The 144,179-nt window shown below is 39.3% G+C and overlaps 1 protein-coding gene and 2 pseudogenes across 2 annotated transcripts; 1 reads left to right on the forward strand and 2 right to left on the reverse strand.

Moving 5' to 3' along the window:
* Positions 1–11,471: 11,471 nt before the first annotated feature.
* On the reverse strand, positions 11,472–91,386 carry Sult2a4 (sulfotransferase family 2A, dehydroepiandrosterone (DHEA)-preferring, member 4). Of its 2 annotated transcripts, NM_001101534.1 has the most exons (6): positions 91,251–91,383; positions 89,992–90,200; positions 86,643–86,769; positions 33,468–33,562; positions 16,933–17,110; positions 11,472–11,693 (listed from the first exon to the last, which is right to left on the reverse strand). In NM_001101534.1, exons 1-6 carry the CDS (start codon positions 91,381–91,383, stop codon positions 11,581–11,583), a joined length of 855 nt encoding a protein of 284 aa, NP_001095004.1. In that variant the 3' UTR covers positions 11,472–11,580. The 2 variants fall into 2 exon arrangements, with proteins under 2 accessions (NP_001095004.1, XP_006540226.1); XM_006540163.1 differs by lacking the exons at positions 16,933–17,110; positions 33,468–33,562 and having other exon boundaries at positions 11,581–11,693; positions 91,251–91,386.
* Positions 64,570–68,446, reverse strand: Zbed4-ps3 (zinc finger, BED type containing 4, pseudogene 3; annotated as a pseudogene).
* A 17,066-nt stretch (positions 91,387–108,452) lies between the features above and the next one.
* Tmem167-ps3 lies at positions 108,453–108,755 on the forward strand (annotated as a pseudogene).
* The last annotated feature ends 35,424 nt before the right edge of the window (positions 108,756–144,179 follow it).

Genomic DNA, 144,179 nt, shown 5'->3' on the forward strand with positions numbered 1-144,179 from the left:
TTGTGCCAACTGCCATGCAGCTTTCAGACTTGGCTGGCTCCTTTTTGAAGTAACAACTGCCCTAAGATTCTGCTTCCTGCAGAGAGGCTGAACCTGTCTTCCTGAGACATTACTGAATAAACAACCAGCCTGGCAACCAAGAGCCAACAGAATGGCTCCAGGCACCAAGAATGGACTGGCGGGGGTGTGGCTTCCCCCTTATAAGCACCATCTCTTAGTAAAATCACAGCCCTTGAAAAGAAATGTGTCATGGTCTCCATTAATTTCTCTCGTAGTCTAAGTCTCTTAGAGCTCCAGCCTGCCTCCCAGGTGTACTCGGCTCATGTAGGCTGCGGGCATGCATACAACAGATTGGCACCTGAACAGTGACCAGCAGGAAACATGGAAATGGCAGGCAAACACTGAGGGAATCGATGTCTTGTGTGGAGAATCAGAGGATCATATCGGGCAACAGGTGAGCAACAGGTATTTATGCTAGCACTGGCTTTAAACTTCATTTTTTAAAAGTGTTGCTGGAGGTGTGACAGGATAAGAGCTAAGTTTGAAATAGTGCTGTCCTGGCACTGGGTCCACTTAGGTTTGACAGCGAAATATATGTGGGACTAGAAACTTTGAATCAGGGTGTTGTCCGCAGCATTCAAAAGCTGCTTCGGGCGAGAGGGATAAGGTTTAAAATAATAAAACAGGTGGTTGTCTGCAGTTGAGAACTGCATCAGGCTAGAGGAATAGGGTTTAAAATAATAAAATAAAATAAAATAGTAAAATAAAATAAAATAAAATAAAATAGTAAAATAAAATAGAGAAAAATGGATTTCGAAACGCTCCTGGAGACAGAGAGAAAATCGGGGGACGTCCTGCTTTATTCTCTCTGGCCCCTACAAGAGACACTCTTAATTTGGTTACATCAAGTTCTCTACATTCTCTGTGTTGTTTGTGTTTGGTTCACCAATATTTGTCCATGTGTCAATTCATGTCTGTCTTTGTTTCGTTGTATGTATGTCTGTTGTTTTGTGTTTTATGTTGGAAAATAAAAATGGCTAGGATTATCTTTTGGTTCAGCAGAGCCTGAGAGTGGTTCACACTTTAGTCAAGAATCAAGCACAGAAGGGGAGCCACTGCTAAATATTTAAAACAAAAACAAAAACAAAAACAAAAAAATAAAAAGAAAAGGAGTCTGCAGCGTCTTAGTTTTAAGGCAAAAAAACAAAACCAAAAAAAAAAAAAACAAAAAAAAAACTGATAGTTGTTTTTTTTTCCTAGAAAATACTCTGTAATCACTATTGTGTTTAGCAAATGACAAAGTGCTTTTTTATCTTATAATTATAGCTATAAACAGTAAAATTGTTTGATTGGTCTAAATTTATAAGACTCGTGTAGCCGCTCCATTTGGTTTTTTTACTGGTCCCAAAGGTGTAACACTGGTAGCAAGACAGCTTTAAATTGGTAATTCAGGTTTGGAGTCTTTCAAGCATGTGTCATAAAGCAGGCCAAAAAGTAGGCCTCTAAGGATACTTCTAGTTGAGATAATATTTAATGTGATTCTTATCCTAAAAGGTAGACTTAAAGATAAGATTTAAAACATCTTGTCTTTAATGAAGCATTAAAATTTGCACTGTCATGCATTCATAGATATAAAATTGCATCCAAAATTTCATAACATGATAGTAATGCTTCTAATATTGATTTTAAAGATGATAAATTGTTTTAAATTTGGGTTTTGCTTTCCCAAGGTTGTAGATATTATCCTAACATTGCAAAAGAAACTTAAAAATTATGGTTAAAACTGTCAGTGTACCACTGACTGTCGCTTGCAGTTTGATCGCAAATTTAAGATTTTCTACTCACCCATATATTGTTAATTAAGATTATTCCAAGAATAATCATCTTATGAGAGCACTAATACAGCTCTCTGTGAACATAAAGCCATACAAAGCTCAGAGCAGCCTCAGAGAGGCTTGTGTGACTTTGTTTTGTTTTGCAAACCATGTGCCTAAGGAAGTTCTTGAAACTTGCCTCTCCCTGCCCCAGGGGAATTTAGTTTTAGCTAAAAGAACATTGTTGCAGATCTATCCAGATGTTGTTCTAATGAAGTTCAAATTCAAAGTTTATAAAGGGTCAATCAGACTGTAAAACTTATTAAGGTATTACAATCTGGCTTGCCTACTTCACTTAAAGTTTTTATAGCTTTAAAGGTTTGTTTTTTTCCTTTGAATCTGGATAACTGTAAAAGCTTTGCTTCTAGTGAACTGGTAATCACTGGAAAATTTTGCCTCTAGGTATGGCTAATATAGCGTTACATTATGTAAGAAAAGTTTTTATTGTCTCTGCTTCAATATAAGAAGCTAAGAGTTTGAATCTTCCACTGTATATTGTTTCCTAAGTGGAAAGTATTTTATTAGTTAATGCCTCTCAGGGGAAGTTTACTTTAACTGTTTGCTCTCACACAATGAGCTTTAAAGTTCTTGGGAGTAGCTGTTGCTCCAGAAAAGATTCAGAGGCAATATCTTTTTAATATTTAGGGTTTTAGTTATACTATAAAATTGTGGTACAGAAAATCTAGAATGAAAAATTGAGTTGCTTCAAAATTTTATTTTCAAAAGCTTTCAGAAGATGTTAATTGGCTAAGGTCTCACCTTAAGGTCTTAAAGTAACTTAAACCTTTGGCAGATGTTATTTTGCCTGGACAAGACCCCTTAAGGCAATGCCATGCTGGATTTATATCTCAGGCAGATTACAGGCCTTACATAAGAATAATCTCTTTCTTTATATAATCAAAACAACATTGGCTTAAGATAATGATATTTTGGTAGTTTTAGAGAATGTACATATCAAGTTGTAAAGAAAAGAATTTGTTCTTGGTGTCCTCAGATTTTACCTGTTTCCACATAATTGTATTAATTCTTGAGGAACTATACTTGATCAATTGCTGCAAATGAATGCTCTTATTTCTGATTAATAAATAAATTATGCACATGTGACTATTAATAACTTTTCATGCTTTCTAGTAACAACTGCTCTTCAAGAGAAACAACTGAAAGTGTAATTAGTCACTGGCCATGTTATACTAAAACTGACTATAACAGTCAAGTATTTGAGATGTTTTGTCAACAATTGAATAATTCTCAAAGACAAGGTATTAAACTATAGGTTCTTAAAAAACAAAAAAGGGGAGGAATTATATCTCCATGCACATTATTTAAATCATATATTTTTTAAGAATTTTGAAATTTGGATGTCAAAGAACTTAATAAATGCTTTATAGTACCTTAAAACTAGACATAATCATGTCTAGGTGAGATGAAAAAGATCTACTTATTGACATATGCCTTGATCCGGAACAGCTACCCTACTAGGAAAAGGGGAAAGATTAGGGTCTCTCCACAGAATGCTCAGAAGCATGACAACTGCCACAATGATTCGTATGACAACCTGATCTGTGAGTTTTCTGAGTGCCCTGACTGTGGTGACAAAAAAAATAAAAATGAATTGGGTATATGTTTTTGAACCACCTTTGCTTGCCTTTGTCCCAGATTGTCCAACCTGAGATCCAGTGGTCTGGTTGGGTGGACATCGGAGAACTGCCAGACACTTTTCATGTGGCCCTGGATGGGCACCTGGCTGTGTTAAGTCACTGACCTCACATGGCAGATGGTGGACAAGTGGTAGCTCCAGGTACCAGGTTCTCAGCCTCCAGTATTGCATGGTCAATATGGCAGAGGAGCTGAGAACAGAATAGGGGCCCTGGGGTGTCACTTGGCACCAGAGATAAAGAAAGAGGGGAAGGAGAGAGGCAGGTGCTGCATGGTTCCCATTCAGGCGGGCGTCCTTATTGCGGTTTTTGGCTGCAGCATAAAAGGCCTTTTGCCAGGAGTTTAGACATGGCTCGTTACAAGAAAGCCTATCCCATCATTCAAGCATGGTGAGCCTTGATAGTCAGAGACAGTCTATGATTTTCGAGATTTATTGGAGAAAGGCAGGGGGAAAGAGAAAAGGTAGAGAGATAGACCAGCCATGGCCATAAGGAAGAAGGGAGATGAGAGAGAGAGAGAGAGAGAGAGAGAGAGAGAGAGAGAGAGAGAGAGAGAGAGAGAGAGAAAGGCTAGAGGATAAGAGAGATAAAAGTTTCCAGAGTAAGAAAAGTGAAAGCTTAAGAGAGCAAAGAGGGGCCAAGCAGCCTCTCATATAGTGGGCTAGCTATCTTGCTGTTACTAGATTAATTTGGGGAGGAGTCTAGCAAGATTGTCAAAAGCTTGGGACATTTTCTACATGACTGCTATCCACACACTTCTCTTGTGGAGGCTGTGGGGTTTGTAACTTTGACAGGAGCCGGGGGTCCAGAAGACATGATCAAATGCCTTCTGTCCCATGTAGGTGGAAATTACCACCCATCGGGTCCCACTGGGGTTCAAGCCCTCAGCTCGAATGGAGACCAGACTGTCTGTGCATAGCCCATTGCTCCACAGGTGGCCCTGGAGCTGTTTGTAGTCTGATGTTAATTCTGCATCCCCAAGAGTGGCTACCTCAAATAATAGTAGATCACATACTCAGGTGATTTTATATGAAATTTCTCCCCATTCTAACTGGTCAAATAAATGGTGGAGCCTGTGATTGGACAGTAGAAGGGAAAAGGTAGGGCTGGAAGTTTAGAAAGTGGAATAAGGTTAGGCATGATAGAGAAGAAGTTCAGAGAAAGAAGAGGTAGAAGGAATTTGGAACAGGATTACATGGCTTGGAGAAGCTGCAAGTAGCAAGGGATCTATGTCATACTTGGGGAATAGATTGGTATAGTGGTATATCTGCCTAATCTAAGCGTATAGTATATAAACAAAATAATTGAGTTGTGTGTTATCTACCTGGGCTTATTGAGGTTGAAATTTTACGGCGATATGAATTAACAACCATTGGTAATTAATATCTCTCAACATCAATGAACTCAACTCAATACAAAGTCACAGGCTAACATAATATATGTGAAAACAGGATCCATCATTCTGCTACACACAAGAAATACACTTCAGCAACAAAGATAGACATTATATCAGAGTAAATGGCTGGGACAAGATTTTTCAAGCAAATGTACCCAAGAACCAAGCTGGAGCAGCCATTCTAATATCTAATAAAACAGACTTCCAACAAAAATGAATCCAGAGATTAGGAAGGACTTTTCATACTCATCCAAGAAAAAATTCCTTCAAGATGATATCTCAATACTGAACATCCATTCCCCAAATGCAAGTGCCCCACATTTATAAAAGAATCATTACTAACACTTAAATGACACATCACACTTCACATGTTAATAGAGCAAGACTATCACCTCACTCCTACCAATGGATATGTTATCTAGACAGAAACTAAACAGAGAAATAATGAAACAAACAGATGTTAGAACTCAAATGGACCTAACAGATACCTAGGGAATATTTTACCCAAACATGAAAGAATATATTGTCTTCTCATCCTATCACAGAACTTTCTTTAAAATTGACCATGTAATCAGTTCCAAAGCAAATTTCAACAGATACAAAAAATCGAAATAACCTCCTGTATCTTATCAGATCCCCTCAGATTAAGGTTGGGCTTCAACAAGAACAACAGAAATAGCAGAAAGCCTACAAACTGAAGGAGACCGAACAACTCTCTACTGAATGTCTACTGGGTCATGGATGAAATAAAGAAGAAATTAAAGACTTTCTAGAATACAATGAAAATGAAAACACAACGTACCAAAATTATGATAAACAATGAAAGCAGTGCTAGGAGGAAAATTCATAGTACTAAATGCCTTCATAAAGAAATTGATGAGTTCTCATGCTAGTTACTTAATAATACACCTGAAAGCTCTAGAACATAAAGAAGCAAACATACACAAGAGGAGTAGATCTGAGGAAATAATCAACCTGAAGTCTGAGATCAATAAATTAGAAGCAAAGGGTACAATACAAATGTACAATGAAGCAAATAATTGTTTGTTTGTTTGTTTGTTTGTTTTTGAGAAAATCAATAAAATAGACAAGATTTCAGTTAGGTTAACTAAAGACAGAAAGAATTTCCAAATTAACAAAATCAGAAATGAAAAGGGGGACATAACAACAGACACCAGTGAAATACAAAGAATCATTATGTATTACTTCAAAAGCCTGCACTTCATAAAATTGGAATATAGAAGTAAAATCAATGATTTTCCTGATAGATTTCACTTAACAAACTTATGTCAAGATCAGGTAAACAATTTAAATAAAATTATAACCCGCAAAAAAACAAAAGCAGTCTTAAGCTCTTTCATGCCAAGGAAACAAACAAACAAACAAACAAACAGACAGACAAACAAGCCTCGGGAAAGATGGTCTTAGCACAGAATTCTACTAGACTTTCAAAGAAGAGCTAATGCCGCAGGCCCTCTGGTCCCCTGTGCCTGCCTAGAAAAGAGTCTAGAGTAGATGGGCAAAAATTAGGATGTATTGACGAGCAGTCAAACACGCTAGAATGGTGTTGGATCTGAATGTAATGTTCTGGTTGAGCTTTAGACTTATATTACAACGAATTATCAGAGGATACAAATCACAAAAAGACAAGATACACTGAAATTCACCAGTTACAGCAGAAAGGAATTTGCAGGGACTAATTAAATGTTTACATTAGAGATAACAAGCCCTGCCCAGGATCAGCCTAAAAGCATCAGGGGGTTGTTAACTCTTGACAGGCCTTAAGAGTAATGCGTTATCACAGAGCTCTAAATTCTTAGGTCTAGTAAAACTTATCCTGTCTGGAGAGTTCCCCCTTATCAGGGTAGTATAATAACTTATACTTGACATGGAATGTAGCCTGTAGTAAAAGATTTCTATCTCAGTGAGACTTTTAGTCTCTATCTGTAAACAGCTGAGTAAAATGGCAAGTGCTTAATTGTTTTATGGTAAAGCTTAATTAGTTACTGAATAGGTTAAGCTCCTTGCTGCTATCTGGAATCTAAGAACACTGGAAAAAGGCTTTAGCTATGTTAGAATACAATCTTAAAAGGCATTTACTATAAGGTAACACTATATAGAGTGCACGTGGATCCATACACTAGACTAATGTGGATTTGGAAAATTAATTTTATGGGGTAGGGGAATAGCCAAAGATCCGGGAGTAAGTTTCCTTGAAACTCTTTCCTCATGAGAAAGCTTTCAGACTTTCATCTGACAAGCTGACTCCACCGGAGTCTCGTGACAAGCTAATGCTGACAACTTTTCAAATTATTCTACAAAATAGAAACAGAAGGAACATTGCCGAATTCATTTTATGTATTAACAGCCACCCTGATTTCTAAACAACACAAAGACTCAACCAAGAATTAGAAATACAGATAATTTTCCCTTGTAAACATTGATACAAAAATACTCAAAAAAGTACTTGCAAACCCAATCTAAGACCACATCAAAACCATAATCCATGAAGATCAAATAGGCTTCATCCCAGGACTGCAGAGATGTTCACATGCAAAAATCTACCAATAAGATTCTTACGTTTACCTTTAGCCACCTGATAATCTCTGGAGTTAGTTGATTTAGTTGTCTCTGGTTAGAGCATGTTCCTCAGGTGATTCTGTTAGCCTCTATCAGTAGACCTGGGAGACTACTCTCTCCTCTGAGTTTCAGTGGTCAGAGCACGCTCTGCAGGCAAGCTCTCCTCTTACAGGGAAGGTGCACAGAAATCTGGCGTTAGAACCTCCCTCCTGACCGAAGACAAAGGCCCAAAACAGGACCTGTCCCATGGCTGAGTTGCTTTGGCCTGACCCAGAAGCTGTTAGCTTCTGTATTCTACACTCTCACCTGTGCAGAATACTCTCGCTGGGGTCCTGGGCCGGGCAGACCACTATCCTCTGGCCAGGAAAGTGGCAGGATGTCTGGGGCCCGAAAAGGGGGCTGCCTTAGAAGCTCTGTGGCTCCCGCTTGTAGAAGAATGCGAATTGATCCATTCCTATCTCCTTGTACTAAGGTAAAATCTAAGTGGAATAAGGAACTCCAAATAAAACCAGAGACACTGAAACTTATTGAGGAGAAAGTAGGGAAAACCCTCGAAAATATGGGCACAGGGGAAAAATTCCTGAATAGAACAGCAATGGCTGTAATGTTCTATAAGGTCGAGAATTGACAAATGGGACCTCATGAAACTGCAAAGCTTCTGCAAAGCAAAAGACACCGTCAATAAGAAACAAGGCCACCAAAAGATTGGGAAAGGATCTTTACCTATCCTAAATCAGATAGGGAACTAATATCCAATATATATAAAGAACTCAAGAAGGTGGACTCCAGAAAATCAAATAACCCCATTAAAAAATGGGGCTCAGAGCTAAACAAAGAATTCTCACCTGAGGAATACCAAATGGCTGAGAAGCACCTGAAAAAATGTTCAGCATCCTTAATCATCAGGGAAATGCTAATCAAAACAACCCTGAGATTCCACCTCACACCAGTCAGAATGGCTAAGATCAAAAATTCAGGTGACAGCAGATGCTGGCAAGAATGTGGAGAAAGAGGAACACTCCTCCATTGTTGGTGAGATTGCAAGCTTGTACAACCACTCTGGAAATCAGTCTGGCGGTTCCTCAGAAAACTGGATATAGTACTACCAGAGGTTCCTGCAATACCTCTCCTGGGCATATGTCCAGAAGATGTTCCAACCGCTAAGAAGGACACATGCTCCACTATATTCATAGCAACCTTATTTATAATAGCCAGAAGCTGGAAAGAACCCTGATGCCCCTCAACCGAGGAATGGATACAGAAAATATGGTACATTTACACAATGGAATACTACTGAGCTATTAAAAAGAATGAATTTATTAAATTTCTAGGCAAATGGATGGACCTGGAGGGTATCATCCTGAGTGAGGTAACCCAAGCACAAAGGAACTCACACAATATGTACTCACTGATAAGTGGATATTAGCCCAAAACTTAGGATACCCAAGATATAAGATACAATTTGCTAAATGCATGAAACTCAAGAAGAACAAACACCAAAGTGTGGACACTTTTCCTCTTCTTAGAATTGGGAACAGAACACCCATGGAAGGAGTTACAGCGACAAAGTTTGGAGCTGTGTCAAAAGGATGGACCACCTAGAGCCTGTCATATCCAGGGTTCCATCCTATAATCAGCTTCCAAACGCTGACACCATTGCATATACTAGGAAGATTTTGCTGAAAGGACCCAAATATACCTCTCTCTTGTGAGAATAGGCCGGGGCCTAGCAACACAGAAGTGGATGCTCACAGTCAGCTATTGGATGGATCACAGGGCCCCCAATGGAGGAGCTAGAGAAAATACCCAAGGAGCTAAAGGGCTCTGCAGCCCTATAGGTGGAATAACATTATGAACTAACCAGTATCCCGGAGCTCTTGACTCTAGCTGCATATGTATCAAAAGATTGCCTAGTCGGCCATCACTGAAAAGAGAGGCCCACTGGACTTGCAAACTTTATGTGCCCCAGTACAGGGGAACGCCAGGGCCAAAAAGTGGGAGTGGGTGGGTAGGGGAGTGGGGGGCAGGATATGGGGGACTTTTGTATAGCATTGGAAATGTAAATGAGGAAAATACCTAATAAAAAATTTAAAAAATATCTACCAATATTCTCGACCATATAAACAAACAGAATGTTAAAAATAAACAAAAACAAAAACAAAAAAAACCCCACGTGATTGCCTCATCAGATCATGAAAAAAAAACATTGACAAAAATCTAACATTCTTTCTTTATTTTTAAAGTCTTGGAGTTATCAGGGATACATGGGACATACTTAAACATAATGAAGGTAATATACATCAGGCTAATAGCAGACATCAAATTAAATGGATAAAATCCAATGCATTTCCACTAAAATTAGATACAAGGAAGATCAAGGAGATACTAATTAGAAAGGAAGAAGTCAAAATATCACTATGTGCAGATAATGTATTAGTATACATGTGACCACTAAAATTCTATCAAAGAACTCTTACAGGTGATAAACGTCTTCAGCCAAATTATTAATCTTCCTTTACACAAAAGATGAATGGACTAAAGGCCAGGTATGGTGGTGCATGCCTTTAATCCCAGCACTCGAGAGGCAGAAGGAGGTGGATTTCTGAGTTCCAGGCCAGCCTGGTCCACAAAGTGAGTTCCAGCACAGCCAGACCTATACAGAGAAATCCTGTTTCAACACAAACAAACAAACAAACAAACAGAAAAGAAAAGAAAAAGAAAAAAAGAAAAAGAAAAAGAAAAAGAAAAAGAGAAAGAGAAAGAGAAAGAAAAAGAAAAAGAAAAAGAAAAAGAAAAAGAAAAAGAAAAAGAAAGAGAGAGAGAAAGAGAAAGAGAAAGAGAAAGAGAAAGAGAAAGAGAAAGAGAAAGAGAAAGAGAAAGAGAAAGAGAAAGAGAAAGAGAAACCTGGGTCTATGGGGGCTCCCAGAGACTGAACCACCAACAGAAGAGTATGCACTGATTGGACCTAGGCTGCTTGTACTTAAGTAACAAATATGCATCTTAGTCTTCATGTGTGTCTCATGAAGACTAAGTGAAGCAGGGGCTGTCTCTGAATTGGACTCTGTTGCCTCCTTTTGCACCCCTTTCCCATAGTTGGGCTGCCCTGTCTGGCCTCAGTGGGAGAGGATGTACTTAGTTCTATGCGATTTGATGCACCAGGAAGGGTTTGTCCCTGAGTGGGTGGATGCAATGGAACCCCCTTCCTTGAGGAGAAGAAGAGAGGGGATGGAGGGAGGAAGTTGTAAGTGTGTGGCTTAAAGGAGAGTAGGGAGTTGGCTGCAAGTAGGATGTAAAGAGAACAAATAAACATATGAAAATATTGAGAATATATATATATATATGTGTGTGTGTGTGTGTGTGTGTGTGTGTGTGTGTATGTGTGTGTGTGTGTTTCTTTGCAAATAATAAAGCTGGTATTCATGCAAAGTGTGATAAATACACAAATACTGAGTAATACTTGTGTAATTTCCATAGCGTCACTTAGAAACTTTTTCATGTCCAATCTCAGTCAATAGAACTACAAATAAATGACATATTTAAATGAAAATAAAACGTTTTAAAGCTGGAATTCTATAAAGTGAATTGGAATTTGCTGATAATACACAACAAAACAATAATAAAATTAGCAAATATATGATGACTCAAGATTCCATCATTCTAGGCTTAAGAGATGATTCTAAGATGGAGAGACATTAGTAGTACTATATTGCTTAGGTAGAGGACCTCAGATTAGTTCCTAGGACCCAAAGGAGGAAGTTTACAGCTACATGCAACTGCAGGTACCCCGGAATCAATGCACTCTTCTGGCCTCTGAAGGTACTACAAACAGAAAGGTATACACACCACCAACACCAGCACCACCAACACCACCAGCACCAGCACCAGCATCACCACCACCAGCAACACCACCACCACTACTGTTGCTACTACTAGTATTAGTAACACTAGCATTTAAAAATTCACCCTCACAATTCCAGAACAGGATTTATTCTATGACCACATCTAGGTATTCAAGATACAGAACAACAGGAACATAAACATCAGTGTTCATATAATATTCAAAAGTTTTGAAAACTTATTCCCATGGGAACATCCCTGGGGGGAATCCGGCCATTTTCTCCTGGAAAACTTTATCGAAGGCTTCAGCTTGGGCTACTGTGAAGTGATTCTTCCAGTCCCCAGTTGTACCTGTAAAACGTGAAGAAGATACATAGGTGGATTAATAATGGTCGTAACACTGCACTAGTTCATCCTATCATAAGCTTTTACCTTCTGCTTGATAATGATCACCCAGTTAATATGCTACATCCACTCCAGCAGTGACTCACATTACAGGTTTAGAAATCTGGAAGCAGTTCTGAGGCACAGTTTCAAGGAAAGAGCCTCCTGGAACATTGGCATCCCCATAACTAGAATGCACCAGATTTCTCTCTGCAATATTGTGGAGGGTCTTGCATGCTTTCTTAAGGTATTTTACTGTATAAGAGTTAGAAGTCTCAGGGTAAGGTTAGCAAAGTATATTTAGAATCTTCATTACAACCAGGTATAGCAGACTAGATTGCATATTAGAAGCAAGTTGGTGAATTCTTCTGACAAATGGATATTCCCTACAGACACTTAAAAGAACAGTCAAGTTACACTCATATGCAAGAATTTACCAAGGCCTAGGATATAGAAGGGTGGTGGTATTGCATTATTCATGAGAAGGTCTGCTACAACAGAAACCCTTGGTGTTAGCTTTCACAAGGCTCAAAGGAGTAGCAGAAATTGTGACTAGGTTGTGAAGTCTTTACCTGACATTAGCTGACTCTAGGCAGGTCTGTTTTATCTTTACTGTAAATATAATCTAGTTCCTGTAAGTCTTTTGAGGAATTTCTGTTTTGTGTCAGATACTTCAATGTACTTTGCCTGCTGTGACACCCTACTCCTTTCTTTTCTGTATTATATAAGACTGGTGTTCGATTTGTGACATTCATATTCAGCACACTCTCTCTTTTCTGAGTGTGTCAGTGAATTCTCACCGACTCTATGCTCACCTGTTGGAACCTTGATTCCCACGGATTGAAGGGGGCCGACTGAGCCCGGTCCTTGGCCTTAATGAATCAAACTACCATTTTCTGCAGAAAATTTCCTTTCTTTCTTTCTTTCTTTCTTTCTTTCTTTCTTTCTTTCTTTCTTTCTTTCTTTCTTTCTTTCTTTCTTTCTTTCTTTCTTTCTTTCTTTCTTTTTTCCCAAAAGAGGGTTTCTCTGTATAGCTCTGGCTGTCCTGGAACTCCCTTTGTAGACCGTGCTGCCTCCCAAGTGATGGGATTAAAGGCTTGTGCCACCATGCCTTGCCAAAAATTTCTTAAGTTCTGAAATCATATATACAAACTTCTCCCTCTGTCTAAATTATGTCTTACCTTTTCCTCTCCCAAACTATATGCTAAACAATCTAACAGCAGCAACACTGGCTTGATCTTTTTATATATACACAGATTATTCCTGCTTCCTATCAAAACTGTTCCTATCATGATATCCTACTCAGAAGTGTTTATCATCTTAATGATCCAAACAGACTTCAACTGTTCTGTCTACATCTTAGTATTTACTTATAGAAGTAAATAATTTTAAAGCAACTTTTAACTAATATCTTAAAATAATTTCTACTTATGTGTGTGTGGGTTCACATGAGTGCTACAGATACACACAGTTATGAGCAGTATTTCAGTTGTCTTGATTTTCTCACCAGATACAGTGGACCCAGCCCCTCCCAGCTGAGGGCATTGAAGGACTCTGTTTCACTCATCCATGGTGTTTTGTGATGCATGAAGATCTGTATAATTTCAGCACCTGTCCAAAGTAGCACTGTGTATTCTGACCATATATTGTTTTTCACCACTCCATTCCAGAATGTCTTTAGTTAGCGCCTTAGAGATTAATCAACGGCTAGCTCTGTGTTGTACCTTCTGTCACCCTAGAGGACTAATATTTTTCATATAATTACATCTTGCTCTTTGTCTCTTTATTAATGACACTGTAACCTTCTTTTCCCATCTTTTCTCCATTTACAACAGAGCAGGCCCCATCCTTGCTTTACTTCCTAGCTGTGACACTGTTATTTGTACCATGTATTTATGCTTTGAATATAAACACAGAATATGCATCTAATATATTTGAAAAGAAAGTGTTTCTGAAATTACTAAATGGTTCATTTGACAAAGAGTGACAGACATATAGGATATACTTAGTGTGGAATTTTTAAATAAACTTGTGAATACCTGAGAAAGGTATAGGCAATGCTCCTATTTTTCTGATGAGGAAAATTTAGTCTTTGAGATGTTATCAGTATGACAGTGATTGATGTGTATTTGAATCCAAAAGGAATGACAATAGAAGCCATTCTTTTCTTTATCACATTACATTCTTTCTGTGTCATCACATAAGTTAATTTTAATTCCTCAGAGGACTATATTAAAGAAAATATAAAGAATTCATGAAAATGTAAATCCCTAATACAGCATATTAAAATAATATACTATAATTGATATGAATATAAAAGTGTCATCTAATGAAATGGGTACCTATTAATATCCACTGTGCTCTCAGGTTCTTTATTTTCTTTATTAGAACACATTTTCTTATTGTTTTTGAGAGCATGCTTGGGTCCTGATAAGCCAAATCAGATAGATGCTAGACTACAAGCACCTCAACAAATTCAATATGGATTCCCAATGGAATAAATCAGTCCATCTGAGAAACCACATCTTTGGAGGTACACACATGCAGTTGTAAGTTCACCTATGTGCAAATTCTATGCACCTTATTGATGCACTTTTATTTTTTTTCTTGTTTCTAAAAATCTCCCGAAACTTTTGTGTATCAGATGGCAGGATAACCCTAACATGTGGTGGCTTAACTCTTGTTGAAAAAGAACTTCCTCATAGTTCTGGAGGCTGCAGATCTCACATCAGAGTACTGTCCAAACCTTTGTAGGACTTTCTTTTTGGGCTGATGATGGCAGGCTTCTTCCTCTGTCCTTGGGTCATCTTCCTCTTTTGACTCTAATTAATGTCTTCTGAAGATACCAGTGAAAATGATTAATGGCCCAACTACTATGTCCATTAAAAATATACTGTGAAGTAATGAAGGCTGGGAATTTTGAGGGTTGCCAGAATATATTTCCTATACAAGTCTTGATTGTGGCATTGTCTTTACAAAGTCTTGTCAACCAAACAGTAGCTGAATATCTCTCTAGTATGAATTCCCACAGAGCCTAAATATTGAATTACAATGACTATAATTGCACGTGGAAAAATCATTGCTTGGAGATTAAAAATGGATGCATTTCAAGAACTTGAATGATTGAGCCTCTGGGATAAAGCTGACAAAGTAGCTCTCCAGAGGCAATAAAAGATAATTTCTTGTGTCTTGAGATACGAGCAATTAAAGGATATGGGGAAATATGTCTAGTGAATTCTTCCTGGCTCACGCAAGTCTAACACTTAATACAGCTTTTTAATGCTTTATGATTTAGGGAATTAGGTTACCTAATAGTAAATAATGAAATTTGTTTAGCATTATCTTTGATTTGATCATAGTTTGATGATTCAAAATGGCACCAATGTGATAGAGGAATTAAGAAGATAAATATTATCTTTATATACATTTTCGTTTCAAAGTTATTTCCAGACCTATCCATTTCATCACTCTCTATAAAGAATTAGTGAAGCAAGTGGGTAATGTATTTGGTGTCCCCCATCAGTGGCCTGGTTTCCAGAGTTGCGTGACTTACTGGCTATTAGTGTCACACTAGTATAAGAAAAATAATCCCACAAAATAAAAGCTGCCTTCAAATGCAAAAAAAAAAAAACATATATATATATATATATATATATGTTCAAGTATTTTGGCAGAACTATATTATAATTATTGTATGTATGTTTATATGTATTCCTGCTATCATCTGTGCTGCATGACAAATAGTATTTGTATTTGGAAGAGATTAAATCCAAGTGTAGTCTCATCCTAAAAGAATCTTCCTGGAAAAGCAGAAACAACTATTTTCTTCATGGAATTTTGTCTTAAATTCTATTCCATCTGCTCTGATTTGTCTCTGCTAATGCCTTTGCTTGTCACTTTCCTTATCCCTTTGCTATTAACAGAGCTACTTCATTCCTTTAGGTATGTAATAACAGACTTTTATTTTCTTACAATGTTTTAACTCTGCCAAATTCTCATTCATTATAGGAAATCAAGAAACAGAACACTTTGCTTAGGTGAGAACTTCTAGTGTGGAGAAATATGTCTCCACAGTGTCTGGAGTGCAGGAAGCTGAGGGCAGATGGAAAGAACAGTTTATTCTTCCCCATGCCTTGATCTTTACTGTATAGATTTCCATGTTCTTTTAGTGAATGGTGACATATCTTTATGTTTAAATCTCAGTCACAATATCCTATTATCTGGATAGTAAGAAAACTGGATTAAATACAATCTGGTAACTATTTTGACTTCATTTTTTCTATGAAAACTCCTGATATCCGCATATTGTTAGTATCCAAATCTCACACTCCAAAGCAGTCCATTGAAGGTAAAGGCTGAAACATTTAAATTATGGATAAAGAAAATTAAACTCATAATTTTTACTTCATTCATTTATACCTGTGTTTTTATTCAGTGTTAAATATCTGATGACTGACACCTTCTTTCTTCTACTTTAAGTTCTACCTCACCTATCATTATCTAATTAGGTCTGGGTGAGGCTCAAGGTCTGATTCATTCTGGCAAAGTCACTCCATAACTGTAGAGCTATGAAACCACACACACAAACAATCTGCTCCCATCATTGAGAGGAGTTGGCACATAAATAGAGAGGATTAAAATTCCTCTCCTAGGAGAGATAATTCCAAAGAAGAGAAGGTTCATGGACATAAAGTAATCTAAATATAGGATGGCAAATGACATCAGATTTTAACACTAGAGAATTTTTTAGTTCTATTTGAGTATAATCTTCGCTTACAGTTGGCAGCAATCTTGACCTGTTCAACATCTTTTCCAGCAGTTAATGTAATTTTTGTGGTTCTATGGTTATCATCTTAGATATATCTTTGGTCTACTGCATTACACTTTTTATATTTTAGAAATGAGGAATGTGATACAGGAAAGTTTACAATGCTTCATAGAACACTGACTACTTTCCCATTTTTTTCATTGAAGTTATTGGATGTGACCATCTCCAATCCCAAGTTCATCTCCCAGAATATATCAACTTTGTAGAGTGTCTTAAACCCACATCTTCTCCATAAAAACCTTCCCTGTAAAGTCTGTGAGAAGCTATCACTGATGAGCAGTGACTCTTAGTATATTTCCAACAACTACTTAGAGCTTCATTGGCACAACAAGCCCTTCACTTGTTCTGACATATTCTAAAGCTAGACAATCTCTTTACCTTTTCTCATGAGCTTGAAGCCATTAGTAATTATATCTTCGCTAACGAGACTATAATTGGACATGTTGTTTTCTTTCATGGCTTGGAAGGAGCTGTACTTGAGGACGAGATCCAGCTCATCTGGTTCTAATTTTTTTCCTAGGAAGTCACAGATCTTCTTTATGGTTCCCTTTGTATCCTAAAAGAAGAAAAAAGTGAAATGAGGGCAATAAACAGAGAGCACTAAGAGAAAAGATTCAAAAATGGGATATGTGGATGGGGATGATCAAAGTGTTGTGAAAAGTGCATCATCAAATGAGAGAGCATGAATACGAATTAGGCAATAAAAGAAATGGAACAAAGGCGGAAAGGACTCACACTCAACATTTATATATTGAGTGGTTTTGCAATGTGGCTCATCTCTGGTCTCTAAAAGACAGAGCCTGGGGATTCTTTTTAGGGAGGACAAAATGAAAGAGAGAGGTTCTCATAGAACCAAGGTTAAATTTCAAATTGCATTTTAGAGTATCATGACCTTGTATTTCAGACCCGCCTGGGTCCATCTCCATAGCACTGTGGTCATAGTTGTGTGCTGACACAGTCACTCAGTATACTGAGTTTTTTTTTTTCCTCTTAAGACAGTTCTCACTATGGAGTGTTTTTCTTGTGTTTTGGAAGTTGTTGTGGAGTTTAGTATAAGTCAAGCTCACAGAGATCAGAAATCCACCTATCCGGCTTTTTCCTTCCAAGTGCTGCCATTGAAAGTATGTACGACTATACCTAACGTGCCCTGGGACGTTTAAAGAAACTTATAGAAATGCTACTAGACAATGATCAAGGCAAATGAAGACATGTGCACAAATTCCTCAGCAGAGATTAATGTTAGTGCCAGATAATACTGTTTGCTTAAGCTAACTGAGAACAATATAGATTTTATGACAGTTTCATAGAAATGTTTTCAATATTTATTACTTGAGGGTACTTCTGAGAGAATTTGTTTTGAGTAAGCATCTCAGGTTGTGGCTCATGTGGGCATCACATTCCCAATTTTTCTGTCTCAGATCTCTAACTGTTTCAATGATATCAGTGTAATACCACAATTAACTTAATCTTTGGATATAATCATTACAAGGTAAAATCTTACAACACCAAAAATTGTGCTTTCAATCCTAGCCCTCCCCCTGGGGACATGAGGTTTTATTGGTTTAAAACTTTTAAAAAACATATTTATCAGAGTTTTGCTTAATATTTCATATGAATGTAAACAACCATGACATTAACTGAAAAGAATGCGTTAATGGTCAGATAGACGACTTATTGGAATGTGCAGTTGCATGTAGCAGACAGCTCAGTAGTGATCCTTTCTTCAGAAAATTGAAGTTAATGATTATAAAGTAAAAGACACTACATATGGAAAAAAGAGTGTGATGAACCTTATTTAATTTTTAAAATTAATTTATTTTGTACACTCTGTATTTTATTCTCCTAAATCCTGATCTAACCTATGACTGTTCCACATCACATACCTCCTCCCCACCAACATGTCTCTACGGGGATGTTCTCCTCAACCCAGCTGATTTCTAATCTCCCTGTTTCCTTCAGTCTCCCAAGGGTTAGGTGCATCATCTCTGAATGAACACAGACCCAGTTCTCCACTGTATATGTGTTGTGGGCCTCATATCAGCTGGTGTATACTGTCTGTTAGGTGGTCAACTGTTTGAGAGATAATAGGGGTCCAGATTAATGGAGACTCTTTGTCCTCCTAAAGTATCACCCTTCTCTTTAGCTTCATTCAGCTGACTGTAATTCAAAACAAGGGTCAGCTGCTTCTGTCCAATGGATGGATGCAAACATCTACCTCTGATTCTTTCATCTTCTTGCTGGGTTTTTCAGAGGGCATTCATGATAGGTCCCTTTTTCTAAGCTATCCATAGCCTCAGAAATAGTGTCAGGCCTTGTGACCTCACCTTGAGCTGGACCCCACTTTTGGTCTTTTTCTGGACCTTCTTTTCCTCAGGTTCCACTCCATTTCCAATCCTGTCATTCTTTCAGACAGGAAAAATTATGTGTCAGAGTTATGACTGTGGGATGGGCACACTCTCCCTTACTTGATGCCCTGTCTTCCTGCTGGAGGTAGAGGTAGGGTCTATAACATCTTTCTCCCTAATGCATGGCATTTTATCTAAGTTCTCTTCCTTGAGTCCTGAGAATCCTTAACTTCCCAGGTCTCTGTTGCATTCTGGTGGGTTCCCCCAACCTCCTATTTAAGAGGATGCCTGCTTCCATTCTTTCTGCTGGGCATCAGAGTTTCACTCCTTTTCCTTCACCCAATACTAGATCATGTTCAAATCTCCCCCCCGCCCCAGTCTCCCAATACACTTTTCCTCCCAGGTTCCTCCCTCCTGCTTCCTGAGAGATAACACTATGAGGTCAAATTTATTTTTGAATAATTTCATCTTTCAGTTTTTGTCTGGTTACACTTTTTCTTTTTATTAAGTAATTTCTCCATCCCTCAGGGAAGCAGGTAGGCTGATAGCAGATTGTTGACTTTCTCTCTGCTTTTCTAGGTCCCATGCCCAATTTGCATCTTTTTGTTGTTGTTGTTGTTTTTCAAGACATGGTTTCTCTGTGTAGCCCTGGCTGTCTTTGAACTCACTCCGTAGACCAGGCTGGCCTCAAACTCAAAAATTCGCTTGCTTATGCCTCCCAAATGCTGGCATTAAAGGTATGAGCCACCACGCCTGGCCTCCAATTCTCATCTTTAGCTATGCAGCAGAAAAACTGTGGCATCATTTCCCTTCTCTAGTGGATCCAAAGACTTCTCCCTTCTTAAATTCTTCCCTCAAATCATTGCATTATCCAAATTCACGACTCCCTGGGAACTCACAAACCACTCTAGCCAGGGAAACAGGTAGGCTATTAGCAGATAGATCTTCACTTTGCCCTATGTGTCTCATAGTCCAACCACACAGACTCATACTTAACTCTGCAGCGGAACACCAAACTTTGGGGGGTGAATTGCTTTGCTCCAACTCCAGAATGACTGCCAAGGAAACCACAGCTCATTATGACAAAGGAAGCAATTAGGTTACACCTTCAGATCTTCATCTCTCCCTCCATTCTTCAAATTCAATCCCTAAGTATCATCCCCTCCTGTTACCAAACCTCCTGCTGTGGCCTCTTCTCAATATATGGCCCTCTTCCCTGGAGAATGTCTAAGCAGATCCTAGTGGAATATCCTGCTTTCTTCCCTCTTTAGAAGTTCCTCTCCTGTGTCCAACCCATCCCATTCCTAACTCTCTGGTCTCACAACCCATAAACTCATCTTGCCTGGTAGCCCAAGGTAGTTCCTACAGGCTACATAGGACCAACTCAAACTCATAAAAACCAAAGTGAATCAGAAGCCAGATAACAAAACTCCCATACAATAATGACAAGACCAGATATCAGCCCCTAGAATTATTATCTTCCTAATCTACTATGCCTAAATGCCAGTATAAGAACACAATCAATAACAACCAGAACAATATATCTCCACTAGGCTCCAGCAATCATGACACAGCAGGTCCTGAATATTTCACCATAGCTGAAACACAAGAAAAAGTCCTTTAAAGAACTGTATGAATATGATAGTGGTCTTTTAAAAGGAAATGAATATATCCTTTAAAAGAAATCTATGAAACCACAAAGAAATCGTGGAAAGTATTGAATTAATCTGATTTACACCAGAGTAGTAGTAGAATTAATGCAAAAAATCCAAATTGAAGGAAATCTCAAAATGAAAATTTTAGTAACTCAAACAGGTATCTTAATGGCAATCTTCACTAACAAGTACAATATACAGAGACCTTCAGTTATTGAAGATATGATAGAAGAAATAAATATATTAAAGAAATTGCTAAATATAAAATACTACTGGCACATAATATCAAGAAAATCTAGGTCACTACAGTGAAAAGACCAGATGTATGAACAATAAGAATAGAAGAAGAAAAGGAAACCCATGTTAAAGAAACAGAAAATATTTTCAAGAAAATCATAGAAAAATACTGTGAAGAAAGAGATGCTTATCAAAGTCTATGAAGCATACAGAACACCAAGTAGATCATACTAGATAAGAAAGTCTGCTGAGCACATAATAGTCCAACATTAAATGTATAGAACACATTATCAAAGGATGTGGAAGGGCTAGGATGGGGGGATCAAGTGGGGAAGGGGAAAGGAGAGGGAGTTGTAGAGGGGAGTACAGGGAGAGACAGGTAAAATTAAGAGTTATGTGAGAAGTATTGAAACCCAGTGCAATGGAAACTTCCTAAAATCGATGCACATATGAAGGTAATCAAAGTGAAATCCCAAAATAATGCCCATCTCATGTCAGGAAGATAAAAGAATGAAAAATTCCATTAGTAGGATTGGGTTACAATTAATTGAGTTGTTGGCCAAATGGACCCCATGGGAATTCCTCTCAAAAAACAAAAAACAAACAAACAAACAAAAAAAAAACCCAAAAAAACAAAAAACACCCCAGACCATTGCTAAGAGTATAATTTGCTCTCTATAGATTGACAGCAAGTCAATAGTACCATATTGCTATAGACTACAGCTATATAAAATACTGGATTTGAAAATGTCAAGCTCCTCTGTACAAAGTACCTCCACTCTCACATCCTAGTGTCTTAATATAGAAAGGCACTGTGCATGCTCCACAAGGAGAAATATATACACAATACTAGACACAAATGTTTCTATCTATAGTGTGGTACTACTTTTGAGACAAGCTAGGTAACTGGCTCAACACTTATGGGAATAAGAAACAAACAACTGATTTTACTTAAATCTTATTGCATGAGATGGAGCTCATATGCTAAACAGTTTTGGTGACCAAGTACCTGAGACCAAATAATGCTCTTAAAAAGGAAAAAGAAAAACAATACTGGCAAAATAACTCCTAATGATATTCTGATATATGCATATAACAGTTCTGATATATGCATATAACAGTGCTTTGTTTACACATCATCAGTGAAACTTCCTCTTGTAGTAGATGGGAACAAATATAGGATCTTCCAGCCACACATTATAGAGAGTGAGATATCATAAATGAATATCTTCATCAAATCACTCTTTCCAGAGCTCAGAGAACGAAGAAGAAGAAGAAGAAGAAGAAGAAGAAGAAGAAGAAGAAGAAGAAGAAGAAGAAGAAGGAGGAGGAGGAGGAGGAGGAGGAGGAGGAGGAGGAGGAGGAGGAGGAGGAGGAGGAGGAGGAAGAGGAGGAGGAGGAGGAGGGGGAGGAGGGGGAAGGGGAGGGGGAGAAGGAGAAGGAGAAGGAGAAGGAGAAGGAGAAGGAGAAGGAGAAGGAGAAGGAGAAGGAGAAGGAGAAGGAGAAGGAGAAGGAGGAGAAGAAGAAGAAGAAGAAGAAGAAGAAGAAGAAGAAGAAGAAGAAGAAGAAGAAGAAGAAGAAGAAGAAGAAGAAGAAGAAGCAGAAGCAGCAGCAGCAGCAGCAGCTGTAAGACTGTAAAAGAAAAGATAAATTTGAGTTCACCAAGAGATATGAACTCTTAGAAACTGAAGCAGCATGGACAGACCTTAGGTGGTTCTTTTCCACATACACTGTGTTTATAACATTACCTGAAATTTAGTGTTTTCATGACATTCCTGAGGGAGTAAATGAGTGGGTTTCTGATCCTCATGCTTTCAATAAGATTCTTTTACTTTTGTTGGTTTGACTTGTCTCACTTCAATGTGGTAGTTTATGCTTTATCACACATCATTTGGTTTACACTTACACAACATTTTTCATCATTGGAGGAATTCAGTCACTGGATGGGATAGTCACTGGATGGCCTTTCCTTTAGATTCTGCTCCAAACTTTGTCTATGTATCACTTCCCATCGGTGTTTTGATCCCCCTTCTAAGAAGGACTGATGCATCCATACTTTGGTCTTCTTTCTTCTTGTGCTTTCATATGGACTGTGATTTGTGTCTTGGGTATTCAGGACTTCAGGGCTAATATGCATGTATCAGTGAGGACATGCCATGTGTGTTCTTTTGTGAGTGGGTTACCTTACTCAGACAACCAGTTTTCTTAAAGAACTAAAAGAGGGCAGCTCTCACAAGAGGCTGAGCTCTCCATCTTCAATCAATGAGTAAGAAAGTGCCTTGCAGATGGTCGTACAGCGTGATCTTATGAAAACATTTTCATAACTAAAGTTCTGACCTCTCAATAGATGCCCATGAACATAGAGGAAGCCTACAGATATCCGAATAGACTGGATTATAAATCAAATTCCTCCAGTCACATAATAATCAGAACACCAAATGAACTAAACAATGAAAGAATATTAAAAGCATTAAGGAAAAATCAAGTAACATATAAAGGGAGGCTTATCAGAATTACACAAGATTTCTCACCAGAAAATATCAAAGCTAGAAGATGCTTGGTAGATCTCATACAGACCCTAAGTGAACACAAATTCCAGCACAGGATACTATACGCAGCAAAATTCTCAATTATTATAGATGGATAGAACAAGATATTCCATGACCAGGCCAAATTTATGCAAATCTTTCCACAAATCCGGCTATACAAAGGAGCATAGATGGAAAACACACACAAAACGAGGGAAACTACACCCTAGAAAAAGCCAGAAAGTAATCTTCCAACAAACCAAAAAGAAGATAGCTACACAAATATAATTTCACCTTTAACAACAAAAAGAACAGGAAGTAACAATCACTTTTCCTTAATATCTTTTAACATCAATGGACCTAATTCTGAAATAAATGACTTAGACTAATAGACTGAATATGCAAGCAGGACCCAGCACTTTGTTGCATACAGAAAACACACCTCAGTGACACAGATAGACACTACCTCAGAATAAAATGTTCGAAATAAATTTCCAAGCAGATTATCCTAAGAAAGAAGCTAGAGTAACCATTCTAATATTGGACAGAACCAAATGTCAACCAAAAGTTATCAAAAAAATGAGGAAGGAAAATTCATACTGGTCAAAGGAAAAAAAATCTACCAAGATGAACTCTCAATTCTGAACATCTATGCTCCAAATGGAAGGGCACCCACATTCATAAAAGAAACTTAGCAAAGCCCAAAACATACATTGCATCCCACACAAAGATAGTGGGAGTGTTCAACTCCCCACTCTTAGCAATGTAAAGATCATGAAAACAGGAACTAAACAGAGACACAGTGAAATTAATAGAAGTTATGAACTAATTGGTTCTAACAGGTAGTTATAGAACATTTCATCCTAAAGCAAAATAATATACCTTCATCTCAGGACCTCATGATATCTTCTCCAAAACTGGCCATATATAATTGGTCACAAAACAGGACACAAGAGATACAAGATAGAAAAAAAAATCCCATGTATCCTATCAAATCACCATGGACTAAGGCTGGAATTCAATACCAAGAAAAAAAAAAAGAAAGAAAGAAAGAAAGGAAGGAAGGAAGGAAGGAAGAAAGAAAGAAAGAAAGAAAGAAAGAAAGAAAGAAAGAAAGAGAGAGAGAGAGAAAGAAAGGAAAGCACACATACACATGAAAGCTGAACCACACTCTACTAAATGATAACTTGGTCAAGAAAGAAATAAAGAAAGAAACTAAAGACCGTTTAGAATTTAATAAAAATGAAGACACATCATACCTAAACTTATGGGACACAATGAAAGCATTCCTAAGAGGAAAACACCTAGTACTGAGTGCCTCCAAAAAGAAACTGGAGAGAGTTTACACTATATGCTTGACAGCATACCTAAAATCTCTTGAACAAAAAGAAACAAATACACCCAAGAGGAGTAGACAACAGGAAATAATCAAACTCATGGCTGAAATCAACCAAGTGGAAACAAAAAGAACTAAACCAAGAATCAACAAAACCAGCAGCTGATTCTTTGATAAAATCAACAAGATTAAGATAGACCTCTAGCCAGACTAATCAGAGGGCAAAGAGACAGTATCAAAATTAAGATCAGAAATAAGAAGGGGGATAGGTGTCTGCCCGGCCTGGGAGGACATTGCCTGAGCATCTGTGGAAGACATCTTGGTTCCGGAACTCCACCGAGACTAGTCTGCACAGGTGAGAGTGTGGACTACAGAAGCTAACAGCTTCTGGGACAGGCGAGAGCCACAGAACTTCTGAGGCAGCCCCCTTTTTGGGCTCCAGACATCCAGGCACCTTCCCTGCCAGAGAATAGGTGACCACCCGGGCTGTGAGGGCTTTGCAGGAGCACCTGGGTGAGCCATCTTGATTCCCGGATCCCTCCAAGACTAGTCTGTGCAGGTGAGAGTGTGGACTACAGAGGCTAACAACTTCTGTGACAGGCAGAAGGAACACATCTTCTGGGACAGGTCCTGTTTTGGGCCTTCATCTTTGGCCAGGAGGGAGATATGAACACCAAATATCTGTGCACCTTCCCTGTAAGAGGAGAGCTTGCCTGCAGAGAGTGCTCTGACCACTGAAACTCAGAGGAGAGAGCTAGTCTCCCAGGTCTGCTGATAGAGGCTAACAGAATCACAAGAGGAACAATCTCTAACCAGAGACAACTATAAGAACTAACTCCAGAGATTACCAGATGGCGAAAGGTAAACATGAGAATCTTACTAACAGAAACCAAGACCACTCACCATCATCAGAACCCAGCACTCTCACTTGCCCAGGTCAGGGCACCCCAACACACCCAAAAAGCTAGACCCAGATTTAAAAGCATATCTCATGATGATGGTAGAGGACATCAAGAAGGACTTTAATAACTTACTTAAAGAAATACAGGAGAACACTGCTAAACAGGTAGAAGACCTTAAAGAGGAAGCACAAAAATCCCTTAAAGAATTGCAGGAAAACACGACCAAACAGGTGATGGAATTGAATAAAACTATCCAAGACCTAAAAAGGGAAGTAGACACAATAAAGAAAACCCAAAGTGAGGCAACGCCAGAGATAGAATCCCTAGGAAAAAAATATGGAACCATAGATGCGAGCATCAGCAACAGAATACAAGAGATGGAAGAGAGAATCTCCAGTGAAGAAGATTCCATAGAAAACATCAGCACAACAATCAGAGAAAATGGAAAATGCAAAAAAATCCTAACTCAAAACATCCAGGAAATTCAGGACACAATGAGAAGACCAAACCTACGGATAATAGGAGTAGATAAGTCTTTCAACTCAAAAGGCCAGCAAATATCTTCAACAAAATTATAAAAGAAAACTTCCCAAACCTAAAGAAAGACATGCCCATGAACATTCAAGAAGCCTACAGAGCTCCAATTAGACTGGACCACAAAAGAAATTCCTCCCGACACCTATTAATCAGAACAACAAATGCACTAAATAAAGACAGAATAGTAAAAGAAGTAAGGGAAAAAGGTCAAGTGACATATAAAGGAAAGCCTATCAGAATTACACCTGATTTTTCAACAGAGACAATGAAAGCCAGAAGAGGCAGGACAGATGTTATACAGACACCAAGAAAACACAAATGCCAGCCAAGGCTACTATACCCATCCAAACTTTGAATGATCTTACATGGAGAAACAAAAGTATTCCACAAAAACCAAATTCTCATATTATCTTTCCACAAATCCTGCCCTTCAAAGAATAATAACAGAAAAAAAAAACAATATAAGGACAGAAACCACGACCTAGAAAAAGCAAGAAGGTAATCCCTCAACAAACCTAGAAGAAGATAGCCACAAGAACAGAATGCCAACTTTAACAACAAAAAAATAGGAAGCAACCATTACTTTTCCTTAATATCTCTTAATATCAATGGACTCAACTCCCCATTAAAAAGACATAGACTAACAGACTGGCTACACAAACAGGGCCCAACATTTTGCTGCTTAGAGGAAACACATCTCAGGGAAAAAGACAGACACTACCTCAGAATGAAAAGCTGGAAAAAAATTTCCAAGCAAATGGTCTGAAGAAACAAGCAGGAATAGCCATTCTAATATCTAATAAAATTGACTTCCAACGCAAAGTCATCAAAAATACAAGGAGGGGAAATTCATACTCATCAAAGGTAAAATCTTCCAAGAGGAACTCTCAATTCTGAATATCTATGCTCCAAATACAAGGGCAGCCACATTCATTAAAGAAACTTTAGTGAAGCTCAAAGCACACATTGCACCTCACACAATAGTAGTGGGAGACTTCAACACACCACTTTCAACAATGGACAGATCATGGAAACAGAAACTAAACAGGGACACAGGGAAACTAACAGAAGTTATGAAATAAATGAATCTAACAGATATATACAAAACATTTTATCCTAAAACAAAAGGATATACCTTCTTCTCAGCACCACATGGTACCTTCTCCAAAATTGACCACATAATTGGTCAAAAAACAAGCCTCAACATATACGAAAATATTGAAATTGTCCCATGCATCTTATCAGATCATCATAGACTAAGGCTGATCTTCAATAATCAAAAAAAAAAAAAAAAAACAAATAGAAAGCCAACATTCACGTGGAAACTGAAAAACACTCTTCTCAATGATACCTTGGTCAAGGAAGGAATAAAGAAAGAAATTAAAGACTTTTTGGAGCTTAATGAAAACGAAGCCACAACATAGCCAAACTTATGGGACACAATTAAAGCATTTCTAAGAGGAAAACTCGTAGCTCTGAGTGCCTCCAAAAAGAAACTAGAGAAAGCACACATTAGCAGTTTGACAGCACACCTAAAAGCTCTAGAACAAAAGGAAGCAAATTCACCCAACAGTAGTAGACTGCAGGAAATAATCAAACTCAGGGGAGAAATCAACCAAGTGGAAAGAAGAACTATTCAAAGAATCAGCCAAACGAGGAGCTGGTTCTTTGAGAAAATCAACAAGATAGATAAACTCTTAGCCAGTCTCAATAGAGGGCAGAGGGAAAGCATCCTAATTAACAAAGTCAGAAATGAAAAGGTAGACATAACAACAGATCATAGGGGACTTTTTGGGATAGCATTGAAAATGTAAACGAGGAAAATACCTATTAAAGAGATAAATTAAAAAAAAAAAAAGAAAACCAAAACACCACCAGATACTTCTATAAAAGGCTATACTCAACAAAACTGGAGAACCTGGATGAAATGAAAAAGTTTCTAGACAGATACGACGTACCAAAGTTAAATCAAGACCAGGTTAATGATCTAAATAGTCCTATAACCCCTAAAGAAATAGAAGCAGTCATTAATTGTCTCCCAACCAAAATAAGCCCAGGACCAGATGGGTTTAGTGCAGAGATTTATCAGACCTTCAAAGAAGATCTAATCCCAGTTCTTCACAAACTATTCCACTGTGAGGAGCCGCCCTCACAGTCGCCGTTACAAGATGGCGCTGACATCCGTTGCTCGTAGTAAAATGTGCGCAGGCGTCAGGGTATCATTCCATTACCTGAGCCCTGCCTTTCTCGTGGCGTTAACTGACTGATAGTAGGCAGCCAATCCCAGTGGTGCACATCTCCAACCGTTTTTTTCGCAGCCTATAAAAGGGAAGAGTTTTCTGCTCTCTGGGTCTCCTCTCCTGAAGCTGATCATATGTCTCTCGGGATGAAATAAAGCTTACTGCAGAAGGATCCGAGTGGCCTGCATGCGTTTTGCTGGCGAGACGGTAGCATGGGTCATTCCACAAAATAGAAGCAAAAGGTACTCTACCCAACTCATTCTATGAAGCCACTATTACTCTGATACCTAAACCACAAAAAGACCCAACAAAGATAAAGAACTTCAGACCAATTTCCCTTATGAATATCAATGCAAAATCCTCAATAAAGTTCTAGCTAACAGAATCCAAGGACACATCAAAACAATCATCCATCCTGACCAAGTAGGTTTCGTCCCAGGGATGCAGGGATGGTTCAATATACAGAAATCCGTCAACGTAATCCAGTATATAAACAAACTCAAAGACAAAAACCACATGATCATTTCGTTACATGCAGAGAAAGCATTTGACAAAATCCAACACCCATTCATGATAAAAGTCTTGGAAAGATCAGGAATTCAAGTCCCATACCTAACCATGATAAAAGCAATCTAGAGCAAACCAGTAGCCAACATCAAAGTAAATGGTGAGAAGCTGGAAGCAATCCCACTAAAATCAGGAACTAGACAAGGCTGCCAACTTTCTCCCTACCTATTCAATATTGTACTTGAAGTCCTAGCCAGAGAAATTCGACCAGAAAAAGAGAGAAAGGGGATACAAATTGGAAAGAAGAAGTCAAAATATCACTTTTTTGCAGATGATATGATAATATATATGAGTGACCCTAAAAATTCCACCAGAGAACTCCTAAACCTGATAAACAGCTTCGGTGAAGTAGCTGGATGTAAAATTAACTCAAGCAAGTCAATGGCCTTTCTCTACACAAAGGACAAACAGGCTGAGAAAGAAATTAGGGAAACAACACCCTTCTCAATAGTCACAAATAATATAAAATATCTTGGCGTGACTCTAACTAAGGAAATGAAAGATCTGTATGATAAAAACTTCAAGTCCCTGAAGAAAGAAATTAAAGAAGATCTCAGAAGATGGAAAGATCTCCCATGCTCATGGATTGGCAGGATCAACATTGTAAAAATGGCTATCTTGCCAAAAGCAATCTACAAATTCAATGCAATCCCCATCAAAATTCCAATTCAATTCTTCAACGAATTAGAAAGAGCAATCTGCAAATTCATCTGGAATAACAAAAAAGCTACGATAGCAAAAGCTCTTCTCAAGGATGAAAATTCCTCTGGTGGAATCACCATGCCTGACCTAAATCTGTACTACAGAGCAATTGTGATAAAAACGGCATGGTTCTTGTATAGCAACAGACAAGTATACCAGTGGAATAGAATTGAAGATTCAGAAATGAACCTACACACCTCTGGTCACTTGATTTTTGAAAAGGGAGCAAAAACCATCCAGGGGAAAAAAGACAGCATTTTCAACAAATGGTGCTGGCACAACTGGTGGTTATCATGGAGAAGAATGCGAATTGATCCATTCCTATCTCCTTGTACTAAGGTGAAATCTGAGTGGATCAAAGAGCTCCACATAAAACCAGAGACACTAAAACTTATAGAGGAGAAAGTAGGGAAAAGTCTGAAAGATATGGGTACAGGGGAAAAATTCCTGAATAGAACAGCAAAGGCTTGTGCCGTAAGATCGAGAATCAATAAATGGGACCTCATAAAATGGCAAAGCTTCTGCAAGACAAAAGACACCTTCAATAAGACAAAAAGGCCACCAACAGATTGGGAAATGATCTTTACCTATTCTAAATCAGTTAGGGGACTAATATCCAATATATATATATAAAGAACTCAAAAAGGTGGACTCCAGAAAATCAAATAACCCCATTAAAAATGGGGCTCGGAGCTAAACAAAGAATTCTCACCTGAGGAATACCGAATGGATGAGAAGCACCTGAAAAAATGTTCAATATCCTTAATCATCAGGGAAATGCAAATCAAAACAACCCTGGGATTCAACCTAACACTAGTCAGAATGGCTAAGATCAAAAATTCAGGTGAGAGCAGATGCTGACAAGGATGTTGAGAAAGAGGAACACTCCTCCATTGTTGGTGGGATTGCAAGCTTGTACAACCACTCTGGAAATCAGTCTGGCGGTTCCTCAGAAAATTGGACATAGTGCTACCGGAGGATCCCGCAATACCTCTCCTGGGCATATATCCAGAAGATGTTCCAACCGGTAAGGACACATGCTCCACTCTGTTCATAGCAGCCTTATTTATAATAGCCAGAAGCTTGAAAGAACCCAGATGCCCCTCAACAGAAGAATGGATACAGAAAAAGTGGTACATTTACACAATGGAGTACTAATCAGATATTAAAAAGAATGAATTTATGAAATTCCTAGCCAAATGGATGGACCTGGAGGGCATCATCCTGAGTGAGGTAACCCAATCACAAAAGAACTCACACAATATGTACTCACTGATAAGTGGATATTAGCCCAGAAACTTAGAATTCCCAAGATATAAGATACAATTTGCAAAACACATGAAACTCAAGAAGGAAGAACACCAAAGTGTGGACACTTTGCCTCTTCTTAGAATTGGGAACAGAACACCCATCGAAGGATTTACAGAGACAAAGTTTGGAGCTGTGACGAAAGGATGGACAGCCATCTAGAAACTGCCATATCCTGGGATCCATCCCATAATCAGCTTCCAAATGCCCACACCATTGCATACACTAGCAACATTTTGCTGAAAGGACCCAGATATAGCTGTCTCTTGTGAGACCATACTGGGGCCTAGCATATACAGAAGTGGATGCTCACAGTCAGCTATTGGATGGATCACAGGGCCCTCACTGGAGGAGCTAGTGAAAGTAACCAAGGAGCTAAAGGGATCTGCAAACCTATAGGTGGAACAGCAATATGAACTAACCAGTATCCCCAGAGCTCATGTCTCTAGCTGCATAAGTATCAGAAGATGGCCTAGTCGGCCATCAGTGGAAAGAGAGGCCCATTAGTCATGCAAACTTTATATGCCTCAGTACAGGGGAATGCCAGGGCCAAGAGGTGGTAGTGGGAGGGTGGGGGAGTGGATGGGGGAACATGTGGGGGACTTTTGGGATAGCATTGGAAACGTAAATGAAATGAATACCTAATTAAAACAAAAGAAAAAAAAGAAATGAAAAGGGAGATATAACAACAGAAATTGTGGAAATTAAAAAAAATCATCAGATCATACTATAAAAGCTCATACTCAACAAAACTGAAAAACCTAGATGAAATGGACAATTTTCTAGAGAGATTCCAGATCCCAAAGTTATAACAGGATCAGGTAACCCATCTAAACAGTCCCATAACCGGGAAAGAAATAGAAGTAGTCAATAAAATTCTCCCAACCAAAAGAATCCCAGGACCAGATGGGTTTAGTGGAGAATTCTATTAGACTTTCAAGGAAGACCTAATACAAGTGCTCTTCAAATTATTCCACAACATAGAAACAAAAGGAACACTAACTAATTCATTCTATGAAGCCACAGTTACACTGTGTATTATCTCTTGGTGACAGATAAGTTTCTGTCTAATCAAGAACTTGTAACAATTTTCTTTCATAGAGGGCTTCACTATAGAATTATTTTCTACTTCTATCATGGTTAAAGATCCAAATATATTTCATAAAGAGTGAGTGAATATTACTTTTAACTCCCAATGATATCATGCAAATTCAAGCTGAAGTTCCCAAGTGATGATGCCTCAGTCCCACTTGGGAGGGAGAAGCAAGCTATCACAAGTGGGAAGGAAGGAGGGCCCTAAGAGGGAAATGGAATGGGGGTAGTGAGATGGAAAGGGGTACCTGATCTGGTATTGGGTAAAGGGAAAGTACTGAAACTCTGATGGCCAGCAGAAAGAATGGAAACAGGCATCCTCTGGAAATAGGAGGTTGAGGGGACCCTACAGAATTAACTGGAGACCTAGGAGGTGAGAGTCTCTTAGGACTCAAACTGAAGGACCTTAAATGATAATAACATACATTATTGAGAGGGAACTTATAGAGCCTATCTCCAGCTTTAAGACAGAGCATCAAATGAGGGAGTATGGGCCCATCCTACAGTCATAATTTTAACCCATAATTGCTCCTATCTGAAAGAATTACAGGGATGGAAATGGAGAGGAACCTGAGGAAAAGAAGATCCAGCAACAGACCCAATGTGGGGTCCAGCTCAAGCGGAGGTCCCAAGGCCTGACACTATTATTGAGGCTATGAAGTGCTCACAAAAAGGGACTTAGCATGACCTCAATCCAGAAGACCCAACAAGCAAATGAAAGAGTAAGATGAAGATATTTGCATCAACCAATGGACAGAAGCATCTGTCCCCTGTTGTTGAATTAGGGAAGGGTGAAAGAGGCTTAGGAGCAGGGCGACCCTTAGGAGGACCAGCAGTCTCAATTAATCTGGATCACTGAGATCTCTCAAACACTGGACCACCAAGCAGGCAGCATACACCAGCTGATATGAGGCCCGTTGGGCCTCTCATACAGTAGAGGACTTCCAGGCCTGTGTTTATTCAGAGATGATGCACTTAACTTTCAAGAGACTGGAGGCCCCAGAATGTTTACAGGTCATGTTGGGTGAGACATGGGGATATCCACATGGAAACACGCAGTGGAAAAGATGTATGGGTTGTTGGAAGTGTAGGAGGATTGATGGGAAGTGGGAATAAAATGTAGAGTGTAAAAAAATGAATTAATTCTTTAATTATAAAAAAATAGAAAAATAAAGTAAAACATGCTAATACTGAGTTGCATATTTTAAAATATATTTTTAGTGTAATAAAAATTCACAATTCCAAAATTTACACTATGACATTAAAAAGAAAATAAAACAGGAGCAAAAATGAATGAATGAATGAATGAATGAATGAATAAATAAATAAATAAATAAGATACAGTTCACTACTTGCAGGTGATAATTTTTTTAAAAGTCCAAACAAACATACAAATCACAGTTCTCAGTAACCTTCCTCAATAGTAGGTTCTTGTTCTTAGCTGAGTGATGACTGTAAGCTCACCTTTTTCATGTCTTCATAGTACAGTACCAAGAAGTTGTCCCATTCTCTCATGGACAGCCATCCACAAACATGCTCAAACCATGATCCATATATGACTGTGTGCAGGGAGAAGTAGAGTGTCAATTACAAAGCAATAACACAGGGTCTGCTTGACTTTCTTCGTTTTCTGAAAGCAGCAGCAGAAAGCTTCATTAAGAAAAATCTAACTAGTCTGTATTTATAGCACTAAAAATGATGTTTGAGGTTAATACACAAATAGAGAACTGATAAAATCAAGTTCATTAACAAACTCATTACCACACAGATTTACCACTGATGCCATGAGGAGATATTCTACTGCCAAGGTGCAAGGACAGAGGTGTGTGCTGAGGGAAATCTAGCACACCAATACAGAAATCTAGATGTGATTTCTGTAAGTACCTGCCTCCTGCTGAGGTCTATGAAGACAACAGAAAGACTTGATAACAGAGATGGGAGAACAGTATTTTATATGGTGTTGGTTGGAAAGCAAGATTCCCATCAGTACAGCAACCTACTGGCAGAAATCTAATAGATGTTTGAATCAAAGCTATATGACATCATTAATAATCACATCAACAAGATTAGTTAAGGGGATAAGGCACCTTTGTGTGTGTGTGTGTATGTGTGTGTGTGTGTGTGTGTGTGTGTGTGTGTGCTTGTGTGTATGTTTGTGAGTGTGAAAAGGAGAGAGAGAGAGAGAGAGAGAGAGAGAGAGAATGTTTGTGAAGTTTTAAAATTATAAAATTGTCTTAGCATATGTATTGGATGCAAATCTGTTGCTTATGAAAACTATATAAGGCACTGCCAAGTGGGGAAGACATGAGGCAGAAGAATTTCAGCAGAATCTCTCAACTCGGCTTACCTATGTCTACAAATCCCTTTAGGAGTATCTGGGGTTATCCTTTCCTATAGCATTCCCCAGCCTGAAGTGGGCTTGTGCAGACCTTGTCTCCACTGAGGTGGGGCCACCTGCGATAGAAATTTCCAACTTGGCTGGCTTCTTTTTTGTATGTGTGTCAACTACTGCTGTGCTTTCCTGGGATCCTGCTGCCTCTGAGACAAGCCACATTGCAAGGGATGGATCCAGGCACCTGGATATATTGGCGGGGGGGAGGGGGGGTGGCCCTACCCCTATATAAGCTTAGAATCTAAGTAAATTTTAAGGTGCCTTGAACAGAGTACTTTTGTCTTGGCGTCATTATTTCTCTCCCCGTCTAGTCTCTTTCAGCCCCAGCCTGCCTTTCAGCCTGGTTCATTTAAGCTGCGGGCTGCTTACAACTACAGATTGGCACCTCGAACACGGACCTGAAAACAGCAGGTCACAGTGAGGGACCACTGTCTTATGTGGAGCTCCATGAGAAGGGAAGAATAAGAAGATCATATCGGGCACAATGAGCAACAGGTATTTATGCTAGCGCTGGTTTTAAACTTCATTTTTTAAAGTGTTGCTGGAGGTGCGATAGGATATGGGCTAATTTGGAATAGGGCTGACCTGGCGCTGTTCCACCTAGGGTTTGGCAGCAAAAAATAGGACTAGAAACTCTTACCCGCGTTCTCGCGACCGGCCAGGAAGAACACAACAAACCAGAATCTTCTGCGGCAAAGCTTTATTGCTTACATCTTCAGGAGCCAGAGAGCCAGAGAGCCAGAGAGCCAGAGAGCCAGAGAGCCAGAGAGCCAGAGAGCCAGAGAGCCAGAGAGCCAGAGAGCCAGAGAGCCAGAGAGCCAGAGAGCCAGAGAGCAAGAGTGCAAGAGCAAGAACAAGAGAGAGAAAAAGTAAGAACAAGAGAGAGAAAAAGCACAAGAAAGCAAGAGAAAGAAAAAGAATGGCGAAACCCTGTCCCTTTTAAGGAGAATTATCCTCCGCCTAGGACGTATTACTCCCTGATTGGCTGCAGCCCATCGGCCCAGTTGTCATCACGAGAAAGGCAGAACACATGGCGGGAAAACTGCCCCTGCACGTGTGCAGATTATGTTTACCACTTAGAACACAGCTGTCAGTACCATCTTATAATGGCAAATGTGAGGGCGGCTTCCCACAAGAAACTTCAAAACAGGCGGTTGTCCACAGTCAAGAACTGCATCAGGCGAGAGGAGAAGGGTGTAAAATAATAAATAAACAAACAAACAAATAAATAAAATAAAATGCAATAAAGTAAAATAAAATAGAGGAAAATGGATTTTGAAACTCTCCCAGAGACAGAGAGAAATCGGAGGATGCCCTGTTTTACTCTCTGTCCCCTACAAGAGAAGTTCTCTACCCTCTTTGTATTGTCTACGTTTGGTGCACCAATCTGTCCATGTGTCAATTCATGTATGTTTTTGTTTTGTTGTCTGAATGACTGAATGTTCTGTGTTTCTTGTTGGCAGAGAAACACCTGAAAAAATGTTCAACATCCTTAATCATCAGGGAAATGCTAATCAAAACAACCCTGAGATTCCACCTCACACCAGTCAGAATGGCTAAGATCAAAAATTCAGGTGACAGCAGATGCTGGCGTGGATGTGGAGAAAGAGGAACACTCCTCCATTGTTGGTGGGAGTGCAGGCTTGTACAACCACTCTGGAAATCAGTCTGGTGGTTCCTCAGAAAATTGGACATAGTACTACCGGAGGATCCAGTAATACCTCTCCTGGGCATATATCCAGAAGATGCCCCAACCGGTAAGAAGGACACATGCTCCACTCTGTTCATAGCAGCCTTATTTATAATAGCCAGAAGCTGGAAAAATTGTTTTTATACACGCTTCTATAAATTCATGCATGCATACATCCCATTTTCAGTGTTTAAAAACAACCCTTCTATGGGAGAAAAGTATATATGAATTGGATCACATGTTTATTCTTTTGAGTTTCCTCCTGCTTCAGTACAGATAATTATATAGTGTGCTGTAGATGGTGTTTTAAAATGTTGAATAATCAAGATTTAATTTGTATACTTAACAATATATATCTCAGAGCTTACAATTGCTTAAAATTGTTCATCCCTCAGACCCTACAAATTCTCAAATTTGCAATGGTTTATGCATATACAACTCATAAGAAAAACTGCTGTTCTTTTCAGAAGACTGTTTTGGACATTATAAATTTGTCCTAGATTTCCTGGACAAGACCTTAAGGCAATGCCATGCTAGATTTATATCTTAGGCAGATTATAGGCCTTACACAAAAATATTTGGTCATATAATCTCATTCTTTATATAATCATAACAGTAATGGCCTAAGATAATATTTTGATATTTTGAGAGAATGTGCATGTCAAATTGTAAAAAATTTGTTCTTAGTGCCCTCAGTTTCTACCTATTTCCACATAATCGTGTTCATATTTGAGAAATTATACTTAATTGCTGCAAATGGATACTCTTATTTCTGATTAATAAATAAATTATGCACATGTGACTATTTATACCTTTTCAAGCTTTCTAGTTACAACTGCTCTACAAGAGAAACATCTAAAAGTGTAGTTAGCCATTTCCTATGTTATTTTTTTATATACTTGGTGTTCCAAATTAGACTACAACAGATATTGGAACTGGCTATAACTTTCAAGTATTTGTGATGTTTTGTCACAGCAGAGTTGCCAGAAGTACTGAATGTTTTTCAGTCTGTAAATGATGCTTTTAATATTTTTACTGAAAGTTTATATATTGCATAATCAATTCCCTTATTGGAGACTTGCGGTACGTTAAATGTTAATATGCCAGCAGTATCTCTGTTTTCACAATTGCAATACATCATTCCTGCCCGAAAACAACTGTTTTATATTTGTCATATACGAGCTCATTCTGGTCTTCCTGGACTTTCAATTGCAGGCAATGATTGCATCGACAGAGCTCTAATAGGAGAAGCCTTAATTTCAGATCCTGTTGTTTTAGCTATCTTGATCTTGATAAATTTCATCTTTGTAGACATACCTTAAGGCTCCAACACAAGATCACTAAAGAACAGGCAAGAATGATTGTAAAACAATATCCTAAATGTATTACATATCTCCTGTGCCACATTTAGGAATTAATCCACGAGGTCTTATACCTAATCATATTTGTCAAATGGATGTAACTCATTATGTGGAATTTGGAAAATTAAAATATATACATGTTTGTATTGACACTTGTTCGAAATTTCTTTTTGCTTCTTTCCATACAAGAGAGACCTCTAGAAATGTAATTGACAATTGTTTACAAGTCTTTAATGCTATGGAATTTTGTAAACTCATTAAGACAAATAGTGGGCCATCCTATACTGACAACAAATTCACTTCATTTTGTAAGGAATTTGGTATCAAACATAAAACTGGAATTCCTTATAACCCTATGGGACAAGGAATTGTTAAACGTGCTAATCACACTCTGAAAAACTGGCTTTTAAAAACAAAACAGGGGCAATTATACCCCTCAAGGTCACCAAAAACACATCTTGCTTTTGGCTTATTTGTTCTAAACTTTTTTCAAACTGATGTTAAATGTCAGTCTGCAGTGGATTGCCACTGGCATCCAGTTACTTCCAGTTCTTATGCAATGGTTAAATGGCAAGACCCATTAAGTAATGCATGGCATGGCCCAGACCCCATTTTAATCTGGGGAAGAGGTTGAGTCTTTGTTTTTGTTTTTGTTTTTGCTTTTCACAAAAAGAAGATGGAGTGCATTGGCTGCCTTAAAGAATGGTTTGTCAAGTGGACACAGATCCTGAATCTTCTAGTAAGTATGATTCTAAACTCGTTGTTGGCTAAAAATCCATTTTAGTCAGAAAAGTTAATTTGGAGCACAGCCTCCATTTCCGGAGAATTTTCAGCCTTTCTGTTGATTCTGAAAGCCAGCTCCCCCACACCTAGAGATCAGAGTCTGAGTTTGATTGTTGCTAATTAACAACTGAATAAAGTACCTGGACATCCCCAAAGAAGCTTTTATCCAGTAGTTTTTCAACTGTCTCCACTTTGTTTTTTCAAGCAGGTCAGTCTCTCCTTACAGCCTGATTTCAGCAAGCATGCAGCCTTGCCTCCAGCAGTCACAGGTGGCAGTAATTTATCAATATGAAGAAGCATTTTAAGTATATATTGTGGCTTTGGTTTGGGAATAAGGAGTGCATTGAGGGCCGGTCAGCCAATGATGGACAACCAGATTTCGGGAACTATATCAATCTAAGACAGAGATATATGCCAAGAGGCCGTGGTTTGTTAATAATACACCACAGAGCCATGTTTGTGTAAAATAAGCACAAACAAGATGCATATAGCTCCTTGATGGATAAGAATAGTTTGGGAAAATCTGAGTCCCCAAGCCAGGCACTGCCACCAGCCACCATAACTCCCAGGTAGGATTATGGAGCATAAATAAATTTATGTATCAGACCAGCTATTTTTATTATATACTTAGGGAGGAATTGTAGCCTCCCCCAGCCTGAAGTGGGCTTGTACAGACCTTGTCACCACTGAGGTGGGGCCACCTGTGGTGGAGCTTTCCAACTTGGCTGGCTTCTTTTGTTTGTGTCAACTGCTGCTGTACTTAGCCTGGATCCTGCTGCCTGCTGAGACACCTTTGAGACAGTCCACATTGCAGGGCGTCTTCGGGCAGGATCCAGGTGCCTGGATGAACTGGTGCGGAGATGGGCCTATTCCCTATATAAGCATAGACTCTAAGTAAACTTTAAGTTGCCTTGAACAGAGTACTTTTTTCTTGGTGTCATTATTTTACTTTCTCTCTACTCTCTTTCAGCTCCAGCCTGCCTTTCAGGAGTACCCAGTTCATGTTAGTTGCAGGCGGCTTACAAAAACACTTTCCATTTCTCAGTTTTCAATTTTCAGTCCCTGATTTTTCACATAATGTTCTTATCCTGAATTGAACTCACATGCTACAATATAGATGTGCCAGGCCAGATGTCCCTGTAGTGCAATAATGACACAATTGTTATGGGGTTACTTAAATGATGTCTGATTGGATTTGAGGCTTGATCCTTGAGATGGAATTCATGGCTGGTACTATAATCCTGGTCATGAATCCATGGTTGATGATGTCATACTTCCAAACTAGGGTTTCTACTGTCATTTTACTAAATGGTAATATTGTCAAACTACCGTCCAAATATTTGTACTTATACCCGTGGATTTGTGCTGTTCTATATCTTTGTTAGAGATGAATTTTGCAACTGGCTCTGGTTAATGTAGACTCATAAGTGATCAAAATGTGCAGCATAATTGTGAGTGCTCAGTCAGTGATATATCATTTCCTACCCAAGGCTCAGGAAATACCATGGAACAGGAAGTAGAAAGTAAAAGCTAGAGAATGTGGTGGAGTGATTCAAAATATTCCTTTGTAAATACTGACCTGTGAACATGAATTGGCTGTTATGCAAATGTGCTCATATCACCAGTGGTTGCCTATAGAAAAACTGCATAACATAAAGCTGATTAATATTCCACGATGAATGGGAGAGGGTGTCCTGAAACCACATTCCTCACTGAATATCTATTTACAGGTGATGACTGCTAGGTGAGAAAGACTTCCACACCATTTTCATATAGGACTATTGTTATGTTTCTGTGCCCACGTGGACGGCCCACGTCCATGCACATATGAGAATCACAAATTAGCATTAGTGGGTTGTATTGTTTAGAAAAATATTAAGTTGCAGTTTGGACATATTATGCAATGTATAGTGTGTTGGAATGCATACTGGCAAATCTGGTACAATATTATATAACATATTCTTTTTTAAATTTTTAAAAAATAGCAATATTACTTGAAAAACACAAAACAAATTAAAAAATTAATCAAGCAGAAACAAAGGACATAGCAATATCAAATGCTTGTCTAAATTTAATTCTAGAAGCATATAATTCAGGAAGAAGGAGCCAATATGTGATGCTAATTCACTTTACTTCTGAAGGACGCCAATTCCAATATCTAAGACCTATTTATCCAAGAATGAGTTTTTACATCTTTTTCAAAAACCACCTCATAACGAGGTTTCATGATAGTTTATCTCTCAGCCACCATCAAAAAAGTTTATCCATGTAGTAAACAGAGATTAAGTCACAGACCTACAGCTCCTAACTGTGCAGACAATAAGACACTTTGGTGTGGCAAGCACTAAATTTGGCTTCTATATTAAACCTTTTTCTCCAATGTTCAGAGAACATTTTGGATGTGGATGTGATATATTATAGAGGCAGAGGTGGTGGATGACTTTACTAAAACAGTTTTCTGAATACTTCATGGCAGTTGGACACATGAACTCAGCAGTTGTGACAGTATGTGCAAGACCTGTATAAGCTTAAGCCAGACTGAGTCCCTGCATGGAACAAGAGGTTGGTCATGATGTACCAACTATGAGGAACTACTAGTGATTGATAGCGTCCTGAAGAGAGTCAGTTTACTTTGTGAGTGTTTATCCAACTACAGTGAATATTCATACACCCAAAAATATATATAGGCAGAATTAATTGTAATGGATGGTTTGAAAAAGCAGTAGGACAGGAGAGATGGCTCAGGATTTTGATGCTCCCACAGAAGTTGTTGGTTCAGTTCCCAGCACCAACATGGTGACTCACTATCTTCTGTGACTTCAGTTTCAGAAGAAAATCTATACTCCTGGACACTGTGGGTAATGATCTCATTATGGTTCAAATACACACATGCAGATAAAAGGCACCTAGACATAAAATAAAACTAAATCTTAAAAAAATATATCCAAAGTTGGATGCTTATGGAAATAGAGCTGTATATGGGAGGAATCAGGAAAGGGAATGAATGTGATGAAAATACAATGTATAAGATTATCAAAGAGTTAAAAGATATATTTAAAGACATTTTATACAAAGATCACAGAGATACTTAGTTAACTCAAAGAACATTAGTCTTGTAGCCTGTTAGAAGGAAGATCAATAAAAAGAATGCCTCACTTTACAACTATATACATGGAGATTCAGACAAAATAGTAAGCCCTAAAATGTTGAAGTTAATGAAATCATTTATAAGGATTTATTTTTTTTTATTTCCGTACATGCCTATGTGAAGTTTGTGAGATTGCATGTCTGTGTGTGTATATTTGCAAAGGAGAGAGGAGGATGTCAGTTACTCTGACTCTACAGTTATAGAAAATCATCACCTACTCAGGGTGTGAGTGTGGGGAAACAGTCTCTACTCCTCTAACAGAGCAGCAAGAGTTATAGATCACTGAGCCTTTTGTCCATCTCCTAATGCTATCATTTTATAAATAAAGGTATGAGCAACTTTATTGAACAAGGAAAAGTAGAAAATAGTTAAATTTGATTTTTAACATTCAAATTTTTAAATGAAATGAATAGATTTACAAAAGGGAATGAAGGTATTGTTTTATGGCTCAATGTATAAAAGTGTTTATCATATAAGCCTTATGATCAGTTCTCAGTTTCTGTAACCGGAATAAATTAGAAGGAAATACTTGACTCCACAAACGTGCCCTCAGGTTATCACTGATCTTCTGATGGTCTATCCACACAGAAAATATGCACACATACAACCCAGATAATAATAAAGAAAATATCATTATGGGAATAAAGAAATAGGAAACTGGACACAATCTATAAATACCTCAGAAGACAGTCTTAATGAGGAATAATGTCGATGCTATTGGCATGTGTATAAGTTTTAAACATTGTCCTGATTTTTAATTGATGATGTAGAAGGATAATGTATATTGTGTGCAGCACCATTTCTTACTCAGTGGGATCCTCAGAAGAATAAAAGGAGAAAAAATCTAAATAAAGGCCAAAAATCCATGGCCTATATATTTATTGTCTTCTTGTTCATAACTGTGTAAACAAAGAAAGTACATTGAAATCAGTGAGAGATTTCCTAAGCCAAATATAAAGGAAGGCATCCCAGAAAAGGAGACTCATTAACAAGTCTAAAAGGCAGGAAGGCTGCAAATCTGTATTTCAAGTTCTAAAAAGTTAACCACTTACAAGTCAGAGTACTATATCTGCCATTGCTACTTGTCATAACTGAAGGAGAAATAAAAAAGCTTATACATTGAAAAGCATATGGAATGAATCAATGGCCACCAAGTCTCTTCTACAAAATAGACTTGAGAAAAACAATTTTATCTTTAAAGCCACAACAGTATGAGTTAGTTACAGCAGTCAACCTGATACCTCCCAGTATCACCTTAGACTCTAAGTTAAGAGATTGTCCCCATCAGATTTGCCTATGAATGTTTATTTTAGTGATTGCATTTATTTATCATTGAGGTGGTAGGGCCCACAGCATAAACATGTGGACCTGGACTGGATGAAAAAATGAGAGTGAGGCATTGAGAATATTAGTAAGCTGATTTATAAACTGGTTTTACTTTGGTTCCTTCTCAAGAAAGTCCCCTGATTTCTCCTGTTGATAGATTTTTTCACCTGAAAGTGTAAGCCAGATAAACTCTTTCTGCTCTTAAGTTGCTTCTGGTAAGAGTATTTTATCAGTGAAACCATAAACCAAGCTTGACCAATAATTAAACAAGAAATAAGAGAACAGCTTGTGTACCTTAGCAAAATAATCAAAATGACAGGCATTAATAGTCAACTTTCCATGATAACTGCATATTAATGTCACTTTTTTATTTTTTATTTTAAGTTTTATTGCATTATGATGACTAAAGGTAATTTCAATTTATCTGAAATTAACATTTAAAATTTTTTTAAAAATTTAAACTTTAAATGTTAACATTTAAATTAAATATGTTCATATATTTAACATTTAAAAACATATTTTGAGTAAATATATATACATCATATTCTTCTTTTCCTATGGTTCCCCAACTCCTCCCAGAGAACCCCCTTCAATACCTGTCATATCATTCAGGATTTTTATCATATTTTTTTAAATTTATAAAATAATATAACAACAAAAATGAGTACTTTTAAAGTTGTTTGATATAAAACAACAATCAATTTAACAATCTTATATAGATGCTTGTCTACTGCAATACTGAAAATAAATATGTTATTCTCAATATAAATTTTAAATAAGTCCAAATATATTAACTATATTATATTTTAAAATAAAATATCACCCCTTCAAGTCCATGCCTACTCCTGGCCACCTCGTGTTCGAACTCAGCAGAAGTCCAATGGTCCCCAGAGGATTCTCCACTCTGTAGGTGCCCTAGCATGCACAGGACCGTAGGATCATTGGTGAGTTGAACACAACATCAGTTCCAAAAACATCATGCCGGGCCTGTACCAGCAGGAGCAGGGACACAGGAAACCCACCTGACCAGGGGGCATGGGTCTCTTTTGGTAAGCACCAGCATAGGGCCAACTTGGCAGGAACTCTGCAGATAGTCCTACAGTACCCAGAGGACTCTCCATGCCTAAGGTGCCCTAGCACTCCCAGGATCGCTGGTGAGTGGAGTGCAACATCTGTTCCAAAACAATCATGATTGGCCTGTGCCAGCAGGAACAAGGACACAGGAGCCCTGCCTGACAAGCAGCTCAGGTTCCTTCTGATCAATGCTGGTCTACCTTGGTTTCAAACACAGTGGACAGCCCCATGGTACCCGGAGAAGATAGCAATTCCAGGCTCTATAACACACCCACAATCTTAAGATTTCAGGATCCCAGGTACCAGGAGCTTGTTTACAACAGGATTTCAGGGTCTCAGAGGAAGCTTGACTGCCAAGAACTCTGACACACCCAGAATCTCAGGTTCATAGGATCCAGGAATCACAGTATCATAGAGAAAGCTGGACGCTGAGGAGTCCTGTATCAACTGGGATTATAGGAAGGATAGGTTCCAATCAATATATTGAGGGCAGCCAGCACTTGAGATAATCAGATGACAGGAGATAAGCATAAGGGCAGAAGCAACAGAAACCAAGGCTACTTGGAATCATCAGAACCAAACTCTCCCACCATAGCAAGTCCTGGATACACCATCACACAAGAAAAGCAAAATATGTACCTATAATGGTTTGTATATCCTTGGACCAGAGAGTGGCGCCATCTGGATGTGTGGCCTTGTTGGAATAGGTGTGACCTAGTTGGAATGGGTGTGTCACTGTGGGTGTGGGCATAAGATCCTCACCCTAGTTGCCTGGAAGTCAGTCTTCCACTACCAGCCTTTGGATGAAGACATATAACTCTCAGCTCCTGCACCATGCCTGCCTGGATACTGCCATGCTCCCACCTTGATGATAATGAACTGAACTTCTGAACCTGTAAGCCATTTCCAATTAAATGTTTTTTATAAGACTTGCCTTGGTCATGGTGTCTGTTCACATCAGTAAAACCCTAACTAAGACAGTACCTAAAGTCACTTCTCATGATGATGATTGAGGACTATAAGAAGGAAATAACTCCCTTAAAGAAATACAGAAGAGCACATACAATCAGGTGAAAGAATTGAACAAAACCATCCAGGATCTAAAAATGGAAGTAGAAACAATGAAGAAATCACAAAGGGAGACCACTCTGAAAGTAGAAAACCTAGAAAAGGAGTCAGGAGCCATTGATGCAAGTATAACTTACAGAATACAAGAGATAGAAGAGAGGATCACAGGTGCAAAGATAACAGAGAAAACATTGACACAACAATCAAAGAAAATGTCAAATGCAAAAAGATCCTAACCCAAAAATTTCAGGAAATCCAGGACACGGTGCAAAGAACAAACTTAAGGGTAATAGGTAGAGAAAATAGGAAAGATTTCCAACTTAAAGGGCCAGTAAATACCCTCAACAAAATTATAGAAGAAAACTTACCCAACCTAAAGAAAGGGATGTCCACGAATTCACAAGAAGCCTACAGAACTCCAGATAGTTTGGATCAGAAAATAAATTCCTCCCATCACATAATAATGAAACCACCAAACCCACAAAACAAAGAAAGAATATTAAAATCAGTACAGGAAAAAGTCAAGTAACATATAAATGCAGACCTATCAGAATTACACCTGCCTTCTTGAAAGAGATTACAAAAGCCAGAAGATCATTGGCAGATGTCATACAGACCTTAAGAGAACACAATTGCCAGCCCAGGGTACTTACTATACTCAACAAAAGACTCAATTACTATAGATGGAAAAAATAAGGTATTCCATGACAAAACCAAATTCACACAATATTTTTCCACAAATCAAACCCTTTAAAGAATAATAAAGGGAAATCTTCAACACAATGAGGAAAACTAAGGTCAAGAAAAAGAAAGAAATTAATCTTTCAACAAACCTAAAGGACATAGCCAAATGAACAGTATTCCAAATCTAAGAACAAACATAACAGGAAGCATTAACAACTTTTCCTTAATATTTCTTAATATCAATGGACTGAATTCCCCAACAAAAGACATACACTAACAGTCTGGTTATGTAAACAGGTCCCATCATTTTGTTGTATACAGGAAACCCAGTTCAGTGACAAAGACAGACAATACCTCAGAGTAAAAGGCTGGAAAACAATTTTCCAAGCAAATGGTCCCAAGAAACAAGCTGGAGTGGCCATTCTAATATCACATAAAATAGACGTTCAAACTAAATTCTCAAAAAAGATAAGGAGGGACACTTCGTACTCATCAAAGGTAAAATTTACAAAGATGAACTCTAAATTATAAACATCTATCCTCCAAATGCAAGGGCATCCACATTCATTAGAGAAACTTTGCTATAACTCAAAGCACACATTATACCTCACACAATAATAGTGGGACACTTCAACATTCCACTCTCATCAATGGACAGATCCTTGAAACAGAAACAGAAAATAAACAGAGACACAGTAAAACTAACAGTAGTAATGAAACAAATGTAATTAACTGATATCTATACACATTTCATTCAAAAATTAAAGGATATACCTTCTTCTCAACATGTCATGGTACCTTCTCCAAAACTGACTATATAGTCAGTCACAAAACAGACCTTAGCAGATACAATAAATATGGAATTGATCCCCTGCACCCTATCAGATCTCCATGGATTAAGACTGATCTTCAATAACAACATACACGTGGAAGCTGAACAACATTCCACTCAATGATAACTTGATTAAGGAAAAAAAATTAAGAAAGAAATTAAAGACTTTTTAGAGTTTAATGAAAATGAAGCTACAACATACCCAAACTTATGGGACACAGTGAAAGCAGTCCTATGAGGAAAACTCATATCCCTGAGGGCCTCCAAAAAAATATACCTGAAGTGAACATACACTAGCAGCTAGACCACACACCTAAAAGCTCTAGACAAAAGGAAGCAAAATCACCCAAGAAAAGAAGATGGCAGGAAATAATCAAACTCAAGACTGAAATTAACCAAGTGGAAACAAAAAGAACTGTACAAAGAATTTACTAAATCAGGAACTGGTTCTTTGAGAAAATTAACAAGATAGATAAATCCTTAGCCACACTAACTACAGGGCATAGGGACAGTATCCTAATTAACAAAATCAGAAATGAAAAGAAAGATATAACAACAGAATCTGAGGAAATTCAAAAAAATCATCAGATCCTATGACAAAAGTCTATACTTAACAGAACTGGAAGACCTGGACGAAAGGGACAGTTTTTTAGACAGATACCAGGTACCATGGTTAAATCAAAATCAGATTAACGTTCTAAACAGTCCCCTACCCAGTAAAGAAATAGAAATAGTCATTAATAGTCTCCCAACCAAAAAAATCCCCAGGACCAGATGGGTATAGTGCAGAGGTCTATCAGACCTTCACAGAAGGCGTGTTTCCATTACTCCTCAAACTACTCCACAAAATAAAACAGAAGGTACTCTACCCAATTCATTATATGAGGCCACAATTACTCTGATACCTAAACCACACAAAGATCCAACAAAGAAAGAGAACTGCAGACCAATTTCCCTTATGAATATCCATGTAAAAATCAATAAAATTCTTGCAAACCAAATCCAATAACACATCAAAATGTATATCCAGCATGATCAAGTAGGCTTCATCCCAAGGATGTAAGGATGGTTCAATATACAGAAATCCATCAACATAATCCACTATATAGACAAACTCAAACACACAAAAAAACCACATGATCATCTCATTGGATGCTGAGAAAGCATTCGATAAAGTCCAACACTGCTTAATGATAAAATTCTTGGAAAGATCTGGAATTCAAGGCTCATGGCTAAACATAATAAAAGCAATATACAGCAAATCACTAGCCAATATCAAACTAAATGGTGAGAAAATGGAAGAAATCCCACTAAAAGCGGGGACTAGAAAAGGCTGCCCACTCTTTCCCTACCTGTTCAGTATAATACTTGAAGTCTAGCTAAAGCAATTAGACAGAAAAATGGAGATCAAAGAAATACAAATGGAAAGGAAGAAGTCAAAATATCACTATTTGTACATAATATATATAAATGATCTTAAAAATTCCACCAGAAAATTCCTAAACCTGATTAACATCTTAGGTGCATTAGCTGCATATAAAATTAACTCAAACAAATCAGTGTCCTGTCTCTAGACAAAAGATAAAGAGGCTGAGATAGAATTTAAGGAAATAACACTCTTTAAAATAGTCAAAAATAATATAAAATACCTTGGTGTGATTCTAAATAAAGAAGTGAAAGATAGGGTCGCCATCTTGGTTCCGGGACTCAGCAGAACTTAGGAAATTAGTCTGAACAGGTGAGAGGGTGCGCCAGAGAACCAGACAGCTTCTGGGACAGGCGGAAGCACAGAGCAGCTGAGGCAGCACCCTTTGCGGGCCGCAGACAGCAGGCCACCGTCCGCACCAGAGGACAGGTGTCCGCCTGGCTTGGGAGGCGCCTCAGCCTCAGCAGCAGTGGTCGCCATCTTGATTCCGGGACTCCCTGGAACTTAGGAATTTAGTCTGCACAGGTGAGAGTCTGCACCACAGAAGCTGACAGCTTCTGGGAACTGCCAAAGCAACACAGCTTCTGAGAAAGGCCCTGTTTTGGGCCTTCTTCTTCGGCCAGGAGGAGGTCCAAAAACAAGATATCTGCGCACCTTCCCTGTAAGAGAGCTTGCCAGCAGAGAGTTCTCTGAGCACTGAAACTCAGAGGAGAGAATCTGTCTCCCAGGTCTGCTGATAGACGGTAACAGAATCACCAGAAGAACAATCTCTAAACAGAGTCAACTATAACTACTAACTCCAGAGATTACCAGATGGCAAAAGGTAAACATAGGAATCTTACTAAGAGGAACCAAGACCACTCACCATCATCAGAACCCAGCACTCCCATTACGTCCAGTCCAGGACACCCCAACACACCTGAAAACCTAGACCTAGTTTTAAAAGCATATCTCATGATGATGGTAGAGGACATCAAGAAGGACTTTAATAAATCACTTAAAGAAATACAGGAGAACACTGCTAAAGAGTTACAAGTCCTTAAAGAAAAACAGGAAAACACAATCAAACAGGTAGAAGTCCTTACAGAAAAAGAGGAAAAAACATACAAACAGGTGATGGAAATGAACAAAATCATACTAGAACAAAAAAGGGAAGTAGACACAATAAAGAAAACTCAAAGTGAGGCAACACTGGAGATAGAAACCCTAGGAAAGAAATCTGGAACCATAGATTTGAGCATCAGCAACAGAATACAAGAGATGGAAGAGAGAATCTCAGGTGCAGAAGATTCCATAGAGAACATCAGCACAACAATCAAAGAAAATGGAAAATGCAAAAAGATCCTAACTCAAAATAATCAGGAAATCCAGGACACAATGAGAAGACCAAACCTACGGGTAAGAGGAGTGGATGAGAATGAAGATTTTCAACTCAAAGGACCAGCAAACATCTTCAACAAAATTATTGAAGAAAACTTCCCAAATCTAAAGAAAGAGATGCCTATGAACATACAAGAAGCCTACAGAGCTCCAAATAGACTGGACCAGAAAAGAAATTCCTCCCGACACATAATAATCAGAACAACAAATGCACTAAATAAAGATAGAATACTAAAAGCAGTAAGGGAAAAAGGTCAAGTAACATATAAAGGCAAGCCTATCAGAATTACACCAAATTTTTCACCAGAGACTATGAAAGCCAGAAGAGCCTGGACAGATGTTATACAGACACTAAGAGAACACAAATTCCAGCCCAGGCTAGTATACCCAGCCAAACTCTCAATTATCATAGATGGAGAAACCAAAGTATTCCACGACAAAACCAAATTCACACATTATCTCTCCACGAATCCAGCCCTTCAAAGGATAATAACAGAAAAAAACCAATACAAGAACGGGAACAACGCCCTAGAAAAAACAGGAAGGTAATCCCTCAACAAACCTAAAAGAAGACAGCCACAAGAACAGAATGCCAACTTTAACAAGAAAAATAACAGGAAACAACAATTACTTTTCCTTAATATCTCTTAACATCAATGGTCTCAACTCCCCAATAAAAAGACATAGACTAACAAACTGGCTACACAAACAAGACCCAACATTTTGCTGCTTACAGGAAACACATCTCAGAGAAAAAAGATAGACACTACCTCAGAATGAAAGGCTGGAAAACAATTTTCCAAGCATATGGTATGAAGAAACAAGCTGGAGTAGCCATCCTAATATCTGATAAGATTGACTTCGAACCCAAAGTCATCAAAAAAGACAAGGAGGGGCACTTCGTTCTCATCAAAGGTAAAATCCTCCAAGAGGAACTCTCAATTCTGAATATCTATGCTCCAAATGCAAGGGCAGCCACATTCATTAAAGAAACTTTAGTAAAGCTCAAAGCACACATTGCACCTCACACAATAATAGTGGGAGACTTCAATACACCACTTTCACCAATGGACAGATCATGGAAACAGAAACTAAACAGGGACACACTGAAACTAACAGAAGTGATGAAACAAATGGATCTGACAGATATCTACAGAACATTTTATCCTAAAACAAAAGGATATACCTTCTTCTCAGCACCTCATGGTACCTTCTCCAAAATTGACCACATAATAGGTCACAAAACAGGCCTCAACAGATTCAAAAATATTGAAATTGTCCCATGTATCCTATCAGACCACCATGCACTAAGGCTGATCTTCAATAACAAAAAATATAATAGAAATCCAACACTCACGTGGAAACTGAACAACACTCTTCTCAATGATACCTTGGTCAAGGAAGGAATAAAGAAAGAAATTAAAGACTTTTTAGAGTTTAATGAAAATGAAGCCACAACATACCCAAACCTTTGGGACACAATGAAAGCATTTCTAAGAGGGAAACTCATAGCTCTGAGTGCCTCCAAGAAGAAACGGGAGAGAGCACATACTAGCAGCTTGACAACACATCTGAAAGCTCTAGTAAAAAAGGAAGCAAATTCACCCAAGAGGAGTAGATGGCAGGAAATAATCAAACTCAGGGGTGAAATCAACCAAGTGGAAACAAGAAGAACTATTCAAAGAATTAACCAAAGGTGGAGTTGGTTCTTTGAGAAAATCAACAAGATAGATAAACCCTTAGCTAGACTCACTAGAGGGCATGGGGACAAAATCCTAATTAACAAAATCAGAAATGAAAAGGGAGACATAACAACAGATCCTGAAGAAATCCAAAACACCATCAGATCCTTCTACAAAAGGCTATACTCAAAAAAACTGGAAAACCTGGACGAAATGGACAAATTTCTGGACAGATACCAGGTACCAAAGTTGAATCAGGATCAAGTTGACCTTCTAAACAGTCCCATATCCCCTAAAGAAATAGAAGCAGTTATAAATAGTCTCCCAGCCAAAAAAAGCCCAGGACCAGACGGGTTTATTGCAGAGGTCTATCAGACCTTCAAAGAAGATCTAACTCCAGTTCTGCACAAACTTTTTCACAAGATAGAAGTAGAAGGTACTCTACCCAACTCATTTTATGAAGCCACTATTACTCTGATACCTAAACCACAGAAAGACCCAACAAAGATAGAGAACTTCAGACCAATTTCTCTTATGAATATCGATTCAAAAATCCTCAATAAAGTTCTCCCTAACCGAATCCAAGAACACATTAAAGCAATCATCCATCCTGACCAAGTAGGTTTTATTCCAGGGATGCAGGGATGGTTTAATATAAGAAAATCCATCAATGTAATCCATTATATAAATAAACTCAAAGACAAAAACCACATGATCATCTCGTTAGATGCAGAAAAAGCATTTGACAAGATCCAACACCCATTCATGATAAAAGTTTTGGAAAGATCAGGAATTCAAGGCCCATACCTAAACATGATAAAAGCAATCTACAGCAAACCAGTAGCCAACATCAAAGTAAATGGAGAGAAGCTGGAAGCAATCTCACTAAAATCAGGGACTAGACAAGGCTGCCCACTTTCTCCCTACCTTTTCAACATAGTACTTGAAGTATTAGCCAGAGCAATTCGACAACAAAAGGAGATCAAGGGGATACAAATTGGAAAAGAGGAAGTCAAAATATCACTTTTTGCAGAAGATATGATAGTATATATAAGTGACCCCAAAAATTCCACCAGAGAACTCCTAAACCTGATAAACAGCTTCGGTGAAGTAGCTGGATATAAAATAAACTCAAACAAGTCAATGGCCTTTCTCTATACAAAGAATAAACAGGCTGAGAAAGAAATTAGGGAAACAACACCCTTCTCAATAGTCACAAATAATATAAAATATCTCGGCGTGACTCTAACTAAGGAAGTGAAAGATCTGTATGATAAAAATTCCAGTCTCTGAAGAAAGAAATTAAAGAAGATCTCAGAAGATGGAAGGATCTCCCATGCTCATGGATTGGCAGGATCAACATTGTAAAAATGGCTATCTTGCCAAAAGCAATCTACAGATTCAATGCAATCCCTATCAAAATTCCAACTCAATTCTTCAACGAATTAGAAGGAGCAATTTGCAAATTCATCTGGAATAACAAAAAACCTAGGATAGCAAAAAGTCTTCTCAAGGATAAAAGAACCTCCGGTGGAATCACCATGTCTGACCTAAAGCTTTACTACAGAGCAATTGTGATAAAAACTGCATGGTACTGGTATAGAGACAGACAAGTAGACCAATGGAATAGAATTGAAGACCCAGAAATGAACCCACACACCTATGGTCACTTGATCTTCGACAAGGGAGCTAAAACCATCCAGTGGAAGAAAGACAGCATTTTCAACAATTGGTGCTGGCACAACTGGTTGTTATCATGTAGAAGAATGCGAATCGATCCATACTTATCTCCTTGTACTAAGGTCAAATCTAAGTGGATCAAGGAACTTCACATAAAACCAGAGACACTGAAACTTATAGAGGAGAAAGTGGGGAAAAGCCTTGAAGATATGGGCACAGGGAAAAAATTCCTGAACAGAACAGCAATGTCATGTGCTGTAAGATCGAGAATTGACAAATGGGACCTAATGAAACTCCAAAGTTTCTGCAAGGCAAAAGACATCGTCAATAAGACAAAAAGACCACCAACAGATTGGGAAAGGATCTTTACCTATCCTAAATCAGATAGGGGACTAATATCCAACATATATAAAGTACTCAAGAAGGTGGACTTCAGAAAATCAAATAACCCCATTAAAAAATGGGGATCAGAACTGAACAATGAATTTTCACCTGAGGAATACCGAATGGCAGAGGAGCACCTGAAAAAATGTTCAACATCCTTAATCATCAGGGAAATGCAAATCAAAACATCCCTGAGATTCCACCTCACACCAGTCAGAATGGCTAAGATCAAAAATTCAGGTGACAGCAGATGCTGGCGTGGATGTGGAGAAAGAGGAACACTCCTCCATTGTTGGTGGGATTGCAGGCTTGTACAACCACTCTGGAAATCAGTCTGGCGGTTCCTCAGAAAATTGGACATAGTACTACCGGAGGATCCAGCAATACCACTCCTGGGCATATATCCAGAAGATGCCCCAACTGGTAAGAAGGACACATGCTCCACTATGTTCATAGCAGCCTTATTTATAATAGCCAGAAGCTGGAAAGAACCCAGATGCCCCTCAACAGAGGAATGGATACAGAAAATGTGGTACATCTACACAATGGAGTACTACTCAGCTATTAAAAAGAATGAATTTATGAAATTCCTAGCCAAATGGATGGACCTGGAGGGCATCATCCTGAGTGAGGTAACACATTCACAAAGGAACTCACACCATATGTACTCACTGATAAGTGGATATTAGCCCAAAACCTAGGATACCCAAGATATAAGATACAATTTGCTAAACACATGAAACTCAAGAAAAATGAAGACTGAAGTGTGGACACTATGCCCCTCCTTAGAAGTGGGAACAAAACACCCTTGGAATGAGTTACAGAGACAAAGTTTGGAGCTGAGATGAAAGGATGGACCATGTAGAGACTGCCATATCCAGGGATCCACCCCATAATCAGCATCCAAACGCTGACACCATTGCATACACTAGCAAGATTTTATCGAAAGGACCCAGATGTGAGACTATGCCAGGGCCTAGCAAACACAGAAGTGGATCCTCACAGTCAGCTAATGGATGGATCACAGGGCTCCCAATGGAGGAGCTTAAGAAAGTACCTAAGGAGCTAAAGGGATCTGCAACCCTATAGGTGGAACAACATTATGAACTATCCAGTACCCCGGTGCTCTTGACTCTAGCTGCATATGTATCAAAAGATGGCCTAGTCGGCCATCACTGGAAAGAGAGGCCCATTGGACTTGTAAATTTTATATGCCCCAGTACAGGGGAAAGCCAGGGCCAAAAAGGGGGAGTGGGTGGGTAGGGGAGTGGGGGTGGGTGGGTATGGGGGACTTTTGGTATAGCATTGGAAATGTAAATGAGCTAAATACCTAATAAAAATTTGAAAAAAAAAGAAGTGAAAGATATATATGTTAGGAACTTCAAGCCTCTGAAGAAAGAAATCAGTGGAAATCTCAGATCATGGAGTGACCTCCCATGCTCATGATTGCCATGATTAATATAGTTGAAATGTCTATTTTGCCAAAAGAAGTCTACAGATTAAATGTAATCCCCCTTAAATTTCCAAATCAATTCTTCACCCAGGTAGAAAGTGCAATTTTCAAATTCATCTGGAATAACAAAAATCCTAAGATAGAAAAAACTATTCTCAACAATAAAAGAAACTTTTGTGGAATCAAAATCCCTGACTTCAAGCTGTACTACAGAGCAATTGTGATAAAAACTGCATGGTACTGGTACAGTGACAGACAGGTAGATCAATGGGACAGAATTGAAGACCCAGAAATGAACCCACACAACTAAGGTCACTTGATCTTTGACAAAGGAGCTAAAACCATCCAGTGGAAAGGAGACTGAATCTTCAAAAATTGGTGTTGGCTCAACTGGCAGTTACCATGTAGAAGAATGTGAATTGACCCATTCTTATCTCCTTGTAAAAAGCTCCAGTCTAAGTGGATCAAAGGACTCCACATAAAACCAGGGACACTGAAACTTATAGAACAGAAAGTGGGATGATCCTCAAAGGTATGGGCACAGGCAAAGTATCCCTGAAGAGAACACCAATGGCTTGTGCTGTAATATCAGGAATTAACATAAAATTTGAAATTGTCTTTAAAGCAAAGGATACTGTCAATAAGACCAAAAGGCAACCAAGAGATAGGGAAAAGATATGTACCAATCCTAAAGCAGATAGGGGGCTATTATCTAATATATATAAAGAACTCAGGAAGTTGTACTACCTCTCCTTTCTACTTTCATATTCCCTCTCTCTCTCTCTCTCTCTCTCTCTCTCTCTGTGTGTGTGTGTGTGTGTGTGTGTGTGTGTGTGTGTGTGTGTGTGTGCGCTTTACCCAGTGAGTTCCATTAGGGTTTGTTACTGGAGCAAAAAAAATGAGTCATTTTTATTAACATGGGTACCTTATCAATAGCTGCTCTACTGAAAAATGACCTCCCTCCATCATAAGCCACTAACATAACATAGAGGCTGGAAGGAGGGAGGTCTCATGAGCCCTGCCCCTACCTACTGTTAATTGCCTATACATCCTCAAGAAATGGGTAGGGGTTTGGTAGTACCACCTCTCTCCTTGATAGAACATTGATGGGCAAAATATTGGAAGTCTTGAGCAGTAATCACAATAATATGAGTTCAAGAGTGCTGTGGCCAAGTCATATCTAGAAATCAATTTTCCACATCATTCTGTACCATCTTAGGCTCTTAAATCATACCTTCTTCCTTGATGTTTCCTAAAGTTATACCATGGGCTATAGAGGTCTCATTTATTGTGAGCACTAAAAAGGTACTTATTCTCAGCACTTTGGCTAGTTTTGAGTCTCTGAAATTACCATTGCCTATTACAAGAAGCATTTTTTAATCAAGTTTATGGTAGAGCTATATAAGCAGAAAATCATGGATACTTAGAAGACAAGTTGATATTCACATCGTATTTATTTACCAGCATAACAATGACAGCTTCAACACTATGATCTGTTCCCTCAACAGTTGATATTTAACCATGTTGAATAAACATGATGGGGACTCTTCTCAATGAAAAAAAAAGTGGCTGTTTAACCCCGAATACAATAGCCATTATTAAGCATATGTTGTGAAGATGGTTGAAGTATAGATTACAGTGTTCACAGCCGAGTAAGTGTTAATGACAGTCTCCTAATAACATCCTGACTGATACTGTGAGGGATATTCAGAAGTAAGGCATAGTCCAGCCTACTTGCAGCATGCTTCCTTTATGTCCCATGACAAGCACATAAGGATGTCCTTAGCAATAGTGTCTTACCAACTACTTTTTGATGGGCAGCTGACAACACTGACAATTGCCCATATTATTTGAATCCTTGGGCATTTTCCAGGCAAAAACTCCTAGGGAGGGATTTCTTCCAACACTAGCAATGGAGTTTTCATTTAACAAGCTATGACTTCTACAGACAGTATTTTCTACCTGTATAAGGTATCTTGACTAATATATTAATGAGCTTCCAAACAAGTGAGTTTCCATAAGGCATTTTTATATATTCTTGTTTTGATTAATTATATCCTTCATCTTACAACCCTATCTTTGCATATACCACCCCACTCTCATATTCATTCCTCCACTCTCATATTACAAGTATTTTGGAAGGTCTCTTTCTTGTTCTCCTTCTAATGTCCCCTTGCTGAATTTCTGTCCTTTATATGCACTTCGATTTAAGCACAATAAAAAGTTATGTGGGATACTCTTATGACTAACAACAAATACTCTTTGTCTATCTGTGCCTAGGTTACCTCATTAAGTATATTTTTCAATTGCATCTACTTTCCAAAGAAACTCAAATGTTATTTTTATACTTGAATGACATTTCATTCTGTAGTGTACAAACATCATAATTTCATTATCTATTTTTCAGTTGATGTGCATATAGGCTGAACCTGTTTCCTGACTATTGTGGATAGAGTTAAAATGAGCACAGATGTTCAACTACCTATTAGTAGTATATATCTAAGTATATAGGAAATATATCTCACTACACAGTAGCATATACCTAAGTATGTAGTATTATACATCTAAGTAAATAATAGTGTGCAATTAAGTGTGCATCTAAGTGTGCAGTATTATATACCTAAGTACATGGCAATATACACCTAGATATATAGTAGTATAAATCTAAGTAGTTTGAGTATATACTTAATATTGGACAAATGGGTTACCTGAAAATCCTTTTTCATCTTTCAGAGTGAACTCCACAGTGATTTCAATAGTGATGATACAAGTGTGAGGTACCACCAGGGTTTCTCTTTCCCCGCACTTTCTTTTCAGTTTTAAAAATAAGTTCTTATAAAAATTTAAGCATTTTAAGTTTATTATGAAGAAACTTCAAACAGAGGAATGGATACAGAGAATGTGGTACAGTCACAGAATGGAGTACTATGCAGCTATTAAAGCAATTAATTTATGAAATTCTTAGATAAATGAATGGATCTGGAGGATGTCATCCTAAGTCAGGTAACCCAATCACAAAGGAACACACATGATATGCACTCACTGATAAGTGGATATTACCCATAAGTTTAGAATCCTTCTTAGAAGGGGAACAACATACCCATGGAAGGAGTTACAGAGGCAAAGTTCAGAGCAGAACCTGAAGGAACAACAATCTAGAGACTGCCACACTTGGGGATCCATCCCATTAACAACCATCAAACCCAGACACCGTGGTAGATGCCAACAAGAGCCTGCTGTCAGGAGCCTGATATAGCTGTCTCCTGAGGGGCCTTTCCAGTTCCTGGCAAATACAGAAGTGGATGCTCACAATCAACAGTTGGATGGAGCACAGGGTCCATAATGAAGATACTAGAGAAATTGCCCAAGGAGCTTAAGGGGTTTGAACCCTCATAGGAGGAACATCAATATGAACTAACCAGTACCCCAAGAGCTCCTTGGAACTAAACCCCCAATCAAAGAAAACACCTGGTAGAACTTGTGGCTCTAGATGTATATGTTGCAGAGGATAGCCTAGTCAATCATCAATGGGAGGAGAGGCAGGCCCGTGGTCATGTGAAGGGCCTATGCCCCAGTGTAGGTGAATGCCTGGATCTGGAATAGGAGTGGGTGGGTTGGGAAGTAGGGGAGGTGAAAGGGGATAGGGTAGTTACAGAGGGGAAACTATGAAAGGGAGTAACATTTTGAAATGTAAATAAAGAAAATAATACAAAAAGAATTGGCATACAAGAATATTTAAACCTTCACATCAAAAATTAAAATTTCAGCATCATCTCAATTCAATATCCACCACCAAAAACAAAACTGTGTTAACAGACTTAGAAAAAAAAAAACAAACAATAATTAGCCATGCATTCTCTTTCAACACTTTTGCAAATTACCTATAACAAATCATTTATCACCACTTTATATTTATGCTTTCTTTTATTTTCACAAGGCTTCATAAATATTCTGTCTTTTGAAAATGTCCATTCTGATTGGATTAAGATAAGCTCACAAAGTAGTTTTTATTTGCATTTTCACGATGGCTAATAATGTTGAATGGTTTAAAAATTGGAGCTGAGGAATTTGTTTTTCTTGTTTTGGTAGCACTATTAGGTTCCATGATACAGGTTTTGCTCCAGATTTTTTTTTCTTGATTTTGAGTTTTTAAAAATCTTTGTAGACTCTAGACAAACACAGACTGGAAACATGTAGATTGCAAAGGTTTTCACCCATTCTGTAGCCTGAATCTTCACATGACAAATGAGTTACATTTGTTTATAGAAGCCTTTTCTTTGAGCAAGGTCCTACTTGTCCATTATTTGCCTTGTTGTCTGAGTGGGATGAGTCCTATGTAGCAACTCCTTACCTGTACCTATATACTACTTTTTCCTTTAGTAGTTTCATAGATTTGAGTCTTCTGTTGAGATTCTTGATCCACTTGATATTGGTATGTGTCTGTCAGGCTGTGTCCGTTGGTCTGTGTCTGTCGGTCTGTCTATGTGTGTCACTGTTTATATGTTTGAGGGATGAGGGATTATATGCCCCAGTACAGGGGGATGCCAGGGGCAGGAAGCAGGAGTGGGTGGGTTGGGGAGCAGGAAGGGGACTATCAGAGAAAAGTATGAAATGGGATAGCATTTGAAATGTAAATGAAGAAAATATCTAATAAAAAATAAAATGAAAGGAAGAAATAAACTCACTCTTCTACATATAGCAATCCAGTTTTCAAAGCAACATTTATTGGAGAACTTGTCTTTCTTAAATGTGTATATTTTTTACATTTTGCCAAATATAACGAGCCATCAGTTGTGTTAACATATTGTCTTGTTTTTCTACTCCATTAATCTCTATGCCTGTTTTTGTAACAGTCCAATGCTGTCTTTAATATCTCTGTAGTATAACTTGAAATAAGGTACTGTTTTTTCCAAAATCAGTTTGATTATCTGAGTGATTGTTTTTATTTGCTTTCATATGAATATATTACTGAATTTGTTTTTTGGATATTTCATACATGTATAAATTACACTCTAATTATTGACAGCATCCATCCTCTCTAATCTCCCTCTGTCCTTATTAACCTCTATTCCCTATAGTTCTCTTTTAAAACACTCATATCTCTTTATTCATGACCCATTAGGATAACCATGAATAGGATTTTCTGTGAAACTGTGGAGTTGAACTACCCATTGAAACCTAGTAGGGACCTGAATTGGTGAATAAGTGAAGACAGTGGCTTCCTATGACCCAGAGTCCTTCAGTATCCAGCACTTTAGCAGGGATTAGTGATGCTCCTTGAGTCTCCTCCCCAACCTATGATTAACTATTGATGAATGCCAGTCTTGTGCAGACCCACTGCAAGCAGCTTCAGATGATTTTACTTGCTGCATTGACTCTGCCATGCTCACAAGCCAGTATTTTATAGCACTTCTCTCTTTACCTTCAGCTCCTACATTTGTTCCATCATCTCTTCTGGAATAATCTTTGAGCATGAGAGGTGGTTGTTTAATGTACCATGTAGGAATGAGCATCTTACCATTCTGTATGAATTCAAGTTTGTTTGTTTGTTTAATTCTGTGGAGAATGACATTGATATTTTGATTGGGATTGTGTTGGATCAGTACATTGTTTTTGGAGGGATGACAATTTTTTTCTAACATTAACTTTCCTAGTCTTAGAGCAGGAGACTATTTTCCACCTCTTAGTGTCTGCCTCACGCTGTTGAAACTTTCATTGTAGAGGATATATCACCTCTTTCTTGTATTAATTTCTTTTCTACTACTGTGATAAAACACAATGAATGGGGCAACCTATAGAAGGAATGCTTTGTTTGGGGCTTATGGATCTAGAGAGACAAGAATACATTATCATTACTATGGCTGGAAGTATGACACCATCCAAGTAGACAGAGTAATCGAGCAGCAATTTAGATCTCACAAGTGAATCCATAAGCAGGAGGGAGAGAGATCACTCAAAACGTTGCCAGATTTGAAACTTTAAATCTCACCTCCAGTGACATAATTACTCAAGCAAGTTCACAGCTCAAATCCTCCCAAAATATTCACCACTTTGGCATTACATATTCAAATGCCTGAAATATAGAGGGGGCATCTCTTTCAAACAAGCAAACGATGATATATTTATTCTGGGATATTATCTTTTGTATACCTTTTTATTAGATATTTTCTTTACTTACATTTGAAAAGTCATCTCCTTTCCTGGTAGCCTCCCCCTCCCCGGAAATCCCCTTGTACCATCCATTATCCATTACCCTTCTTCTATAAAGGTATTCTCCCACACACCAACCCTGCCTCCCCAAAGTGACATTGAGCCTTCACAGGACAAAGGGCCTCTCCTCCCCTTAATGCCCAACAAGGACATCCTCTGCTACATATGTGGCTGGAGCTATGACTTCCTCCATGTGTACACTTTGTTTGATGATTTAGTCCCTGGGAGACTGGTGATCTGGTTGGTAGATATTAATATTCTTCCCGTGGAATTTTAAACCCCTTTAGCTACTTCAGTCTTTGATCTAACTCCTCCATTGGGAACACAGTGTCCCATCCAATGGTTAGCTGCAAGCATCTACCTCTGTATTTGTCAGGCATTGGCAGAGCCTCTCAGGAGACTGATATATCAGGCTCAAATCTAAGTGGATCAAACCACTCCACATAAAACCAAAGACACTGAAACTTACAGAGGAGGAAATGGTGAAGATATGTGCACAGGGGAAATATTCCTGAACAGAATACCAATGGCTTGTCAAGAATAGAGAAATGGGACCTCATAAAAAGCAAAGGTCACTGAAAATAAGACCAAAAGCAACCAACAGAGCAGGAAAAGATCTTTACCAATCCTAAAGTGGAAAGGGGGCTAATATCCAATACATATAAAGAATACAAGAAGTTGGACTCCAGAAAATTAAGCAACCCTATTAAAAAATTTGGTACAGAGCTAAACAAAGAATTCTCAACTGAGGAATACAAACTGGTTGAGAAGCACATGAAAAATATTCAGCATCCTTAATAATAAGGGAAATACAAGTCAAAACAACCCTAAGATTCCACCTACACCAGTCAGAATGGCTATGATCAAAACTCATGTTATAGCAGATGCTGGAGAGGATGTTGAGAAAGAGGAACACTCCTCCATTGCTGGTGGGATTACAAGCTGGTGTAACTGCTCTGGAAATCAGTTTGTCGGTTCCTCAGAAAATTAGACTTATTATTACCCGAAGATCCTGCAGTACCACTCCTGAGCATATATCAAGAAGATGCTCCAACATATAGTAAGGACACATGCTCCACTATATTCATAGTAGCCTTATTTATAATAGCCAGAAGCTGAAAAGAACCTAGATGTCCCTCAAAAGAGGAATGGATACAGAAAATGCGGTATAGTCACAGAATGGAGTTCTATGCAGCTATTAAAAACAATGACTTCATGAAATTCCTAGACAAATGGATAGATCTGTAGGATATCATCTTGAGGTAACCCAATCACAAAAGAACACACATGATATGCTCTCAGTGATAAGTGGATATTAGCCCAGAGTCTCAGAATCCTTTTTTGAAGGGGGAACCAAATACCCATGGAAAGAGTTACAGAGACAAAGTTCAGATTAGAGTCTGAAAGAATGAGCATCCTGAGACTGCCCAACTCAGGGATCCATCCCATAAACAACCACCAAACCCAGACATGAGGCAGATACCAACAAGAGCTGGCTGACAGGAGCATGATATAGCTCTCTCCTGTGAGGCTCTGCCAGAGCCTGGCAAATACAGCAGTGGATGCTCAGAACCATCCCTTGGATGGAGCACAAAATCTGCAGTGAAGGAGCTAGAGAAAGTACCCAAGGAATTTAAGGAGTCTGAAGCCCCATAGAAGCAACATCAATATGAACTAACCAGTACCCCCAGAGCTCCTTGGAAATAAACCCCCAAGCAAGCAAAACACATGGTGGAACTTGTGGCTCTAGATGAATTTGTAGCACATGATGGCCTAGCCAGTCATCAATGAGAGGAGAGGCCCTTGGTCCTGTGAAGGCCCTTTGCCCCAGTATAGTGGAATTCCAGGACCAGGAATGAGAGTTGGTAGGATAGTGTGCAGGCAAGGTGAGAGGATAGCAGATTTTCAGAGGGGAAACTAGGAAAGGGGATAACATTGGAATTTTAAATAAAGAAAACATATCATAAATAATTAAAAAATAGTACATTACTACTAGGTTTTTTTAATGAACATAAATAGATAAAGTCTTTTTATATGTTTTGTTTTTACTAGAGTTTACAATCTTTGCTCTTACTGAGGTGCAAACCCACAATAAGAACAATTTTTGGACATTGGAGATCTTTGTAATAAGGCTGTACTTCAATGTTCCTCACATAACAAAAGGTGATACCTCCATATTACCTAAGCTAAGAGTTGAAAATTCTGTTGTGCTAAGGGATGAATTGTAGGCATAATTTTTCGATACAGATTTCCTGCTATGGTCAAAGCTATTTGACTTGAGTGATTCTCTTCATTCTCAGTCCACAAGGAACAGGTTACACTCATTTAAGAAATGGTTTGAGTGTTAAGATGGTCTATCTATGAAATCATTCATTAACAGTTTTAATGTAGAATGGTTCTGCAATGGAGGGTTGCACAGATATTAGGTGTGGTTATGATTCTGGTTCCTTTGCTGTGATGAGTTTGAAAAGCATACATCTTAGATTAAGACCCACTTATATGGTCCTTTTCTTTAAAATTGATACAATAATTATACATATTCAAGCAAAACATTTAGTCTCATCTTTGTTGTTCCATGATAACTCATCGTTCAAATTAGTTGTCTATATTTCTTTTGGCTGCATAAATAATTTTGAAATATGTAACCTGTTCTGAAAATCATAGTATGGAAAAATAAAACAACAAATAAACAACACTAGTAAGAAAGAGATTGAGGTAGGAGAAGCACACGGGAAGATATGGTTGTGTACTAACACGGAGAAAGTTTATATGGATTGCATAATTTTGTATCTATTTCTCTAATTAACAAACTAGAAAGACCACTGGATTGCAGCTTACTAATTTCTAATTCTTTATATTTTTGAATTTCAATCGATTAGGTTATGTTGGTAATAGTAAACTTCTTTTTTTTTCTTAGAAAATCACAAATAAAAAGTTTAATTTCAGTATCCAAGTTCGTCATTTATAAATACACTAAAGCATACTCCAGGCAAATTAAATACTGAGTCTACATACAGTATTTCAACAAAACATTTTTTTTTCTAAAATGTCACAGGCAAATGAGTGATTTGTTTCATATTTAACTGATTTGAAATGAGAAAATGAAAAACTTTTTTTTTCTAGACATAAGCAAAAACTCTGGAGTCAGGTAAAGAAGCTGATACTTCATTTTGATATCCTTGGTACTCTATAATGTCCCAATGATGGTTTAGGCTTCCCTATTATAGGAAAAAAACCCTAAATACCTAAGACTTTTCTCATGACTGAAACATACAAGTGCTTTCCCTGTCAACAAGCTACCTCCTCAAAGTAGAATTTGAGCAATATCTGATCAAACTGTGAGGAGTCATTGCATAAATCTTATGAGATAGCTTTATTGTATAGAGATACAAAAACTAAATCAGAGGCATAGAGATTTGATCAACAGGCCCCATCTGTTCTTTACATGTCATATCATGCTCTGGTGAAGTCCTAAGCATGACTAAAACTTGGATCCAATTTCAAAAGGTTCATGATAAGCAGGATATCTCTGAGTTAACTGACCCTGTAAAACCTGAATGCAACACCTGACATGGGAATGTTCTCATGACCAATTAGCCATGTGATTGACACTCCATGATATGCCCAAGTTCAGTTTTGTTTTCAAATGCCTGGTTCTGTAATGTAAACAGCTTCCAGAATATTCTTCTAGGGAATACTTTTGAAGCCTGTGGTTAAGAACCGTTTAGTCAGTATGGCTTAACCTCCACCTCCTATTTACAGGTTTCATTTAACAGCCACAAAAGCTGTTTTGTTGCAATTAAAATATTTAATTAAAATACAGCACCTAATTTGTGGTTGTTACACAACTAAATAAAAACCCTATGTAAAAAAATTGTTTACATCTTCCTTTCATTCTAGTAAAACAGATTATTATCCCCTCAAAACAAAACAAAAAACCTTTATAGTTTTAAACCTGATCATCCTAATTCATAATTGCCAAGACTTTGTTTCTAGTGGGCTTCTGAAAATGCACCTTGACACCTGGCCTGAAGGAGGAGTAAGGCACATGTGGACATTATGGTGAGAAATGACAGGTATCCCCAGATGCCTGGTCTGGTGTCCTACATGGCCCTTCCAGGCAAGTCAGCCCTGATACAATAGCTAGCACTCTGAAGCACGTTTCCAGTCTGTTGGCTCCATCATTGAGTTCAATACTGAAAGCATATTAAAGGAAGATTCACTTTTTAAAAAGATGAGTTTTTCAAAATGCTCCATCATGAGCCTGGGCTGGCCAAAGCTGCCACCATCCATGTGTGTGCTGAACAACTTTTCTGAGGGGACTGTACTTGGGGGACAGCCCAGAAATCAGACTGCTAGGGTAGACAGCCCAGTCCACAATGACTGCTTTAGGTTCCAGTAGGTAAGTGGGTCACAGCTGTCTTCCAGCACCTCTTCCTCCAAATACGCAAGCACAATGTCTTCAGATAGTTTCTCTCTCTGATCTCTCTTTATCGGTGAGAGTGACCACAGGCCACTGTGCCAGTGTCTTTAAGTGGGGACCCTGAGTCACAGCCTTTGGAGGTGGCAGTGTCCTCTGAGGTAGAAATCAGTATTTCTAGCTCCCTGATTAAGTCTTGCCTGTACTGCTCTGCCTCCTCTTCTGTGAACAGGGAAGCTTTGTAGTGAGGGTCCAACAGTGTGGCAATGATGTACCTGGGGTCATGGAGGGTGGCAGACAGGCGGCTCGCCATGGCTTCCCTCAGGGACTTAAGCATGGTGTCAATGCCTGTGGTCTCCCCAAACAGCATCTCCACTTTTCTGCTGAGGCTGTGGATCATGGGGATGATCTGGCTTAGCATAGATATGTAGGCACTCATCTCTCGGCTTGAAGAATCAAATGGTCTCAGCACATGGCACACAGACCTCATGACCTCTCACAGGTCACAGATTATCAATTCTCTGAAGTTACATTCTATGGATACCTGGTTAAATGCACTCTTCTGCTCAATCAGACATTCAGGCATGTGGAATGATGTGCTCCACTTAGATGGTACATCCTGGATCAGCTGGTGCTGTGGCAGCTTGTACTCTTTCTGCAGTTCTGCTAACTTCTCTCTTGCTCTGGGTGACTGATGGACCCCTTCACACAGATTCCGGGCAATACTCAGTAAGTTCTGCACCATCCTCTGGCTCTTGATAGCCTCACTCACAATCAGATTCACTGTGTGACTGAAGCACTGCACACTTGAGTGTTCACCCTCACTCAGCATCTTCCCTATGCTTGGATTGTCAGTGACAGTGATGCCAATCTGAAGGCCAATGGAAGTCACCCAGGCTTCCCACCAACACTCCAGCTGCTTCTGAATGCTATTTCCACTATAGTCACAGTCAATCTGTGATACATCTAAAAGTGCAATGGTGGTCCTCACAATGTGTTCGGACAGCAGATGAGAAGGTGACCCAGTGAGCTGTAAGGGTCAGGTATTCACGAGTCTGGCTACTCATCCCTATTCCAGAGGTGAAGTGAACCACACCACTCACAGCATCCTTCAGATGTGACATAATTATCTGTTTCACATTGTCATACATATCTGGGATAGCTGTTCTAGGGAAGTAGGAAGGGGAAGGTAAAGAGTACTGAGGTTTCAAGTATTCAAGCAGCCTGTTAAAGGCAACATTGTCTACAAGGGAATATGGCTGAAGGTCAAGTGCAATCATTTCAGTTATGAGACTTGTGATTTTTTTGGCAACTGGATGAGAGTCATAGAACTTCTCTGTGGAGTCACGGAAAGAGGAAGGCCCTAAGAGCTCTATGCCCAGAGGCCTCTGGATGCTTGGAGAATGGGGCAGAGTGGTCTCTGAGATGTCATTCTTGAGTACATGGGCATGGAACCACTGCAGATGTCTCAGGAGACAGCTGGTGCCCAGGTTGGTGGGCTTCTTGCCCCTGCTGATGGTCCCGCCACAGTGCAGGCACACCACCTTTGTTGAGTCTGCTGAGCATATAAAAAACTGATTCCATAGCTTTGTGGTCTTCTTGCTATTAGTAGGAAACACACCTTGATGGTTTTTTTTTCTGACCATTGCTGGCAAGTCAGTTAATTTGGAGGAGCTTTCTGCAAAGGCCAAAGTGGCATATGGAGAGTTTGCCAAAGTTACACCCAGAAAGTCCTTCTGGTTCCCAACCACCTCAGGGTGGTGTTTGTACAGGTGTTGCATCAAACAACTGGTGCCAACGTCTCCCTTATTTCCCCGACTAATTATGCAGCTACAGTACCAGCACACTGCTTTGAGACTGTCCATTGGGGCCAGTGAAAAGTGATGCCAGACTTCCCACTTTAGTCTTCTCATCACCTTAATTTTTCTGGAAGACAGTGCCTGATTTAAACCTTGGATTTACCGTGTCTGCTGGCTGCTTCTCTGGGGAAAACACTACAGAGGCCTCCCCTACATCATCAGAGATGACAACATGGACACATCTTCCAGGGATACATCCCCAGGATTAATGTGTGATGACAGGTCATCAGGAAGCCTGTCTGGGGATGAGGAGGCAGAAGGGGACTCTGACTTGTTTGCCTGGAGATAACGATGCAGAGTTGAGATCCCCTTCTGTGGGCAGCAGGGCAGGCAGCAGGCTTGGGGGCATAGGGTACAATGGTGTGATGCCTGTGTTGCCCCCGTTCTCCTGCAGTACAATGGAGCAATGTGCTTTCCACATGTGCCTGATTAGGCAGCTTGTACCCAGGTCCTTCCCGTTCTTCCCTCTACTGAACTCATTCATACAGTGGACACAGACAGCCTTAGAGGTATCTGTGGGGTGACAAGTAGAATTACTTCCAGATGGCTGATCTCTTCCTGGACCCAGATGTGCTTTTGGGAAAGGAAAGGTTTCTATCTGCCATGGTTTCTGAAGCGTTGTCATAATGGAGCATGGAGAGGTTGGGAGAGGAGCCTGCCAAGGCCTGCTCTCTGCTGTACTTTTCAGTGACAGACACATCAGAGGACACCTCTTCAGAAGAAACTATAGTCACAAACTCTTCCATTATTTGGTCAGGGGATGGGATCTTGGGAGGCAATTTCTGGACAAGTCTGATAGGTAAGAGCACAGTGCGAAGGTCTCCCACATCTGCAGGCTGTGGTGAAAGCAAAAGAGAGGGAGGGGAAAAGGAGGACCCTGCTGATAGACTTCCATTTTCTTGAATGAGCTTGGTGGGGTGTGCCCCCTCACATGTCTCATGAGGCAACTTGTACTCAGGTCTTTCTCATTCTTATCCCTATTGAACTCTTTATTACAGTATGTGCAGATCGCCTTAGTGTTATCTCCAGGGAAATAAAGAAATGCTTCCAGGCTGGAGACTTCTTCCAGGAAAGAAGGCTCTGGGTCACAGCTTCCATGGCTACGTTGTACAGTGTGCTACTATACTGGGAGAAGAGTGAGCCATAGTCATCCTCACTCTCGGCAGGTAAATTTTTCCCAGAGGGCTGACAGGCACAGCTTGCTGCCCTGATTTCTGCCTGTTCATCGACACTGTCTGTCTGTCTCATATCCTCTGACTCACTTTTAAAGTCCACTTGTTCCAAACTGTGACAAGGAATTTGAACATTATCTTCCTCCTCTGTTTTGAAGTTAACTTTGTCAGAAACAAAATCACTGTCCCCTAGGGACAAGTTTCTTGCTTATCCTTCATGACCAACCATAATTATCCTGGTTGCTTTATCATTCTGGCATCTTAGGTTAATAAAAACTGCTTATAATATCCACTTGTAAAGCCTAAAGTTGATTTTATTCAATCTTTCATAATCTCATTTTCTATGCTGTTTACTATGGCTGACCATGAATGTCACTGGAAAGTTCACACATCACACTGTCACTGGGCATGGAGTACTGTTCTGTAGGAGTACTGCAACCAAATACTTCTTGTTGTATATATGACTGCATGCAGCACAGACTTCTTCCTTTTCTCCAAGACAGGAGCCCCACCATCTTGAGGGAACACAGTCCTTCGTTTCCTATGCTCTCCTCTCAGCAGGTCAACCAGAAGTAGAACCTAAAGTATTTGAAGCCAGGTACATAAAAAGTGCAGACATGGGGTGAAAAGACAGTGACCATGCTTATAATGAGAAGACACTATAGAGGCCTCCCCCAAGTCATGAGAGGATGACAACATGGACACATCTTCCGGGGACACATCCCCAGGATTAATGTGTGATGACAGCTCCTCAGGAAGCCTGTCTGGGGATGAGGAGGCAAAGGGGACTCTTTGACTTGTTTGCCTGGAGATAAAGATGCAGTGTTGAGATCCCCTTCTGGGGGCAGCAGGGCAGGCAGCAGGATTCCGGGCACAGAGTACTATGGTTGGATGCCTGTGTTGCTCCCGTTCTCCTGCAGCACAATGAAGCAATGTGCTCTCCACATGTGCCTGATGAGGCAGCTTGTGCCCAGGTCCTTCCCATTCTTCCCTCTACTGACTCATTCATACAATGGACACAGACAGCCTTAGAGCTATCTGTGGGGTGACAATTAGAAGTGCTTCCAGATGGCTGATCTCTTCCTGGACCCTGATGTGCTTTTGGAAAAGGAATGCTTTCTGTCTGCCATGGTTTCTGAAGTGTTGTCATAATGGAGCATGGAGAGGTTGGGAGAGGAGCCTGCCAAGGCCTCTTCTCTGCTGTACTTTTCAGTGACAGACACATCAAGGGACACCTCTTCAGAAGAAACTACAGTCACAAACTCTTCCATTATTAGGTCAGGGGATGGGATCTTGGGAGCCATTTTCTGGACAAGTCTGACAGGTGAGAGCACAGTGCGAATGTCTCCCACATTTGTAGGCTGTGGTGGAAGCAAAAGAGAGGGAGGGGAAAAGGAGGACCCTGCTGATAGACTTCCATTTTCTTGAATGAGCTTGGTGGGGTGTGCCTGCTTCACATGTCTCAGGAGGCAACTTGTACTCAGGTCTTTCTCATTCTTGCCCCTGTTGAACTCTTAGTGCTATCTCAAGGGGAAATAAAGAAATGCTTCCAGGCTGGAGACTTCTTCCAGGAAAGAAGGCTCTGGGTCACAGCTTCCATGGCTACGTTGTACAGTGGGAGAAGAGTGAGCCATAGTCATCCTCACTCTCGGCAGGTAAGTTTTTCCCAGAGGGCTGACAGGCACAGCTTGCTGCCCTGATTTCTGCCTGTTCATCGACACCGTCTCTCTCATATCCTCTGACTCACTTTTCAAGTCCATTTGTTCCAAACTGTGACAAGGAATTTGATCATCATCTTCCTCCTCTGTTTTGAAATTAACTTTGTCAGAAACAAAATCACTGTCCCCTAGGGACAAGTTTCTTGCTTATCCTCCATGACCAACCATAATTATTCTGGCTGCTTTATCATTCTGACATCTTAGGTTAATAAAACCTGCTTATAATGTCCACTTGTGAAGCCTAAAGTAGATTTTATCAGTCATTCATAATCTCATTTTCTATGCTGTTTACTATGGCTGACCATGAATGTCACTGGAAAGTTCACACAAGCACACTGTCACAGGGCATGGAGTTCTGCTCTGTAGGAGTACTGCAACCAAATACTTCTTGTTGTATATACCACTGCATGCAGCACAGACTTCTTCCTTTTCTCCAAGACAGGAGCCCCACCATCTAGAGGGCTCACACAGCCCTTCATTTCCTATGCTCTCCTCTCAGCAGGTCAACCAGAAGTAGAACATAAAGTATTTGAAGCCAGGTACATAAAAATTGCAGACATGGGGTGAAAAGACAGTGACCATGCTTATGGTCTCCATGCTTCTAGAGATCTGCTTCCCAGTTCTCACTCCAAACTCTAGGCCCATCAGAGACCTGAGGCACCAGCTCCATGCTGTGCAACACGGACCTGCTGGCTGCAGACAGTGCAAAGGCTGCGCCCATTCATTAGCTGCTTTGTCTGCCCCCGCCGCCCCTCCTGCCACCAATATTAATTTTCAAATTAAGAGGTATTAATTGATTGTTACTTCCTGTTACTTTTGTTTTTAGAGGTGGAATTATGTTTGTGTGGGTTTGTTGAAACATTACTTTCTTTCTTCTTTTAGGGTATAGTTTCACTCCTTGTATTGGTTTTTTCTGTTATCATTTATAGGGCTTTATTTGTGGAAAGATATTGTATAAATTTGATTTTGCCATGGAATATCTTGTTTTCTCTGTCTATGGCATTTGTATTTTCTTATGTGTGGAGAGCTGTAAGTAATCGCCATTACAAGATGGCGCTGGCTCCCGCTGTGCCTAACTAGTAAACAAGCATTGTGCGCAGGTGCAAGAGTGAATTCACGCCAAGTCACTGCCCATCTCGGGGTGTAGTAATGAGGTGATGGGCGAGCAACAAATCAGGTGCTGACACGCCACGCTGAGGGCTTTATAGGCAGCACCATTTTCCCGGTTCGGGGTCTTCCCTCCTGAAGAAGCAATAAAGCTTTTGCTGCAGAAGAATCCGGTTGTCTGAGTGTGTTCTTGCAGGTGAGAACAATAGCTCGGGACAAGTGGCGCTGAGAATCGGGGAACTTCATACCATCACCAGCGCAAGGGAGACCCTCTGTTCTCGGGGTGGGTTCAGAACTGCGGGACACGTAAGGCTCTGTAAGGTATGTAAGGTCTTGAAATTTCTCCAGAGTTAGAGTCCCTTTTATATGTTTTCACGGGGCTCGTTCTTTTTCTTTTAATTGCGTACTGCTTCCACCACTGGAACTGCTGGTTCTCAGTCGCAGTCAGGCATGGTTAGATAAAAGGGCAGTGGGCAGTATGGGAACTTCCCAATCTGTGGTGACCGCCTTACAGTCGGTCCTGAGGCATCGTGGCCTGAAGATCGCCACTAAGACTCTAGAGGGTTTTTTAAAAGAGATAGATCACATAGCACCATGGTATGCGTGCTCAGGGTCCTTAACTATTGCCTCTTGTGAGAAACTGAAAGGAGATCTAGTCAGGGAACAGCAGTACGGCAAACTTAAAGCAGGGACCATGCCGTTGTGGAAGCTGGTAAGATCGTGCTTAAAGGATGAGGGATGTCAGCAAATGGTTAAGGCGGGGCAAAGGATACTGGAAGAAATCCAAGACAGTCTATCAGAGACAGAGCGGGGAGAGAGGTTAGGAGATCAAAGGAAACAATGAAGTGCACTTAAGAAGAAAAGCCTTTCCGTGGACCTTGAGCCAGAGGAAGGAAATTCAAGGGAAAGTATGCCCTGGGAGAGCTTAGGAAAAGGGATGGAAAGGGAGAGACGAAGAGAGATCGAGCTGGGGAGGCACCTAAGGGAAGGAGCCTCTATCTGCCATTAGACGAGCTCAAGGCACTAGCTGTTACTAGCTCAGAATCGGATGAGGAACTTAGCCCCTCTGAGGAAACAGACTTAGAGGAAGAAGCGGCTCGCTATGAGGGAGAAAGATACCAGCCAGATGAAAGACGAGCTAATCAGTCACAGAATAAGCTAAAAGAGGCTAGAGAAAGTCAGCTCGCTGCGGGGTCTCTGGGCCCTCAACCACTGGGTCCTAGTGCACCTCCACCTTATGTGCAGAGGTATCATTCAGACTCATTCATTCCAAAAGAGGAACAAAGAAAAGTGCAGCAAGTGTTTCCAGTCTCTGAAGGCGCCAATGGCAGACGCGTTCGCGCTCTGGTGGAGTATATACAGATTAAGAGCTTGCTGAGTCAGTCCCTAACTATGGAGTCAGCGCCAATTTTACTATAGAGCAAATCGAAAGGCTTGCTACTTTGGCTATGACTCCCGGGGATTGGATGACTGTTGTAAAAGCTGAAGCCCCTAATATGGGAATGTATTTAGAATGGAAAGCTTTGTGGCAAGACTCCTGCCAGGCACAGGCAAGGGCCAATGCCACCGTTGAAGGGGATCAAAGAACATGGACCTTTGAATTGCTTACAGGTCAGGGACAACACGCTGCTAACCAGACTAATTACCATTGGGGAGCGTATGCCTAGATCTCAGCTGCCACTGTTAAGGCGTGGAAAACACTCTCTAGGAAGGGAGAGGCAAGCGGACATTTGACAAAGATCATTCAGGGTGCCCAGGAGTCATTCTCAGACTTTGTGGCTAGAATGACAGAAGTGGCAGGGAGAATCTTTGGAGACCCAGAGGCTGCTATGCCTTTAATAGAACAGTTGGTCTATGAACAGGCTACACAGGAATGTAGAGCAGCTATTACACCCAGAAAGAGCAAAGGATTGAAAGACTGGTTAAAGGTTTGCCGTGAGCTTGGAGGGCTGCTCACTAATGCCGGTTTGGCAGCTGCCATTCTACAAGGGCAGAAGCGCCCTGACACGGCTGAGCTCAAACTCTGCTATAATTGTGGCAAACCAGGACACTTAAAAAAGGACTGCAGAGCCCCTATCAAAAGGAGAGAGCCAGGACTATGTACTAAGTGTGGGAAAGTGTATCATTAGGCCAGAGATTGTCGCTCAGTCAAGGACATTTGAGGCAGGCCCCTGCAGCCAGGACTCCCTCAAGCAGTAGAGGGTGAGGGCATTCCAAAAAACCAGTACAGGGCCCCCAGGTCTCAAGGCCAGAAAATATATGGGACCCCGACAGGCAACAGGTGGACCCCACAGTCCGCAGGGCAACAGAAGGCTCGGCTGGATTGGACCTCCGTGCCTCCACCCGATTCATGCTGATGTCCCAAATGGGGGTACAGCCAGTCCCTACTGACTATAAGGGGCCTCTGCCACCTGGAAGTGTCGGCCTAATACTGGGCCGGGCTTCCCTTACATTATAAGGCCTTATTGTTCACGCTGGAGTCATAGATCAGGATTATGAAGGGGAACTTCAGGTTCTCTGTTCCTACCCTCAGAGTGTTTTTGCTATTTCACAAAGGGTTAGAATATCCCAACTAATAATAATTTTGCCAAGCCTACTTGGCTGTTTTCCCTCCTCTGGTGTCCCTCGAGCTGCCAGGGGGATTGGTTCTACTGGAAATGATTCTGTTTGCTTAATTATGCCTCTTGACTCTAGGCCATCCTTAGAATTAGTTATAGAAGGGAAACAATTTAAAGGGATTTTAGATACATGAGCAGATAAAAGCATCATCTCTTCCCACTGGTGGCCAAAAGCCTGGCCCATCACTCAGTCATCACTTTCTTTACAAGGGTTAGGCTATCAGTCCTGCCCCACTATTAGCTCCTGTTCCTTGAGCTTCCTAGCACCTGAAGGTCAAATGGGACAATTCACTCCTTATGTCTTACCACTCCCAGTTAATCTCTGGGGGAGAGACATTTTACAGGCAATGGGAATGACCTTGACTAATGAATATTAGCCACAAGCTGTTCAAATGATGAAGAAAATGGGCTATAAAGAAGGAAGGGGATTAGGGAAAGGAGAGCAGGGTAGACTTGAACCTATCCCTCAAGAAGGTAACAATGGGAGACAAGGTTTGGGTTTTTCCTAGGGGCCTTTGAGGGCTCCATGCTCATACCATGGCTTACAGAGGAAGCTGTATGGATTCCTCAATGGCCTCTCTCCTCTGAAAAATTAGAAGCAGCCACAAAAATGATCTCTGAACAGCTATGCTTGGGTCATTTAGAGCCCTCTACCTCACCCTGGAATACACCTATTTTTGTAATTAAGAAAAAATCTGGCAAATGGCGCTTATTACATGATCTTAGAGCAATTAATGCACAAATGTGCCTAATTGGGTCAGTTCAGCTAGGGCTACCATTGCTTTCTGCCCTACCCAAAAATTGGGAAATTATAATTATAGATATTAAAGATTGTTTATTCTCTATACCTTTATGCCCTCAAGATAGGCAAAGATTTGCATTTACCATCCCAGCCATTAATCATTTAGAACCTGATCAAAGATACCAATGGAAGGTCCTACCTCAAGGGATGGCAAATAGCCCCACCATGTGTCAACTGTTTGTGCAATTGGCACTCGAGTCAGTTAAAAATCATTTTCCATCATTACTTGTGGCACTTTACATGGGTGACATTTTGATTTGCCATAAAAATTCACAGTTATTGCAAGATGCATACCCTATATTAATAAAAACTTTAGGGCAATGGGGATTGCAGGTGGCCACCAAAAAGGTGCAAGTTGCTTGAATGGGAACCTTCCTAGGGTCACTCATTTATCCTGGCAAAATTGTTCCTCAAAAATTAGAGATTCGCAAAGATCAACTACATACATTGAATGATTTCCAAAAATTGCTGGGAGATATTAATTGGCTAAGACCATTTTTGAAAATTCTGTCAGCAGAATTAAAGCCCTCATTTGATATATTAGAAGGAGATACCCACATCTCCTCCCACAGAGCACTTACCCCAGCCGCATGTCAAACTTTACAAAATGTAGAGAAGGCCTTAAAAGAGGCTCAACTACAACGCATTGACGAGTCGAAGTCATTTGAACTGTGCGTATTAAAAACTGCACAGTTACCAACAGCAGTCTTGTGGAAAAATGGACCCTTATTGTGGGTCCACCCTAATGCTTCCCCTGCAAAAATCATTGAGTGGTATCCTAATGCAATTGCTCAACTTGCACTTTGGGGAATAAAAGCAGCCATTACTCATTTTGGGAAAAAACCTCATATCCTAATTGTGCCTTATACCTCTGCTCAAGTTCAAACCCTAGAAGCAACAACTAATGATTAGGCAGTCTTGGTTACCTCTTATTCAGGAAAAATTGATAATCACTATCCAAAACACCCAATTTTACAGTTTGCCTTAAGCCAAGCCATAGCGTTTCCAGTAATGACAGCCAAACATCCACTTGCGGATGGGGTAGTGGTGTATACAGATGGATCCAAATCTGGCATAGGTGCATATGTTGTAAATGGCCAAGTAACATTCAAACAATATAATGAGACATCACCTCAGGTTGTAGAGTGTTTGGTAGTACTGGAGGTCCTTGAAACTTTCCCAGGACCGCTTAATATTGTATCTGACTCCTTATATGTGGTTAATGCAGTTAATACACTTGAAGTTGCTGGTTTGATTAGACCCTCTAGCAAGCTTGCCCACATTTTTTCAGCAAATTCAGTCTGCCCTGTTACATAGAAGACATCTTGTATATATTACTCATGTCAGGGCTCATTCTGGCCTTCCTGGCCCCATGTCTCATGGAAATGACTTGACAGACAAAGCCACTAGAATCGTGGCTGCTGCTCTGTCCTCACAGGCAGAGGCTGCAAGGGAGTTTCATAAACACTTCCACGTGACGGCTGAGACTTTGTGCCACCATTTCACTTTAACCAGGAAAGAAGCTCGTGACATTGTCACCCAATGTCAAAACTGTTGTCAATTTTTGCCTACTCCTCATGTGGGGGTAAACCCCCGAGGCATCAGGCCATTACAAGTCTGGCAAATGAATGTCACTCATGTTTCCTCCTTTGGAAGAAATCAATATTTCCATGTTTCCATTGACATCTGCTCTGGTGTAATGTTTGCTACACCTTTGACAGGTGAAAAAGCCTCTCATGTTATACAGCATTGTTTGGAGGCTTGGAGTGCTTGGGGCAAGCCCACAATCCTTAAAACTGATAATGGGCCAGCATATATCTCTGCTAAGTTTCGGCAGTTTCGTCATCAAATGGATGTCACTCACCTGACTGGCCTCCCTTATAATCCTCAGGGATAAGGCATTGTGGAACGTGCCCACCATACACTCAAGTCTTATTTTATAAAACAGAAAGGGGGAGTTGATGAGACTCTGCCCTCAGTGCCAAGAGTAGCTGTCTCCATGGCACTCTTTACACTTAATTTTTTGAATCTTGACGAGCAAGCTCGCTCTGCAGCTGATCGACATAGCTCAGACCCTGATAGACCAAAAGAAATGGTGAAATGGAAAGATGTCTTAACTGGCCTGTGGAAAGGCCCAGATCCTATTTTAATAAGATCCAGGGGAGCTGTCTATGTTTTCCCGCAGAGTGAAGACAACCCACTTTGGCTGCCAGAATGACTCACCCGCAAGATATTAATTAAGGATGGTGTGGAAGATGCTGACCTCCTGAGGATTGCTTCTGATTCTGATAATGCTGAGCTTGTCTCAGGTTCCTAGTATAATGGGCGAACAGAGATGGGCCATTCTTTCAGCTTTCCCTAAACCAATGCCAGTTCGCCATGATGCTATAGTTTTTCCAAAATTCTTTACTACTAATAAAAAACTGGAATTACCATATTTGCCAATTGACCCTTTAAGGGTCCCTTTAGGAGAAAATCACTCCCTCCAAGAACAGGGTTCCCTATGTTTTCAATTTTCGCAAAAGGGGGACTGTATTCAGCTCAGTATCCGTTATGTTAGGATCATTTAGGGAAAGTGGGACGGTAAATCTCACCCAAACCCGAGAAAAAGGAAATGATAGTACTATTCATGTTACATGGTTTTGGTGGCATTCGACAGTCTGGCTAAATGGTACATTCCCGTCTCCCAATTGGAATGAGTTGGAGCGGCCTCGCCAACCCGGAATTGCACCCCATTGTGGTAGAGAGGATGAAGGGGAGTTGCCGCCATGGACAGACTGTCAGTCGTCTGTAGCCAGAAGGATTGATGAGCACAAATATTTTACCTTCTCCCCCAATATGTTGTTCGGGCCTGAGGAAGAGTTTGTAATGAGAATGGGCCTCTTCTTGCAGGACCGCAGATTGAACCCTTACCACAAATGGCTACTTTGTGGGATTAATGGAAGCTGTACAGATCTTAATTCCCTTGTTTTCTTAAAAGGAGGTGCCATAGGAAAGGCCATTTACAATGGTCTCTCCAATTATACCCTGATTGGGGCATATGGACCAACAAAAAAATATATAGTTCATACTGAAGAGATCTTTGGTTTAAATAAGACACAAATTAATCAAACCAGCTATATATCAACTCCAGTATGTGTCTATCCTCCTTTCTTGTTTATTTTATCTAATGATTCATTTGAAAACTGTGTAAATGATTCCTGTTGGATTTCTCAATGTTGGGATGCAACAAAGGACACCCACACCATGGTGGCCCAGATCCCACGTTGGATCCCTGTTCCGGTGGAAACACCCTCCACTTTATCCCTGTTTCGACAAAAAAGAGATTTTGGCATTACTGCTGCCATGATCATAGCAATTTCAGCCAGTGCAGCTGCTGCTACAGCTGCAGGGTTCGCTATGGCTGGTACGGTCCAAACAGGCACTAAATTAAATCAGCTTTCAGTCGAATTGACTGATGCCATCAATGTCCAAACTTCTGCTAGTGCCCAGTTGAAAGGAGGGCTGATGATTTTGAATCAGCGCCCTGATCTGGTTGAGGTGTCCTATACCAGTTGGCCCAGTTGGGTTGTGAAAGAAATATGGGCGATCTGTGTATTACCAGTGTTCAATATGAAAAATTTACTCATGGGGCTAATCTGTCTAGACAGCTTTCCTTGTATCTTTCAGGAAATTGGTCCAAAAAATTCGATGAGACTCTAGAAGCCCTGAGGGCGGCAGTTTTAAGGATCAAGTCGGCGTGAGTGGACCTGTTATTGACAGAGGGCCTCTCCTCCTGGATTTCATCTGCATTTTCTTATTTTAAGGAATGGGTGGGGATAGTTTTATTTGGTGCTGCCATCTGCTGTGGGCTTGTGTTCATGCTCTGGTTGGTCTGCAAACTCAGAGCCCAAAAAAACGTGACAAGGTTGTGATAGGTCAAGCACTTGCTGTCATAGAGCAAGGGGCCTCCCCTGAAATTTGGCTATCTATACTCAAGAATTAGTCGACATCTGAGTTCTCTGCTATCGCATTCCACGGATTTGTGGATCCATTGCACTGGGATGAGAGAGACTCAACAATCATTGATCAGCCATTGTACATCACTGAGGTTTCCTCTTGCACGTGATAGGGTGATCATGATTTCCCCACTAATTAATTTTTTGGCTGGCCTCTTTTGTAGAGTTTGCCATAGGTCATTTAGCAGTTACTGTCACACAGTACTGCAGTATCCAGAGATGGGCAACTTTCCTCATGCACAGACCAACCAAAGACACGGGGCCCAGTGGCGATAGGGTTACTCTATGACAGGTAAGGCTGTGACATTGGAGGAACCACCTAAAACAGGAGCCACAGCAGATGGACATAACTGCAGAGGTCTAGACCATCCTTATTTTTAATAAAACTTAAGGGGGTAGAGAGCCGTAAGTAATTGCCATTACAAGATGGTGATGGCTCCTGCTGTGCCTAACTAGTAAACAGCATTGTGCGCAGGTGCAAGAGTGAATTCACGCCAAGTCACAGCCCATCTCAGGGCGTAGTAATGAGGTGATGGGTGAGCAAAAAATCAGGCGCTGACATGCCACACTGAGGGCTATATAAGCAGCACCATTTTCCGGGTTCAGGGTCTTCCCTCCGGAAGAAGCAATAAAGCTTTTGCTGCAGAAGAATCTGGTTGTCCGAGTGTGTTCTTGCCAGCGAGAACAATAGCTCAGGACACTTATGGTCTGTATGACATCTGTCCAGGATTTTCTAGCTTTCATATTCTTTGGTGAGAAGTCTGGTGTAATTCTGATAGGCCTGCTTTATATGTTTCTTGACCTTTTTTCATTAATACTTTTAAAATTCTTTTTTTAAGTGCATTTGCTGTTTTGATTATTATGTGATGGAAAGGAGATATTTCTTTTCTGGTCCAGTCTATTTCAAGTTCTGGAGGTTTCTTGTATGTTCGTGGCCATCTCTTGCTTTAGGTTAGGGAACTTTTCTTCTATAATTTTGTTTAAGATATTTACTGGACCTTTAATTTGTGAATCTTCACTCTCTGCAATACATATTATCCTTAGACTTGATCTTCTCATTGTGTCCTGGATTTCCTTGATGTTTTGGATTAGGAGCTTTTTGCATTACGCATTTTCTTTCACTGTCATATCAATGTTTTCTATGGTATCTGCTGCACCTGCGATTCTCCTTCTATCTTTTGTATTCTGTTGGTGATGACTCTTGATCTTTTTTCTAGGTTTTCTAACTACAGGGTTGTCTCCCTTTCTGATTTCTATATTGTTTCTTGTTACATTTTTAGATCCTGGATGGTTCTGTTCTTTTCCTTTGGATGTATCATTGTGTTTTCCTGATAATTCTTTAAGGGATTTTTATGTTTCCTCTTTAAGGGCTTCAAGCTGTTTACCTGTGTTCTCCTGTATTTCTTTTAAGGGAGTTATTCATGTCCTTTTAAAAATAATCATCATGAGAGGTGATTTTTTGATCTGAATCTTGCCTTTCTAGTGTGTCAGGGTATCGAGGACTTGCTCTGGTGGGAGAATTGGGTTCTGATGATGCCATGTAACCTTGGTTTCTGTTGATTATACTCTTAAGCTTGCCTCCAGTCATATGGTTATCTCTAGTGCTACCTGCTCTGGATATGTCTGACTGGATCCCATCCTTCCTGTGATCCTTGTGTCAGAACTTCTCAGAGTCTTGCTATCTCTATGACCCTGTTTTTCTAGAAACCTGTAATCCTGAGATCCTGGGTATATCTGAGTTTCTGAGAGTCAAGCTCCCTCTGGGACCCTGAGATACTGGTGTGACCAAGCTCTTGTGATCCTGTGATCCTGGGTATGTTAGACTGCCTGGGAGTAGAGATTCCTCTGGGTATTGTGGGGTTGGCTGCATAGTTTATGCCCAAGATATGTTAGGTCACTGGCTCTGACAGACTGGAAAGGAGCCAAGCCACTGATCTGGAAGAGTTCCTGCCTGCCTGGTTCCTGCTGGTCCCAGTTACTCCCGGTTTTGTGACATATGTAGTGTCTTCCTCACTTCTGATCCTATAATGCTGGATTTGTTAGAACATTTCGGAGCAGAACTGCCTCTGGGTGTTGTGGGCCTGGCTTCAGAGTTTGCACCCAAAGTCTGCTCAGGGCACCATCCCAGAGAATTAATGTCAATTCTTTAATCAAATGACATAGGCTAGGAGATTGCTTCAAAAATTGAGAAGAATATATTTGCTGTTTGTTATCATAAAAGATAGATGTGAACTAATAATGACATGATTAAACAAAGTGTTTCAGGCCAATGTAACTACAAAAAGCAAATATTGCTGATGTAATATTACAAAATCATAGTTGACTTGAATCAATTCTGGTGAGAAATGATAAACATCACTTTATATTGATTAAAAGAATACTGCATGGAGAGGACAGTGCAGCTGTATTACAGGTCCAACTAATCCCACATAGAACATACTACTAGATATACAGTAACAAAGAGTATTCTCAATCTGAATGGTTAACACATCATCTTATTAAAAATAAATAATATTAAATGATGTCCCAGACAAAGCAGGCTTAACCAACATCTTTAGAACACTAAGTCTAAACAGTGCATTGTGCACATTGTTCTCAGAAGAATATGGAGCTATCACTCAAATATATATATATATATATATATATATATATATATATATATATATGTGTGTGTGTGTGTGTGTGTGTGTGTGTGTGTGTATGAATTATTAACCAATATAAATTAAAATAATTTCTTATATTCTACTTAGCAACAATAAAATGGTTACAAATAAATGAAAAGAGAATCTCCAGAATGCAAACTAATTCACGGAGATTTAACAACTCACAAGTGAATGATGAAGAAGTCAAGAACAAAAGGGCTCATATAATCAAATGAAGATGAAAACAAAACAGCATTTAACTTGTGGAATAAAATGAAAACAGCACTAAGAGGGATATTTAAAACTCAAAGTTCCTCCATTAAGAAATCAAAAGATTTCTAATACAGTAGTTAATGTTCCCCATGGGAATTTGGAAAAAGAACAATGTAAACTCCCAACTTAGTAGCTGGAAAGATATCATTAACCTCATTGTAGAAATTAAAGAAGGAAACAGCAGCAACAAGAAAAACAATATAGAGAGTTGATGAAAGTTATTTTCTTCAATATATAATGAATATTGATCAAATTTTATCTAAACTTACCAAAAGAAATAGCAAATGCCAAAACTAATACAGTAAAACGCAAAGAGAGAGTCATTATCACAGCACAAATGAAATTAAGAAAATATTTAGAGTTTACCTTATAAAAGTCATATAGCATTAAACTTGAAAACATAAAAGATATGGATGAATTCATATATATATATATATATATGTATACATACATACATACATACATATATATATATACATGAAAATGAGATAAATATTACATTTAAAACAACTAATCACCTAATCAGGTACATATGGAAAGAAGGCTCAGCACTTCAAAGCATTCTCTGTTCTTCTCTAGGACAAGAATTCAGTTTCCAGTACACCTGGAAGTTCACAATGTCCTCTTAAAATATAGACACCAATTTTCCTCATAAGACTGCTTTCATTGTTTCCCATTAGTTTGGATATGTTGTGGCTTCATTTTCATTAAACTCCAAAAAGCCTCTAATTTCTTTCTTTATTTCTTTCTTCACCAAGTTATCATTGAGTAGAGTGTTTTTCAGCTTCAACGTTTATGTGGGTTTTCTATTATTTATGTTGTTATTGAAGATCAGCCTTAGTCTATGGTGATCTGAAAGGACGTATGGGATTACTTCAATATTTTTTATCTGCTGATCAGCCTAATTAATAATAGCCAGAAGCTGGAAAGAACCCAGATATCCCTCAATAGAAGAATGGATACAGAAAATGTGATACATTTACAGAATGGAATACTATGCAGTTTTAAAGACAATAAATTTGATTTTGTATCCCAGGTCCCTCAGAGACCAGTCTGTGCAGGAGAGCCTTCAGACTGCAGAAGCAACATAGCTTCTGATACAGGAACCTTTTCAGGCCTTCATCTTCAGCCAGGAAGCAGATGTGAGCTCCAGACATCAGTGCTCAAAGGAGAGGTGACCTGAAGCGAGTACTCAGGAGAGAGTTGGCTTCCCAAGAGTGCTGACAGAGGCTAACAGAATCACAAGAGGAACAAGCTACAGTCAGAGACAGCTATAACAACTAATGCCAAAGATTACCAGATGGCAAAAAGAAAACATAAGAATCTTACTAACAAGCCAGGCAGTGGTGTCACACACCTTTAATTCCAGCACTTAGGAGGCAGAGGCAGGCAGATTTCTGAGTTTGAGGGCAGCCTGGTCTACAAAGTGAGTTCTAGGACAGCCATGGCTATATAGAGAAACCCTGCCTCAAAAAAAAAAAAAAAAAAAAAAAAACCCAAAAATAAATAAATAAATAAATAAATAAATAAATAAATAAAAGACTCTTACTAAGAGAAACCAAAACTGCTCACCATTATTAGAACCCAGCACACCCAACTCAGCGAGTCCCGGATACCCCAAAACACCCAAAAAGCAAGATTCAGGTTTAAAATTGTATCTTATGATGCTGGTAGAGGATTTTAAGAAGGAAATTAATAACTCACTTAAAGAAATACAGGAGAACATGCCTAAAGAGGTAGAAGGCCTTGAAGAGGAAACACAAAAGTTCCTTAAAGATTTTCAGGAAAACAGAACCAAACGGGTGATGGAAGTAAAAAAAAAAAAAAAAAAATCCAAGATTTAAAAAAAAAAAAAAGAGGGGGAACTAGAAACAGTTAAGGAAACCCAAAAGGAGACAACTCTAGAGATAGAAAACCTAGGAAAGAAAACAGGAATCATAGATGCAAGCATCAGCAACAGACATGGAAAAGAGAATCTCAGATGCAGAAGATTCCACAGAGAACTTGGACACGACAATCAAAGAAAATGAAAAATGCAAAAAGATCCTAACCCAAAACACCCAGGAAATTCAGGACACAATGAGAAGACCAAACCTATGGATAATAGAAGTAGATGAGAATGAAGATTTTCAACTTAAAGGGTCAGCGAATATCTTCAACAAAATTATAGAAGAAAAATTCTTTAACCTAAAGATTTTGCTGAAAGGACACTGATCTAGCTGTTTCTTGTGATGCTATGGCAGTGCCTGGCATATACAGAAGTGGATGCTCACAGTCATGTCTTGGATGGAACGCAGGGCTCCTAATGGAGGAGCTTTTGAAAGTACCCAAGGAGCTGACAGTGTCTGCAACCATATAGGTTGAATAACAATATGATGTAATTAGTACCCCAAGAGCTCGTGTCTCTAGCTGCATATGTAGCAGAAGGTGACCTAGTCGGCCATCACTGGGAAGGAAGGCCCCTTGGTCTACTAAAGTTTATATGTCCCAGTCCAGGGGAACACTAGGGCCAAGAAGTGGGAGTGGGTGGGTATTTGAGCAGGGCGGTGATAGGATATAGTGGACTTTCGTGATAGCATTTGAAATATAATTGAAGAAAATATATAATAAAAATTGAAAAAAATACAATGGATTTATGAAATTCCTAGACAAATGGATGGATGTGGAAGATATCAAATTTAGTGAGGTAACCCAATTGCAAAAGAACACACATGATATGAATTCACTGATAAGTGGATATTAGCTGAAAGTCTCAGAATCCTTTTTAGAATGAGGAATAAAATACCCATAGAAGGAGTTGCATAGACAAATTTCAGAGCGGAGGCTGAAGGAACGACCATTCAGATACATCCCCACTTGGGGATCCATTCCATAAACCATCACCAAAACCAGACCTGATGGCAGATGCCAACAAGTGCTTGCTGAGAGGAGCCTGATATAGCTGTCTCCTGAGGGGTCTTCCAGTTCCTGGAAAACATAGAAGTGGATGCTCACAGTCATCCATATGACAGAGCACAAGTTCCACAGTGAAAAAGATAGAGAAAGTACCCAGGGGGCTGGAAGGGTCTGAAGCCCCATAGGAGGAACATTAATATGCACTAACCAATACCCCCAGAATTCCTTGGAACAATACAAACAATCAAAGAAAACAGATGTTGGAACTTGTTGCTTTAGGAGTATAAGTAGCAGAGGATGGCCTAGTAAGTCATCAATGGGAGGAGAGGCACTTGGTCCTGTGAAGGCTCTATGCCCCAGTAGAGAAATGCCAGAACCTGGAATGGGATTTTGTGGGTTCGGTTGCAGGATGAGTATGATGGGTATATGTGATTTTCAAGGGGAAACTAGGAAAGGGGATGACATTTGAAATGTACATAAAGAAAGTATATCATAAAGATTAAAGGAAAAGAAAGAGGTAGTGGGAGAAAGGATTAAAATCAGCTAGAATGGAAAAAGGGCAAGAATGGTAAGTGGACTATTATTGAGATCAAAATCCCTGTATACATGAATGGAAATATCAATAATAAAACACTTTATTATATGTGATTAATATATTTTAATATATAAGTAAATCAAAACAGTGTATCAAGAATTCCCTTCCTTACCTTTGAAAATATTTTAGAGACAAATAGCAGTTTGGGATTTACATATTTAGAAAGATGCCTTTTAAGAAAATGCTGTCTGATCAGGCTAATATATAAGATGTATAAGAAGCCATTACAAAAAACTAAGAAAATCGACAAATGAGAAGCAACTCAGGAAGTAAGCACCATTTGTTATTTTTCTGTTCTGTGATAAAAAAAAAACATGATCAAAGACAACTTAAAGAAGAGAGAGCTTGTTTGTGTCAGGCAGAACGATAGGAAGAGAAAGCTGGGATTTATTTTCTTCAACTATATACAGGAAAAAAAGGAGTGTACTGAAAATGGTTTGAGTGTTTATTGTCTCAAAGCCCACCTTGAACGGAATACTTTCTCCAACTAGTCTGTGCCTCATAAACATTCTGAAAATGTGCCACCAATTGGTAACCAAGTGTTGAAATTTGAGGGTCTACGTGGGCCATTTCTTACTCAAATGATGACCGATGTCAATATCAAGATTAGGTCTGTAAAGACTAGATACTCCAAATGGTGCTTAAATATTATGACATGGGGCAATCTGTGACTGTGTTCTGTACTGTGGTGGTGTGTGAGAACAGAAAGACTTCACAATCAGTGTTGAAATGATGATGAGTCCTGGGCCCATAGACTTGTTGTATGTAGAGAGATAAAATTGAGCCTACAGAATATTAAAAGTCTAGAGATGTAGGCAAGTTAGGTATCATACATGAAACTGTGTGGTTGAGCCCCAGCACCAAATAAGTAGAGTGTACAGTAGGTGCTGTTAGTCTTAGAACTTAAGAGTTAGCAGAAGAAGGAACCACACTTCAAAGTCATCCAAAGCTATATAGAGAATTCAAGGCCAACCTAAGCTATCTCTCACTTTGTCTTTTTAAAAAAATACTGAGACCTACAACTGGGGAGACTCCAGAGTCTCTATGGTGGTGACTCTATCTGAAACTCTTAACAGTAAGTGACATAGAGCCTGAAATGCCACCTCCTGTAGGCAGATAGAATTCCCAGTGGAGGGATAAGAGTAGCAACCCATTCAGAAAACCTTTGGCCCTAGATGTGTCCTAACCAGAAGATGTCCAGAAACAAAGATGGAGCAGAGATGGAAATAATAGGCAATAATTGACTAGCCAAAATTGAGACACACACCATGGGCAAGAAACAATCCATGACATTATTACCGATACTCTGATATGCTTGCCTACAAGAGCCCAGAATAACTACTCTGAGATGCTCCACCTAGCAGCTGAATTACAGAGATGTATAAGTCCTCAGCCAAACATTAGTTAGAGCTGTGGAAGTCTTTTGGAAAAGTTGGGGAAAGGATTGTTGTACCCAACGGGGTTAAGAACTCCAGATGAAGACCAGAAGAGTCAACTAACCTGGACATTTTAGCACTCTCAGAAACTGAACCACCAACCAAAAAGTTATCCAGAGCTAGACCGAGGGGCCCTGCACATATGTAGCAGATTTGCAGCTTGGTCTTCGAGCAGGTCTCCCAACAACTGGAGCTGGGGCTCTCCATGAACGTGTTTCCTGTCTGTGGATCCTATTCCTCTATCTGGGCTGCCTTGTCTTGTCTCTGTAGGAGAAGACACACCAAGTCCTGGAGAAAATGGATGAGTCATGGTAGGGAGGTACCCTAGGGACACCTATCCCTTACCAGAAGAGAAGAGGATGGGAATAGGAGCTGTGAGTAGGGGTCTTTAAGAGGAGAGGGGTGCTGAATATTGTGATATAATGTGAATAAATAAATTTACAATATATGATATGAATAAATAAATGTATTAATTAATGAAATAAATGTCTCTGCATTTCCCCCACCTCCTATATTTCACAGATTACTCACCATTTCCTTTGAGGAACCATTCAAAATAAGTTCTGAGTGACCCTGGATTCTTCACAAGGTTTGTGTTACCCCAGAAAAAGTAACCAGAAAGAAGAATATCTCTGGGATTTCTGATGAGATAAATCGCCTTGAAGGGACAAAAATGTAAAAGAAAGTCAACAGTTATTCCTCACCTTTTAACTGTCATAATTTACATGAAATACTCTAATATCTAATGATTTCTAATTACATTTGCTATTTTTATGTTGGAAAACATATACACAAGTGAAAAATCTATAGTCATAATTCCGCTTTTCTAATTTTATTTGATTTGAAAAAATGGAACAACAAAATGACTAGTTCATCAATAGTGTAAAAATACAGACTGATTGGACAGTTCTAAAAGATTACAATAACAATTGGTTATCTAACACCAAATGCCAAGCCTGTAAAATATACATACAAGTAATACTATAGTGACTGAGAAAGGTGTACTGAAGAGTTTTGGGATATACAGATTCATTTAGGAATACATTGATTATTTATTTATTTATTTATTTAGGGATATATGTTGTATACATTAGAAACATGTACACATATATCTATATAGGAATACATAAACATAGGAATATATTTAGAAATATATATGTATATTCATATATATGTGCAACATAAATTAATGAAAAAAGAAAACGTACACTTGAGAGAGAAAAAAATTATATATTAATTTTGCAGGGAGAATATGGTAGGGGAAAATGATGTATATAATTATATTTTATTATAAAAATGTCAAAACATAAAAGAAATAAATAAAAAGAAATCATTATTTTTTTAAAAGATTTATTTATTTTACATATAGGAATGCACTGGCTGTATTCAGACATGCCATAAGGCACTGGATCTCATTACATATGGTCATGAGCCACCATGATTTTGCTGGGAATTGACCTCTGTACCTCTGGAAAAGCAATTACTACTCTTTACCTTGGAGCCAACACTCCAGCCCCCAAAGTAATCATTTTTAATAAAAGGAACTTCATATTTTGTACCAATTATTCAGGATCTCATCTTTTTAACTTCAAAAATATTGATTTATGCATGTCTGAGTGCACACATTCATTTTTGCACAACATATGTGGACTGAAACCCACAGACATTAAGAAAAACGGGCTTGGATGCCCTGGGACTAGAGTTGCAAAGAGTTGTGAGAAACCATGTGGGTGTTGGGAACTGAATCTAGGTCCTTTGCAAAAGAAGCCAGTACTCTTAACAGCTGAACCATCTCTCTAAGTCCTCTTAGAAATTTTAAATATTTTTATTGGATATTTTTGTATACATTTCAAATGTTATCACCTTTTTCAGCTTCCCACCTCCTCCCTGTAAACCCCCAATCCAATCTCCTTCCCCCTGCTTGAATGAAAGTGTTTCCTGACCCAACCATCCACTCCTACTTCCCAAGAATAGCAGAAATGATTCTCAACAATAAACGAACTACTGGGTGAATCACCATCCCTGATATCAAGCTGTGCTATAAGCAATACTGATAAAAAAAAAAACTGTATGCTATTGGTACAATGAAATGCAGGTGGATTAATGGAATAGAATTGAAAACCCAAATTTGAACCCACACACCTATGTTCAGTTGATCTTTTGCAAAGCTTCTAAAACATTCCATTGGGAAAAAGATAGCATTTTCAACAAATGATGCCTGTTTAATTGGCTATCAGCATGTAGAAGACTGGGAATTGATCCATTCTTATCTCCTTTTACACAGCTCAACTCCAAGTGTATCGAGAACTTCCACATATAACCAGATACACTGAAACTTATAGAAGATAAAGTGGGGAAGAATCTAAAATACATGGGCACAAAAGAAAAGTTCCTGAACAAAACAGAAATGGTTTATGCTCAAAGATCAAGATTGACAAATGGGACCTAATAAAATTGCAGAGTTTCCATAAGGCAAAGAACACTGTCATTAGGACAAATGGAAAAAAGGAACACTCCTCTATTGCAGGTGGGATTGCAAGCTGGTACACCAGTCTGGAAATCAGTCTGGTGGTTTCTAGGGAAATTGGACATAGTATTACTTGAGGACCCACTCCCGAGCACATATCCAAAAGATGCTGCAACATATAACAAGGATATGTTCATAGCAGCTGCATTTATAAGAGACAGAATATGGAAATATATCAGATGTCCTTCAACAGAGGAAACAATACAGAGAGGGTGGTACATTTACAAGATGGCATACTACTCATCAATAAAAAACAATGACTTTTGAAATTCATAGCAAAATTAATAGAAATAGAAATATCATCTTGAGTGAGGTAACCCAATCAGAAAAGTATACAAATGGTATGCATTAACTGATAATTGATTATTAGCCCAGTAGCTCAGAATAACCAAAATATATTTCACAGACCACATGAAGCTCTAGAAGAAGGACGACCAAAGTGTTGATACTTCCATGCTTCTTAGAAGGGAGCACAAAAAACTCATGGGAGGAAACATGGAGACAAAGTGTGGAGCAGAGACTGAAGGAAAGACAATACTGATACTGCTCCATCTGGGGATCCATCCCATATTCAGTAACCAAACCAAGACACTATTTTCGATGCCAAGAAGTGGCTCTGCCAGAAATATAGAATTCATCTCTTTAAGCTTCAGTTTCCCTGGTCAAAATTTTCCAAATCCAGATAAGACACACACATATATATGAATGGCCACAAACATTGTGCCATATTAGTGAGAGTTTATTCTAAGTTTGTCTTTGTAGGTGCAGCATAAACTATTTATAACTTTTATGGATGGAGAAATTTACACAAAACTTTCTCACTAACTAGGACCTGTCATAGGTCAGTATGTGGATATCTCTGATTCCTTCTACTTATCCTCTTTTCATTTCATGGGAGATTCCTGTAGCTACTGATCTCAATAAACACCTACACACATGATGACTCTGTATATATAACTGATCTTTGAACATTGATGCCTGGTCATTTTTCTTCCCCTATGAGCAATTGTGTCTTAGGTGTTTCACCCACAGGGATTAGCATATACTTTTAAGTACGATTGGATTTTGATGCCTATGATAGAGTAATATCCATTGTACGTTAGAGATTGAACTCTGTTAGGCCTATATATGTAGTTCCTGAATGTTTCAGTGTGATATTTCACTTTATTTCTTAAAGCTGCCCAGGATCACTGTGTGCTGGTCCACATCCTTGTACTCTATCTAATGTAGTCTGAGGTGGGGAAACATCAGCATCACCTAGTGCATGAGAATCCCATCTTCACTTTTCAGCAAGACCTCCAGGACTTGTCAGGTAAAATAAGTTCAAAGAGTGTTTAGTCACTGGACACTGACCTTGGCCTTAGAACTGAAGAAAGACTTGGAGAAGAGATGGATGGGAAGATGGGAGGTTATGAGTCGTGGTCCTTGCTTATTGATTAATGCAGGATATCCTCTATTAGTCTCTAGCCAGGGTGAGCGGTCCTGAATGGACACAGTTTGGATCCACTTTGAATCTCCCTTGGTCTGAATCAAGCAGACAATCTCAATCAACCAGTTTGTTCCTGAATGAAAAGGAAAAGTGACTGTCACTCATTTCAACTTTGCTTGTGAAAAAGCCTCAAGTACAATATATGCCCATACAATTTACAGTACTGCCCAATTTCAAGCACAAAGACTTGTGTGCACAATGTCCATGTGACATAAGTGCAAAGTATTTTCACTCATATTCTAGACTTCATTTGGAAAACAGAGACCTTATACTCAGTAAACAGCAACCTGTCAATGGAATATCTCCTCCAGGCCTGGGCCAACATCATTCTACATTCTGGTGGAATGAATTTGTATCTCATATATTTCAGAATGTTATAATCATAGCACATGATACTACCTCCTTTAATTTAATTCACTGTCATTGAGAGGCCCCCATGCTGCAATATATGACTGAGTACTTCTTATTTTTAAGGTGAATCAATTCCCTTGTGCATTTTTATCACACACAGTTGATTTGTGTTTATCTGCTCATTTGTCTCTGGATGTTTCTCTAGATTCCCTCTCTGAGATATTGTCTGGTACTTTTTTTCCTGTATTCCCACTGCCTATGGAATTTCTGTGTCATTTTCCTTTATATGTCAACAAGCTAATACTTGCTCAATGTTCAGTGCTTCTTCCACACAGCAATCACCCATATCACAAAACTACCATGATGTTGCTTTTTACTTTGAGTTTTCTGATTCTTTCTACGTCCTGGACAAGGTCCATAGAAATTTTACCTGAAACTGTCCTCTCCTACACATATCCTCACATACATGTCTTTAACTCTTAATGTTATTTCTTATATTTATTCTCCTCACTCTCACTCTTCTATCTCTTCTCCAGAGAGAAAAACCAATGGCATATTCTGCCTCATGGAGCACAATCATTGTTCTGGTGCCATAGCTGATCTCCTCTGTCCACATAGGTCAGATAGAGTGGAACACACACAAATCTCAATGCACACAAGTCATTTTACACATTAATATATAGAACACTCTACTCATCACACAAAATGAATTAGGATCAAAGTACTAAGCTCCCTTATACATTTCAAAATTAGTATTACTGATTGTCCTTACCTGACTTGGGGTAAGTCAATATCAACAAGTCTTCTTCTTTCACCACAAACCTATTACGAATATCTTCCAAAATTTCTCTTTGATATGATATGGCAGGAAAAGGTATCCCTTCAAACCAAGTATAGTCTGACATCATGGATAGCTCCTTGTAGATGCTGTTAGAATTCCAGCCCAGGACACCTATTCAGCTTATAGCAAATGCTGAGAGGTAAGATTTAGTGCAGGTAAAAAATCATTAACATTCTCTTGTTTGTTGTGAAATATTTACTGATAGGAAGAAAGAAATATTGTCACCTACAGTCAAAGGTTACTCTATTGAGCAATTTTAAAGTTGTGCAAATAACATTCTGCAGAATTTGTGAGACCAAGTTCATGACTCGAAATCAGAGACGCAGTAAGAGTAAGGCAAGGTACCTCGGGGCTCGAGTGGAGCGGAAAGGGCTTGTGCCCCAGGTTAGGCCCGGGTAGCCTGCTTCCCTATGTACCACAGTCTCAGGTTCCGCGTGATTGGATTGGGGCAGGCGCTGTGTTCCACTCACCAGGGGTCTTAGGATCCCGTGGGGGATCCTGTGTGGGTCCGTGTGGGTGTCGGGCGAGTCCGCTAGCAAGGTAGCCCGGGGCTCGAGTGGAGCGGAAGGGGCTTGTGCCCCAGGTCAGGCCCAGGTAGTCTGCTTCCCTATGTACCATAGTCTCAGGTTCCATGCGATTGGGTTGGGGCAGGCGCTGTGTTCCACTCACCAGGGGTCTTAGAATCCCATGGGGGATCCTGTGTGGGCCCTTGCGGGTGTCGGGCGAGTCCGCTGGCAAGGTAGCCCGGGGCTCGAGTGGAGTGGGAGGGACTTGTGCCCCAGGTCAGGCCCTTACTCGAGCCCCAAGGTACCTTGCCAGCGGAGGCGCCTGACACCCGCAAAGGCCCACACAGGGTTCCCCATGGGATCCTAAGACCCCTGGTGAGTGGAACACAGCGCCTGCCCCAATCCAATCGCACGGAACCTGAGACTGCGGTACATAGGGAAGCAGACTACCTGGGCCTGACCTGGGGCACAAGCCCCTTCTGCTCCACTCGAGCCCCAGGGTACCTTGCCAGCGGAGTCGCCTGACACCTGCAAGGGTCCACACAGGATTCCACACGGGATCCTAAAGACCTCTAGTGAGTGGAACACAACTTCTGCCAGGAGTCTGGTTCGAACACCAAATATCTGGGTACCTTCCCTGCAAGAAGAGAGCTTACCTGCAGAGAATACTCTGCCCACTGAAACTAAGGAAAGTGCTACCCTCCAGGTCTGCTTATAGAGGCTAACAGAGTCACCTGAAGAACAAGCTCTTAACAGTGACAACTAAAACAGCTAGCTTCAGAGATTACCAGATGGCGAAAGGCAAACGTAAGAATCCTACTAACAGAAATCAAGACCACTCACCATCATCAGAACGCAGCACTCCCACCCCACCTAGTCCTGGGCACCCCAACACAACCGAAAATCTAGACCCAGATTTAAAAACATTTCTCATGATGATGATAGAGGACATCAAGAAGGACTTTCATAAGTCACTTAAAGAATTACAGGAGAGCACTGCTAAAGAGTTAAAGGCCCTTAAAGAAAAGCAGGAAAACACAGCCAAACAGGTAAAGTCATTAAAGTAAAACAGGAAAACACATCCAAACAGGTAATGGAAATGAACAAAACCATACTAGAACTAAAAAGCGAAGTAGATACAATAAAGAAAACCCAAAGTGAGGCAACGCTGGAGATAGAAACTCTAGGAAAGAGATCTAGAAACATAGATGTGAGCATCAGCAACAGAATACAAGAAATGGAAGAGAGAATCTCAGGTGCAGAAGATTCCATAGAGAACATCGACACAACAGTCAAAGAAAATACAAAATGCAAAAGGATCCTAACTCAAAACACCCAGGAAATCCAGGACACAATGAGAAGACCAAACCTACGGATAATAGGAATTGATGAGAATGAAGATTTTCAACTTAAAGGGCCAGCTAATATCTTCAACAAAATAATAGAAGAAAACTTCCCAAACATAAAGAAAGAAATGCCCATGATCATACAAGAAGCCTACAGAACTCCAAATAGACTGGACCAGAAAAGAAATTCCTCCCGACACATAATAATCAGAACAACAAATGCACTAAATAAAGATAGAATATTAAAAGCAGTAAGGGAGAAAGGTCAAGTAACATATAAAGGAAGGCCTATCAGAATTACACCAGACTTTTCACTTGAGACTATGACAGCCAGAAGAGCCTGGACAGATGTTATACAGACACTAAGAGAACACAAATGCCAGCCCAGGCTACTATACCCGGCCAAACTCTCAATTACCATAGATGGAGAAACCAAAGTATTCCACGACAAAACCAAATTCACACAATATCTTTCCACGAATCCAGCCCTTCAAAGGATAATAACAGAAAAGAAGCAATACAAGGACGGAAATCACGCCCTAGAACAACCACGAAAGTAATCCCTCAACAAACCAAAAAGAAGAGAGCCACAAGAACAGAATGTCAACTCTAACAACAAAAATAAAAGGAAGCAACAATTACTTTTCCTTAATATCTCTTAATATCAATGGACTCAATTCCCCAATAAAAAGACATAGACTAACAGACTGGCTACACAAACAGGACCCACCATTCTGCTGCTTACAGGAAACTCATCTCAGGGAAAAGAGAAAGACACTACCTCAGAGTGAAAGGCTGGAAAACAATTTTCCAAGCAAATGGTCTGAAGAAACAAGCTGGAGTAGCCATTTTAATATCGGATAAAATCGACTTCCAACCCAAAGTTATCAAAAAAGACAACGAGGGACACTTCATACTCATCAAAGGTAAAATCCTCCAAGAGGAACTCTCAATTCTGAATATCTACGCACCAAATGCAAGGGCAGCCACATTCATTAAAGACACTTTAGTAAAGCTCAAAGCACACATTGCACCTCACACAATAATAGTGGGAGACTTCAACACACCACTTTCATCAATGGACAGATCGTGGAAACAGAAACTAAACAGGGACACAGTGAAACTAACAGAAGTTATGAAACAAATGGACCTGACAGATATCTACAGAACATTTTATCCTAAAACAAAAGGATATACCTTCTTCTCAGCACCTCACGGGACCTTCTCCAAAATTGACCATATAATTGGTCACAAAACAGGCCTCAACAGATACAAAAATATTGAAATTGTCCCATGCATCCTATCAGACCACCATGGCCTAAGACTGATCTTCAATAACAACATAAATAATGGAAAGCCAACATTCACGTGGAAACTGAACAACACTCTTCTCAATGATACCTTGGTCAAGGAAGGAATAAAGAAAGAAATTAAAGACTTTTTAGAGTTTAATGAAAATGAAGCCACAACATACCCAAACCTATGGGACACAATGAAAGCATTTCTAAGAGGGAAACTCATAGCTCTGAGTGCCTCCAAGAAGAAACGGGAGAGAGCACATACTAGCAGCTTGACAACACATCTAAAAGCTCTAGAAAAACAGGAAGCAAATTCACCCAAGAGGAGTAGACGGCAGGAAATAATCAAACTCAGGGGTGAAATCAACCAAGTGGAAACAAGAATAACTATTCAAAGAATTAACCAAACGAGGAGTTGGTTCTTTGAGAAAATCAACAAGATAGATAAACCCTTAGCTAGACTCATTAAAGGGCACAGGGACAAAATCCTAATTAACAAAGTCAGAAATGAAAAGGGAGACATAACAAAAGATTCTGAAGAAATCCAAAACACCATCAGATCCTTCTACAAAAGGCTATACTCAACAAAACTGAAAAACCTGGACGAAATGGACAAATTTCCGGACAGATACCAGGTACCAAAGTTGAATCAGGATCAAGTTGACCATCTAAACAGTCCCATATCACCTAAAGAAATAGAAGCAGTTATTAACAGTCTCCCAGCCAAAAAAAGCCCAGGACCAGACAGGTTTAGTGCAGAGTTCTATCAGACCTTCAAAGAAGATCTAATTCCATTTCTGCACAAACTATTTCACAAAATAGAAGTAGAAGGTACTCTAGCCAACTCATCATATGAAGCCACTATTACTCTGATACCTAAACCACAGAAAGACCCAACAAAGATAGAGAACTTCAGACCAATTTCTCTTATGAATATCGATGCAAAAATCCTCAATAAAGTTCTCCCTAACCGAATCCAAGAACACATTAAAGCAATCATCCATCCTGACCAAGTAGGTTTTATTCCAGGGATGCAGGGATGGTTTAATATACGAAAATCCATCAATGTAATCCATTATATAAACAAACTCAAAGACAAAAACCACATGATCATCTTGTTAGATGCAGAAAAAGCATTTGACAAGATCCAACACCCATTCATGATAAAAGTTTTGGAAAGATCAGGAATTCAAGGCCCATACCTAAACATGATAAAAGCAATCTACAGCAAACCAGTAGCCAACATCAAAGTAAATGGAGAGAAGCTGGAAGCAATCTCACTAAAATCAGGGACTAGACAAGGCTGCCCACTTTCTCCCTACCTTTTCAACATAGTACTTGAAGTATTAGCCAGAGCAATTCGACAACAAAAGGAGATCAAGGGGATACAAATTGGAAAAGAGGAAGTCAAAATATCACTTTTTGCAGATGATATGATAGTATATATAAGTGACCCTAAATATTCCACCAGAGAACTCCTAAACCTGATAAACAGCTTCGGTGAAGTAGCTGGATATAAAATTAACTCAAACAAGTCAATGGCCTTTCTCTATACAAAGAATAAACAGGCTGAGAAAGAAATTAGGGAAACAACACCCTTCTCAATAGTCACAAATAATATAAAATATCTTGGCGTGACTCTAACTAAGGAAGTGAAAGATCTGTATGATAAAAACTTCAAATCTCTGAAGAAAGAAATTAAAGAAGATCTCAGAAGATGGAAAGATCTCCCATGCTCATGGATTGGCAGGATCAACATTGTAAAAATGGATATCTTGCCAAAAGCAATCTACAGATTCAATGCAATCTCCATCAAAATTCCAACTCAATTCTTCAACGAATTAGAAGGAGCAATTTGCAAATTCATCTGGAATAACAAAAAACCTAGGATAGCAAAAAGTCTTCTCAAGGATAAAAGAACTTCTGGTGGAATCACCATGCCTGACCTAAAGCTTTACTACAGAGCAATTGTGATAAAAACTGCATGGTACTGGTATAGAGACAGACAAGTAGACCAGTGGAATAGAATTGAAGACCCAGAAATGAACCCACACACCTATGGTCACTTGATCTTCGACAAGGGAGCTAAAACCATCCAGTGGAAGAAAGACAGCATTTTCAACAATTGGTGCTGGCACAACTGGTTGTTATCGTGTAGAAGAATGCGAATCAATCCATACTTATCTCTTTGTACTAAGGTCAAATCTAAGTGAATCAAGGAACTTCACATAAAACCAGAGACACTGAAACTTATAGAGGAGAAAGTGGGGAAAAGCCTTGAAGATATGGGCACAGGGGAAAAATTCCTGCACAGAAGAGCAATGGCTTGTACTGTAAGATTGAGAATTGACAAATGGGACCTAATGAAACTCCAAAGTTTCTGCAAGGCAAAAGACACCGTCAATAAGACAAAAAGACCACCAAAAGATTGAGAAAGGATCTTTACCTATCCTAAATCAGATAGGGGTCTAATATCCAACATATATAAAGAACTCAAGAAGGTGGACTTCAGAAAATCAAATAACCCCATTAAAAAATGGGGCTCAGAACTGAACAAAGAATTCTCACCTGAGGAATACCGAATGGCAGAGAAGCACCTGAAAAAATGTTCAACATCCTTAATCATCAGTGAAATGCAAATCAAAACAACCCTGAGATTCCACCTCACACCATTCAGAATGGCTAAGATCAAAAATTCAGGTGACAGCAGATGCTGGCGTGGATGTGGAGAAAGAGGAACACTCCTCCTTGTTGGTGGGATTGCAAGCTTGTACAACCACTCTAGAAATCAGTCTGGTGGTTCCTCAGGAAATTGGACATAATACTACCGGAGGATCCAGCAATACCTCTCCTGGGCATATATCCAGAAGATGCCCCAACTGGTAAGGAGGACACATGTTCCACTATGTTCATAGCAGCCTTATTTATAATAGCCAGAAGCTGGAAAGAACCCAGACGCCCCTCAGCAGAGGAATGGATACAGAAAATGTGGTACATCTACACAATGGAGTACTACTCAGCTATTAAAATGAATGAATTTATGAAATTCCTAGCCAAATGGATGGACCTGGAGGGCATCATCCTGAGTGAGGTAACACATTCACAAAGAAACTCACACAATATGAACTCACTGATAAGTGGATATTAGCCCCAAACCTAGGATACCCAAGATATAAGATACAATTTGCTAAACACATGAAACTCAAGAAGAATGAAGACTGAAGTGTGGACACTATGCCCCTCCTTAGAATTGGGAACAAAACACCCATGGAAGGAGTTACAGAGACAAAGTTTGGAGCTGAGATGAAAGGATGGACCATGTAGAGACTGCCATATCCAGGGATCCACCCCATAATCAGCATCCAAACGCTGACACCATTGTATATACTAACGAGATTTTATCAAAAGGACCCAGATGTAGCTGTTTCTTGTGAGACTATGCCGGGGCCCAGCAAACATAGAAGTGGATGCTCACAGTCAGCTAATGGATGGATCACAGGGCTCCCAATGGAGGAGCTAGAGAAAGTAGCCAAGGAGCTAAAGGGATCTGCAACCCTATAGGTGGAACAACATTATGAACTATCCAGTACCCCGGAGCTCTTGACTCTAGCTGCATATGTATCAAAGATGGCCTAGTCGGCCATCACTGGAAAGAGAGGCCCATTGGACATGCAAACTTTATATGCCCCAGTACAGTGGAATGCCAGGGCCAAAAAGGGGGAGTGGGTGGGTAGGGGAGTGGGGGTGGGTGGGTCTGGGGGACTTTTGGTATAGCATTGGAATTGTAAATGAGCTAAATACCTAATAAAAATGGAAAAAAAAAAAAACCAAGATGCTGCTGGCCTCTGCTGTGCCTAACTGGAAAACAAGTAATGTGCACAAGTGCAAGAGTAAATTCGTGCCAAGTCACTGCCTATCCCAGGGCATAGCAATGAGGCGATGGGCAAGCAACAAATCAGGTGCTGACACGCCGCGCAGAGGAGTATATAAGCACCACCATTTTCGGGTTCAGGGTCTTTCTTCTGATGAAGCAGTAAAGCTTTGCTGTAGAATAATCCGTTTGTCTGAGTGTGTTCTTGCTGGCGAGACACTAGCTTGGGACAACCTTCTTTTTAATAAATAATAGATTTATTTTTCAAGTACATCTATGTGTGTGCAGGTATGTGTATGTCACTGTGGATGCCCAAGGAGTCCAGAAGAGAATGTCAGAACTGGAGAAGCTGCAATTACAGTCAGGGAGAACTTGCAGACATCGGTGCTGGGCATTGATCCCAGGTCCTCTGCTTTCTCGACAGCTGAACCATTTTTCCAACAACACTTCCTCTTAAAATTCTTTTTTAAAAAGATTCCAAAGTAATGTAAGGAGTGTTAAATAACTCTACAAATGAAAAAGTAGATACAACATTCCTGAATAAAGAGAGAACATGTTGACGCATTAAAAAAAAATAATATAGAATTTTCCCTGGCCTCTTTAGTATACCTACTAGTGCGATTATGCTGGTTTGTTTGGGTAACTATACTGTTAAAAGTTCATGTGTCTATTTTCCTGTTGTGTCTAAGAGAGACATATTCTATCAAAAGGAACCTTGGGCCTTTAGGAGAATTCTATATCCTCTTCTATGACTTTTTCTCTGAGCCTCTTAGGTTGTAAGAATTTATTTCAGATATATCAGTTGGGGGTGTGTACCTTTCTGTTATTATCTACAGTTTGGCTCATTTTGCATCTTTGCCAGAGTAACCATATGTTGAAAAAGAAGTATATTTGACAAGGGGAGAGAACTGCATTTACCTGTGGGTATAAGGTCAAGTACTTAGAAAACAGTTGGAAATTACACTGGTTTAGGGAACTGTTTGTAAGGAGACTCATGGGGTTTTGCTTTTTCCATTCCCACCTGGTTGTTTATAATACCAGACATGGCTCCCCTTTTTTGAATAGGCTTAAGGTCTAAATATATAGCCTTTGTTCCCTCCAAGATAAAAGTGCCACTGTTTTGCTCCTTTGGATGTCTTGCCAGTCAAGTCATTCTTCTGGCTCACAGGCTTCATACCTGCATAGTTTGAGTGATTGTTCCTCTCCCTGGCAGAATGAGCAAGGTCTTACTTTATGAAAACTATTTCACTTGCAAGAAATTTCCAAGCAATTTTAGCTCAGTTCCTCCAAATTTTGTGTCGGAAGTGTATCTCCAAGTTCTGGGAGGCAACCAAGGGCATCAATAGCTGATGTTTTTTGGGGGGATTCTCAATTTTCCTAACTACTTTAGAGAATATTTCTCATGCATGATATTGGGATTTTGATATATAGTCCACAGTTCTTGTGGAGAACATTATCATTTCAAATGACAAAATTTCTTTAAACTACATATTAATGTTTCACATATATATATTTATTATATGTGATTTTAGATAAATACTGGATAATATGATTTTCTATGTTTTTTTAAACATCCATGGAATTATTTATCCCTTTGTCACTTCAATTACTGTGCATTAAACCTGTGTCCTGTGTCCAAAATACACTCCATCCTATTTTCCCCATTTTTCCCTTTGTAACACCTGTGTGCTATTTCAGTGTCTAGAATTTCTCTCCCAAATGATAACTTTTAACTTTCCTGGTTACTGTGGTTACTACAAATTATAAGCACACAATTACAGATTCAAAGCCAGAACACACAAATCTCTTCTAGATCCACCTGTTTGCCTAAAAATTTCATGATGTCATTTATCTCCACAGCTAAGTAGATTTTCATTGTACATATGAACCACAGTTTCATTAGTCATTTATTAGTTGAAGTATATTTAAGTTGTTTTTGTTTTCTAGTTATTATGACTAGAACAGTAATAAACATGGCTGAGAAACTATTTGTAGAGTAATATATCAAGTCCTTTCACATTTGTCAAGGAATATTGTATACGTGCCATATGATACACATTTCACACTGATTTTCAGAGTGACTTCATCTGATTGAAATGCATTTAAGATCGTGAGGGTCACCGTTTACCAAATTATTACAATCATTTATCTCACCTGCATCTGTTGTAAGTTTTTTGTTTGGTCATATTATTTCTGACTAGAGTAGATTAAATCTCAAAATAGTTTAATTTTTATTACCTTACTTGCTAAAGTTTTTGACCAATTAAGAAGGTATATTTTAGTTCTTATACATTTTTATTTCTTCCCTTGTGAAGAAATAAACCTGGCCAGAGGTGAAGGTCAGTATTTTTCGTAATTTTTATTAGATATTTTCTTCAATTATATTTCAAATGCTATCCCTAAAGTCCCCTATACAATCCCCCTGCCCTGCTCCTCTACCCACTCACTCCCACTTCTTAGCCCTGATATTACCCTGTACTAGGGCATATAAAGTTTGCAAGATCAAGGGCTCTCTCTTCCCAATGATGCCTGACTAGGCCATCTCCTGCTTTAATTTGCAGCAAAAGACACGAGCTCTGGCGGTACTGGTTAGTTCATATTGTTGTTCCAACCATAGGGTTGCAGACCCCCTCAGCTCCTTGGGTACTTTCTCTATATCCTCCATTGGGGGCTCTGTGTTCAATCCAATAGATGACTGTGAGCATCCACTTCTATATTTGTCGGGCACTAGCATAGCCTCACAAGAAACACCTATATCAGGGTCCATTCAGCAAAATCTTGCTGGCATATGCAATAGTGTGTGTGTTTGGTGCCCCATTATAGGATGGATCCCTGCATGGGGCAGTCTCAGGATGTCCATCTTTTGGTCTCAGCTACAAACTTTGTCTCTGTAACTCCTTCCATGGGTATTTTGTTCCCTATTCTAAAGAGAAATGACGAAATCACACGTTGGTCTTCCTTCTTCTATAATTTCTTGATTTTTGCAAAATGTATCTTGGGTATTCTAAGTTTCTGGGCTAATATCCAAGTATCAGTGAGTCCATATCATGTGAATTTTGGGGATTTGGTTACCTCACTAGGATGATATCCTCCAGATCCATCCGTTTGCCTACGAATTTCATAAATTTATTGTTTTTAATATCTGAGTAGTACTCCATTGTGTAATTGTACCACATTTTCTGTATCCATTCCTCTGTTGAGGGACAAATGGGTTCTTTCCAGCTTCTGGCTAATATAAGTAAGGCTGCTATGAACATAGTGGAACATGTGTCACTATTACCAGTTGGAACATCTTCTGGATATATGTCCAAGAAGGTTATTGCTGGATCCTCCATAAGTACTATGTCCAATTTTCTGAGGAACCACCAGAATAATTTCCAGAGTGGTTGTACATGCTTACAATCCCACCAAAAATAGAGGAGTGTTCCATTTTCTCCACATTCTGGCCAGCATCTGCTGTCACATGAATTTTTGATCTTAGCCATTCTGACAGGTGTGAGGTTGAATCTCACCGTTTTTTGATTTGCATTTCCCTGATGATTAAGGATGTTGAACATGTTTTTCAAGTGCTTCTCAGCCATTCGATATTCCTCAGTTGAGAATTTTTTCTTCATTACGGTGTCCCATTTTTAAATGGGGTTATTTTATTTTCTGGAGGCTATCTTTTTTAGTTCTCTATATACATTGAATATTAGTACCCTATCTCATTTAAGATTGGTAAAGATACTTTCCTAATCTCTTGGTCGCCTTTTTGTCTTATTGACAGTGTTTTTTGCCTTACAGAATCTTTGCAATTTTATTTGTCAATTCTTGGTCTTACAGCACATGGCTTTGCTGTTTTGTTCAGGATTTTTTCCCCTGTGCCCGTAACGTTTAGGCTTTTCCTTACTTTTTCCTCTATAAGTTTCAGTGTCTCTCATTTTATATGAGAGTTCCTTGATACACTTAGACTTGAGCTTAGTACAAAGAGATAAGAATGGATCAATTTTCATTTTTCAACATGATAACTGCCAGTAGACACAGCACCATTTGTTGAAAATGCTGTCTTTTTTTCCACTGGATCGTTTTAGCTCCCTTGTCAAGTGACCATAGGTGTGTGGGTTCATTTCTTGGTGTTCAATTCTATTCCATTGACCTACCTGTCTGTCACTGTACCAGTACCATGCAGTTTATCTTTCTTTCTTCTTTCTTTCTTTCTTTCTTTCTTTCTTTCTTTCTTTCTTTCTTTCTTTCTTTCTTCCTTCCTTCCTTCCTTCCTTCCTTCCTTCCTTTCTTTCTTTCTTTCTTTTTTATCACAATTGCTCTGTAGTACAGGTTGTGGTCAGTCATGGTGATTCTACCCGTGGTTATTTCATGGCTGAGAATAGTTTTTTGCTATCCAAGGTTTTTTGTGATTGTAGATGAATTTGCAAATAGCCCTTTCTAATTCTGTGAATAATTGAGTTGGAATTTTGACAGAGATTAAATTGAATCTGTACATTGTTTTTGGCAAGATATCCATTTTGACTATATTAATCCTGCCAATCCATGAGCATGAGAGATCTTTCCATCTTCTGAGATCTTCGATATCTTTGTTCAGATACTTGAAGTTCTTATCATACCAATCTTTCACTTCCTTAGTTGGAGTCATACATAAGGTATTTTATATTATTTATGACTATTTTGAAGGGGATTGTCTCCCTAATTTCATTCTCACCCTGTTTATCCTTTGTCTAGGGAAAGGCCACTGATTTGTTTGAGTTAATTTTTTTTTATCCAGCTGCTGCACTGAAGCTGTTTATCAGATATAGGAACTCTCTGGTGTAATTTTAAGGGTCATTTATATATACTATAATATCATCTGCAAATAGTGATATTGTGACTTCCTCCTTTCCAATTTGAATCCCCTTGATCTCCTTTTGTTCTCTAATTGTTCTGGCTAGGACTTCAAGTACTGTGTTGAACAGGTAAGGAGAGAGTGGGCAGCCTTGTCTAGTCCCTGCTTTTAGTGGGATTGCTTCCAGCTTCTCTGCATTATTTTGATCTTGGCTACTGGTTTACTGTATATTGCTTTTATTATGTTTAATTATGGGCCTTGAATTACTCATGATTTCCTGATTTCCATGTTGTGTGCTGGATTTTGTCAAATGCTTTCTCGGCATCCAATGAGATGATCGTGTGATTTTTGGCTTTGAGTTTGTTTAGATAGTGGATTATGTTGATGAGTTTTCATATATTAAACAATCCCTTCATTCCTGGGATGATGCTTGCTTGATCATGAAGGATGATCGTTTTGATGTGTTCTTGAATTTGGTTTGTGCAAATTTTATTGATTTTTTTGCATCGATATTACTAAGGGAAATTGATCTGAAGATCTCTTATTGGGTAGAGTACCTTCTATTTCTAATTTGTGGAATAGTTTGAGGAGTAATGGAATTATGTCTCCTTTGAAGGTCTGATAGAACAGTGAACTAAACCCATCTGTTCCTGGCCCTTTTTTTTGGGGGGGGGAGACTATTAATGAGTGCTTCTATTTCTTTAGGGAATATGGGACTTGGGTAGATTGTTAATCTGATCGTGATTTAACTTGGTTGCCTGGTATCTGTCTAGGAATTTTGTCATTTCATCCAGGTTTTTTAGTTTTGTTGAGTATAGACTTTTATACTAGGATCTGATGATGCTTTGTATTTCCTCAGGTTCTGTTGTTATATCTCCTTTTTCATTTCTGAATTTGTTAAATAGGGTACTGCCTGTGCTCTCTAATTAGTCTGGCTAAGGGTTTATCTATTTTGTTGATTTTCTTAAAGAACCAGCTCCTAGTTTGGTTTATTTTTTGTATAGTTCTTTTTGTTTCCACTTCGTTGATTTCAATGATGAGTTTGGTTATTTCCTGCAGTCTATTCTTCCTTTGTGAATTTGCTTCCTTTTGTTCTAAAGCTTTTAGGTGTGCTGTCAAGGTGTTAGTGTATGCTCTCTCTAGTTTATTTTTAGTGGCACTCAGAGCTATGATTTTCCTCTTAGGATGTCTTCAATTATGTCCAGTAAGTTTGGGTATGTTGTGGCTTCATTTTCATTAAACTCTAATGATCAAAATCTCAGGTGACAGCAGATTCTGATGAGGATGTGGAGAAAGAGGAGCACTTCTCCATTGTTGGTGGGATAGCAAGCTGGTACAACCACTCTAGAAATCAGTTTGGTGGTTCCTCAGAAATTTGGACATAGTACAAACAAAAAATCTATCAATACCGCTTCTGAGCATATACCCAGAAGATGTTCCAATTTATAATAAGGAAACATATTCTACTATGTTAATAGCGGCTTTATTTATAATAGCCAGAAGCTGGAAAGAACCCAGATTTCCGTCAATAGGTGAATAGATACAGAAAATGTGGTACATTTACACAATGGAGTACTACTCAGCTATTGAGAACAATGAATTTATGAAATTCTTAGGCAAATGGACGTGTCTGGAGTATCCTGATTGAAGTAACCCAATCACAAAAGAAAGCACATGATATGCACTCACTGATAAGCAGATATTAGCCCAGAAACTTAGAATACCCAAGATATCATTCACAAAACTGATGAAACTCTAGAAAAAGGAAGACCAAAATGTAGATACTTCCTTCTTTCTTAGATTCGGCAGCAAAATACTCATGGAAGGAGTTACACAGACAAAGTTCAGAGCTTAGACATAAGTAAGGACCATCCAGAGACTGTCTCACATGGGGACCTATCACATAAACAACCACCAAACCCAGATGCTATTGAGTATGTCAGAAAGATTTTGCTGACAGGACCCTGATATATGTGTCTCTTGTGAAGCTATGCCAGTCCCTGGCAAATACAGCAGGGGATGCTCACAGTCATCTATTGGATGGAACACAGGGGCCCCAATGAAGGAGCTAGAGAAAGTACCCAAGGAGCTAAAGGGGTATTCTACCCTATAGGAGGAACAACAATGTGAACTAACCAGTGCCCCCTTGCGCAGGGTCTCTAGTTGCATATGTAGCAAAGAATGGCCTAATATGCCATCAATGGGAGGAGAGGTCCTCGGTCTTGCAAAGATCATATGCCCCAGTACATGGGAATGTCAGGGCCAGGAATATGGAGTGGGTGGTTTGAGGATCAGATCAGGGGTACTGTATAGTAGACTTTCAGGATACCAATTGAAATGTAAATGAAGAAAATATCTAAATAAAAAACCTCCAAAAAGACTTTAATTTCTTTCCTTATTTCTTCCTTGACCAAGTTATCCTTGAACAGAGTGTTGTTCTGCTTCGTTGTGAATATTGGCTTTCTACTATTATGTTTTTATTGAAGGTCAGCCTTAGTCCATAGTAGTTTGATAGGATAATTTCAATATTTTGTATCTTTTGAGGCCTGTTTTGTGACCAATTATATGGTCAGTTTTGGAGAAGATACCATGAGATGCTGAGAAGAAGGTATATTCTTTTGTTTTAGGATCAAATGTTCTGTAGATATCTGTTAAATCCATTTGTTTCATAACTTCTGTTAGTTTCAATGTTTCTGATTAGTTTCTCTTTCCATGATCTGTCCATTGATGAGAGTCGGGTGTTGAAGTCCCCCCAATATTATTGTTTGAGGTGCAATAGGTGCTTTGATCTTTATTATAGTTTTCTTAATGAATGTGGCTGCCCTTGCATTTGGAGCATAGATATTCAGAATTGAGAGTTCATCTTGGAAGATTTTACCTTTGATGACTATGAAATGCCCTCCTTGTCTTTTTTTTAATTAGGTATTTTCCTCAATTACATTTCCAATGCTATCCCAAAAGTCCCCCATACCATCCCCCCCCCAATCTCCTACCCACCCACTCCCACTTTTTGGCCCTGGTGTTCCCCTGTACTGGGGCATATAAAGTTTGCATGTCCAATGGGCCTCTCTTTCCATTGATGGCCGACTAGGCCATCTTTTGATACATATGCAGCTAGAGTCAAGAGCTCCGGGGTACTGGTTAGTTCATAATGTTGTTGCACTTTTAGGATTGCAGATCTCTTTAGCTCCTTGAATTCTTTCTCTAAATCCTCCATTGGGGGCCCTGTGATCCATCCAATAGCTGACTATGAGCATCCACTTATGTGTTTGCTAGGCCCGGCATAATCTCACAAGAGACAGCTATATCAGGGTCCTTTAAGCAAAATCTTGCTAGTGTATTCAATGGTATCAGCGTTTGGAGGCTGATTATGGGATGGATCCCAGGATATGGCAGTCACTAGATGGTCCATCCTTTTGTCTCAGCTCCAAACTTTGTCTCTGTAACTCCTTCCATGAGTGTTTTGTTCCCAATTCTAAGAAGGGGCAAAGTGTCCACACTTTGGTCTTCGTTCTTCTTCAGTTTCATGTGTTTTGCAAATTGTATCTTATATCTCGGGTATACAAATTTTCTGGGCTAATATACACTTGTCAGTGAGTACATATCATTTGAGTTCTTCTGTGATTGTGTTACCTCACTCAGGATGATGCCCTCCAGGTCCAACCACTTGCCTAGGAAATTCATAAATTCATTCTTTTTAATAATACTGAGTAGTACTCCATTGTGTAAATGTATCACATTTTTTGTATCCATTCCTCTGTTTAGGGGCATCTGGTAAGAAGGACACATGCTCCACTATGTTCATAGCGACCTTATTTATAATAGCCAGAAGCTGGAAAGAACACAGATGCCCCTCCTTGTCTTTTTTGATAACTGTGAGTTGGAAGTCAATTTTATTTGATATTAGAATGGGTACTCCAGCTTGTTTCCTCAGACCATTTGTTTGGAAATTGTATTCCAGCCTTTTACTCTGAGGTAATGTCTGCCTTTATGCCTGAGGTGGGGCTCCTGCATGCAGCAAAAAGTTGGGTCTTGAATACATGACCAGTCTTTTAGTCTATGTCTTTTGTCGGGGAATTGAGTCCATTGATATTAAGAGATATTAAGGAAAAGTCTTTATTGATTCCTGTTATTTTTGTTGTTAGATTTGTAATTCTGTTCTTGCAGCTATCATCTTTTAGGTTTGTTGAAGAATTACTTTCTTGCTTTTTCTATATATATCCTTCCTGTGATAGTGTTTTTCCTTTATTATCCTTTGGAGGGCTGGATTCATGGAAAGATATTGTGTGAAATTGTTTTTGTCATGGAATACTTTGGTATCTCCTTCCATGGTAACTGAGAGTTTTTCTGGGTATAGTAGCCTGGGCTGGAATTTGTGTTCTCTTAGGGTCTGTATAACCTCTTTCCAGGATCTTCTGGCTTTCATAGTTTCTGGTTACAAGTCTGGTGTAATTCTAATAGGTCTGCCTTTATAAGGTACTTGACCTTTTCCCCTTATGCTTTTAACATTCTATCTTTGTTTAGTGCATTTGATGTTCTGATTATTATGTGTTGGAAGTAATTTCTTTTATGGTCTAGTCTATTTGGAGTTCTGTAGACTTCTTTTATGTTCATGGGCATCTCTTTCTTTAGGTTAAAGAAGTTTTCTTTTATAATTTTGTTGAAGATAATTACCAGCCCTTTAAATTGAAAATCTTTATTCTCATCTATACCTATTATCTGTAGGTTTGGTCTTCTCACTGTGTCCTGGATTTCCTGGATGATTTGAGTTAGGATCTTTATGCATTTTGCATTTTCTTTGTTTGTTGTGTCTATATTTTCTGTGGAATCTTCTGCAACTGACATTCTCTCTTCAATCTCTTTCATTTTGTTGCTTATGCTTGCATCTATGGTTCTTGATTTCTTTACTAGGATTTCTATTTCAGAGTTGTCTCCCTTTGAGTCATTTTATTCCTATGTTGATTTAGTAGAATCTATTTACCATAAGGGTCTTGGCTTCATTACCATTGTCAGGTGTGGGTTCAATCTCATGAAATTGTATTTAAATTCAATGAAATAGTTGTTGGTCATTCCCATAACACTTATGCCATTATTGTACCAATATGTCTTGAAGATAAGTCACTGTTGCAGATCACAGGTTCATCATTATGTAAGTCTGATGATGTCTTTCCTTCTCCTGTAGTGTGTACAGTACCTTCTAGCACTATTAATGACAATTAATAAAGATAAAGCATCTGGGCCTTCTCTTTTTCCCTGGCCAGAATGATGATCTGGCTGAACCAGCACCAACCTCACTATGCCTGCCATTTTCAATTTTCAGAGTCTATTGACTGTAATCTTACTCCTTATATTTATGTGTGCTTATATCGGATCTAGGGCACACAGCATCCTGGACAGGAATAAAACTGGACTATTGGTAATACTTTGGAAGTGTGCCTGAATAGGTGAATGCAAGAGTCCTTATGTGGCCATATGGTTCATAGTGATCACCTTCAGCATCCTTTTCATACAATATCTTTGGAAACTATCACAGTGTGAATGCCATCAGATTGTAAACAAGGACTTGCCTCCAGAAAATAACGGCAAAAAAAGTGGTTAAGCATTGGAACTGAACTTGGAATGAGATAAATCTTGAGATGCTGTTCTCTATTTTTGTGCTATTGGAACAATGAGCTGTATGAATAATTAAGATGTAACAGTTCAATACACAGGAATGTGATTTTAGCCATCAACCTCAGGTCTCTAACTCCAGTATTCTACACTACAAATGTCATTCTGTTGTGGTAGTACTGCTTTTCCCAAGGTTCTCCAAACATGAAGCAGAAACCCAGTGGCAAATTCCACAGGCACCTGTGACTAAGCCTTCAAAATAAGATATTCACATAATGATAACTTGCAGCAATTGGTCTATTTTTCTTGAAAGAAAATTGTTCTGTTATTGTTGTTATTGTTCTTATGGATTGCATTCATATTTAAAACCTTTTGATTGCTATCCAGAGTACCTCTATTCTTGGCAAATTCTGTAGTTTATTGCAGGTGTTTAAAGTATTTTAAACAAAACTCTGATATACTTTAATTAGCACAAGAGTTGGGCTTATAGTCACAAAGATACAACTGCCACTCTATGATGAAGAATACTTTATAATGAAAAACAGCAAGTAGAGTGGTGAGTGAGCAAGCATTGTGCATTCTTCTCTATAGTGTTGTCTTCCAAATAGAACATTCATTGTAGGTACCCAAATGTTTTATTTGTGGTGCTTTTAATGCAGCATTTTAAATCTCGTTTGTATTCTGTCAAAAAAAAAAAAAAGCTGAAGCATCTGGTTGGATACCAGCTCAATTTCTCCATGTCAAATGATATAAATTACCTCATGTCATCAGAAAGAGGACCTTATCATCATGTTATGGATATAAACAATAAATAGCATTGACAATAGCCTGTAATGTTTAGGGGTCATATTAGACTTATTTATCCAACAACTCACAAGATTTTACCAATTCTTGCTACTGGAGATTTTACTTGGTAGTGAATAATTTCTAGTTGGGGCATTGTCTTCCCCATATATCATAACATCACTGAAGTAATTTTTATTTACTTTTAGGAAGCTTCTAATGTATAAAGTTTCCATATACCTTTTCAAAATGTCTTCAGTACTAATTTTAGGAAACAACAGTACTCAATATCTAAGGTATTATTTTTTTGTGTGGATAAAAATTAGACTAGGCCCATTATTTTCATATTCCACCAGATATCATTTTGGAGAAAATAATGGGCATTAACACTACAGAATAAATCAGATGAAAATAGAGCATCATTTTGAATTCCTTTCTAACAAATTTGTCTCTTCTGAACTACCAGGTCTGATTATGATAGCAGAAAAACCAAGAGATTAGACCGTTGGAAACCTGTATTTCATAGAATTCAAGGCATAAGCATATCTTGCTGGACAAGATTTTCATTTTACAAACAGACCCTGAAATTAGAGAGGCATGATATGGCTCAGTGGTTAAAAGCAATTGTTCTTCTAGAGGATTCAGGTTCCATTCTTTTCTCCCATATGCCACTCACAACAATCTGTAACTAAAGTTCCAGGGAATTCTATGATCTATTCTGGCTTCTACAGGCTTCAATATGTATGAGGTACACAATCACTTATGCAAACACTCACACATGAAAGTAAAGTAAATTTAAAGTGCATTATTTCTTTTAAGGAATGCAATTTAAAAATTGCGTCTGTAGATTTCCTTTGCTAATTTCCTCATTTTCATAATATTAACTCTGCCAATCCGTGAGTGGTATGTGCCTTCTCATCTTTAATTTTTTTTATTAGATATTTTCTTTATTTGCATTTCAAGTGTTTTCTTTTTCCAGGTTTCCCCTTTGGAACCCCCCTATCCCATTCCTCCTGCCCTTGCCTCTATGAATGTGTTCCCCTACCCACATACTCATGACTTCCAGCCCTGGCATTCACCTACACTGGGGCATCAAACAGCCTCAGGTCCAAGGGCATTTCTTCCCATTGACATATACAAGACCATGATCTACCACATATGTGGGAATAGCCATGCATGTATAGACTTTGGTTTGTAGTCCAGTCACTGGGAGCTCCTGGGTCTGGCCAGTTGACCCTGTTGCTCCCTGTATGAGTCTGCAAACTGGATCAGCTCCTTCAGACCCTTCTCCAACTCCACCATTGTGGACACAATGCTCAGTCCAGTGGTTGGCTGCAAGCATTTGCCTCTGTATTTGTCAGGCTCTGGCAGAACCTCTCAGGAGACAACCATATCAGGTTTCTGTCAGCAAGCACTTCACAGCATCCACAATAGCGTAGTGTATGGTGAAAATATATGGGATGATTAATATCTACTTACCAGTGAGTATATATGGTGTGTGCTCTTTTGAGACTGAGTTACCTCACTCAGGATGATATTTTCAAGTTCCATCCGTTTGCCTGTGAATTTCATGAAGTCACTGTTTTTAATGGCTGGTTAGTATTCCATTGTCTAAATGTTCCCCATTTTCTGTATCTATTCCTCTGTTGAGGGACATCTGGTTGTTTCCAGGTTCTGACTATTATAAATATGGCTGCTATGAACATAGTGGAGCATGTGTCTTAATTACATGTTGGAGCATCTTCTGGGTATACATGCAGGGGTGGTATAGATGGGTTCTCAAGGAATAGTATGCCTAATTTTCTGAGGAGAACCACCAGACTGATTTCCAGTGGTTGTCCCAGTTGGCAATTCCTCCAGCAGATCTACATGTTTTCCTCTTAGCACTGTTTTCATTTTTTCCCAAAACTTTAGGTATGCTCTGTCTTTATTTTCATAAAATTCTAAAAAGTATTTCATTTCTTTCTTTATTTTCCCTTGACCAATTATCAATGAGCAGGTTATTGTTCAGTTTCCACGTGTATATGAGCTTTCTGTTGTTTTAGTTCGTATTGAAGACCAGCCTTAGTCCATGGTGATCTATTAGGATACCTAGGGTTGTTTTAATCTTCTTGTATCTGATCAGGCCTGTTTTGTTACCAATTCTATGGTTAATTTTGTAGAAGGTACCATGGGGTGCTGAGAACAAGGTACATTAAATCATTTTAGAATGATCTGTTCTATAGATTTGGATATGTCAAATCCATTTTGTACATAAGTTCTGTTAGTTTCAATGTGTCTCTCTTTTAGTTTCTGTTTCCATAATCTGTCCATTGATGATGGTTCAGTATTGAAGTCTCTGACTATTGTTTTGTGAGGTCCAATATGTGCTTTGAGCTTTAATATATATATATATTTTTAAATATTGTGGGTACCCTTGTATTTGGAGCATAGATTTTTCAGAATTGAGAGTTCAGCTTGGTAGATTTTTCCTTTAACCAGTATGAAGTGTCCTTCCTTATCCTTTTTGGTAAATTTTGGTTGAAATTTGATTTTCTTCAATATTAGAATAGAATAGAATATTAGAATGGCCACTTCAATTTGTTTCTTGGGACCATTTGCTTGGAAACTCTTTCCAGCCTTTTCTCCGAGGTAGTCTTTGTCACTAAGGTGCATTTTCTCTATGCAGCAAAGTGCTGGGTCTTATCTTTTGTAGGGCTGGATTTGTGGAAAGATGCCACAGACCCTCAGGGTTCCTTTGTCTGTGTGGAAGGGGTCTCTGGGGCAGGTGGACAAGGCATCCGTGGGAGACAGACAGACCAACATGAAAGACTGTGTAAAATCTGAATGTATTGTGTCAGGTTGAGCATTCAAACTTTTTATACCAAAGAAATAACAAGAAACCAGGCAAAATACAATCCACCAAGTTACAGTGATGGAATACAAAAGGAGTGTATACATCAAAAGAAGGTGGGGACCAGGCTGCTGCCTCAAAAGAAAGGAACCAGGTGTAAACTTGTCTATTGTTAAACCCACCACCAGGGGTTCTGCACTACCAGACCTTTTCATGAATACTGCAATAACCCAACACCCTATTTCCTGGGTCTACAGAAATATTTACCAATTTGCTTCTAATGTGAAGCTTGCAATACCTGGCTGTAGAGAAGATCTTTGTCTCAGTGGGATTCCCTAGCTCTAATATGGCATTCCCTTGTTTGGGTGAGATTTGCTACTGTCCTTGGTAGACCAGCTCTGAGCTACTGGCTCCATCTTTTGTAATGCTTAATTAGTTACTGAATAGGTTAACTTCCTTACTGCATTCCTGCCAGATTTCAAGCTCTGATTTTAAGCTTGCAGGCTTCTGGGACCTTGGAACAATGGGGAGACTTATCTATAATAGAATTTAATCTTACAAGGCATTTATAATAAAATATTAAAAGAGAGCTCATACATCCATACACCAGACTAATGCGGGAATAGACTATGAGTATATGGGTAAATGAGAAGGCCAAATCTCCAGGAAGTGAGCTTCCTTGAAACTCTTTTCCTCACTGAGTACTTACACACTTTTTCAGCCTGTCACGCTGACCAGACCAGAGGTCTTAGCAGAAAGATGTGTAAATTTGGATTTGTCATGGGATATCTTAGTTTCTCCATTTATGGTAATTGTGAATTTTTCTGGATATAGTAGTTGTGCTGGCATTTGTATATTCTTAAGGTCTGTATGAAATCTGCCCAGTATCTTCTAGCTTTTATAGTCTCTGTTGAAATGTCTGGTTTAATTCTGATAGGTCTGCCTTTATACATTACTTACTTTTTCCTCTTATGGCACTTAATATTCTTTGTTTGCTTTCTGCATTTGGGGTTTTGACTGTTATATGACAGGAGAAATTTACTTTCTGGTCTAATCTATTTGGAGTTCTATAGGTTTCATGTATTTTCTTTGACATCTATTTCTTTAGGTTAGGGAAGTTTTCTTCTATAATCTTGTTGAAGATATTTACTGGTCTATTAAGTTGGAAATCATCGCTCACTTCTATACCTATTACCCTTAGGTTTGTTCTTCTCAATGTGTCCTGGATTTCCTGAATGTTTGGGTTTAGGAGCTTTTTGCATTTTGTATTTTCTTTGACTGTTGGGTCAATGTATTCAATGTCATCTTCGGCACCTGGGGTTCTCTCTTTTTTCTACATTCTGTTGGTGATGTTTGCATCTATGACGCCTGATCTCTTTCCTAGGTTTTCTTTCTCCAGAGATGTCTCCCCTTGTGATTTCTTTATTGTTTCTCTTTCCAGTTTTAGATCATGGATGATTTTTGTAAGTTACTTCACCTGTTTGAATGTGTATCCCTATAATACTTTAAGGGGTTTTGTGTTTCCTGTTTAAGTGCTTCTACCTGTTTACCTGTGTTCTCCTGTATTTCTTTAAGGGAGTTATTTAAATCCTTCATAAAGTCCTTCTCTATCATCATCATGAGATGTGATTTTCAATCAGGATCTTGGTTTTCCAGTATGTTGGGATATCCAGGGCTTACCTTGGTGAGAGAACTGGGTTCTGATGATGCCAAATAGCCTTGCTTTCTGTTTCTTATGTACTTTCCTTTGCCTCTCACCATCTGGTTATCTCTGGTGCCAGCTGGTCTTACTCTCTCTGACTGTGGCTTTTCCCTCCTGTAAGTCTGTGTGTCAGTATTCCTGGAAGACCAGTTCTCTCTGGGTAGAATTTGTTTATGGAGTGCTGTGGTACAGGGTCAGCTCTGGGCTCAGACAGAACCTGGATGGATCCTGCCCCTTGCTGTTACTTGGTTTCTGTGTCACGATGGCTCTGTGTGGGTCCCTCTTGGATCAGTATTTTGAGCAGAAATGGTGGTCTTACCAATGTTCACAGGTATTTTGGCACTCCTGGGAGTTAAGCTCTCTTCCAGTCATTTTTGGATGCGGAGTGCTGTTGCACAGGATCAACTCCAGGGTCTATCTTACAGGAGGAGCTTTTGGCACAGATGGAATCCAAAAGGAACCAGCCCATGTTTTCCCGTTTTGTATTGTCTTTTAGGTTCTTTTTTAAAAATGTTGTCTTCTAATGAAGAGAAACAAGGAGAGAGGCCAAGTTGGGATGTATAAAATCTCTCGTAGAAGGGGGAACAAAATAGTCATGGATGCAGATGGAGTGAAGGAACTTTGTAACTCTATAGAGAGGGAGTTTGGGGGGGGATGTGGGTTTCAGGATCAGGCGTGAGGAGGGACAGGAGAGACATCCAGATGGCTATGAGAATGAATGGAAAACAGCAACTGACAGGGAAGGTTGGAGCATCTGGAAACCATGCTAGATATCTGGGGTGGGGGAGCCATTCAAACTATGAATCACAGCTTTGGAGATATGCAATATGAAGTGGTCAACAGTAGAGGGTAGGTACAATAATCCACTTAGAATACTTTTTGTTGGGAGCTATTAAGAGAACTCTTGATCTCTGAATTGGGCCTCTCCCCCTGAGAAGAATAGGGGATCAAAAGCGGCCACCGATGCCATGGCACTCAGGTGGAGTCAGCCTTTCAGGCAGAAATGCCTAAAACCTGTTCACGAGGAAAAGAATTTCAAGGAGGCTCTCCTCCTGGGGTCTGACGAAAGCCAGCAATCCAGTTGGGTCAGTTTGACAGGCGAAAGCCTGGAAGCTGCCCACGAGAAAGAGTTCCACGGAAATTCCCTCCTGGAGTTTAGCGTTCCCCCTAACCCATAAAATTAATTTTCCAAATCCCCATTAGTCTAGTGTATGGATCCACGTGCTCTCTATTAAGCATTACCCTATAATAAGTGCCTTTTAAGATTGTATACTGAAGTAGCTAAAGCCTCTCCCAGTGTTCCAAGATTCCAGTTAGCAGCAAGGAGCTTAACCTATTCAGTAACTAATTAAGCACTACAAAAAAATCAAAGCCATTAACTCAGTTGTCTACAGTTAGAGACTAAAATTCTCACTAAAATAAAAATTTCATTACAGACTACATTCCATACCAAGAGTAAGTTAATACACTATCCTAATAATGAGGATCCTCCAGACAAGATAAAATTTAACAAGGCCTAGAGAATTTCGGGTTCAGTGACACTACATTATTCTTGAAGTCTGTCAAGAGTTAACAACCCCCTGGTTCTATTAACACTAAAGTATAAAACTCTTGCCTGGCAGAAGGTGCTAATCTCTAGTGTAAACATTTATCTGGTCCCTACAAATTCCCTTTGAAGTCACTCCTCTTGCATCTGTGCTAATCTCTAGTGTAAACATTTATCTGGTTGCTTTTGAAGTCACTCCTCTTTCACCTGGAAAACTTCAATGTGCCTTATTCTGTTATGATTTGCAATTTACTCTGTATTATAAAAAGTCTGAGGCTCGAGCAGCACATTACATTCAGATCCAACACCTCTCTTCCGTGTTCGTCTGTTTGTCAAATCCTACGCTTTGCCCATCAGCTCGAGAGAACCCGTTCCACGCAGACACAGGGGCCCAGAGGGTCTGTGACACACTGACACACTGCTCTGAGAACAACCACAGATTGTTCCAGCCCTAAGTCAGCGCCAGATGTCCTGACCTCAAGATACCCTGATACCACCAAGTTCCTGCTTCCCCATGTAACTGCCAAAAGAATATGCAATTCTATTGCCCCATCCCTCCTGCTGAGAAGTACCTCTCCTTTTGCTTCTGCAATTCTACTGCCCCATCCTTCCTGCTGAAAGGCACTTCCCCTTTTGCTTGTGCATTTAAGCCTTGGGCCTTTCTCAATACAGTGGGGTCTTGATGCAATTCAGAACATTTCCTTGTTGTTATTTGCACAAGACCCTCGCTCTCTCTACCCCCCATTTGGTTCTTAGGAGAAGGTCCCCTCGAGACCCTCGATTAACTGGACCTGCTGGATGAGTCAAGTGGCGCCAGACGTGGGGCACGAGGTTGACCACCCTCCGGACAATGGATTAAAGAGGTACCGCGCAGACAGTGAGACAGTGAGACAGTTCCCCGCCACTTCGCTTGAGTGTCGAGGATGTTGGGAGGTAAGCCTAGGCATTCAGTTGTTGTCCCATTAACCATGGGGAATGTTCTGTCCAAACAGACAGTTTTAGTCAAGAGATAAAGGGGTCTCTTAAGGAGAGAGGGATAAGAGTTAAAAAAAAAAAAAAAAGATTTAATAAAATATTTTTGTTTTGCGGACGAGAGATGTCCTTGGCTGGTATTGAATGGTTCTGAAATACACCCTTTAACTTGGAATAAAGTAGGCAAAGATATTAATGCTTTGATAAAACAAGGAGAAGATTTCCCTGAGTCTTTTTCTAGCAATTGGGGAATCATCAGAGATCTCCTTAAACAGGCAGAAAAGGGCAGAGAAGGTGCTCCCCTCCTAGCCCTTACTGAAGATCTTTTAGAAAACTCCTGATCACCGTCTCGCAAAGGCGAAACTAAGATGCAGGCGTATCAGCGGTCATCGATTATTGATGCCCGTTCACAGTATCTATATTAGAAGGTTTAGCAGGAGAAGGCTACTTGATACGCAATGAATGGAATAAAGTTGTTCAGTCTGTCCTCACTAGAGGCCATTATTTAACTTGGAAGTAAGAGTTTGTGGACAGAGGAGAAAATTTGGCTGCAAATAATAGAAAAATTCCTACTAGTAAGACAGCCTCCTAGACTGCTGATAAAATCTGCGGTAAAGGCAATTTCACTGCAGACATAAAACAATTAGGGCTCTCCCATGGTATCCTCACCCAGACAGCACAGGTGGCCCTGGGAGCTTGGCACGCTGTCCCTGCTGCAGGGGTGCTAACTACGCCCCAACCAAGATTATCCAAAAGCCCCAAGAGTCCTGTGTGCAGTTCTGCAGTTCGTTGCCAGATTACAGGAAGAAGCTGAGAGAATTTTGGGACCTGAGGAAAGCGAGGGTCTGTTTGTTAGTCAGACAACTTGCTCTTGAAAACACCAATTCAGCATGTAGAGCTGCCCTGAGAGGTAAAACAAAGAGTTTAGATATAAATGATCAAGTTTAGATCAAGCTTTGTAATGAGGTAGATATGTTTTCTCAACAAGTTTCTGAGTCTATTAACCTGGCCACTGGGGCTGCTCTAACTCCAGCTCCAAGATTGGTGCAGAGCCCCATTGGCCCAAGTTAGAAGTAGACATCTGTGTCCTCACATTGGGTGCAGATGCCACCTGGGGCATCCCTGATTATTATATGCCTCAATTAACAGCAGTTAACACAGGTGAATTTGGGCCCCCTCCCCAAAAGACTTTTTTCTCGTCATCGGCCGAGTGTCCAGATTTTACAAGGCCTAACGGTGATTCCTACAGTGGTTGACACCGACTACCATGGGGAGATAAAAATCTTAGTCACCGCCATGCAGGGACCACTTACCCTTAGGGCTGGAGAGCACATAGCCCAAGCCCTACCACTCCCACTATTCGGCCATTTCCCTTATATGAAAGTGGAGCGAAGACCATCCTCCCCGGGATCCTCAGTCTACTGGGCACAGAAAATAAATGACTCACAGCCCATGCTGACTTTGTGTGTAGAAGGCAAACAGTTTCAAGGGCTCCTGGATACCAGGATAGATGCGACAGTAATTTCCTCAACACATTGGCCTGCAGCCTGGCCCTTACAGCCCTCTAAGGGATGGTGTAATCCACTGATCATAAAATTTACTGATAAGGGGAGGAACCTAGAGGCTTAGGAAAGTTCTCTCCCTCTCTCTAGCTTGGGGCCTAAGATTGTATCAAGATAACTAAGACAATGGCCTGACCTTTAAGTTTCAGCTTCTTAAAACCATCCTTAACAATCATAAAGCATCCATAGGACTTCCAGGTACCCACCTCCATGATCCTGTCCCAGGGCATGCTACAACCCTGTTTCAGCCCACTCTCCCTGCAGGGAGGCCCCCCTCTTCCACTGATTTACTGTGGTCTACATTGAATGCTTCTGCTTTAGCCTTATTTGGAAATTTTACCCTGCTTTCAGATACCAGGCAGCTTCCCTTCGAGTCAGTTCAGCTTACCTTGACAGAACTCTCTGGGGTAGGAAGTTGTGTGTTGGGCCCAGGCATGCTTCCGCTGAGGCCCTTGCTAGAGATTTGCAATAACACGTTTACAGTAAATAAAAATGGGTTTTAAAGAGACTTCGTAAAGGTCAAAATATATCTCAATTCTTACTGTTACCTTATTTACAACTCCCCAATCCTATATCGTGTCGAAAAATTCATAGATTAGGTTTTATTGGAAGTTATGCAATCATTTCCTAAAACATATATACTTCATTTTGTCGATGGTGTTTTTGTTGGTTGCAGAAAATAGAGAGCGTTTTTGCAGATGGCTATAAAATGTTTGACTAAGTGTGGACTGATAATGGCTTCAAAAAAGATTTAGCATGGTAAACTTTTAGCCTATTTGAGACATTTAGTGTATAGAGATTGTGTGTTTTCTCAAAAATTTGCCCTCAGATTAAATAAATTAGAAGTTTTGGATGCTTGCCAGAAACTGTTAGAAAATTTTGGATTTTAATCTTGGTTTGACAAGCTGCCTCTTACAAGCAGGAGAAGAAAGGAAGGGATAGAGAAATGGATTTTAGAACTCACCCAATGACAGAGAGAAATCAGGGGACGCCTTGTTTTATTCTCTCTGGCCCCTACAGAAGAAGTTCTTTACCCTCTTTATATTGTCTATGTTTGGTGCACCAAATCATGTCAATTCATGTATGTTTTCTGTTTCGTTGTCTGAATGATTGTTTCATTGTCTGAATGACTGACTGTTTTATGTTGCATGTTAAAAAGAAAAGAAAAAAAATGGTTAAAACTTTACCTGCTGATTCACTTTCAGTTTGCACAATGGAGGCTGAGAGAGGCCCCTCACTTTAGCCAAAAATCAAGCACAGTAGGAGAGGTCCTGCTGAAAAACTGTTTTTAAAGAAAAGGAATCTGCAACCTCTTAGTTCTAAGGCAAATGAGCTGATAGTTGTTTTTTCCTAAAAAATTCTCTGCAATTTTGTGATTATTGTGTTTAGCAAATGACAAAGTGTGTTTTTATCTTATAAGTATAGCTATAAAAAGTAAAATTCTTTGATTGATCGAAATTTATAAGATTCATGTAGCCACTTCATTTGGTTTTTGATTGGTCTTAAAGGTATAAATATGATCTGCATATCTTGGTCATAAAGAATTGGCTTATAAGTTATTTGGGTATGATTAGAAAGTTGTAACACTGGTTACAAAGTTAGCTTAAAAGTAGTAACTCAGGGCTAGAGTCATTTTCAAACAAAAGCACCTGGCATAAACAGGCCCAGAAAACTAGGCCTCTAAAGATACTTCTAAATTGAGATAAAATTTTATGTAATTCTTATCCTAGAAAGTAGACTTATAGAGATAAGATTTTAAAACAATGTCTCTTTAATAGAACATTAAAATTTGCATTGTAATGCATTCATGAATTGGCAGCCAAACTTTGTAATGTGATAGTGATGTTTCTAGTATTGATTTTAAGGAGAGTAAATTGTTTAAAATTGGGTCTTGCTTTCCAAAAGTTATAGATATATTCTAATATTGCAACGGAAACTTAAAAATTATGGCTAAAATTGCCAGTGTTCCATTGACTGCAGCTTGAAGTTTGATTTCAAATTTAAGATCTTTAATTCACCTGTATATTGTAATTAAGATAATTATAAGAGTAATCATCCTTAAGAAAGAGTATCAAAAATTAGAGGCATAGACAGTTAAATTGTTCCTCTAAAACCAGTCCTTACTGCAGGAGGGCCAAGATGCTCAGATTAAAAAAAAATATTTTATGTTTAAGTTAATGCAGGGCTCAAGACAGCCCCAGGGAAGCTTGTGGCCTTCTTTTATTTTGCAAATCATGCCTGAGAAAGTTTCCCCTGTGTTCAAAGAAATTTCTTTTTAGCTTTGTTGTAGATCTATTCAGATGTTTAAAATAATGCTTAAATTCAAAGAGTTTTGCGTTCAGTAAACTGGTGATCACTAGATAATTTTGCCTGTAGGTATGGCTAACATAGCTTTACAATATGTAAGAAATTTTTATTGTCTGCTTCAGTACAAAAAACAAAGCGTTTAAATCTTTCAGTATATATTGTTTCCTAAGTAAAAAGTATTTTATTAGCTAATGCCTATAAAGGGAAGTTTAAAGTTCTGGGGAATAGTTATTGCTCCATAAGATTCAGAGAAAATATATTTTTAATATTTAGGATTTTAGTTACAGAAAATCTAAAAAAGAAAAATTTATTTGCTTCAAATTTTTTATTTTCAAAACCTCCAAGAGATGTTTTGTCAACAATTTAATGTTACACATGTTACTGAGATATTTTATAATTCTCAAAGACAAGGTATTGTAAAACTTTAAAAACGATACCTTCTTTAAAAACAAAGAAGGGGGTAAATTATATCCTCGTGCACATTATTTAAATCACATTTTTATTTTTAAAAACTAGACATAATCATGTCTAGGTCAGATGATAAGGATCCACTTATTGGCACATGCCATGATCCTGTTCAGATACTTAATATGGGGAAAAGGGGGAATGTTTCTGTTTTTTCCACAGAATGCTACAAGAGCATGCTAGCTTCCAATGTGACCTGTGAGTGCCCTGACAGTGGTGACCAGAAAGCTGTGTTGAGTGCACAAAAGAGGAGAAATCAGAGAGCAGCCACTTGAAAACAGATAAAGAAACTTTGTATCTCCACCATGGGCTGCAGCAAGGAGTACCAACCTGGTGCCAACTTAAAATAAAAACAACTAAAACACTGACTCGTGAGGCAAAAAGACAGTATAGAGAATGTACAAGATGCTGTCCTCAGAGACACTGTTTTTGGCCATTCAAGCCAGCTCCTTATACTTATGAAAGTTTGTGAACCTTACCTATATGCTTATTGTTAGATAATTTTAAGAGTTAAGATCGACAATCTTGGCAAGTGTTTTTATATTCATTGTAATTCTTGTCAATTAACTAATTGTGTAGATCCTAATTTAGATAAGGAATCTGTTATGTTTTTGTTAGAGACCTGCTTATGTTTTGCTGCCTATTAGAATTAGGAAATGATCCTTGGTTTAAAAATCTGGGAATGCAAACTTTGAAAAGGTATCTACCAAGGATTTAGATCAGCAGCTACATACTGCCCATTTTGTTAAAGATAAGCATAGGAATATTTCCATAGCTTTGTCAGAGCAACATATTATATAGATAAAAATTTGGAGGCAAAGGAGGTCTTAGAAGTAGCAGTCTTAGCATAGGACAGGATATAGCATCCTAGAAAGCCCTTGAGCAGACCATGGACTTAGAATTCAGGGAGAGTGTTGCCTATTCAGTGACATTCAGAATAGCCTCTGGCATTACATTATCACTTTGAATAAAAGCTAGGCCACTGCCTTACACAGGAATTTACCATCAACTAGGAAGAAGAAAGTTTAAGACATAAAGAGGAACCAGAGTAGATACTTAGAACTATAGATAGCTGAGTTACACCCATACACAAGTATTTACAATGGCCTAGGGGGAAGGTAGACTACCAAAACTGGTTTTCAACCTCCCCCTGGCTTTCGACCTTGTTGCCCTCCCTTTTAGGGCCCCTATTGCGACTCCTATTATTGATCTCCTTCGGTCCTTGGGCATTTCAGAAATTGACCCAATTTGTTAAATCTGAAATTGATTCATCTCTTTCAAGTGCATTTGTTTCAGTTCATTACCATTGGCTGTACGTTGGCGATAACAAGCAGGTTACTGGAGAAGAGGCAGACGTGGATACCACTTTATCACCCTCTTCTCGGGGAGAGAGACTCAATTTCCATAAAATGCTTAAGTAAGATCATTCCCCTCCCCCTAAATTCAGCCATCAGTCTCATCCCACGAATCATTTATAGATTGCCATAGTCTGTGCTTCTGACATGGTAATATACATTCTCACCACATTGGAAACTAAACAGTCATCCCAGGCTAGACACATCGAAAAATTGGAACTTGAAGCCGTTGCCCATGAGAGTTGTAAGACTGAGTACTGCATGGAGATTTATCTGGAAGCTGTTAGACAGTCTCTGAGAGGCATGTCTGATTGCATGAAGGTTGAGTGCCCAAGGGTCCTTCCCGCAAGAAAAACGGCACGAGAGCAGGTCAGGGTTACTCTGGGTAAAATCTGTGGGCCTGAGAGTCAATCCTGTACATGACCCCTAACATTGCACACTGGGGATCAGACCTCTACCCACGGAGCTTACTACGTTCCTAAATCCCTTGGCTAGCCCAGGTTAAACCCAACAGAATGGAACCATTAATTCAAGCCTCATAGATGACTTGTCCTTGTGTCCTTCGTGGTTTTAGAGAATCACCCGTTGAGCAAACAGACGTTTAGGCGATCGTTAAAAACGTGGCTACAAATCTATTATACAATATGCCTTTATAAAAATATTAAAATGGGGGAGATGTTGGGAGCTATTAAGACAACTCTTGATCTCTGAATTGGGCCTCTCCCCCCGAGAAGAAAAGGGGGTCAAAAGCGGGCCACTGACACACCACTCTGAGAACAACCACAGATTGTTCCAGCCCTAAGTCAGTGCCAGATGTCCTGACCTCAAGATACCCTGATACCACCAAGTTCCTGCTTCCCCGTGTAACTGCCTAAAGAATGTGCAATTCTATTGCCCCATCCCTCCTGCTGAGAATTACTTCCCCTTTTGCTTCTGCAATTCTATTGCCCCATTCTTCCTGCTGAAAGGCACTTCCCCTTTTGCTTATGCATTTAAGCCTTGGGCCTTTCTCAATACAGTGGGGTCTTGATGCAATTCAGAACATTTCCTTGTTGTTATTCCCACAGGACCATCTTCTCTCTCTACCCCACATTTGGTTCTTAGGAGAAGGTCCCCTCGAGACCCTCGAATAACTGGACCTGCTGGACGGGTCAACTTTTGACCTAAAATTTATACTATCTAGAAGAACTGTAGTCAGGGAGGTTGGAGGAGATTCTGAGGAAATAGCCAACCAATAAACAGGCCAACTAACGACCCATCCTATCGTTAAGGAACAATCCCTTTATGTTATTAATGATATTCTGTTATGCTTGCAGACAGGAGTCTAGTATGACTGTCCCTTGAGAGGTACTACCTAGCAGCTAATTCAGATACATGCAGAGACCCACATCCCAACAGAGGATGGAGATTGGGTCCTATTCTAAAAGTATTTAGGGAAGGATTGAGGGACCCAAAAGAGGACAGGAACAATGCAGGAAGACCAACAGAGTCAACTAACCTGAACCCTTGGGGCTCTCAAAGCTGAAATACCATCTAAGAACACACCTGGACCTAGCCCCTATCCCACTCCACCATATATATGTAGCAGTTGTACAGATTGTTCTTCATATGGGTACCAAACAACTGGAGCCAGGGCTATCCTGAAAGTTGTTTCCATTCTCTAAGATATGTTATTTTAGCTGGACTGTGTTGTCTGGTCTCAGTAAGAGAGAAAGTGCCTGACTCTGCAGAGATTTGTTTTGTTAGTGTAGTGTTGGGGGTATAAAAGTGGGGGTCCACAAATCTTAGTGGAGAATGGGAGGTAGTAGAGGTAAGGGTTGTAGGAGGGGATGATTGGGATGAAGGCAGGAATCAGGATATAAAATTAATAAATAAAACTTTATTTTTGTCATAATTTTTTATTGTAAAATTCTTTCACTCCATTGTTCAGAATTATTTCCAATATATTCTACACTATTATAAATTATACTTTTTTTCTAAACATGTCCATTGTTGACATTTAGGAATACTACTAATATTTGCATATTAATTTTGATTAATCCTACAATCTAGATAGGCAAGTAGAGTACAACATTTTGCTGTCTACAAGGAACACACCTCCAGGATAAAACAAACAATACCTCAGATTAAAAGAATGGATAAATTCTGCCAAGCAAGTGGTCCCCAAAAAACTTGGAGTTGGCATTCTCATATCCAACAAAATAACCTTTCAATCAAAAGTTATCAAGTGAGATAGGGAAGGACCCTTCATATACATCAAAAGAAAAATCCACTAAGATAAAGTCTCAATTCTGAACATCTATGCCCAAAAGCAACTGCAATCTCATTAATAAAAGAAACTTTCTAAAGCTCTAAACACACATTGAATCCCACACAATAATATTGGGAGATTTTGCTGCCCCATGCTCAGTAATGTATAGGTCATTGAAACAGAAACTAAACAGATACACAGTGAAACTAAGAGAGGTTATGAAACAAATGAATTGAATAGATATATACAGAATATTTCACTCTAAATCAAAAGAATATACCTTCTTCTCAGGACCTCATTGGGCCTTCTCCAAAGTGACCATATAATCTGTAACAGAACAAACCTCAAACAGTACAAGACGATTGAAATGATCCCATGTACTTTATCAGATCACCTTGGACTAAGGCTAGACTTACATAACAAACAAAAATCAAAAAACTTATATATCCATGGAAACTTAACAACCCTCTTCCTAGTGAGAAATTGTTCATGGAAGAAATAAAGTAAGTAATTAGATGCCCAGTCCTTTTTGCTGGGGCAGATTCTTGGCTGGTCTGCTTCAGTGAAGACACCATATTCTGATCCATTCTATAAAACCTGATGCACTCTGAGCAGTTGAGGATCTACTGCACTCAGAGTAGTTGAGGATCAGCTGCACTCAGAGAAGTTGTACAACCGCTTGAATGTTTCATTGAAGACACAAGAGTCTGAAGGGCTCCCAGGAGTTCTCTACCCCTGTGAAGGGCTCCTAAGTTGGAGGCCCACACAAGGTGGTCTGCTACAGCCAAGAATGCAGGAGACCTGAAGTTACACAGGGACAAAAGAGGCAGACTCTAGACAGTAACCCAGACCAAAAAACACCAGGGATAACCAGATGGCAAAAGGCAAGTGTAAGACAATCAACAACAGAAGCCAATATACGTTGGCATCATCAGAACACATTTCCCTCACAACAGCAAGCCCTGAATACAAAAGACCTGAAAAATCAGAAAGCTGACACAAAATCATATCTCATGAAGATAATAGTCTTTAGAAGGATACAATAACTCACTCAAAGAAACACAGGAAAACACAGATAAACAGGCATAGGAATTGAATAAAGTCATCCAGGACATAAAAGTGGAAGTAAAAATAAGAAAGAAAACACAAATGGAGGCAATCCTTGGAATGGAAAACCTAGGAATGAGGTCAAGAATTACAGATGTAAGTATCACCAACAGAATATAAGAGATAGAAGAGAATCTCTAGCTGACAGGATGCTGCTATAGCTATCTCTTGAGAGGCTATGCCAGTTCCTGGCAAATACAGAAGTGGATGCTCACAGTCATCTATTTTATGGAACACAGGGCCCCCAATGAAGGAGCTAGAGAAAGTAACCAAGGAGCTAAAGGGGTCTGGAAACCTATAGGAGGATAAACAATATGAACTAACCTGTACCCCTCAGAACTGTGTTTCTAGTTACATATATAGGAGAGGATGGCCTAGTTAGCCATCAATAGGAGGAGAGGCCCCAGGTCTTACGAAGTTCATATGCCCTAGTAGAGGGGAATGCCAGGGCCAGGAAGCAATAGTGGGTGTGTTGGGGAACAGGGCATGGTGAGGTTATAAGGGACTTTTGGGATAGCATTTGAAATGTAAATGAAGAAAATATCTAATAAAAATAAATTAAAATTAAAAAAAAAGAAGAAGAGAGTATCTCAGGTGTAGCAAATAAAATAGAAGAGATTGACACAACAGTTAAAATTTAAAACATTAAAAAACTCCTAAGCCAAACCATTCAAGAAATTCAAGACACGCTGAAAAAAAAAAAAAAACAAAGACAAATAAACGTAGGAATAATCAGAATAGAAGCTTCCCAGCTCATTGGACCTGAAAAAGTTTTCAACAAAATCATAGAAGAAAACTTCCCCAACCTTAAGAAAGAGTTGGGCATAAAGGTACAGGACCCCTATAGAACAACAAATAATTGGGACCAGAAAAGAAAATCCTCAGGTCACATAATAATCAAAAAACTAAAAGCACAGAACAAAGAAACAAACTAGAAGATTTAAGGAGAAAGGGCCAAGTAACATTGAAAGTTATCAGAATTAACCAAGACTTCTCAATAGAGACTATGAAAGCCAGAAGAGCCTGGTCAGAAGTCATGCAGAATCTAAGGCAACACAAATGTCAGGCCAGTCTACTAGAACCAGAAAGACACTCCATCAACACATATGAGGAAACCAAAATATTCAGGAGAAAACTGTACTATATACCAGCCCAGCCCCACAGAAGATCCTAGAAGGAAAACATCAACACAAGGAATGCACCTGCACCAAAGAAAGGAGAAGATATGCATCTCACAACGAAGCCAAAAGGAAAGAACCACATGCACAGAAAGCCATCCATAAAACAAACATATCAGGAACCAACAGTCATCTCTCTTTAATATCTCTGAATATTAATGGACTCAACTAATCTATGAAGAAACATAAGCTAACAAACTGGATATGCAAACAAGAGCTAGCATTTTGTTGCATAGAAGAAACACATCTCAATAACAAATGCAGGCCCTATCTCAATGTAAAAGGATGGAAAAAGCTTTCCCAAGCAAATGGTCCCAGGAAACAAGCAGGAGTTGCCATCCTAACATCCAATAAAATAGAATTTCAACCAAAAGATATCAAGTGTGTTGAAAAAGGACACTTCATATTCATCAAGGGGAAAATCCACTGAGAGAAAGTCTCAATTCTGAACATGTATGCTCCAAAAGGAAGAGTACCAAGATTCTTAAAAGAAACTTCACTAAAGCTCAAAACACGCATTGAACATCACAGAATAATAGTGGGAGACTTCAATACACCAACCTTGCCATTGGACAGGTCATTAAAGCAGAAACTAAACAGAGACACAATGCAATTAAGAGAGGTTATGAACTAAAGGAATTGAACAGATATCTACAGAACATTTTACCCTATAACAAAAGAATACACCTTCTTCTCAGCACCTCATACTTCCTTCTCCAAAATCGACCATATCATTGGTCAGAAAACAACCCTCAACAGATAAAACAAGATTGAAATAATACCATGCATCCTATCAGATAACCCTAGCCTAAGGCTGGTCTTCAAAACAACAAAAATTATAGAGAGCTAACATACACATAGAAACTGAACAACTGTACTCAATGATAACTTGGTCAGGGAAAAATAAAGAAAGAAATTAAAGACTTACTGGAATTTCATGAAAATGTAGACACGATCATACCCAATCTTAAGGGATGCAATGAAAGCAGTGATAAGAGGAAAGTTCATTGTATTATTTGCCCTGCTAAAGAAATTGGAGTGATCTTAAGCTAACAATTTAACTGATCACCTGTGAGCTCTAGAACAAAAAGAAGCATACTCACTTGAGTCGAATAGAAGGTAGAAAACAGTCAAAATCAGGGACAAAATCAACCAAACACAAAGAAAACAATACAAAGAATCAACAAAACCAGAAGCTGTTTCTTTGAGAGAATCAGGAAGAGAATAAACCCCTAGCCAAACTAATTAAAGGGGCAAGAGTTAGTGTCCAAATCAACAAAATCAGAAATGAAAAGGGAGGCATACCAACAGAAATGAGCAATTTAAAAACAAAACAAAACTTCAGATCCTACTCTAAAAGCCTATACTCAACAAAGCTGAAAAATCTAAAAGAAATGGAAGTTTTTATAGACAGATACCACATACCAAAGTTTAATCAAGAGTAGGTAAACTATTTAAACAGGCCCATATCACACAAGGATATAAAAGAAGTCATTAAAAATCTCCCAACCAAAAGAAATCCAGGCCCTGATGGATTTAGTGCAGAATTCTACCAGACCTTCAAGAAGACCTGATACCAATTTTCCTCAAACTATTCCATAAAATAGAGAGAACGAACACTACCTAACTTTTTCTATGAAGCCATAATTACTCTGATACCTGAACCACACAAGGACCCAACCAAAAAATAAAGACTCAGACCAATCTTGCTTATGAATATCTATGCAAAAATACTCAGTAAAATTCTTGCAAACTAATTGTAAGAACACATCAACCACCATTCACCATGAGTGAATTCACCACAACCATCAAGACAGATTCATCCTAGGGATGCAAGTTTAGTTTAATATATGAAAATACATTAATGTAATCCACTATATAAACAAACTCAAATTAGAAAATCACATGATCATCTCCTTAGAAGCTTAACAATCATTTGACATATTACAACATCACTTCATTGCCACACCCACTCCAGTAAAAACTTTGTGACAGGCCCAAAAGCTTGGATGAAATCCTGAGGCAAAAAAGTTTTGGAAAACAGTCTTCTGAAGCCTTGGCATCCCATAGCATGAATGCTCCAAACTTGTCCTTGCATTAGACAGTGAATCAATCTGTGTGCTTTTTTTCCATTATTGTTTTATTAAAGGTGCCTCCAAACAATGACTTGTCAAATATCTAAGCAAAATTGAACTTTGCTTCCTGGACTTAACCAATGTCCTAGGCAGTCCTTGAACTGACCCTTGTCTTAGAATTCAGTAAGAATGTGACCTATTCAGTAACATTCAGAATTACCTCTAGTATTGTAAGAGAGATAGTGAAAGAAATCAGGCATTACTATCTACTACATAGAATTAGAAATTTCTGGGCAAGCTTAGCAAAGTGAGTTTAGAATTATATCATAATTATGTATGGCACACTACATTACATAATAGAAGAAAGTCTCCCACAATGTCACTTACAATAACAGCCATGTCACTTCCATTTACAGGAATTTACAATGGTTTAGGAAGAAGATCTGGCTGTGGTTTAAGGAGGAACTAGAGTATTGCATTATTCATGAGAAGGTTAGCTAGAGTGGAACTCCCTGTTTAGAACTATGGCTTGGGTGTGAAAGCCCTTAGTCCAGAGTGGAAAGATCTCATACCTCTCTTCTAAAAATGTAGCTGACCTTAGATAGAACTGACTTTGTCTCAGTTGTTTTATTGCCTAGTTCCTACCAGTCTTTATGTATGTAGTCCTCTGTTTTGGATAAGAGTCATTAAGTATCTGGAAACCTCAATGTACCTTGACTGATGTGCCACCTAAATTCCTTATTTTCTTCTGTATTAAAAATGTGATGCTCACTTTGAGAAATTATATTCAGATACAGCACTCTCTGTGTCTGTCTGTTGGTCATCCTCTCAAACTCCTTGCTTGCCTGATTACCAAAATTCTGGTTTCCTGTGGATTGAGGGAATGACTGAGTCCAGTCAATGGCAGGTAGCAACTCGAACAGGGACTTTGGACAGGTAAGACTCTCTCTCTCTCTCTCTCTCTCTCTCTTTTTCTTCTTCGACAGGATCTCATCTGGCTACTGCAGACCCACTGATAAAGGAGCATCAGTTTCAGGATGACAAGTAAGTTTCATAATGGGGTAGTCTTAGCCAAAAGGGTAATGGTTGTTTCTGTTGGTCTTTAAGCACATGTCCAGTTGGGGCCTAAAAGCCTCAGATAAATCTTTAAACTCAAGCACCTTGTGTCAAGACCTGACCAGACCAATCCATAAGACAGGTTCCCTACAAGATTTCATTAGAACATGTTTAGATGCCTCACCAGTCATAGTGGAAAGGGCCTTCAATGTAGCGATAAAAGGACCAATTTAGAACCGATTTTAAGAACACCTATAAGAATGAAAAGCCTTGTTCAAGGCCAGCCTGGTCTACAGAGTGAGTTCCAGGACATCCATGGATACACAGTGAAACCCTGTCTCAATAAATAAATAAATAAATAAATAAATAAATAAAATAAAATAAAAATAATAATAAGAAGAAAGTAAAAAAAAAAAAAAAGAATGAAAAGCATTTTCATGGGCATGAATCTACATGTTTAGGTTGTGGAAAACAGGATTGTAAAAATCCCTCCGGAAACAAGAAGGCCTTCCTCCAGGTCTTTGCCCATGCTGTGGTAAAGAGAACCTTGGAGGAATGTATGTAAATTAAAGTTCCATAAAGATGGGACTCTGCTCACTAAAGAAGCAGGTGAAACAAGTAATAAAAAAAAATGAAAAAAAAAAAAAAACTAGATAAGGGGCAGCCTCTTAGTCCCATTCAGGAACTGTGGGCCTCATAGGACATAGCTCCAGTTATAAGAAAAACTTTAAGTTGTGGATTCCAATATTTTAGGTGAAATTAAAAGTTATGGTTGAAGCATTAAAATAGGTTTCATTAAATCCAAAGAATAGCTCAGTTCTTACTGTTACCTTATTTACAACTCTCCAATCCTACATTGTGCCAAAACTTTGTAGATATGCCTTTATTAGAAGTTAGGAAATCCTATCGTCAAGCATATATAATTCATTTTGTGAATGGTGATTTGTTGGTTACAGAAAGTGGAAGAGTGGGAAGAGCAGGTCTTAAAGATGGCTGTGGAAGTTTGACTAATCATGTGCTGATAATGGTTTCCGAAAAGATTCAGCATGGTAGACCTTTTGGCTATTTGGAACGTTTAGTGTTTAGGGATTGTGTCTCTTCTCAGAGACTTGCCCTTGGATTAAATGTATTGGAAACTTTGGATGTTTGATAGAAGCTGTTAGGGAATTTCTGGTTTAAATACTGGTTTGACAAGCTGCCTCTTATTAGAAGGTATGGAAAGGAAAGGAAAGGAAAGGAAAGGAAAGGAAAGGGAAGGGAAGGGAAGGGAAGGGAAGGGAAGGGAAGGGAAGGGAAGGGAAGGGAAGGGAAGGGAAGGGAAGGGAAGGGAAGGGAAGAGAAGGGCAGGGCAGGGCAGGGCAGGGCAGGGCAGGGCAGGGCAGGGCAGGGCAGGGCAGGGCAGGGCAGGGCAGGGCAGGGCAGGGAAGGGCAGGGCAGGGCAGGGCAGGGAAGGGAAGGGAAGGGAAGGGAAGGGAAGGGAAGGGAAGGGAAGGGAAGGAAAAGGAAAAAAGGAAAGGAAAGAGAAAAGAAAAAAGGAAAGGAAAGGAAATTGGAAAGGAAAATGAGGGGAAAATATCTATCTCTTGATTCAGTCTAATTATACACAGCAGAAGCTAATAAAAGTTTCACAACACCTTAGCCAGGAATCTAGCACAGCAGGATAGGTCCTGCTGAAAAACTGTTTTTTAAAAAGGAGTCTGCAACTTCTTAGTTCTAAGGCAGATGAGCTGATAGTTGATTTTTCCTAGAAAATACTATGCAATTGTGATTATTTCGTTCAGCAAATAGCAAAGTGCTATTTATCTTGAAGTTATAGCTAGAAAAAGTAAAATTCTTTGATTGGTCTAAATTTATAAGATTTGTGTAGTGGCTTCATTTGATTTCTGACTGGTCTTTAAGATATAAATATGCTCTGCATGTCTTGGTCATAGAGTATTGGCTTATAAGTTATAGGGTATGATTTTAAAAGGTATAGCATTAGTAAAAAAAAAAATTAGCTTAAAACTGGTAATTCAGGGATGGAGTCATTTTAAATAAAAGCACATGTCATTGACCAGCCCCAGAAACTAGGCCTGTAAGGATATTTCTAAATTGAGATAATATAATATGTAATTCTTTTCCTAGAAATTAGACTTATAAGAGATAAGATTTAAAATAATGTCTCCTTAGTGAAGCATTACTGATTACACTATCATGCATTCATATATACGAAGTGGCAGCCAAGCTTCATAATGTTAAAGTGATGTTCTGGTATTGATTTTTAAGAGAGAAAATTATTTAAAATTGGGTTTTGCTTTCCAAAAGTTATAGATATATTCTAATATTGCAAAGGAAACTTTAAAAATATGCTTAAAATTGTCAGTGTTCTATTGACTGCAGCTTGATCGCAAGCTTAAGATTTTTAACTCACCCATATATTGTTATTTAGGATGATTACATGAGTAATCATCTTATGAGAGCACTCATGCAGCTCATTGCAGCAATCTGGCCATACAAAGTAAAGGCAGATTTATCTAGATATATTTGTCTTTGTGCAAAAATTAGACCCTCATACAATCAGTTTGGCTATGGCTGCTGCCTTGCAGGGAACTAGAGTACAAGCAATTGTTTCACAGCACTAAGGTTATAAAGAACATTTTAACTATAAGTCATCTTAAGGAAGACTGTCCAAAATTAGAAGCATAGACAGAGAGTCCAATTGTTCCTCTGGAATCTGTCCTCACTGCAGGAAGGATAATCTTTGGGGTAGGACTCAGGCAGTATGCTCAGAGTAAGAAATGCTTACATTTGAGTTAATGCAAAGTTTAGAGAAGCCTCAGAGAGGCTTGTCCTTGTCCAGACTCAGGATCTTGCCTGGGGCCTTCTTCTTTTGTTCCACACTGAGATTGGAGTTCCTGTCTTGGCTTGCTTTCCTATTATAGCCTAAAGATTGAGGCTTATGTCCTTGTCCTTGGTCAATGTCAGATTCCTGCTTAGTTTCACCCCATAGATCTCTCCACAATGCATCCCAATAAGACTACATCTACTGTATTTATAAATAGGACTTCTATGGGAGAGAAGTATATATGATTGGATCACGTGTACACATGTTTATTCTTTTGAGTTTCCTCCTGCTTCAACATAGATAATTGAATAGTGTGCTGTGACCAGTGTTTTGAAATGTTAAAAAAAATCAAGCTTTAATATGTGTGTGTGTATATATATATATATATATATATATATATATATATATATGTGTGTGTGTGTGTGTGTGTATATATATATATATGTGTATGTGTATATATATATATATATATATATATATATATATATATATATATGCAATATATACAATTCCTCCCATGGGGGGAATTGCAGGATGGTCTCCAGTCAGGCAGAGGTTTAACCCCCTGCCATGGTCATAATAAACCTACATGACAAGGTAGGCATTCCCTTCCAACTCCGCCACGTGGGTCAGTCATGCTCACACAGGGACCTGTGGAAAACCATTCAGCAGCTCTGCCTGCATCTGCCTGCCCAGTGCACAGGAGCACCTTTCCCTTCCCCTGGGCCCCGAAAGGGCCACCCTTTATTTTGTTCCATATATGTGTGTGTGTATATATATATATATATATATATATATATATATATATATCCTGGGCCCCGAAAGGGCCACCCTTTATTTTGTTCCATATATATATATCCAGTCTTACAATGGCTTAAAATTGTACCTTGTTTTATATACTACTAATTCTCAAATTTTCAATTGTTGTGCATATATAACTCAAATTAAAAAAAAAATACTATTCCTTTAAAGAACTGTCTTTGGACATTTAAGAACTCATTCTAATTTGCGTGGACAAGACCTCATTTCCCTTACCAATAGCCACAAATAATATAAAATATCTTGGGGTAACTATCACCAAAAAAGTGAAAGACCTATATAACAATAACTTCAAGTCTCTCAAGAAAGAAATCGAAGAAGATCTCAGAAATGGAGAGATCTCCCATGCTCTCAGATTGGCAGAGTTAACATCGTAAAAATGGCCACCCTATCAAAGGCAATCTATAGATTCAATGCAATTGCCATCAAAATTTCAACACAATTCTTCAAAGCCATGGAAAGAGCAATTCTCAAATTCATCTGCAGAGGCAAAAATCCCAAAATAGTGAAAACAATTCTTAACAATAAAAGAACAGCTGGGGAAATGACCATCCCTGACCTCATGCTTTACTATAGTATCCCGAGCTTTTATCCCTGCCGGCAAGAATACGCTCAGGACAACCGGAATCTTCTGCGGCAAAGCTTTTATTGCTTACTTATCGCTTACTTATCGGGAGGGAAGACCCCAAACCGGGAAAAGGGCGCTGCTTATGCAGCCCGCAGCGTGACGTTTCAGCACCTGATGTGGCATGACAGCTCCTGATTCATTGCTTGCCGATCACCCCATTACTATGCCATGAGATGGGCAGTGACTAGGTGTGAGTTCACTCTTGCACTGGCGGCGCATAAGGCTTATTTACTAGTTAGGCACAGTGGAAGCCAGCACCATCTTATAATGGCGATTGCTCACAGCACACACGAGATTGCTCGCGGCACGGCTCTCCACAACTATAGACCTCTAGTCATAAAAACTGCATGATATTGGTACAGATACAGACATGTTGATCAATGAAACAGAATTGGAGACCCAGGAATAAAACCACACATTTAAGAACACTTGATATTTGATAAAGATGCTAAAAATATACAATGGAAAAAAGAAATCACCTTCAATAAATGGTGCTGGTCTAACTGGCTATCTTTATGTAGAAGAATTAAAATAGACCCATTATTTGTCACCTTGTACAAAGGGCAAGTCCAAGTGGATCAAGGACCTCAACATAAAACCAGATACACAGAATCTAATAGAAAAGGAAGTGGGAAAGAGCCTTGAACTCATTGGCACAGGGGGGGATTTCCTAAACAGAACTCCAAAGGGTCATGATATAAGATCAATAACTGATAAATGGGACCTCATGAAAGTGGAAAACTTCTTTCTGTAACACAAAGGACATAGTCAATAAGACAAATTGGCATCGTACATATTGGGGAAAAAAACTTCACTAACCCCACATCTAATAGAGGGCTGATATCCAAAATCTATAAAGAACTCAAGAAGTTAATCAGCAAAAAACCAAACAACCCAATCAAAAAATGGGGTATAGAACTGAACTGAGAATTCACAAATGAGGAATCCTGAATGGCTGAGAAGCACCTAAAGAAATGTTCAATTCCTTAGTCATCAGAGAAATGAAAATCAAAACGGCCCTGAGACTTCACCTTATACCAATGAGAATGGCTAAAATCAAATCCTCAGGTGTCAACACATGTTGGAGAGGATGTGGAGAAAGAGGAACACTCCTCCATTGGTGGTGGGATTGCAAACTGGTACAACCACTCTGAAAATCAATCTGGAGGTTCCTCAGAAAATTGGAAATAGGTCTACCTGAAGACCCAGGTATACCACTCTTGGGTATATACCCAAAAGATGCCTCATCATGCCACAAGGGCACTGTGTTTATAGTTGGCTTATTTGTAATAGCCAGAAGCTGGAAACAACCCAGATGTCCCAGTACAGAAGAACGAATACAGAAAATGTGGTCCTTTTACACAATAGAATATTGCACAGCTATTAAGAACGAGAACATCTTGCATTTTGCAGGAAAATGGGTGGAACAAGAAAACATCATCCTGAGTAAGGTAACTCAGACCCCAAAGGAGATGTATGGTATACACTCACTAATATGTGAATGTTAGCCACAAAAGTACAGAATTCCCAAGATACAGTCCACAGAACTAAAAAAGTTCACCAAGCTTAAGTGCTCAAGTGAGGTCACCTCAGTCCCACTTGGGTAGGAGAAAAAGGCATTCACAAGTGGGTAGTGAGGGAGGGACCTCAGATGAAAGGGGGTGGGGAGGGATGGGGAGAAGAATGGAACCTGATCTGTTGTTGAGTGAGAGAAAAGGACTAAAGCCCTGAAGGAAGGCAGGTAGAATGGAAACAGACATCTTCAGAAGATAGGAGGTTGGGGGGACCCCCCAGAATGTACCAGAGACCTTCAAGGTAAGATACTCTGAGGATTCAAAGGGAGGGATCTTAGATAAAATGCCAGAGAGTAGGGAGAGGGAACTTATAGAGGCCATCTCCAGCAAGAACACAGGGCATCAAATCAGGGAAAGGTGAACCTATCCCACTGTTACAACTCTGATCCATAATTGTTCCTGCCTGAAAGAATTACAGGGAACAAAATGGAGGGGAGCCTGAGGAAAGGAAGGTCCAGCAACAGGCTCAAAGTTGGATCCAGCTCAATGGGCGGTCCCAAGGCTTGACACTATTATTTAGGCTATGGAGCACTCACAAAAAAGGGTCCTAGCATGACTGCATTCAGGAAGTTCAGCAAGCAGCTGAAAGAGTCAAAGGCAGATATTTGCCCCCAATCAATGGACAGAAGTCTTGCGCACGCTCGACTGATCAGGAAGAACGACGCTGCAACAGGATCCCTCTGCACACGTTTATTGGGAGAGCTTGATTGTAGAGGCGAAAAGACTTCGAGCCCAGAACTGGTGCTGCTTTTATAGGCCTAGGAGGGGCGTGTCTCACACCCGGATTGGTTATGCACTAAGCCTCATTTGCATGTTCCTCATCTGATTGGCTACTCTCTCTCAGTACCTTACAGAACCTCATTATCATGCCTGGGCCAGGCAGTGTCTTTGCAAAAAACTTTACTGCATATGTACACATTGGTTGTTTGTCCAATCTTATGCGTGGTGGCCAGCAGTAGTCAGTGCCACTCAGCAACGGCACATGTGGCTTCCCACAAGAAGCAGTTGAAACCTGCTGTTGAATTAGGGACGAATGAAAGAAGCTGAGGAGAAGGGCAAAACTGTAGGGGCGCCAGCTCAGTTAATCTGGACCCCTGAGATCTGTCCAACACTGGACCACCCACCAGGTTGCATACATCAGATGATATGATTCCCGCAACCCACATACAGTAGAGGAATTCCAGGTTTGTATTCATTCAGAGATGATGCACCTAACTCTAGAGACTGGCGGCCCCAGGGAGTTTAGTGGTCAGGTGGGGTGGAAGGTGGGGGCATCCATGTGGAGTCAGGATGGGGAGGAGATTTGGGATTTGGAGCAGTCCAAGTGTGGCCTGGGAGAGGCTGATAAATATGGAGTGTGAAAACATAATTAATTAATTAAAAGGAAAAAAAAGAAACAAATTAAGCCTGATAGATATAAAACTGAATCTCATTGTAATTTTGATTTGTATTTCCCGTCCAGGGCCAATACCAATGGGAATCTTTTTTCTTGTCTGTTGTTCTTGAGGCAGAGGTGAGGGAAGAGCATCAACAGAGAGTAATACTTGGTTTTATGAGATACAGGCATAAGAGTTTGTCTTACTTGAAATTTAGGGTTGCTGTATAATAATAATGTTTACTTATTGTACTGGCTGGTTTTATGAGTCAACTTCACACAGACTGGGGTTATCACAGAGAAAGGAGATTTAGTTAGGGAAGTGCCTCCATGAGATCCAGCTGTGGGGTATTTTCTCAGTTAGTGATCAAGGGGGAAAGGCCCCTTTTGGGTGGGACCATACCTAGGCTGGCAGTCTTGGGTTCTATAAGAGCACAGGCTGGGCAAAGCCAGAAAAGAACATCCATCCATGGCCTCTGCATCAGCTCCTACTTCCTGAACTGCTTGAGTTCCAGTCCTGACATCCTTAGTGATGAACAGCAGTATGGAACTGTAAGCTGAATAAACCCTTTCCTCCCCAAATTGCTTCTTGGTCATGATGTTTGTGCAAGAATAGAAACCCTGACTAAGACACCTATCTAAGTTACCTTGCTACTGTAGTTGACATGCCTCCTGTATTCTTCTAAGACCAGAAAATAGTTTCTTCCTAAAACTATCAAAGGATTAAGTGAATAGCCTTTTTATTATCTCAGCAGGAACTCTACTGCTCTATCATCCTCCTATTTGTAAATAGCAGGAAGAGAAAGGGACACTTAGAAAAGTGATTATAGCATTTATTACTAAGTTGTAAAAAATTTCCTATGAAATAAAATTAGGGGAAAAGCAGAAAGATCCTAAGTATGATAGGGTTAGGGGAAGGGACAAAAATTCTAGTAAGGGAAAAAATTCTTCTAAGGGCAAATTCTTCTGTATTTGCCTCTCATCTCTTTGTCCTAAATACTTATATATCTCTCAGAATAATACATGGTCACATGTTACAAAGTTCTTCACAAGTTCACACAAAAGAATCGTATCATAGATTGAAATAGGAGTTTTCAACAGAGAACTTTTACATGCAAATCCAATAGGCTTTATTATCTCGGTAAACGTCCATCACCTGTCACAGATTCACAGGTTCATGGAAGGTTTAAAACCATAAGTAAGTTATCAGTGAAGTTTTGTATAGAAAAACCTAGTCAATATTTTATCTTCTGTCCTCTAACCTATAAAAAATCATTAGTTTGCTTTTTATGACCTTTGATTAATTGTTTTACAACCTCTTGGAATGTGCTCTGAGTAGGAGAAAGTCTGGTTACTATCTAAAAGAAGTTAACTTGTGACACTTGGGAGACTGGCAGAGTTCTCATTGCAGTTTTTACTATTATAAAAGGACCTAATAGCAGTCCCACTACAAAAAAAGCAAATTAATCACAAATATAATTTAGGAATTCTTAATGATGACATTAAGACTTTAGAAGTCACCCATTTGTCTAGAAAATGCATCTTTTTATATCTGCAGTGATCTGCTCCAAAGCCTTTTGTGTTACTTAATGATTGTTATATATGTTTAATAACAAGAGGAAAAGTATATTAATAGTAGGAATTTTTCCTAAAATGTATTCCCTTAAGGCATTTCCCAATAAGGGCAAACCTGTCACACATTATATAATAGTCAGAAGCAGGCCATCTCAGAAAGATCACCTGCTAGTTATTATCTTGTCACATCATGGCTCCTGACAATCAAGAATTGATAAACGGGACTTCATAAAACTGAAAAGCTTCTCCAAAGCAAAGGACATAGCCAATAGGATAAACAGGCAAATTGCAGATTGGGAAAAATCTTTAATAACCCCACATTCAATGGAGTGGTAATATTCAAAATATATAAAGAAGTCAAGAAGCTAACTTCCCCAAAACCAAACCACCAATAAGAAAATGGAAAGTAGAGCTAAACAGAGAATTTTCGACAGAGGAATTTCAAAGGGCCAAGAAGCAGTTAAAGAAAATATTCAAAGTCCTTAGTGAAAAGAGAAATGCAAATCAAAATGACGCTGAGACCCTGAGACCCCACCTCACACAAGTCAGAATGGCAAAGATCAAAAACTCAGGTGACAGCAGATGCTGGTGAGTATGTAGAGAAAGTGGTACACTCCTCCAATGCTAGTGTGATTTCAAGGTGGAAAAAACAGTCTGGAAACCAGTCTGGTGGTTCCTCAGAAAATAGGATATAGTACTGCCCGATGTTCCAGCTATACCACTCCTGTACATATATACAAAAGATGCTCCAACATGTAATAAGGACACATACACATGCTCCACTATGTTCAAAGTAGCCATAATTACAATAGCCCAATCCTGTAAACAACCCAGATGTCCCTCAACAGAGGAATGGATATGGAAAATGTGGTACATTTACACATATAATACTACTCAGCTATTAAAAACAATGACTTCATGAAATTCACGGGCAAATGATGGAACTTGAAAATAACATCCTGAGTGAGGTAACTCAGTCACAAAAGAACACATACAGTATATATTCACTGATAACTGGATATTAGCCCAAAAGTTCAGGAACATGCAAGGTTCAATTCACAGACCATATGCAGCCTAGGAGAAGGAAAATAAATATGTGGATTCTTCAGTGCTTCTTAGAACGATTAAGAAAATACTCACAGATGGAAATATGGAGACAAAGTGTGGAGCAGAAACTGAAGGAAAAGTCATCTAAAGACTGATCCACCTGGGGGTCCATCACATATACAGCGACCAAATGTGGATGCTATTGTGGATTCTGGGAAGGGCTTGGTAATGGAAGCCTAATATGGCTGTCTTCTGAGAGGCTCTGCCAGTGTCTTTCAAATACAGGGATGGATGCTCACAGCCAGCCAACTGACTGAGCATGGGGGTCTCTCATGAAGGAATTGCAAAAGAGACTGAGGAGCTGAGAGGAGTTGGTTTGCAGCCCCATGGAGGGAGCAATGGTGTCATCAGGCCAGAAACCCTGGAGCTCATGGGGACTGAACCACCAACCAAAGAATACACATGGAGGGACCCATGGTGTTGGTATCATATGTAGCAGTGGATGGCCTTGTTGCACATCATTGGGAGGAGAGGCCCTTGGGTTTGAGGGTTTTCAATGACCTTATGTAGGGCAATGCCATGGAGGGAAGATGGGAGTGAGTGGGTAGATGGGAGAGTATCCGAATAGATGCAGTGGGAGGAGGGAGGAGGTAGGGATTTTCCAAAGGGAAGACCTGGAAAGGGGAAAACATTTTAAATAAAAACAAAAAGAAAAAAAGAAAACAAAAACAACCCTGAGATTCCCCCTTATACTAATCAGAATGACAATGATCAAAAACCCAGGTGATGGCAACTCTTGGGGAGAATGTGGAGAAAGAGAAATACTCCTCCATTGGTACTAGTATTGCAAACTGGTACAACCACTCTGTTAAACAATCTGGAGGATCCTTAGAAAATTGGAAATAGATCTACCTTAAAATACAGCTATAGCTTTGAGCATATACCTAAAAGATCTCCACCATGCCACAGGGACATTTGATCCACTGTGCTCACAGCAGCCTTACACAATGGAATACTATTCAGGTATTAAGAATGAGGACAATATGAGTTTCAAGCAAGTAGATGGAACTAGAAAATATCATCCTGAGTGAAGTAAGTCAGAATTATGTGTATCCAAAAGGATACACATAATATGTACTCACTAATATGTGGCTATTAGCCAAAAAAACACAGGATATTCAGGATATAATCCACGGAACTCAAGAGGTTACCAAGCTAAATGGCCTAAGTAAGGGTGCTTCAATCATACTAGGGAGGTAGCAAAAAAACAATCATGGGGGCAGAAGGAGGGAGAGGAGGGGAGAGGTGGGGAAAAGTGGAGCATGATCAGGTATTGAGGGGGGACATATGAAAAGCCCTTAGGACCAGTAGACAGAATGAAAATATGCAATCTTGGGGTAGGATGTGGGAGGACCCTCTAGAATGTACCTACAACCTGGGAGATGAGAGATTCTCAGGACTCAAAGGGAGGGACCTTAGATGAAATGCACAACACTGGGGAGAGGGAACTTGTACAGTCCACCTTCAGTTGAAAGACAGGACATTAAGTTGAGAGATGGGCTTGCCATCCCACAGTCAATAACTCTGATCCAGAATTGTTCCTTTCTAAAAGAACTTCAGGGGAAAATATGCAAAATAAAAAGAAAAAAAAAACTGAAGTAAGTGACTGGCCAAATTTGGGATCCATCTCAAGGGGAGGCTCCAAGGCCTTTTACTATTATTGATGCTATGGTGTCCTTACAGACAAGAGCATGGCTGCCCTCTGAGAGTCCCAACAAGCAGCTGACTGAGATAGATGTAGATACTTACATTCAACCAATGGACTAAAGTTGGAGACTCCCGTTTCCCTTAAATTAGGGAAACACTGGAAGAAGATGAGGAGGGCAAAACCACAGTAAGACCAGTAGTCTCAACTATCCCAGACCCCTGAGATGTCTCAGATACTGAGCCATCAATCAAGGCAGTATATACCAGCTTGTATGAGGACACCAACACATACATATACAACAAAGGACAAAATGATCTAGCTTCAGTGAGAGAAGATGAATGTAACCCTCGAGAAACTTGAGGCCCCAGGGATTAGGGATGTCAGAGGGCTGGTGTAGTTGGATGTTGGAAGTTGGGGGATATGAAGTAGGGGGAGGAAGGATTGTATGAGGAATTGTGGGAGGTAGGACTGTGAGGTGGATAATGACTGGACTGTAAAAAAAATAAAGTTAATAATTAAAAATAAAAACAAATAAAAAATTAAAATAAAAGAAAATAAAATGCCCTGCAGTCAGATCTTATGGAGGCATTTTCTGAATTGAAGTTCCCTCCTTTAAGAAAAGTTGTGTCAAGTTGATATAAAACTATTATGTTATATAATATTATATAGTATAATTACATTATAGGTATGGGTCATCACTTGTGTATGGAGGACAAAAAGAACTCTGTGAGGAGTCATTACTCCTTTCTGCTTTATGGATGATATGCAAAGAACTCATTACATCCCACTTGCAAAGCAGGTGCCTGTATCTGCTGTGCCAGCTATTGACTTAACATTTTTTCCAACTTGAAGAAGGGCACTTTACAAAGTCATGTTAGGAGGCTACTCTGGTGGTCTCTGCATTGTACTGGCTAACCAATGGTAATAATAAATGACCCTCTGCTGTTATACAATTATAGCTGAGGAGAAATAAAAAGTATTTTTCTCAGTGTGAGGGTTTGGGCAATGTATTTATGTGTGATTGCCAGGGAAGAATACACAGACAGTAAAAGGATACCAATCTTATTCCTCCCTGGCATAACTAACACATTTGGCTTAGGCTAGGATTATCAATAAGAGGGCTTATTACATCCACACTGAGAGGGTGTCAGAGGTCTTGAATTTTCTAAATCCCACTGGTATATGGTCTGAATTCCCTCATTGGATTAATGTGAGAAGGGGAATACACCATCAAAGATGGTATTCACACCTCCAGAAAGTTTCATTTCTTTCCCTCATACTTTATTTTTTTATTCATATTACATCCCAATTGCAGCCCCTCCCTTCTCTCTTCCTATCCTAGTCTTGCCCTGAAAATGTGGACACTATAGCTACTATCCATTTGTTGTGGATTGCCCTGGTGCTGTTTGTATTTTGATTCTAATTCTACTTACCCAAGAGGAGGCTGTCTGGGACAAGGAGTTGAATATTCTGATGACTTTAGGTGAAACTTCCTCTAATGAATAAAGATTTCAAGGAATCAATCACTGGGTGAATAGGCAGAACTTCCAGGGTGGAGAAAGGAAGAGAAGTAGGAGAGAGGTCTTTTGAATGTGAGAGTGGATGGAGGACAAAATACAGGTACCAAAGGCCCCAGATTCAGGTGGTAGATCCGCTTCTTACCCTACCAGAGGAAATGTAACTCAGAAGAGCTTACAAATTAGGACACTAGTTGTTGCACCCAGCGATTGTGTTACCTGTTGATTTTAAACTAAGTTTCTGTGATGTTTTCCTTCACATGGTGACTCAACGGGGTTCTAGAGAGAAAGGTACTGCAGCAAAGCATGGGTTTGTGAGATGTGCACCCCACCTAGCTGAGGGAATTTGGAAGCATGGGCCTGGAATAGCAGCAACCTGCCATGGGAACTTATGTAGCCAGGTAGAGAGATTTCAGAACTCTGGGTCAAAGAGTATGCTGGGCTGAGAACAGTCTAGCCTATCTACTGGTATCTAGTTGGTGGTAGTGTCGGACTCTTCTTTAATATTTACCGCTACAGGTGGTATTCCAAACTGTGAGGCAAAAAATCTACTAAGAATTTAATATTATTAGCCTATGAGTTAGAAATTTGGAGGTTTGGCGAGCTGAGCAGAGTGTAGTGATATTATGACTAAAGGATGAAAACCTTGAAACAAAGAAAGAGGGCTCTGAGAAGGAATGTGAAGAGTTAACATGCCTGTTCTGAGTCAGGGAGCTGGAGAATGCAAGCTACCTACTTTTTGTGTCAGATATTGATTGAACTGTGAATTTATAAAATTGGGATTATTTGCTTTTTGGATAGATTTATATACAGACTTTATCAGAATTACATTGGGAATTTTGCCCGTGGTTCGAAACTAGACTAGGGAATATTACTGACTCCAAGTAGAGAGCAGTGGTAATTGCCTGCTTTGAACAGGTATTAATTAATAGAAGTCTGTGGCTCCAGTCAGAGAACACAAAAGATAGATGGTATAATACACTCTACAGGAAATTCATATTCTTTGAATGTGGGCTTCACAGGAATTTTGGGTTAAAACTCTATTTGAAAAACTGTGTGCAACCAACAGATTGGGAAAAGATCTTTACCAATCCTACATCCGATATGGGGCTAATATACAATTTATATAAAAAATTCAAGAAGTTGGACTCCAA

Source organism: Mus musculus, chromosome 7 (assembly GCF_000001635.26).
Source record: "Mus musculus strain C57BL/6J chromosome 7, GRCm38.p6 C57BL/6J".
Lineage (NCBI taxonomy): Eukaryota > Metazoa > Chordata > Mammalia > Rodentia > Muridae > Mus > Mus musculus.

What these genes read in the sequence shown, in the direction of transcription:
- Sult2a4 (NM_001101534.1), bottom strand. Translation starts at nt 91,383, where the DNA reads ATGTCAGACTATACTTGGTTTGAAGGGATACCTTTTCCTGCCATATCA. An exon ending in ATTGACTTACCCCAAGTCAG is followed by an intron (nt 90,201 to 91,250) that starts GTAAGGACAATC and finishes CTTTTCATTCAG; the next exon opens with GAACAAACTGGTTGATTGAG. An exon ending in ACTATGAAGACATGAAAAAG is followed by an intron (nt 17,111 to 33,467) that starts GTGAGCTTACAG and finishes TTCTTCTTTTAG; the next exon opens with GATACAAAGGGAACCATAAA.